This window comes from Diadema setosum, chromosome 19, assembly GCF_964275005.1.
Source record: "Diadema setosum chromosome 19, eeDiaSeto1, whole genome shotgun sequence".
NCBI lineage: Eukaryota > Metazoa > Echinodermata > Echinoidea > Diadematoida > Diadematidae > Diadema > Diadema setosum.
The window spans coordinates 15,177,111-15,321,289 of record NC_092703.1 but is presented as its reverse complement, the minus strand read 5'-3'; the positions used below and the strand labels follow the sequence as shown (position 1 = coordinate 15,321,289).

The 144,179-nt window shown below is 39.0% G+C and overlaps 6 protein-coding genes across 6 annotated transcripts; 2 read left to right on the top strand and 4 right to left on the bottom strand.

The window, feature by feature from the left end:
* Positions 1 to 29,601: 29,601 nt before the first annotated feature.
* LOC140242295 (scavenger receptor cysteine-rich domain-containing protein DMBT1-like) lies at positions 29,602 to 47,291 on the bottom strand. Its single transcript, XM_072322038.1, has 14 exons — positions 47,231 to 47,291; positions 45,023 to 45,154; positions 43,758 to 44,135; positions 42,481 to 42,867; positions 41,394 to 41,765; positions 40,330 to 40,512; positions 38,871 to 39,248; positions 37,562 to 37,594; positions 35,654 to 35,695; positions 34,861 to 34,917; positions 32,344 to 32,689; positions 31,131 to 31,230; positions 30,401 to 30,569; positions 29,602 to 29,720 (listed from the first exon to the last, which is right to left on the bottom strand). Exons 1-14 carry the CDS (start codon positions 47,289 to 47,291, stop codon positions 29,602 to 29,604), a joined length of 2,757 nt encoding a protein of 918 aa, XP_072178139.1.
* Positions 47,292 to 68,682: 21,391 nt separating this feature from the next.
* LOC140242216 (5-cytosine rRNA methyltransferase NSUN4-like) lies at positions 68,683 to 79,327 on the bottom strand. Its single transcript, XM_072321960.1, has 5 exons — positions 79,014 to 79,327; positions 77,053 to 77,872; positions 75,483 to 75,643; positions 73,832 to 73,956; positions 68,683 to 71,671 (listed from the first exon to the last, which is right to left on the bottom strand). The coding sequence occupies exons 1-5, from the start codon at positions 79,206 to 79,208 to the stop codon at positions 71,398 to 71,400; spliced, it is 1,575 nt and encodes a 524-aa protein (XP_072178061.1). The 5' UTR covers positions 79,209 to 79,327; the 3' UTR covers positions 68,683 to 71,397.
* A 172-nt stretch (positions 79,328 to 79,499) lies between these two features.
* On the top strand, positions 79,500 to 97,658 carry LOC140243138 (uncharacterized). Its single transcript, XM_072322865.1, has 7 exons — positions 79,500 to 79,628; positions 82,434 to 82,507; positions 83,368 to 83,499; positions 85,070 to 85,154; positions 92,482 to 92,587; positions 93,514 to 93,637; positions 94,330 to 97,658. Exons 1-7 carry the CDS (start codon positions 79,598 to 79,600, stop codon positions 94,942 to 94,944), a joined length of 1,167 nt encoding a protein of 388 aa, XP_072178966.1. The 5' UTR covers positions 79,500 to 79,597; the 3' UTR covers positions 94,945 to 97,658.
* A 931-nt stretch (positions 97,659 to 98,589) lies between these two features.
* LOC140243137 (uncharacterized) lies at positions 98,590 to 106,332 on the bottom strand. Its single transcript, XM_072322864.1, has 4 exons — positions 106,200 to 106,332; positions 103,503 to 104,379; positions 102,074 to 102,231; positions 98,590 to 101,435 (listed from the first exon to the last, which is right to left on the bottom strand). Exons 1-4 carry the CDS (start codon positions 106,253 to 106,255, stop codon positions 101,291 to 101,293), a joined length of 1,236 nt encoding a protein of 411 aa, XP_072178965.1. The 5' UTR covers positions 106,256 to 106,332; the 3' UTR covers positions 98,590 to 101,290.
* Positions 106,333 to 117,671: 11,339 nt separating this feature from the next.
* On the bottom strand, positions 117,672 to 122,837 carry LOC140242294 (uncharacterized). Its single transcript, XM_072322036.1, has 4 exons — positions 120,893 to 122,837; positions 118,550 to 119,341; positions 118,340 to 118,498; positions 117,672 to 118,303 (listed from the first exon to the last, which is right to left on the bottom strand). The coding sequence occupies exons 1-4, from the start codon at positions 122,835 to 122,837 to the stop codon at positions 117,672 to 117,674; spliced, it is 3,528 nt and encodes a 1,175-aa protein (XP_072178137.1).
* Positions 122,838 to 135,590: 12,753 nt separating this feature from the next.
* Positions 135,591 to 143,810, top strand: LOC140242293 (NFX1-type zinc finger-containing protein 1-like). The gene is made up of 4 exons (XM_072322035.1): positions 135,591 to 139,756; positions 140,882 to 140,981; positions 142,413 to 143,648; positions 143,700 to 143,810. Exons 1-4 carry the CDS (start codon positions 135,591 to 135,593, stop codon positions 143,808 to 143,810), a joined length of 5,613 nt encoding a protein of 1,870 aa, XP_072178136.1.
* Positions 143,811 to 144,179: the final 369 nt, after the last annotated feature.

The following is a 144,179-nucleotide window of genomic DNA, read 5'->3' as shown; positions in this document are numbered from 1 at the left end:
TAATCATTACAGCACACGATCATCGGCTTGTCTACACCTTGCAAATACACAGAACAATGTCATACCAGCATAACATTATTTTACTGAATCAAAACTGTGGAACTCACTATACCCTTGTATATTAGGCCTACCAGTGCCTCATCTATGAATGTATTTAAAAGCAGATTTAAGAAACACCTTTTATCAATGCACTGTCAAAGTAAGATTTGCCGGAACTGTTGCTCCAGGGTTGGTAAACAAGCTTGTTATATATGTACTTTATTTATTGTGTCTTTTTTTTTTTTTGCTTTCGTTGTGATGTCAGTGAACCTTTATCTTGCTTATATTTTTTTTTCTTCTTCTTTTGTGTATTTGTGTGTGTATACATAATTCTTGTATCAATTGTATTCAAACTGTTATAATGTAACAGAACATTCCAAGAAATTTCCCTTATTTATCAAATGCATGCCCCCAGTCTTAAATCGTGATATATCTGACTGATTATTATTTTGAAGGTAGTCAGCCAGGAACAACATTATGTTTTACACTTAAATGGCAGAAATATGAATTTTTGTCATTTTGTTTTTGTACAGTCGGTTTGACTGACGAGATGAAATGAGTTAGTGATGGACATCTTCAATGCAAATACGTACCCTTAAAAATGGTGCCGGTAAGCACCTTACTGATGGTAAATGATGTTCATGAGCATTTTTCGAATAGTGCCGATTAGTACCATTTATTGCAAAAGGTGGTCATGCATGAACACTCTTTAATATCATAGAATATGTGAGCACCTTTGTAGCCAAGAAGGTGCCTTTAGGCACCTTTCAAATGATACTCATGAGCAGCATTTCATGGTAAAAGGTTTTAATGGGCACCTATGGTAAAAGGTGCTGACAGGCACCATCTGCAAAAGGTTTTCACGAGCTCCAAAAAAGAGAAAAAAGTCGCTATTGTGACAGTGTTGACAACCATAAATGAAATCGAAGCAAACCCTGTTTTCTTATCTCATCTTGCGATTAAACCAGGAGAGGTTTCCGACAATATAAGCATCAGTTTAAGGGTTAGCATTTTTTTCCTCTGAAGGGCATCAGGGTATTCAAGTGATATAATAAAGAGAGCTTTAGATTTGCGAAAGAGTTCAAAGAGAGAAAGAAAGAAAGAAAAAAAAAAGAAAGAAAGCAGGGAGGGTGGGAGGGAAGTACTTCATCGACCTTTCTTGAGCTCAGTGATTTTCTATTTGTTCGTGTATGACTACATGTAACGTATATATGCTATACGCTTGTGCGGAATTTGAGGTAACATAGAGAACTTCAATGAATAACGTATGCACTTTTTGACAACTGGGCCAGTTCCTAATAACACGTCGAACGTTCCTTGTAAAGAAAACGTGGATGGTTCTTAGCATTAGTCATCCTCAACAGAAGGAAATATTTTGTGTCATTAACAATGATTAAGAGGGTGTAAAATAAGCCATTATACTTTAATGAAATGACGATGGGATGAGTTCACAAAAATTTAAAAGACTGGGCAGGCTTATTTGTTGTTATAGTAATGCGGAAGCTCGGTTTCAAAGTACTAGTATACTGCAGCCTATAAATATATAGGAAGGAAGGGCGCGCTAAGCGCTCGGAAACTAAGGGGCGGACGCGCTCCTGCGAACGCGTTCGCCTAGTTGTTGTGACTGGGCGCTCGTCGCGGGCGGACGTAGCTAAGGTTGCGTCTCGATCTCCGTCACCTAGTGTAGTATACTGAGTATATAGTGCTAGGCGTCTCGTATGGCCTACGCTGTGTATCGCTCCTACAGTACGGCAAACTCACCTGTGTATCCAATATAGTGGGGCAGATATGTAAAAAAAGATGCTCACATCCGGCGAAAAGTATGAAATTTTGCATATATAGGGGTATTTTGGGGCGCTGATTTCAAAAATTGCCGGATCCAAGAGATCTGGCCACGGGGTCGGCCGCCATTTTGAATTCCAATATGGCCGCCGTCAAAGATCCCTATCTTCAGTTCTGAATGACATAAGCCATTGGAATTTGATATATAAAAGCATGGTGATATGATGACTTCAATAACAGACTTACTTGATATGTCTGACAAGCTGCACGGCAGCCAATTTGAATTCTTATACATAGCAGCCATGTTGGAGTGTTGAAAATCTCTATCTCGGGTTTGTAAATTAGGCTACCTGATTGAGCGCGCGTTTGTAACTGATTGAGTGCGCGCTGCTGTATTTACATTGTGACATCAGTGAAAGGTGCATTATGCTTCCTTTTTGCTGCACTTTTTGACATGCTCGTGAATGTTAGTTGTGGTGTTTGTCTTCGTAGCCACATTGGAATTCAAAATAGCAGGCATTGCGTTTGTCAGACACATCACATTATTTAATATTTTAACTCAGTATGTTGAAATACTTGTTTACACCTAATTTCAGCGTCACTCACCACTTAGAAATCGAGATACGGATTTTGAATATTTCGTCGAGGCGGCCATATTGGAATTCAAAATGGCGGCATTCGATGTTTGTCAGAAACTTCAAATCAATCTGTCATCTAATTCAGTAATTAAGTATGTCAAAACGCTCATATGTACCAAATTTTGATGCCACAGGTCATTCAGAACTGAAGATAGGGATCTTTAAATTTGTTTTGTGATGGCGGCCATATTGGAATTCAAAATGGCGGCCGACCCCGTGGTCAGATCTCTTGGATCCGGCAATATTTGAAATCAGCGCCCCAAAATACACCTATATGCAAAATTTCATACTTTCCGCCGAATGTGAGCATCTCGACCAAATTTTGTTACATATCTGCCTTACTAATAAGGATCTGGATCGATACGGTAATTTCTTCTTCACAAACTCAATTGAATTGATTGCTGCGCGTGATTTTGTGATGTCGGTTCTACGAAAATGTGGCGTGATGTGTTGGTGGTGATGTAATGTGATTCTGCCTGAATTGGCCGTGACCGTAAGATACAAAGCCAATAAACGAACCCAGAGAGTAACTGGAGGATTAAAGTTACGTTACAATACCTCCGTTTGATTGTAAATTATATGTGACTCGGTCGGTAGCTCGGGTACCGTCTGCCTCCAGATCCAAGGCCGCGAGTTCGATTCCGGAGTCTGACGGAGCAATATCGTATGTGATCATACCGTCCCGTCTAGTAAGGGGCAAACACTCTGTCCTTCGGGTAGGACAAAAGAATAATGGATGTTACGTGCGTTAGAGTCACAATTCATGCACATGAAATATCCTGCGTCATTCATTTTTCGCAAAGCACACGCTGCGTGCAACTCTGTAGAGCGGGAGCCGCCTCATTCCGTCTGGACCCATGAAAAGCCAAGTCTAAGCAGTACGACCCTCGCCCGAATCGCCCCAACTTTAACCCATTTACCTACCTACGACTGCGACGTCGAATATGGCTCCTCTTGAGTAGATCGAGTCTTCCTCGTCATCATAGACGATAGTGAGTCCTCCTCTTGTCGACAAGGCTGATGTTGACTCGATGTTACCGTAGATTTCGGAGAGCCAGTACCGCTCGTCAGAGGAGTGTGGGTGATCATAGATTTCAATTTCTTCGTAATACTCGTTCATGATGTTTCTGGCAGTTGCTAGCACCTGTTTGCCATTGGGAGCGTTCACGAACCAGCGGCAGCGGAAAGCGCCGCCGAAATTTTCTCTGTAGTATTGTGGAGTGCTGAAGGACATTGTTGGCGACTCGTCAGTAAGGTAAAGCGTACCACCGCATGACTGATTATTAAATCCAGGGTCTGATTTAGCAAAGAAGGAATAGGGGAGAAAATACTACAGTACAACATTTAAAATAATTATGTTACATTCACTGACGTGGAAAATCGGCAAGGAAATTGCGGTAAGCAAAATACTGATCCTTTGGGAGAGATTAATGTTTTGTCAACTATTTATGAAAATCAACCGGAATTTAGGAATCTCTCGGTACATTAGGGCTATTCAAACTTGGAGTCGAAGAAAGCGAACAGCGACTGTTATCGAAAATATTACATGTCAGAGATACTGAAGTATGTTTACAAGCACCCCCTCCCCCCCCCCCCCACAAAAAAAAAAAAAAATTATATCATGGTCGCCTCAAAGTATAAATGGATGACGTACATCTGGTGTCGAAGCATTCATCCTGTGTTACTATTCGACCTCGACCAATTTATAGCAGAAAAATAACATAAAACCATAAATTTTCCTCTTGTTGGCCATTGTAAATAGCACCCAAATGAATGGAAACGATGAAACAATTGATAATTTATCATAGCAAATTGAAGAATGCATTATTCCAGGACAAGCAAAAACAAACAAGAAAAAAAAAAACCCTGAACATATCTTCGTGTTAATGGCCTCAGTTGAGAGTATCTCTAATTTTGATTTCTTGCTTTGAATCATTGAAACATTGTCACATAGTGATTCAGGCCTTCTAAACCTTTACAGAATTTGTCTCTGCCTTGTCCACCTCTAGCGGTTCCCTTTCTATCCATTATGGTCCACATCAGCTCACCTGATAATCGGATTTCTGCATCAAATCCCCTCCCGACGAATTGATGGTGTCCGCCCCTCAGGTAAACCGTTGCTCCCCCGGCGCTAGAAATGAAGGGTGCGATTTCGAAATTGATTTCGTCAGAGGTGAGCTCCGCGACCTCCAAGTCCTTCAAGGTGCCCTGCGGATCGTCGATGATGCCGACGTCTTCGTTTAAGAGATCAATCCTTCCCCAAACGACCTCGATCTCCTTGCCCGGTGGCGCCAGGAAGCGCCAGAGACAAGTCACACGCCCTTGCCTTAAGCTTGCTGGGTTGTTGAACGGGGAACCGATATTAAGGACGGACATCGATTCCGTGATTTCAACATTTCCACCGCAAGATAGTGGCGTTGGGAGCTCCGTGTTATCTGTGTGCCAGTAACAGAACGATTTTTAAGCGATTTACTCTCACACGTACCTGACGTTACTTAGAATGACCACAGAAACTCCCTTCTTGTGATCACATTATTGTCTGAGATGTTTCCTGGACTGAGGAAGTGGGTATTGTTTTAATTTTGGGCTGGTGCTCCTTAGCTGTCTCTTGAACACATTTATTTGAACACAATCATTATCATATCATGAAATTAAAATGAATCAATATGCATATTATTATGACAGTGTTAAGGAGCGATGCTGCAGGTGATATCATCGCCCACAACAATACTATCACTATTTGATAATGTTCTTATTACTCTCTCATTCGCAGAGTCATCTTTTGTTTTTCATTACCGTAGTTTTGGGGTACTTTACCAGTTTTTTGTTTGTCTGTTTGTAAATGATGTTATATTTAGCGGCGTTAGTTAGTTAGTTATTTTTTTTACTGGCTTCAGCTGCTTTTACACTTCACATATCACTTTAACTTCTTACGTCATTACGTCTTCAAGTATACATGTGTGAATACTTTATTGTTGTGCTACGACATACCTACAACAGTCACGGTAATGGCGAACCCTCGCTGATTGTCCCATCTAGCAGATCTGTCATCGTAAAATATTGTTACTCCACCCTGCGTCGAGACGAATGGGAGTATAACTGCCGTCACCGTGCCCGCAAATTTGGCGACGAGATACGACTGGTCGGTGGAAGCCGGGTGGTCGAAGATGTTCAGCTCCTCCACGTATGTTATGATCGCCAAGTAAGTCACTCTCACCTGCTTCCCTGGGGGAGCACTAACCATCCACAGACAGTCGAACTCTATGCCGGACGGAGGGTCCTGCGTCTGGTAGTACGGGGTGGTGATCGTCCTGGTGGGCTCCGTATCCGTTAGAGTGATGTTTTCACCGCAGGGGAGCGTGTGCTGACCTAAACAAAGATGTGTTGTATCAAAAACGTGTCTGCGAAGCATTCGACTTCTCAAGTAATAACCAAATGGTCTATTTGCATTTTATGCAGACAGATATTCTTTCAATTTCAGAAGTAAATAAAATAGCAGTACCATTCTTTTCTGATAAGAGAGAGAGAGAGAGAGAGAGAGAGAGAGAGCACGAGAACAAAATCCACCTGTGACATTAAAAATGTATACTTGATATCTAATTCTCATAATAGCTATAATCATAATGGTGACATTTCGTCGATGCACAATAGCCAACAAAATTATGCGCCTGTAAATTGTTTCTCCGGCCCCCGGGTACCCGGGCACTACCAGGGTACTCGCCGTGTATTGTCGGGGGTTTGTGCAGGCAGACGTCCCTGCCGGCGGGGAACACGTACGGAGTACGCGGGGGTGGCTCAAATGCAGACACCCCTCTGCAGACACCCCTTTAAACGGAGTTACGGCTCGAGCGCAAACCCGGCCGGGCTGGGGCCATGTACGGGGTTGCGGCGGCGATGGCTAGAATGGCTGGTGTTCATTTAGGCCGCGAATTGAGCGGGAATCTATATCGGGGATGTAAGTGGGAGCTTGTCCCTCACCAAATTCAGCTTGGGATTGCATCGCATGCACCTACCAATACGCCCATTAATACCGTCAGGCATGCATTGCGCATTTTTGCATGCCAGCATAATGATAAGGATTATCGGCAGCAGTTATCAACGTCCCCGAAGACAGTGGAATGATGTAATGGCTCGACGGGAGAAAGGGGGGGGGGGACAAATAGCTTGAATAGTCCGAAACTAGAATTTATAAGGGGAAGAAATAGCCCCCTAAAGGGCTTTTTTACACTTGTAAATTTTTGCTTAGTCCCGTACCAACGGTGGGGCTAAGGGGGGGGGGGGGGCCTTAACCCCACCGTTGGTACGGGACTATCCTTAGCCCATTTTCTGTTTACACTCGTTTTTGCGAAAGTGGGCTAGCCCCAACGGTAATCCCGTACTATCTGGCCCTGCAAAATAGCAGGGTTAGCACCGCAATTGCGGTGCCAAGCAAGTGAGTGTAAACAGAACGAAAAAATAATCCTGGGCTAAGCGACGGAGACGAAGTCCGACCCTCACTGACCAATCAGAAACGAGGTAATGAAGTGCTGCCGGTGCGTGCGTGTACGTGTACAGTACACAGCGTAATCATGAATATTCATGTGGTTTGGAAAGTACCGGACTAAGAAATACGAGGGTAAAAAGGTCAATTTTCTCCTTAGCCCCGGACAAGAGCTTAGTACGGGACTAATTGGCGAGTGTAAAAAGCTGAAAAATTGGTACGGGACTAACGATAGTCCTGGGTCAGAGAAAGTACGGGGTTAAGAAACACAAGTGTAAAAAGGGCTTAACAGAGTTAAGTATTGTTCCATATTCGGGCCCGTGTCAGCAAGTCATCTGAATCCAGAAAACGAATGCATGTCGGAATTACTGTATTCTTTCAACATTTCCCGTGAGTTTGAAAAATCTCTACATATTATACAATATATCTATTCGTAACATATAGAAAAACAAATTATTTGACACCTCCAAGAAATATGAAGCCCCGAAGGCAGAGTTCATTCATAGTGCGTAACAATATTCATTCCACATCAGGAATTGTTCATCTTTCTCCCGCCATTTCTAGACTGAAGTTCGTCTGGTATGAGGGAAGGGACTTCGTCCACTACTGAAAAAAAAACCCCAACAACAACATGGTATGGGGGCCGGGAATTAGTCGGTGAATTGCCGCTGAAGATAGCCTGCCCAGCGGGGAAGCCGGAGGGGAAGTCGGCGGGAATTTGTCAGGGTTAGAGGGGCCCTAATCCCCCAGTGCCAAGGTATAGCCCGGGGCCGGAGAAACTATTGACGGTTGCATAATACTCTTCCATTATCAAATGCAATTGGAGTTGGTGCAAAAACGATGCCATTAATTTCTGAACAAACATGAAGAACAGCAGTTGATCTTGAACAACTATGGTGGTTGCCTGACTAACAGACTGACCTCGATTCGTTACAATTTACAAAATGGAACATATCATTTCTTTTTCCTTGACTGATGATGTAATTCTTCTGATTGAAAAAAGGGAAACAAAAATCGCAAACCGTGAAAACTGTGCACAGGACTCTATACATTCAGAATGTCTCACAATCCTTTTATGGAATAGAATGAATTCATTTGATGTCTGTCAACCTATACGGTTGCACTGAATTGCAAGATTAAAATTTACTGATAATTGTATTTGATTCTACCTCTTTTATACATCTTGTCGAGATTTCTTACTTCAGTCTTTTAACATCAATAGTGTTTGTCAGAATCCCTTTCGGTATGATTTTGAATGATATTAACACAGTGTATCACACAATACAATATACTGTACATATACATGTATAGACAAGGAGTCCCGAATAAAACGATACACTTTTAAAATGTCCCCCAAATGAACATTTTTTTTTTACCGAATTTTGGAAAACTTTTTAGTTATGGATGACTGAGAGGCACTTGTATCATACTCATCAAAAAGTGAAAAAAAAAACCCACTAAACTAAACTAAACTAAACTACACTAAACTGAAACAAAACAATGTTTCATGCTTGAATGAGCACCGTACACTTTCAAGGGATGTGAAAATTAGGTGACGCAGGAATTGGCTATCCAATTTGGGTGAAGTGAAAGTGTGTTGGGGGTGGTAGTATGTGTGCGAGAGTGTCTTAGAAAGACATGTCACAATATTCTGCAAGACTCATTTCATTGCTATAGGTCCATCCTTAGCAATTTTGCTCCACTTCCAACCATCCGTCGCACATTTCCTATACCCCCAAAACTCCATTTTCTAGCGGGACAAAAAATGGCAGGGGCAGGTGCACCAGCCAACTGAATGGATTAATAGAGAATTCCTGTGTGGTCTGCTTTTTCTCTTTCTTTACAAAAGTGGGCAGTACTGACATTGGCGTCATAATTATGATACAAGAGACCCTCAGTTAATACGTATTTAAAAAAAGAAGAAAGAATTCAATGACTTTTTTTTTTTGAGGGTGGGTCATTTTAAAGCTATATATTATATTCATACATACTTTTTTTTTTCTTCATGGAAGCAAGCCGCAATTAAGATGTTAAAAAACGAAAGCTCCCAACAAAACGTCGTTAAACACTTCATTCTAAGAAAATAGGAATTGAAGGGCATATATTGCGTTCCTACGGAAAATTTGAAGAATTTCTCTCCAAAAGGTGCTAACTCCACAGAAGCAAATCCATTTTAAGTGGTCCCATACAGCCATATCTTCAAAGTAAAGTTTTCTTGAGAGAAACTGGAGAAAAAAACATCCGGGAAGGAAATATGATTTTTCTTTTTAATGCAAAAGGTGCTAAATTCATTTCTGTTTTATTCAAAATGCTGCTAAATACAGCAGGATCAAATTGGAAACACATGTGCATGTTTACTCGCACTTTGACTCCAGAGAAAGACTGGGTGGGCGATTTTTCATGCATGTAGCTTCCCAAATGGCTCACGTATTACCTAATATATCATTGTCCCTGGAATGTTTCCTTTCATACTTATTCTTATAGATGGAGGAAACAGGAGGAAAACAGAGACAACTAATCATCCCAGAAAAAAAAAATACACAGGCACAGAAACTAGTCTCTCAAACAATAAGATATACATTCTGTGAAAACCAGTGTTGATACATATAGACTTTTCCAAAGTACATTTTCTTTATCCTATAATGGGGTCCTATCATGGAACATGAAATGTTTGCATGAAAACACTTACAATCATGTGAAATGAAAATCCATTTTTTATCCTTTCCAGCAAAAGTAACTTTACTATTTTTTCGGAAAAGAACTCTTCGAATTCAAAAGACACCATGCATAGATACCATACCGCTAAAGGTCAAATAAAAAAAAGAATGACTAGTTCCTTTGAACATGTTTCTATAAGCACACACACACACAAACAAACAACCAAACAATAAAAAAAACCAGAAAAAATGTTCCACATACGCAAATATTCCTGAGTCAGCGAATGATCTAAAAACAAATACTAAACATCCATATTCTAGAATTTATACAAGTCACTTATATGGCAAAAAGAGTCACTTGATAAATATGATAATGATATGCTTCAACATGCCATAGCTAACGAAGCAGGGAGCAAAACTTGTCCTTGAACCTTACCGTAGGATACCGGCACTGCAAGAAGGACCAGACACGTTGCGTAGGCAAACCTCAAAGCCATGGTTGGCGCAGTATCGGAGAGTGCCACGGTCCTAGCATTTACAGGTATTACGACAGAGTGTTCGTACTGCGTTTACTGACAGCCATCAGTTAGCAACGCAGACGACAATGACTTTTAAGTCCATCAATGCCCCCTTTATATCAACAGAGAGTCATCGAAACACATACACACAGACAAAGACACAGACAGACAGACAGACACACACACACACACACACACACACACACACACACACGCAGAATAAACAGGATGGGGCATAATTTGTTTGTGGTGGCTAGTGATAGGGAAATTGCAACCCTGACTTCTATAATGAACTTTAAAAAGGAAAACCAAACAAGCATTTCCGATTATGATATACAATAATTATACAAACACCACCCGTTCAGTCACGACAAAAATCACCACGTCAGCTGACAGCAACACAAAAAAAAAGTCAAACAAATTAAATAATCAATTGAACGATTACCACGTCTTCAATTTATTATTCACAGTCAGATGTCAACACAAGCGATAATTGCTTTAACCCTCTCTGTTCCAGGGACTTCGGACAGTGTGTACAATGCTATGGAGTTTTCTGTACCAATCGACACCCACAGCCCACAGAGGATTGAAGTTCATAAATCCCCACTTTACACTCCAAGGAAGACATGAATTAAAAAGAAGGACAAAAAGAAGAAAAGATGATATATCTGACCTGTTGCCATGACCATCATTATCTAGTCGACTTTCATTGGTGAAGAATATGATATCTCTTTATTGATCGTATAATAGTTATTTTAAAGTCCGAAACTTGATGAATCAACCGCGAGAACAATTTGTTTGTCCTTACGTCACGGAAAACTTCCGATAAATTGTCCTTACGAAATACTCTCCATTTGGCCTGTCGGCAACACATTTTGATTTGTGCAAAGAATTAAAAGAAATAAAAAAAGGAAACACACACACAATAAGAACACAAACAACTGTGCGCAAAGATTCAAGATTCGAATTTATTTTCATTTCCATCAAATAAACAAAGAAATTATGTACAATGTATAAGTAGAATATATTTGTAATAATTAAAAAAAAACCCCGTAAATTAACAAGTACATGTGAAAATGAGTAACACGTTAAGAAAATATATATATTTTTGAATATATACATATGCATATAGTACAAGTTAATTAAGGATGGGAATGGAAATACAGGGTCCCACTGAAAAGTAAAGCTTGTGCGATATTGGACCCTCAGAAAATACCTACAAAAATAATGAATTAAGGAAGCTACAAACCGAAATAAAACAAAATCAAACGAACTATTGTCAACCGACACGAAATCAAATTGGGAAGGATATATATATATATATATATATATATATGTGTGTGTGTATATATTTCTCTCTTTTCTTTTCTTTTTTTTTGGGGGGGGGGGGAGGGGAGATGGTAAAGAAGAAGAGAAACCCTGACATAGATTTAGATTAAAGTTGCCAGGAAGTTGGAGAATGTGAACATTGTCACGATATCCTGATTAATTATGGTGAGTCCTTGGTGCTTCTAACAAATAAAATGAAATGAAACAAATGAAACGAAATTAAATGAAATGAATGAAGTTTTCCTGCAATCTCCTGACATCATACACACGCAATAGCCCAGTTCGGGCTTTCACTTTGCGCATGTGCAGAAAATATGTCATCTGTACCAACAGGACAAGTTGGTTTGTAAATTCACTGAGACAAACATCTGTGATGTAATTATCATTCGAGTAATCCTTGTAAATGGTGCTTGCCGGCACACCCACCTGACGACAAAATGGGGTTTTGCATCGCGAAGTCTCGAACATTTGAAAACTTTTGCCACCGTTCACACATACTGCGCAGGGCAAATCATCGCGATGCTTGAACAAAAACAAAAGAAAACTAGAAATGTCGCTATGCGACTGGTATGCCTCCGCCATAATGCATGATTCTCCTAATAGGTCTATAGTACATGTGGGCAATGTGTGATTACATTTGCACAAAATTGGCAAAATATTGAAATGACATGTTTGTCACAAATGTGTTGAATGTTCACCTTCCTTGACCTATGTTTAATTGGATGAATAGGAGAGCATGTATTTGGGGATTTAAGAACTTTAACTTGACTTTGACCCTTTCATAAGTTTATGCATTGAGTAATTTTCAAGGTATGGAGAAAAAATGCAATTTCTGTATTGAACAGTAAATTGTTATCATTTTCATCTGGCCTTTGACCCTAAGATTTATAAGAGAATCACTGTCAGGCAGAACATACATAAATACGTACTAAGTTTCAAGATAACTTGAGCCACTTCCGAGATATGAAGAAAGAAGTAAGTTCAGCTCTTTCACTTGATCTTTGACCTTTTGACCTTTGACCTTCTTGGCAAAAAAAAAAAATCCCAGAGAATCTCTGATCCTGCTGGCATTGCATATATAAGGGAAATAGTAAAATTTTGAAGTATTGCCCTCGACCTTTGACCCCTGACCTTTGACCCCATGAACCCCAAATTCCCTAGATAACCACTGCCTGTCAGTACATGCTTAACCCTATGTTTCATGAAGATACCTCGAACAATTTCCAAGATACGGAGAAAAAAGTGAAATTTAAACATTTGTACTTGACCTTTTGACCTTTAACCTTTGACCTCATGACCCAAACTTTCACCAGAGACTCTTAATTGGGTAATACATGTAAACACTAAGTTAAAGAAAATATCTTCAGGCATTGCATAGATATGGGGGAAATAATGAAATTTTAAGCATTTGACCTTGACCTTTTGACCTTTGACCTTGAGCATGTGCACCCAAAAGTTGAGAGGCACAACTTCACCCCCTAATTAACATACATGCCAAGTTTCATTAGGATACCCAAAAAGGTTTTTTTAGTTACGCTGTCCACAAAATTCATTACGGACGGACGGACAACCCGAAAACATAATGCCTCCGGCACCACTCCGTGGCGGAGGCTTTAAAAAAAAAAAAAAAAATCAACAGTGACGGAACATTAACTCGGGCATCCGAGAGCATGGACCTTTTGGCCCGAATTCACGAAGGTAGTACAAATGAAACCATGGTTTAAACCATGGACAAAAACCATGGAGCGCCAAGTGTCGCATGGAATATTTCGTTACGTAATCAGTCATTTCGTCGATGAAATGATTTTTTTTTTTTGTTAGGAAATGACAACATTTTGTAACTAAATGGACATTTCGTCCACGAAATGATAATTTCGTTAACGAAACGGTCATTTTGTCGACAAAATGACCAATTTCGTAACGAAATATTCCATGCGACACTTGGCGCTCCGTGGTTTTTGTCCATGGTTTAAACCACGGTTTCATTTGTACCACCTTCGTGAATTCGGGCCATTGTGGCGAGCTGCATTGTAGGACAGAAAAATTGAATTCACACACATGTGCTGGAGACAATTTATCGCCACGTTTCCCTACAAATACAGCGGGATCGTTTTTTGGATCGCGATGCGACTAGTTAACAATTGTGTGTTTGTGTGTGTTTGTGTGTATGTGTGTGTGTGTATGTGAGTGTGAGTGTCCACACGAACGAATTTCACAAATTAAAATCTTTTGCGATGCAAAAAGCGTACATTTAAATTTGCGTGAACGGGTACAAAAATCAGACTCAGAAAGTTAACACCTTTTAACGAACCAAAAGGTAGCGGTCAGCGGCATAGAAAACAATTTTTGTTGTTGTTGTTTGTTTGTTAATGTTGATGGTTTTCTGTTTGAACTTTGCGCTTTGATTTGATGTTCAGATAGTTCGGAGTATGCACGCTATGGAAACTTAAATGAATGCATCAAGGTCGGTGATTTGCACTGTCAAGGGTTCATTTTCTCCTCGTTAAGCACATCCTCTGACAGTTGTTTGACCCTAACAATCGTGACCACAAGAGAGAATAAGAGAGGGCGGGGAGAAAGACAGAGAGAGAGGCTGTTTTCATACCTACAGCGAAACGGAATTGTAATGGTGAATTACAAACACGATAATATTGTTACTAATATTGACACAGATCATTCGAAATCTGGTCTTTTGTATAGTGATATATCTGATCATTTACCTATATTTTTTATCTGTGACGAGACACAACATTTCCATGTCAAGCAAACAGAAAGTAAGAAGAAGCGCAAATTCACATCAGAAAATATATCATTACTCAACGACGATTTAATCTCGGAAACATGGTATGATTTATTACTTTGCGCAGACCCAAATATTGCTTATGATACGTTCTGGAATATATATATTTTTTTCCTATTTTAACAAACATATCCCCGCAATTGAAAGGAAAAGTAATAGAAAAATTAAAAATCCATGGATAACAAAAGGAATTTTCCGATCAATAAAGAAAAGAAATATGCTATATAAATACAGTTTACGGTATCCTAATAATGATAACGTTAATCGATATAAATTATATAGAAATAAATTGATACAAATTATAAGGCTTTCCCGTAGGATGTTTTATACAGAAGCCTTTCAAAATGTTACTGGAAATATGTCAGCCACTTGGAAAGTTATTAATGATGTTATTGGTAAGCAAAAGAATATGTCAATATTTCAAATTATGCGTGACGGTCAAACACTCTGTAACCCTAGGGATGTAGCATGTTGTTTCAATGAGTATTTTGTTGATATAGGTCCTAGTCAAGCTTCAAAAATAGATCCCACACAAACTGATTTTTCGCAGTATTTAGGTGCGTCAAATGATAATTCATAGTTTTTTAAACCAACAGATTATGGTGAGATTCTTGACATTGTTCACTCATTAAAATCAAGTTATGCAACTGGTCATGATAAAATGAGCACGTATTTTTTAAAACAGATTATTGGTAGTATACTGACACCCTTAGTGTACATTTGTAATTTGTCACTCTCAACTGGCACTGGTATATTTCCGAATGCATGTAACATTGCTAAAGTTATTCCAATATATAAAAAAAGATGACTCTTCTTTTGTATCAAATTACCGTCCTATTTCTATTCTTCCTAGTATTTCCAAGGTAATAGAAAGGGTTGTATATAAAAGATTGTATGATTCTTTGACACAATATGATATATTTAACCAAGACCAGTATGGTTTCAGGAAATTTCATTCAACAGATATGGCACTAGCCCAATTATACGATAGAGTGTCGACTGCCTTAGCTGAACAAAAGCATGTCATCGGTGTTTTCATGGACCTAAGCAAGGGATTCGACACTCTTGACCACACTATCCTCATACGTAAATTGCAGTCCTATGGTGTTCGTGGCATATCACTTGAATGGTTTAAAGATTATTTGTCAAATAGCCATTGTGTACTATGAATCTGTTAACTCAACTCTGAAGTATTACCTATACAATGTGGAGTCCCACAAGGATCCACATTGAGACCGCTATTATTTCTAGTGTATGTAAATGATATTTCAAACTCATCTTAGTCACTGCAATATATTATGTTTGCTGATGACACTAATGTATTTTGTTCCAATTCTGATTTTCATTCGCTCCTAAGAACTTTCAATACTGAATTACCGAAATTATCTATGTGGTTTAAGAGTAATAGATTATCACTTAATCTGAAAAAAGACAAATTTTATGTATTTCTATAACAAGAAGCATAACAATGAAATGCAATATTTAAATATTATGGTGGGTGGTGTGTTATTGGAACAAAAAGAGAGTATTAAATTCCTCGGAATATAATGAAATGAGAATATGAAATGGAACGTTCATGTACAATATATCTCTGATAAAGTATCTCGTAATGTTGGTATACTTCAGAAGTTAAAGTATTATGTCCCTCAGAATATTTTATATATGGTATATAATTCGTTGATATAATCGCACATTTCTTATTGCAGCATTGTATGGGCAACTTCAAAAAGCCACATTGATTGTATATTACGTTTGCAAAAGAAAGCTATACGTATATGCACCAACTCAGGTTATCGAGACCATTCAGATCCTTTATTCGCAGAATTAAAAATTTAAGGTAAATGACATTATTTTTTTTTTTTTTTGCAAAACTCACTCTTTATGTTTCGCTTACATAATGGTCAGTTGCCATCTTCTTTTTACTCACTATTTCAATTAAACAAAGAAATACATTCTTATCCAACAAGACAATCTGATAAGTTTCACTTGCATAATCCCAAAACAGTGATGACTCTGAAATCTGACACACCGGACCCGATGTTTGGAATTCTCTTCCTTCTGAAATTCGAAGTTTAAAGTCCATGTATTCTTTTCGGAAGGCTGTAAAAACAATGTTGTTATCTGAATATCAGTAACTCCATTGTCATTGTTAATGTATTATACACGAAATTCTTTCGTAGAAATATCGACGCAATTAATCTATTATGTAATAATGATTATGTAACCGACCATGACCTGTATCAACTGTCCACCTGTACCTCGGTGAGAAAATATTTTGTCATGTCTTGCTAATCAGTGATACAGGTGACTTTACTTTGTATAAACCTTTAGTGAAAGCAGACAAACCTCTTCTTTCCCTTTCTCCTTTCAACTATCCTATCTCTATGCAAGTCATCCCTCCCTCCTATTCTCCTTCCGATGTATATTATAATACTACGTTATGCTACGGGGGCTGCACGCAAATCAAGCTACGCTTATGCTGCAGCCCCTCTGTCATTGTTGTATGTTTTGTTGTACTTATGCTGTACATTGTACACAGGCAATGAACAAGACAATACTTATATATATTATTATATTTATGTTTGTACATGAATGTGTATATGTACAATGATGATACAGAAACCAATAAATCAAAATCAAATCAATTGCAATTACAATTCAAACCATTGTTCGTTCACACGACCGAGGATGTCTTCGCGGGTTCTGCAAGTCTGAATTTCAAAACGAGGGGGAGAAGTTTGAGGGGGAAAGCAGCAAGCGCTTTGACTGTGGCAGTGCGAGCATAGCGCATGCAGTCACTCTAAGCTCCGCCCCCCCCCCCCAAACACAACTGGAGGCCAATCACGTTCACACGACTGTTTCTCTCCTTTGTTCTGGCGAAACGTGATTTGAAAACACTTCTGGACGGTCATATAATAATAATAATAATAATGATATCAATAATCTTACTACTACTACTACTACTACTACTACTACTACTAATAATAATAATAACAATAATAATACATATAACGCATTTTTCATAAACGTACATGTTCAAATGCCTTTACCATTGGATCATTAACATTAAAGAAACTAGGGAGTTTTTAGATTCTTTTAAGATGATGAGAGATTGCTGGTTGAGGAGAGTCTGGGGTTGTTGATTCCACAGCTTGGGAGCAGCAGATGAAAATGCTTTATCACCAAGTGTGGCCAGCATCCTGAAAATTGGATGATTCAGTGTGATACCTTGTGAGGAGAGGAGGATGTACCGGGATGGATGATGGATGGTTATGAATTCGGATAAGTAAGGGTGGGATTTCACGGAGCACGCGAATGATTTGCGAAGGACGCGAATGGCAAAATCCAGCATTCGCATTTTGGTCTGCAAAAGATCGCCAAACGAATGTGAGGGTTCGGAAGCGTCAATTGTTCGCGAATGTCGTTTTTACTTCGGCGAGAATTTCAAAAAAAGTTTGAAATTTTCTGCGAACCTTTTCCGCACACTTGGTCGTGATTTGCTCGTGAATTGTTCTCGAAAGTGTCTTTAAAGCCTCGTCATATGCGTAAGACCTTCGCAAGACACGCGTGATGTTCGCAAAATGTTCGTGAAACCCCAAACAGACTCCGAAACTTTGGAGAATGTCTCGCGTATGTTACGCGAAATCAGCGAAGTTTTTCAGATCATTTTACGACGTAATCGCAAACTGTTCGCGTACCTTTTGAGACATTCTCGCGAACGTTTAGCGCACGTTTGGGGGATGTATGACCTATACGTTTTCTACAAATAAAAATCGTAGCATACACCTAAACATCAAACAATTATTAACAACTATAGTAACAAAAGTAATTAAAGACTAGCAAAGAGGAAGAAATGTTTGAAATACAAAAAAAAAATCGCAGAATACAGTTAAAATTAATCTAAAGTATGTAAAATTTCATTTGAAGTATAAAGATTATGTGTTGGAGGAACTGCAAAAAAAAAAAAAAAAAAAGATCGTATGCTTTACTAGTGGAGATACGTCCCAGGAAAAACAAATGTAGGCAAGCACACAATAGAAAAATGAGAGAAAAAGAAAGGAGAAATAGAGGAAAGAAAAAAATTCAACTCAAGACAGCTTCCACCTCTCCTTGGGTACATTTTCTCCCATGATTATTGAAAATTTTTCGTTGTTCGCATTTCCGTCGCGTGTTCTTCGTGTACGTAACATGCTGTACTTTAGCAATGATACACACGACATTCGCACATACGTCGTGAAAACTTCGCACAAATTGCGCAAGAATAGTTTTCGGCTTCATTGTCGGAAAACATTCGGAGAAAAACTTTTCCGAATGTTGGATTTTGTCATTCGCGTCCTTCGCAAATCGTTCGCGTGCTCCGTGAAATCCCACCCTAAGGAGGGACGAGACCGTGCATGGATATATTTGAAAGTGAGCAGAAGTATCTTATAGTGGATCCTGGACCTGATGCGAAGCCAGTTCAGTTGGCTGAGGACAGGTTGCATGTGGGAAAAAAATAAATAAATGATGTGCCTGTGGTAAGTCTGGCAGCTGCATTTTGAACCCACTGTAATTTCTCAATCTGGGTAGCAGTGGCACCGTAGAGCATAAAAATATACAGTAGTCGAGGCGGCTGATGATGAAGGCATGAAGGATGGTGAGTAATGATCCCTGGTCCAGATATTTGTGAATTCGACAGATGTGCAGATGGTAGAAGGCTGCCTTACATGTCATTAGGAACATACTGATCCATGTTCAAGGCTGAATTGAAGATGGAACCCAAATCCTTGATATGAGATGCAGGAACGATATTAGCGTTGCCAATCCTAATGTTGGGAATGTTCATCTATTGAAGTTGTCGTCATATACCAGTGATGAGGAACTCTGTCTTATCATTGTTGATTAGCAATCTGTTCATTACCACCCAAGTACAAACGTGTTTCAAATTAAACACTTTCGGTACTTGTGAAAGCAAGGTGAATTACTACCCAGTAACACTGGACCTTTTTAAAACAATTAAAAGTTCTCTGTGGAAATCTGTATGATGCACGTTAAAGAGAAAATACACCCCAAAATAAACTCTTACAGAAAGAGAAAAAAAAAATCCTCACAGAACGTTGCAAAAGATTAAATCGGATTAAAAATAGGGAAGATATGACATTTATTGAAATTTCACATTTCTTCGTAAAACATGTCTTTACCAGTCCTTATGAATATTCAATGAGATAGTTAATGATATCATGCCCTCCCAATTTTTCATGTATGTTATATAAGAAATTCGGATTTTTTTTTAATTTCTAGCTACTATTGGTAAAGCACAATCACATACCAATCAGAGCTAACATTTTTGTTCTATTGTTTTGGTGGTTTTAAGGCAAGTTTTATATCTATACAACTGAAATATGATATTTTTGTCATTTCTATAAATTCAGAATTCAATTCAATTCAAACTTGATTTCATTTTTCGAAAAGAACATAAACATTTCACTTTCTTCGGTAACAAGAATAAGGTTGCATAATCAAAACAAAATAAATTGAGAAAAATATAATTGTGGAACCTTGGAGTTACAAATACGTTGTCATGAAAATTGACTGAAATGATATAGACAATATAAATGAAATGGATAAGAAATTGTCAGAGCATGACGTCATCAAATTGCTGATTTGATTTTTCATAACGACTGTTTTCCAATAAAAAAAGTGAAATTTCAGAATGTCGTAACTTCCTTATGTTTTATCCGATTTTGATCATTTTTGCACTGTTTTGTGGTATTTCTTTTTCTCTCTTACAAAATTTCATACAATTTTTTAGTGGATTTCTTGTTTATCTTGTTTAAGTCATACATATTTCTATGGAGTAAACGTACTTTTCCTCTTCCAATCATTCTGACCGTACTCCTTTGTTGACCTCCATTCCCCTAGTTTCTTCGAATTATTGCTTCAAGTGTTTTCTGAAAAATCTGGAATTAAATAAAATGTCATTACTTCCTTATTTCCTATCCGATTTTGATCATTTTGCACTGTTTTGCAGGGAATATTATGCTCTCTTTTACGAAATTGATACAACTTCGGAGTTGATTTCTTCTTTAAGGACGTTTGAAAGTGATATTTGAACGGTTTCGAGCCCGATCGGGAGCAGCAGAAATTCAAAGTGAATTTTCATGTTTCCTCTTATTTCGGGCCAGGACATTTTCCTTTTCCAGCAATCAGAATTTCATATTCAAAGATGTCATTGACCAGTGCGGGGGCTACAAGAGAAAAAATTAAGTGTCGAGCCCTGATATACATGTGTATGTATGTGTATGTATACATGTAGAGAGAGAGAGAAGAAAGAGAAGATCATGTTAATACGGGTTCATCCACTAGACCGACACCCACGAGTCATACAGCCCACGAGCAGGCGCGCCGGAAGCAGTTTTGGATTGGGGGGGGGGGGGGGGGGGGGCAAATATTGGAGGGGGCTCACGATAGACCATACATAATGTTACACAATATACACATACACATACACACACACACACATCTATATAATATATATATATATATATATATATATATATATATATATATATATATATATATATATACATATATATATATATACATATATATATACATATATATATATAATATATATATATATATATATATATATATATATATATATATACATATGTGTGTGTGTGTGTGTGTGTGTGTGTGTGTGTGTGGGTAGGTGGGTGTGTGTGTGTATATATATATGTAAGTGGCGTATGATACGGTGGTCGAAACATTGGGGGTGGGGACCTTGTGGAAAAGTAATTTTTGCGGTGTGTATGCATGTGCGTGTGTGCGTGCGCAAATAATGGGGACTACAATACATTACGGAATGTGATACATGCAACGCAGTCATTGAGCAACATTGTAAGTTTTCCTTAACATGGATTATGGAATGACGGTGTGAAACGACAAATTATATACTGTCAGCAACATCAGGAGAATTGCATAACAATAAATGCGAGTGAGCGGAGCGAGAAAGCTTGAAAATTTTGACATTTTTACAGTCACAAAACTGCCGTTTGTAGCTATATTTTTCGCTTTGGAAACTAAGGGGAGGGGGGGGCATCGGGCGCAATTGCAGGCAATTACTGGCGGCAACATTAGAAAATGGCATAACCATTTATGGCGAGCGAGCGCACCGAGCGAGCTTGAAAATTTTGACATTCTACAGTCCCAAAACTGGCGTTTGTAGCTATATCTTTCGCTCTGGAAATTAATGGGGGCGCATCGGGCGCAATTGCTGGCAGTTACTGGCAGCAACATTAGGAGAATGGCATATCATTCAATGCGAGCGAGCGAAGCGAGCGAGTTTGAAAATTTTGACATTCTACATTCCCGAAACTGGCGTTTGTAGCTATATCTTTCGCTTTGGAAATTAATGGGGGCGCATCGGGCGCAACTGCTGGCAATTACTGGCTGCAACATTAGGAGAATGGCATAATGATTCATGCGAGCAAGGGAAGCGAGCGAGCTTGAAAATTTCCAAAAACTGCCGTTGTAGCTATGTTTTTCGCTTTGGAAATTAAGGGGGAGGCGCACCGGGCTCAACTGCTGGCAATTACTTGCTGCAACGTCAGGAAAATGGCATAACGAATAAATTTGACCATTGATTTTGACATTTTACAGTCCCCAAACTGCCGTTTGTAGCAATAATTTATATATATATATATATATATATATATATATATATATATATATATTTAGCTTTGGAAATTAAGGGGGGCGGCCCAGGCGCAACTGCTGACAGTTACTGGCAGTAACATTAGGAGAATGGCATAGCGATTGAATGCGAGCGAGCGGAGCGAGCGAGCTTGGACATTTTGACATTTTACAGTCCAAAAACTGCCGTTTGTAGCTATGTTTTTTCGCGTTTATTCATCTATATACATATCTATCTTATTCTATCTATTTTTATTTATTTGTTTATTTATCTATTTATTTTTTTTTTTGGGGGGGGGGGCTTTTTTTTGGGGGGGGGGGGCAAAAATGCGTTGAAAACAGGTTCATGAGTCATACAGCTCACGAGTCATACAGCCCATGAGTTCGACCTTAGGCAAACAAAGCCCATGAGTTCGACGCTAGGTAAAAACAGCCCACGAGTTCGACAGACACAACACGGCGCGTAATGTGTCGGTCTCGTGGGCCTTGTTGGCTTTGTGTCGAACTCATGGGCTGTATGACTTGTGAGCTGTATGACTCGTGGGCTGTATGACTTGTGAGCTGTATGACTAAGTGGGCTGTATGACTTGTGGGTGTCGGTCTCGTGACGTGCACCCGTTAATACAATGGTCTTATATACATGGAGAAAAAAACGCAAACAGAACAAAGTATATGCCACAAACTAAATACACTATAAAGGTTACAAAGTCTGAAATACTTTGGAGTTAGTCTGTAAGTATATCTCAAGGAATTAGGCGATTATGTGTGATGATGCCGTGCAGGGATTTGAAAATGTGACATAATTATACCTACATTACATTCCATTTCACTTTATTCACGTAACACAAACGATCATACATATTCAACTGCATGCCCCCCCCCCCCCCGTAAGTGAACCGCATCACCTTGGATAATGAAATATCATGACTTGTATCTCTATCTTGGAATATTATTCTTGTATCCGGAATGAACTTACAAAGAGTGATGCAAAACAGCTTGAATCGGTTCAGCGAAGAGTGACCAATTTGTTATCTGAAGTTATATCATTGCTATATTGTGAGAGACTTAAGTCTTTGGGAATTCAATCCTTTGAGTATAGAAGTGCACGTGCAGACATGATTCAATTCTTGCAGATTTTGCATGACATGAAAGATGTGATCTTGCTGTTCTCTTTGTTATCAATGATCAAGTTACGCGTGGTCACGAGTTCAAGTTGTATTAGAGAAGATGTCGCTCTGGTAAGGGGAACAGTGAATCTCTGAATAGCCTTTGTGCTGACACTGTCGAGGCAACATCAGTCAACTCATTCTAGTCTAAGTTCAATGATCACTGGAAACAGAAGCATGGTAAATTTAATGCAGATTGCATAAATTAACGGCCCTGTGGACACATCACGTTTAACTCTTCAACCAGGCTCAGGACTGGATCTATTCAATGGCCCCCTGCCCGTCATTGATTTAAAGGGCGTCATCATAGGTGATTGAGGTAATGTACATTGATTATATTTCTTAAAGATGGATGCGTTAATCAACTCTTACGATTGAATATTACATTGAAAGCTCACTTCTGTTCTTCCAAGTTTTGTGCTCTTGTGAAATGCTTTCAAAGCTTAGCCGCTTATAAAGACATTTGACAAGTCTGGTACATACATGACATCAGGGGCCGCGGAACCGGGGGGGGGGGGCTAGGGGGTCTGCAGCCCCCCCCCCCCCCCACAATTTTGGATCGTGAAAAAAAAAGAAAAAAAAATAAAGAAAGGGGAAAAATCGGGGAAAATCACACTACATGAATTTCTCACAAAAAGTGTTCTTCAGATCGCTTTATCTTGATTTTAAAAACGCAAAAGCTCCGTCGAGTGGGAGGGGGCATCCCCCTCCCACACCCTCCCCCTCTACCTCATTTACTTTGTGCACACATAGATGATGCACACGCGGAATAAGAGCTAAATGCCGTGATTTTGCTATTAACACTTTCCTGAAGAAAAAAAAAGTCCAAATTATTTCCAGAAATATTTATTTTTTTTGGGGGGGGGGGGGGTGGGGGAGCTAGAAAAAAAAATCCAAGTATTGCACCAAAAGTTTGCACCAGATCGCTGAATTTCAGGTCTGAAAATGCAAAATCACCTTCGTGTGGGAGGAGAAATATCCCTTTTTTATATACACCCTCGTGAGCATGCCTTTTCTGTTTGATTGCTTTACAGACAACGTTCATGAAATAAATTGTAACAATAGATTAATACGCTCGGGCTCGGTCGCTTCGCTCCCTCGCATAGTAACCACCGGCCTCCCAATATCACAAGATCATTATCCAGGCTACGCCGGTGCGTCTAAGCGGGGGTTTCAAGTCGATAAAAGACGCAAAAAGATGCATCAAATTGCACCATTTACAACATCAAAATGCAAAAAGTTCTCCCCGTACACCCCCTCCCCCCCCCCCCCCCCACTTCTCTCCGCTCGCTCGGGTTCGATCTCTTGGCTTCCTCGCATAGTAACCGCCACCCTCTAAAGATCACAAGATCATTATCCAGGCTACGCCGGTGCGTCTAAGGGGGGGGGGGGTGACCTTGATCCCCCCCCCCCCGGCTGCGCAGCCCCCCCCCCCCCCCAAACTGAAAAAGGTTCCGCGGCCCCTGCATGTACAGATTACTGTTCACCATATTCGACCATCAATTATCCATTGTGCATCAGTTCGGGAACTTATTAAACAGGAATACGAAGTACTCAATCAAGTATTTCAAGAAATATAGCGTTCAATAGCACATGGTAAAGATAGAAATATAGCCACGGAACGGAGGAATAACATTTGGTGGACACTTCGAAGGGAGCTCCATGCGAAAATAGTTTTATAAGCGAACAACAACAGATAAAAATTATGCAATAGGTATGAAAGTATGACACTGAATAATGCTGTCAAGTGTGTCGATGTATTGTTTTTATTTTTCATTCAGCAGTGAAGCATGAAAAATTTTGTATAAAAGTAATTATATTTGTGACACGAGAAGTGTCTGTTTCAATCTGTTAGGAATTAGCTTTTGATACTACAATGTATTTTGTCTTATCGATTGTTACAAAAGGACGACAGAATGCGCTCATCGATAATAACACTTCGCGGAAACCCATCAGAATTTTGAGATTCCAAAACTTCCTCTCCATTTTGGTTATTTTTTCTATGCTATTTTTCTGTTTGACGTTATCGCACAGTTGAAATTGATTTCAATAACGAGTAGAATTTTCATGACTTTGTCAGTTTTTTGGGGGGTTTTTTTGTCAGTAGAATAGATTTCAATTAGAGACAAAGATAATAGACATTTTGGTTATTTTTTCTATGCTATTTTTCTGTGTTACGTTATCGTACAGTTGAAGTTAATTTCAATAATGAGTACAATTTTCATGACTTTGTCATTCTTATGCCTCCGCCACGAAGTGGTGCCGGAGGCATTATGTTTTCGGGTTGTCCGTCCGTCCTTCCGTCCGTCCGTAATGAATTTTGTGGACAGGGTAACTATCAAAACCTTTTGAGGTATCCTAATGAAACTTGGCATGTATGTGTATTAGGGGGTGAAGTTGTGCCTATCAACTTTTGGGTGCATATGCTCAAGGTCAAAGGTCAAAAGGTCAAGGTCAAATACATAAAATTTCACTATTTCCATCATATCTATGCAATGCCTGAAGATACTTTCTTGAAACTTATTGTATACCTGTATTACCCAATTAAGATTCTCTGGTAAAAGTTTGGGTCATGAGGTCAAAGGTCAAAGGTCAAAAGGTCAGGTAAAAATATTAAAACTTCACTTTTTAGTCTCTGTACCTTGGAAATTGTTCAAGGTATCTTCATGGAACATAGTATATATACATGTACTGACTGGCAGTGATTATCTAGAGAATTTAGGGTTCATGGGGTCAAAGGTCGAGCGCAACACTTCAAAATTTTATTATTTCCCTCATGTTTATGCAATGCCAGCAGGATCATTTTTTTTTTTCACTTGATGTATGCATGTATAACCTAATAGAGATTCTCTGGAAAGTTTTTTTTTTTTTTTTTTTTTGCCTCAAAGGTTAAAAGGTCAAAGATCAAGTGAAAGTGCTGAACTACGTTTTCCTCCATATTTCGGAAGTGGCTCAAGTTATCTTGAAACGTACTACATATTTATGCATGTTCTGCCTGACAGTGATTATCCTATGAATTTTAGGGTCAAAGGCCAGATGAAAATGGTAACAATTTACTATTCAAATACAGAAATTGCACTTGTTCTCCATACCTTGAAAATTACTAAATGCATAAAGGTATGAATGGGTCAAAGTCAAGTTAACGTCCTTAAATCCCAAATACATGCTCTCCTATTCATCCAATTAAACCTAGGACAAGGAAGGTGAACATTCAACACATTTGTGACAAACTTGTCATTTCAATATTTTGCCAATTTTGTGAAAATGTAATCACACATTGTCCACATATACTATCCAGACCTATTAGGAGAATCATGCATTATGGCGGACATACCAGTCGCCATAGCGACATTTCTAGTTTGTTTGTGTGTGTTTTTTTTTGTCAGTAGTAGAATAGACAAGATTATCTTCTGATTTCATAAAGAGAAATGCTCCCCTCTGTCAATGTCTATTCCTCCACCATGTCCACTAATCCGAAAACATTATTTGAGGGTGTTTTTTTTTTTTTTAATCTCGTGATTTTGAAGCCATGGGCATAGCACGTTGCCATGTATTGAGTACTCTTTTTTTTTAAGAATCAATAACATCAAGAGAAAAACATTTTAAACAGTCACAAGAATTTATCTAAACATCATTATGAAAATTAGTATTTTGTATATTAATTTCATGAAATTGAAAAATTGTGTTGATCCTATATTGGTTGCAAAGAAGTGTAAAATCCAACCTTATATTCTGTTGAAACCAGAGTTAAGCGGCTCCATCCATCCACTATCATACCTCTCGTCTTGTTATAGTCTTCTTCTATTTTTTTTTTTGTCTTTTATCTTCACTCCACGTAATAAGTTTCTCTCTCTCTCTCTCTCTTTCTCGGGCACACACACACACACACACACTCTCTCTCTCTCTCTCTCTCTCTCTTTCTTTTCTCTCTCTTCCGGCATGATAGCGACTTTAATAGTGTATAGGGATTTGTTCAGGGTTTTTGTTTCGGATTAGTTAGGTTAGTTATAGGTCTTTTTGTCTTAGTTTCTTTGTTTCATCCATTTTCAATGTATATCAGTCAATCGATCATATAATTTCTTGTATTACGTGTAGGGGGAATGCACCCTACAAGCACAGCTTTTTAGCATTCCTCTCCATTTCCAACATTTCCGTATACTTACAATTTTTCTGTAAACTTATCCTTTATTTTGTATTATGATGAAAATCTATGTATCTAATTTTTTTAATATATATATAGATATAGATATATAGATATATGGTTATGTTGGAAATGAAAAATAAATGAATGAATGAATGAACATGTTTATTGCTTCTGATTTTGGTTGAAGGTTGTTACAGGTTTCAGTGACTGTAGATATATGATAGAATTTCTCTTGTGTGAGCGTTCGTATATCTTGAGATTTATATCGTTTTTGTTTTCTTTACCTCATGTATCATTATATTGTTAGTGTGAGTGTGCCCATTTAATAGGGTATTATGTTCTTGTTTTGGCGAAGATTAATTGTATAAATTCATATACTGAATTTCATTCACTCATTCAGACCTTCATACACACTCAAATTTGTAAAAAAAAACCAAAAACAAAACAAAACAAAACAAAACAAAACAAAACAAAACAAAACACAAACAAACAATAACGACATCAGTGTTATTACCTAACGGCAGCCTAAAGTCCTCTCTATCACTCTATCGTTATAGTTCATTTAAGAGAGAAAAATGGACGTGACATTCAGCTGAGGCTCATGTTAATGAAACGTTAATTTCCCCGTAAGCTCGACACATTTTTGACATATATTTCATCAAGGGAGCTAGCATGCTTCTCTTAAACGCCTTTAAAGTTAGCTAACGAACGATTCAGTGTGAATGAGGAATAACTGAGTGAACAATTTTCAGCACCTTCAAATAAGATTATGGCCGATTCATTTCGTTCAAATATTATTCAAAGACCTCTTGTTTTTTTTTTTTTTTACACTAATCATTATCACGAATATCTCTCACTACCAGGCGAGCACAAACTAATTTCATATTAATCTTATAAGAAGGTTACATCAATGATAATAACGATGAAACAATAAGAAAAAAAACTATCTAAAAGAAATATTGACAAACTGAAGGCTCACAAACAAATTGAGACACAGCAACAACAACAAAAATCACATGAACATTATCCCGCCAAATGAGATGAATTGCACACATTTCTCATAGGAGTCTGTCTTAAAGGGTTCGTATAGTTTTGGTTGAGACCTAACATCAGGTTTCTAACATTTTTGGTGAGATAATGAGAAACCTCTTATAAAATATGAAAGAGCATGTAATTCCATGAGGAATTCAACGTTTATTTGATGAAAATCTATTTTGAAATGGCTGAGATATCCAAACAGAGCGATCCTAATAAAATGTGGGACCCGTCTTTTCTTACGATCGCTTTGTTTTACTTTGTTTTTGGATGTTTCAGCCATTCCAAACCCGATTTTCATCAAACAAACTTTGAATTCCTCTTAAAATGGTATGCGCTTTACTATTTCATAAATATTTTCTTGGTATCTCGCAAAAAAAAAAAATGTTAAAAGCCCAATTCTCATCTCCACCAGTACTGTACCATCCCTTTAACAATACACACGATCTCATGAAATTTTAGAATGCAAATTTATTTTACAAAATACATAAAACGACTACTTTATTGAGGTTTGCATTTTATGGTGGTTCTTACATCTGTTGCAAATAATGGTATCTTTTTATATCTCTTTTTCTAATCCTTCCATTTTCCCTGTCTCCTCTTTTTTCCGCTTTTTGTCAGTAGTTATTTCTTAAGATGGGGAGTTCACTACTTTTGTGACTGTTATACGCAATTATATATATATATATATATATATATATATATATATATATATATATATAGCAATTAAATTGTCTCCTTTTATCGTCCCTCCACAATGAAGTAGTAGGTGTAATTCAGAACGACATCGATTAGATATTTCAAATTAGATATTTTCGGATGAATGTCTTTACTTGGATTTCAAATAAACGCTTCTCATGAGATTCTGGATCGTAGATTTCCAGAATGCGGGTAGTATTTTCTAGGGTGGGATTCATGATATTAGAAACAACATCCTCAGCTAATTATCGAATTGTACATCGGTGGCATGTATAGAATAATGGTGAGCCCCAAAGAAACCGGCTTATCACGTTTTATGAAGCTTAATTACAACGTAGGCCTTATCTTCTTCAAATCACGGAATTTCAAACCCCTACAGTAACGTATCATTTCCATTCTCGAAGGGTAAGCTAACTCTCAAATTTGTCCAATAGTTGGAGAAATGTAAGCACGCAGCGAATCATGTGATATCCATTAGAAAGTAAAGAAAGAGGCATAGTATGGTACATAAACACAGCCTTCTCACATTTTTCTATTTCAGTTAGTCAAAGCAAAATTGGCAGTTATCATAATCGTTTGCCAGATGGTAATGAATAAGGCAGCAGCGAGATAGCAATATGATTAGCCCCGTGTGATCCTAAGAACTGCGGCTAAACTTTACGATGATGAGAGTGATCACAGCGCCGAGAAAGAGACACACGAGCCCGGTAACCATGCCGACAAGAATGGTCGTGTTGGTGCTCATCGAATATTGAGCTGTGACAACGGAGCAGCAGACATCCACATTGCAGAGAGGTTAAGGAGAAAAAGGGAGAGGGGAAAAGACTTTTAGAGCTTCGATTAAAACAGTCCCTGGTCTGTCAATTGAATGATTTGATTCTATTCGATTTGACTTTATATGTTTCTAATACTGGAAAAAAAAAACGTGTTGAAGAGACAATTTCTTATCATTGTGTATAGGATAGTGAACAATATGTGTATATAATGAACAATATACTAGCATTTAAACTCTTTATCTATTCTGATTGTAAACGAACAGCCAAAGTACAATATCAAGAACGCGGTCTGAAATCATCACTCATATACTTGATAAGTCTCTGGTTGTATGACGCTCTATGGTGTGAGAAAAAAAGAAAAGAAATACGAGAGGCAAATTCAAGTATCGATATACATCAAATAACTGATAACTTCATAGAACTGCGTCAAACTATGAAGGCATTAAGAGCACCAACAAAAAAAAACCCAAATAGTTTCCAAATAGTTTCACAACGTGCTCGGCAATTTACACTTTCCCGAGAGTCTTGCGACATGTTCCTCTGACGTACTCTTGAATTGTATAGTGAAAATAAAAACAAAAGAGGAATGATACAAAAGAAAAAGGGGCTTACTCTCATAAAGGTGGTTCGTATTTTCATTGAAGTTGAAAGAGTACATACCTTGCTCTTGATCCGCAAGGTGGAAAGGTCCTCTGGACACGACCCGAGGTGTGGAACTCTGTCCTAGGAGAGCCTCGGGGGAGCGTCGGTTTCGAGTCACGCAGCCCTGACTGCACCGCGAAGTTCCGTCGTCCTCGAAACAGACCAGTACCTCACAGTGTACGTACACCTTGGTGCAGATAGACCACGATAACTTTATCTTAGACATAACTGTTTGTCTCTCTCTTTTTTTTTGTGTGTGTGTGTATATAACGGGTCCGAGCTACCGGAACGAGCGATGAGGAATTTCAGATAAAAGTTGGGATAGGATCGATGAAAACATTTCAAATAAGTGGCACAGAAATACGTTCATTTATCCTCATGTCACCAATACGTCCTAGAGTTATCTTTGAGTTTTAAACTTATGCCTTGACGGCCATTTGCCCTCAAAATATCACTTTAATCCTGGCAATTCAGCTTCGTCCTTCAGCGGCGAGAAATACATGCTAAAAGGCTCTTCGTAATGTAAGTATTTGTAATTACAACTACCTCTTCAAATATTTCATTTTAATGGAAAATACAGTGTTTAGGACAGAACGAAGTTTTCGTAAGTAATCACATAGTGATTCGCTTATTAAAGTATTTTACGTCTTCCGCAGTTTTCTTGGTTGCCTACTGGGGTTTTCTTGCCCGTTTTCCTTGATTTATCATATTATTCAGTAGCCTGTACTGTGACTAAATTCCGTTTCACCTGTGAGAAGTTTCCGACGAAAGAATATCCATCAAGAGAGAAAGCCTCGAATTTTGGTCTCAAATCCGTGGACATTTCAAGCGTGGAGTCGACCGCACATCTAACCGAAGAAGAAATTGAACACATTATTGTTCCTGAAGTAAAGCCACATAGTTACTTCCTAAGTACCTCCATTTCGGTTGTAACGCTGACACGAAGTATTCCCTACGGGAGAATCTCAACACCAGGCTGGTGCACGTCTGTTTTTTCCAAATTTGGGCCTACATAAATACACGTTTCGACACTTATTAATGCTCAGGGATCATTTCAAATTATCAGATGATTCTAAATACTAGATTTAGGTATTTTAGGTTAAGCTTGCTCTTCATTGTTGCTAGACTAGCAACTACAACTTTACGAGCGGATTACACTTACTACATTATGTGGGACCCGTTTGATACTTTCCCGTTCATTGGAAGAAAATGGTAATTCAATGTTAAAACGAAACCGCTTACGGTGTTTGTTTTCCAAACACCAAACAATATTATGCAACTTTTCTTTGACGTCTTGTAGACGCCTTGTACGGTAACCAAATACAACAAAAAATCATTCCTTGTGTCTTGCTGTTTGTGGCCATAAGGATTCGCAAAGAGGAGGGGAATATTGTGGCCTCTTTTTCGGATGTTCTTTATCCTTTTAATTTAAAAAAAAAACGTCAGAGAAATAAACGGGTGCACGTGACGAGTTCGACACCTAGAGTCATACAGTCCACGAGTCATAGAGCCCAAAAGTCATGTAGCCCTTGAGTAATACAGCATAGGAGTCGTACAGACAGTAGGCAAATAAGGCCAACGAGTCCGACACTATAGGAAAACAAGGACCACGAGTCCGACAACAGGCAAACACGGCCGACGAGTTTGACACCAAGCAAAAAAGGTCCCCTAGACTGACACATTAAAGCCTTGCGTCGTAATGTCGAACTCGTGGGCCCTTATTTTAACATTGTGTCGAACTTGTGGGCCATGTTTTCCTTATGTTGCACCCATGGACTTTAATTGCCTAGTCTCCAGCATTGACTGCATGACTCGTGGGTTGTATGACTCACGGACCTTCTTTTAAATGTCGAACTCGTTCAGCCGTATGACTCGTGGATGTCGGTCTCGCGGGATGAAAAAAAAAACAATTACAAGTACATAAAAGAAATACAATTCAGACAGCGGAAGATGTTCTTTACCCTCTGGTGATGAGAGTATACTGTGTGAAGTCGAGTGGATCCGGTGACGGAGTGGACCAGCAGTTGTCGATGAAGACGGTCAATTCGGACACGCTGGTCAGCGTAACGCCAAAGAAGACGCGATCGCCCAGCAGTATGGGTGCCTCTAGGTTTTCGGGGTTGGTGTCGAATTGCTTGTCGGAATAGCGGTCGAAGCTGAGGATGAAGTTGCCAAAGCCAACTTCGCTGATTTCGATGGCGCTGCTAACGGGGTTGAAGAATCGGCTAAGGACCTGCTGTCGTTCTAGTTCGCACTGAACATCGACAGTAATATCGACCATGTCTCGAGTGATCTCGGTGTCCAGTTCTGGCGTCATGTGCAAGTATCTCACTTTGTTCGAATAAATAATGGCCGAGTTCGTTTGCTGTGTGATAATAGAAGGACCAGACAAATTCTGAATTTTATATGGTCATAGAAACATGTTTACAGACACGCGTATGCTTTGTAAACAGTAATTATAGGCCTACATTTTATAGTTTGACAAATTTTACATTGTTCTATACAAGGAATAAATCAAATAACCTTTGTTTAGACGAATATTTATTACCTAAAGGGGATGGCTACTAACTGATCAGTGGGAATCAGTGTGAATGCTGGGGGATGATTGTTCCGATCTTTGTGGGATTCATTTAAGAGTACATTATATATCTATTGTTGCGTGAAAAATATTTGCTTCAGAATGGTCTCATATTCAAGTAATGTGCAGTTTAATGTTTCCAGGTTAGCGTGCCTGTACAGTGACGGGGCGATCGTTAACGGCCCGTTAATCATCGCCCCGTCATTGTACAGGCATGCTAACCTGGAAACATTAAACTGCACATTGCTTGAATATGAGACCATTCTGAAGCAAATAATTTTCACACAACAATTATATATATATATATATATATATAATGTACTCTAAAGTGAATCCCACAAGGATGGGAACAATCATCCCCCAGCATTCCCACTGATTCCCACTGATCAGTTACCAGCCATCCCCTTTAAGATGTGAAGGTGATTATTAAATATTAATTCTATTTTACGTAGCCATGTGTAAGTTTAGATCTGGGACGCGAACGCGAACGAGTCGAATAATGGAAACATCTGCATGTACAGAACACAATTTTCAGCCTATAAATTAGCGTCGTCTGTCTTTCGAGTCGCAGATCTAAAGCTTGCTATCGGTGAGGACACCGCTACATTTAGCTGTTGTAAACGGTAGCCTGTCACGATAAATTGAAGACCGATGAATATCTAAAGATAGTTGTGCCCGTGTTCCTCATCCTGTTCTCCGGATTAGGCTTTTGTTGGGACGTACATTAAACAAGCTTTGGGTTTTAGTAGGTTCCATCGTATTTCTCTTTGCATTCTTTTACTTTGCTTGAAAATGACACATCGACCGCTATGTACTATATTTGTATTTCTATTTCTTTTTGTATATATCCAAGCTGAACACTCTGTATTATTATATTTTGTTATATTTTAGGTATTTTCCATCGAGAAATACAAAAATAAAATTGCAATTGAAAAGAGAGAATAGAGATCTAAACAATATTTTGATAACGCGCTTTTCACCCCCAAAACTCACCTCCATCATCGTCTGACACCTGTCATACCTCGTGCTCATCATGAGCTGGTTTTCGTTGTGGTCGACGGCGATGCAGCTGTCGTCAATGAAGTGGAAATCGCTTGCATTGACCATGTCAGGTAAGACTGATTTCAGCAGGTATACAGTCAAGGTCATACTATCGCACGCTACAGTCACACCTGCAAAAACAGAGAGTCCGAAGGGGAGGAGGGTTGAGCTGAACACACTTAGATCGTCACTTTTTGTTTTCCGGTTTTGTTTTTTTTTTGTTTGTTTTGTTTTTTGTTTTTTGTTTTTTTGGTTTCTACAATATTTTAGGCCACTGATGAAGTGCTTTTAAAGTATATCTTCCCAAGGTGGATAGCGACAGTGTATTCCTGATCATAGTAGTTAATTGTGGTTTGTGGAAATGATTTGCGATTAATTAAGCATGTTATTTTGTTGTAAATCTAAGCTAAGTCATATCGGTAAATGAATAAAGATTGTGCTTAGTATCCTTCGTAAAGCATGTCATAGTTTCAGATTTCGTGGCTACCATTTCTCAACACCATGGCACAGCACACGTTTCTGTACATTTACTCAGTACATTATGGATTGATGTGTATTAATAAATGAGCTCTAGAATTACTGTTTACAGATCTGAACTCACAGTGGGGAAAAATGTCGTAAAATCTCTTATGAGACTATTAGTAGTATTATACATTCTACTGACTACTGACAATATTTACAATGTTCTAATGCCTGTGTGATAAATGCACATTCCTGAGTATCCAACAAGTAAGGAAGTATGCCGTCGTGAATACAGTGTATCTCAGTTCTACCCCGTAACTTCTCTCGACTTCCCCTTTTTCTTCCATAGGCATTCAAGAAACCAGGGAGGTGAGACCACCTCCCTGAAGAAACCTACCATCGGACAATGACACCGTTTCCTGTTCCACTGCTTCTGTCGTTAGCTCTGGTGTCTCTGTAAGGTCAACAAATATCAGTCAGCAAGTTAGCAATATCGAAAGACATTAAAATGATCACGCAAATATGTTAACGTTGAACTTCGCTCCATGCTCAATAGACACACATAAGAAGAAAATGATACACTACCGCGAGAATTGGACAGGTATCGCATAGAATTGGGACGAGCAAAACATAGAAACCAATGCAAAGAGATCAATCATAGATTGAAGCTGAAGTCATTTGTTGATTTTGATAATCTCTCCTCCGATTTTATGTGTTAATCCTGAACAATACATAAGAATTGGGGGCTTCTTACGAGTTAGAAGAACTATAAAGAAACTTCCCAAAACGACCCCCCCCCCCCCCGTAGAAAATCTCAAAGAGAGATATTCGCACACCTGACATTATACAAAACAATATAGAAGAACATTTTAGATAAAACAACTGAACTATATTACTGTAATGACATTATTGCCCCGGTGTCATTCCACGAGACATACACCCACGAGTCATACAGCCAACGAGTTCGGCATTTGAAATTAAGGGTCCACGAGTCATAGAGCCCATGAGTTTGACAATAGGTCAAAACAGCCCAGGAGTTCGACATTCCAACACGGGGCTTACAGTGTCGATCTCGTGGGTCTTGTTTGTTTAATGTCGAACTCATGGGTTGTATAACTCATGTTCTGTATTACTCGTGGGCTTTATGATTCGTCGGTGTCGAACTAGTGAGTGCATCAGGTCGTTCCTACCTTGCATTGTCGTAGAGGGCTCAGGTGCAGCCGTTGTTACGTCTGAGAGGAAATAGTAATGGAGAGATTACAAAGCATATACTGGAAAATAACGCCCTTTCAACACGGCATAGAGACCTTAATGTCTACTACAAACCATCTTCAGATTAGAACATTTTATTTCTACCTCGGATTGTTGTATAGGGGTTTCAGGTTCAGCCATTGGTTGTTGGTGGGGTTTTTTCGTTCGAAAAAAAAAAATCATCGTTGAGTGATAACCAAGCATTATTAATAATTCTGAGGGAAATGAATATTCAGTGCACATTCCAATGATGATTTTCATCGCGTTATCTCTTATTTGTCTCATTCATTGATCTAAATAATGGTCTTATTCATTTAACTGCAAAATATTTTTGCATTGATACAGGTCTCACCTACCTCTCATTGACGTAGGATCGTCAGGTGAAGTCGTCGTTTCGTCTGACAGAAATATGGCCAGAGACAAACTAGCATTAACAAGAAGACAATGGATATTCAACGCACCTTCCTATAGCATTTCATAGCGTCTGCATCATTCATGGCTCGATTAAATTGTTGACTCCTTTATCCTTCATTTATCGTTCTTCAGAAGTATCATTAGATTGATACAATTTACGTCTTCATGTTAGTAGGCTCGACAGGTGCAGTTTTTTTTCAATATCTCACAGTCTTCTTAAGGATCGTTAATTTCTCAAGGTATTAGAATCATCTCCATAAAATTCTTCAGCACATGAGATGGTGGTACCTTTCAAATCGTATGCTCATCTCAACTGACCGCTTTTTCAGACGCCATGCAAGCTCTTTACTTTTCAAGGAACATTAAACACTGAGAATATCCGAGCGGAAAAAAAAAATCTCATTATATATATATATATAAAGTAATGAAGTTTATTACAAAGAAAACAGCTATGCTATAACCATTTATATCTTTCTTCTAATGTATTGCCTATCTTGACGTCATAACAATGTTTGCCCACCTCCGATTGTTGTAAGAGTTTCAGGTGCAGCCGTTGTTTCATCTAAAAAGAAGAGCGGTCAAAGATATTTTTTAAAGCTACCCCATGAGGCAAACTGAAGTGGAAGCACGAAATCGTTTTCCTTCGTAGAACCTAATATAGATCGAAATGTGTATCACATACTAAACAACCAAAAGAAAAAAACTTTCATTTCCTTTTCTGTGTCAAGCACCGCCTCTGAATATCCAGCAGATCTTCTCTTCCCTCTTGTGACGTCAAAGGGGGCAAACATAAGTATTATAATGCATAATATTTTGCACTTTCCATGTACCACGTGTAGGTGCACATTGCTAGTAAACAAAAGCATCACCAATAATGATCACAGCAGGCTACCATACCTTACTTCACCTTACAAGTTTTTAAATTGTAAAAGTGCTTTCTTTATCAGAAACGGTATTGTTGTATTGCTTTAAAAGTTGTGCGAGGTCGTATTGTATAAATACATGAGGGGCTACCGTTAGCAAGAATGCATAGATTCATATTATAGTTTGCCTCCTGTTGTGTAGAAGGAGGCAAAAATGAGTATGATAATACACAACATTGCGCAACTATGCATTTGCTGAAAATATGATATTCAGTGATGGTATTGTTAGCAATGTGCACCTACTATCATGGTTATGGTAACGGAATCAGAAAAGTCGAGTTTTCCAAGTATCTCATTTTTCACAGTTGCAGTTTCATGTTCAGTTTGTCTAATCTTTTCAAGGACTCCAATATCTAAAGAAAAGAATTCTCGCGATATATTTCTTCAGGACACGGTGTTACCCTAAAATAGCATACACATGCTTATTCCCACGCCATTCAAGCTCCTTCATTTAATGATATTGAACAGATATATCAAAACGGGATTTAGATAAAGAACATGTTCGCCTACCTTCGATTGTCGTTGGAGCTACCGTTGTTACAACTGAGAGGGAGAACAGTCAAAGATTAAGGAAAAGAAAGTCCACCCCAGGCACCAGGAGACAAAATGAAATGGAAGCACGAAAGCGTTTTTCTTCGTAAAAATCGGTCTGACCGGAACTACTTTGATTGTTAGCGACTTGTGCCTATATCTCTGAAGAACTAGCATTCAAAACGGTGTTGTAAACTGTGGCATTAACGATGTATTTTTGGTCCAGTGACGGTCATGGGTAATATTTGTCTCTGAAATTCTACCAAAACTCATAAACTTTGATAAAGACGATGCATTTATTTGTGTATGTGAGATCCTTCAAGTACGGAGGACATTATTTGTGACTCCCTGCAATATACGTATTTCATAATTTTGAGGGAAACGTGATGTCGATCCAATTCAGTTGAAAGAAGATCGTCACTTTCAATACGACTTGCATTGAGTCATTATGTTTTTCATCTGTTCTTGGTAGTTTGCGTTGTTTTCAATGTCGTCAATGTTGGTTTATTCAGAGTCTCCGTTCTGCATTAGATGCGCCGGTGTTTACGACATTGCTCAATTTTGTTTTCCAACAATCAAATCTCACACTTTGTGGAAGTTTACTTTTACACTTGTTTGATGGAGAGCAAAATCAAGTTACTGAAATGAAATTTGAAGGTTTCACACGTGTTTATCAAACAAGGATATCGGATTCCAGTATAACTCATATATTCAAGAGTTGATGATTTCATGATACTCGATAGTACACGCATGACCCATGGTTTGCTTACAAAAGCTCGAAGAAAAAAATGTTTGTCTTCTGCATCCAGTTATAAAGGCTTGTACCAATTTCAAATGTTGCCTTTCTACCATGTCTGCAGAGGGAAATGTGGGGACAAAGTTCCCACACAAAATATCTTTGCTTGTCAGCAGCCGATGTTGTTAGAATGGCATCAAAAACTGTGAAAGTTTCAGCTGATTTTAGTAGGGAAATGGCATTCAAAAGTATAAAGACATTTATTTTTTTTTTCCTCCTCAGCACATCCTCAAAATGAATCGACGTCCCTGTTCCCATAACCTGGGACCCTTCATTTTTAAAAACGTGTGGGAGATCGAGATGTCAGACGATATTAGGTAAATCTCGTTTCAGATGCCTGTCAGCACTCTGCTATTCATGTAGAGTGTAAAAATTGTAATTAATCGGTCTGACACTAAATGTGAGAAGGTAGTTGAAAGTCATTTCGGTTGTTGCACATGAATTCGGAGAAAAGAAAAGAATATACAAAGAACATAATTATTATCATCAAACCTTTGAAAATGGCATTGACCGTGAAATTCGCTCCTCTGAACGGGGGTTGATTAGACGACTTTACGAAGGAGATGATCATCGTATTGCTGACGGAGGACACGGGCTGGGCCAACTCTATTACCGGAACACGAACGCCTTCTCCCCAGTCAACCTGCAGATTTCGGACATTGCCACCGAGATCCATGTCAGCCACATCCAGACTCACGATGTAACCATCCTCACTTTTCACAACCCACGTGCATTCTATGTTGTCCTCTGCGGAATAGTCCGGGTAGAACGGTGTCACTATTCCCAGGCTCTGCATGGACTGGGTCAGAGTCACGAGGCCTCCACAGTGCATTACTTCCTCTGAGGCCTCGACGGCAGGTGTCGGGGCGTCTACCAAGAAACAGAGGAACCAAAGCTAGGATACCATTTTGACTTCCGCATGTGAAGTTCCTTCGTCTGTTAAATAGTTATTCTACTGACATGTGTAATTTGCAAACATTTATCAATTTGCAGACATATTTACCAACATGACTAGATAGTAGAATATAACAATGAACAAATAAAATTGAAGACGTGATGATGGTGCCTATACAGGAGAAGCTATTCATATTGCAAGATATTTACATGAAATATCACTGATTGAACTTTAACCGACAGAGATATTTGAGTCAAATGAAATATTATGAGGTATCTGATATCTAGTAAGGCACAAAATGTAATATCTTCATGAATTATACTGTAGATTCATGCTGTTTGTAATGTTGTTCAAAATTCTTTATTGAGATTTTTTCCCGATATATAGATCACGAATATGCGGCAAGCATCCATTTCACGATATCAGCACGACTATACATGACGCGGACAGAACGTATTTGCCTTTCTTCAATTAACCTTAAGTTCGTTTTGACTGGGCACAACTTTGATCTTCAAGAATAAGTTTCTTCAATGTCTCCCTCTACAAATCAAATCTGTTAAGATCGTAACTGCTGATTTTTAACTTAACAAACATGTCGGGAAAACGGAACCAGTGGGGCTCGAACCTTTTATCTACTGCTTTCCGGGCAGTGACACTACCACCAGCTTCTAGTCCCGTGGTTTCTTTTTCTGATTTGTCTGTTAATTTACAGATCAGTAGTGCGATCTTAACAATTTTGATTTGTATACCTGAACCTTCACCTCTCTGAATAATATATATATATTTTTCATTTAACTTTGATCTTTCTTGAAAACATGTGATGGGGTTAGACTATCCTATCCAACATTTTTCCACTGAATGACAGTCAATTAAGTAGTCTTTCTATTTTGTCATACATTATTTCAGAGTGTAAACGTACTTTGTCTCTTCCAATAATTCTGACCATACTCCTTTCTTGCTTTTCTTTATTTCCCTACTTCTTTCGACCTATTGCTTCATCACTTCTAACTTTACGACAAGGATGAAGAAAAAAAACCAAAACAAAACAACCTTTACCTTCCGGAACGAATAACACGTAAGATAAGAACCCATGTTGAGTCACGTCATCGTAAATCTCGTCGGCCACGAACTCAACCAGGGCTTCATTGCCATCAATCTCGATGCTGGCCTGTCGCGGAGCCTGATTGTTATTGAAATAAGCATACTGGAAGTCGTCTTGCCAGACGTACACCGTCACGTCTTCGCCCAAATATATATAAGTCAAACTGAAGACCAACCGGGTTCCCGGGGGGCTTGTAAAGTGCCACATGCAAAGGAAGTAATTGAACTGAGTGGTCTCCGGGTAGGTTGGTGACGCGAAGGAGATGGATGGTGTCGAATCATCCAGGTGGATCGTTCGACCACAGGACTTCAGGTTCGAGGCATCTTTCCAGAACGTATTTCCTTGAATACAGTATAAACGATTCCTCTAATATAATCCTTATTTACATTCTATGTTTACTCACATACACGCGCACACCCACAAACTCACACACTGATATGTTCACTCACACACACACACACACACACACACACACACAAATGCATCTTATGCTCATTTTGAGTACCCTATATTTCAGAATTTGCTGTAATATGTTGCGAAATGAAATTAACAAAAATATAATTTCCTGTGACAAAATAAATATGGGCACCGGAAACCGATACAACACCCCTCCCCCGCTTTTCAGTTCTGTGAAAAGAAAAGAAGAAAACATAGGGGTATTACAACAGGAATATTTCGCGATGGAGGGGGGAGGGGGTACCTTTAAGGAACGTTCGGGCGTCCCCCGATAATCATGTCAAACAAAAATAATGAGTAGAAAAGAACGTATAAGTGCAATTTTCCCAGAAGATGGCGCTCCAAATGCTGAGAACTGCCAGTGTGCAAAAAAAAAAAAGCAAACTTCTGAAAATTTAACCCCTATCGTATATTTGCTTGTTTGATCGTTTTCTTTGTTGGTTTCTTTGTTTATTTTAGAAAGACACACTTTCTTGATATTACTCTCATAATGTTGTGTTTGAGCCATCTATTGGAAAAGAAATCTAGGTGGTCAAATACCAGACATTCGTGCTGTTCCTACCCACTACATCGGCGAAAAATCGGGCTCCCAACGAAAAGGTCGCGTCTTCCCAATCCTCGTAGACCACAGATATTCCTCCCCTGGTCGACACCACATATGCCGAATCGATTGTGCCGAAGATTTCGGAGAGCATTAGGTCCTCATCGGATGAGTGTGGATGGTCGTAGAACATGATTTCTTCGTCGTAGTCGGTCATGATGTCTTCGGCCGTTACGCGCACTTGCTTGCCTTCGGGTGCGTTCACGTACCAGCGGCAGCGGAATGTTCCGCCAGTACCACCTGTGAAATACTGAGGAGTGCTGAAGGAGATCGTGGGTGAGGCGTCGGTAAGGTAAAGGGTGCCACCACATGATTGGTTGTTGAACCCGGGATCTTTATAGCAAACCGAAAAGATAGTGATGGGAAAACAGCCACATAAAGTAAGGATGGCCATAAAAGTATGTCTTGGAAAGTCAGATATATACGGGGAATCCAGAAATTAGCGAAGTGGGATTGAGTGTAGGAAATGAAAATAACATCGAAACAAACAGAGTCGTTGGACTGCATGGAGTCTGGTGATAAGAAACATCTGCAACACCCGAGTACACTTTCACTCTATATCCCACAGTGGGTTCCATAACATTTGCTTTTGCGACAGTTGCTCCCATGAAATATCTGCATGCCAAGCCAAACCTTTATTGTACCCTCAAACATATCCCTAACTCTGATCCTCTCATTAGTTTAAAACTAAAATCATATCTTAAACCCAAACCCTAACCCTCAGTCCTTGTAGAAAATAAGACAAGAGCAATTGTAGCAGAACCCGGTAGCAGGAGCAAATGTGTCACCCCCACGCCCCGTTGTAAACAGTAATATTAATTTGCACGTAAAAACGGTCACCTATGTTAACAGTTTCAGTCTTGTTCTTGAGTCATGCAGCCACAATTGTCATATGCTTTGTTTTGTTTTTTGGTCGTTGAAAAGATTTTTTTTTTATATATATATAGTGGTATTATCAGCGTAACCGACCATTCTTATGGTTTGCCACTGCTTGGTCCTTCTCTGTCCGACGCATATCTTTATTAGGGTAAATATTATGCTTGCCTACCGGTCACACGGACGTCCGCATCAAAACCGTCTCCGATGAACACCCCGTGTCCGCCCCGGAGATAAACTGTGAGTCCTCCGGCGGTTGATATGAAAGGTGCGACGTCGAAATCGATGGAGGATGAGCTGATCTCAGCGATCTCATCGGAACCCCAGACGGCCATCGGATCGTCGAAAATGCCGATCTCCTCGTTCAAGACCCCGACTCTCCGCCACGTGACTTCGATCTCCTTTCCGGGCGGGGCAAAGAAGCGCCAGAAGCAAGACACAAGTCCGCGCTTCGTGCTTCCCGCGTCGTTGAATGGAGAACCGATAGGCATGACCGGTGAGGATTCAGTCATATCAATGATGCCACCACACGATGTTGGTCCGGGAAGGACAATGCCATCTGTATTACAAAACAATAATTTCCACACAACTGAAGTAAAAAAAATAAATAAATAAATAAATAATAAGTATATTAAAGTACATTTAAATAGTAAGTTACCTCACCTGTCCCCACACGTAGTCGTAGATCACAACATCAATCCCTCCTCCTCCTTCTTCTTCTTCTTCCTAAATGGTACTTATCTATGGTTATAGGTCTTTTTCAGTTGTTGCCCCAGGACTGTGAAACTCACTACCACAGCATATCTGTCACTCGTCCACATTGGTTTCATTCAAATCCTCTTTAAAGACTTATCTATTTTTTGTGAAGTAAACATCTTTTGTGTATGTTATGTACATTAATGCATACAGTTTATGTTGTGTCTTGTATGATTACAAAACTGTACATCTATTATGTTTTTGTGACGATATTGTAAACTGCTAAGATTCATATTAGAGAGCAGAGGGAACATGAATTTGTTACATGCGCTATAGAAGTTTCATTATCATTATCATTATTATTATTCAACATTTATGATTGCATGTTGGTCACTCGTACTCCTATTAGTGCCTCTGTACTATGTAAAGGGCCTATGTGCGTTGTCATGCTGGATGCGAGTGACTCAATCAGTTGTACAATGACGCTAGTCAAAAAATCACAGTAATCATTCATCCTTTCTTTGTCAATGAGTCAAATATGCACAAAGTTCACGAATAAGTCTATGGACAGAAAATTATGTCGTAGGGCTTACAGAGAGGGTTAAAGTGTTCTTTTTATCGTTAACTTCTTTATACCTATCAATACAAATATTTCTACTGCCTCCAACAATGCTACTACAGCTTCTGTGTTTTTGTCTGTTTCTACTTTGTCAATAAACACTGTTGAACATTTCTTTCTTTTTTCGGACTTACCTACAACAGTCACGCTAATGATGAACCCCCGCTGATTGTCCCATCTGGGCGACAAATCGTCGTAAAATATCGTTACTCCACCCTGCGTGGAGTAAAACTGGGGTATCCATGTTCTCACCGAACCAGATAGTCTGGTGACGAGGTATGACCCATTAATGGAGGCTGGATGGTCGTAGATTTTCACGTCTTCGACGTATGTTGTGATCTCCAAGTAAGTCACTTTTACCTGCTTTCCTGGGGGCGCACTGATCATCCACAGACAGTCGAACTCTATGCCGGACGGTGGGTCCAGCGTCACATAGTATGGAGTGGAGATTGTCCTTGTCGGCTGTGCAGCCGTCAACGTGATATTTTCACCACAAGGGAGTGTGTGCTCAGCTGAAATAAGGACATTCAAGACATAAATAAATGGGCAATTACAGGATACAATCGGACCTCTCCTATCCGGCCTCCCTTTATCCGGAATTCTCTATTATCCGGATGCGATCTCGGCGTGATTTTTTTTCTTTTTTTTTTTCTTTTTTTCAACTTGTCTTCATAGATTTGCTGATCAGCTCCATCAACTATTTTTGAGTCTTCAATTCTTCAGGAGGTATTCGAATAGACCATTGTATTATCTCATTCAGACGCCAGATCATCTCGCGTAAAAGCAAAGCATTTTGTCATTGTCCTATGAAGTCAGCAAACTGAAAAGGTTTGATCATTAAGTTCTTCGAGTAATTAGCATAGTAGTGTATGCAGATTGTCAACACAGCCAGAGACAGCGTGACAATCCGAAAGACCCCCAACGAGGCACAGTACGGTAGACCCATTAGGGAAACTCTCAATTTGAAGTCCTTGGTGGGCTGTTAGTAGGCTACTACATGACGAAAAGCATGCAACTATTTCGATGGCTTACTCTTCCCCCAAAAGAACTCGATCATTATTCAAATAAGAACTCGCCCATTGTTAACGAAAGACTTCGAGAATTGTCTTTAAAAGGAAAAGAAAATCTTGGACGCCATGTCTCAACAACGTTCTAGTTTAAGTCTTGAAATGCATACTCGTTTATAACGAGCTAGGTCCTACTAATCTTGACCATTGCTATGAAACCCTATAAAACTACGGGAACAGGAGAATGTAGCCACAGGATATCTCTAAATGGATCAAGGGCAATTACTCCCTGGGCAATTACCCCGGAACTTTCCCCTGGCCCTAATCCTAATCCTAATCCTGAACCTAATCCTAACTCTAACCATAATCTTTACTCTAACCTTACCACTAACCAGTATTTAGCCGGGGGAACTTGCCCTCGGGGGTTACTGCCCTGATATGGTTAAATCTGGCATCAGTAACACTCTTTCCTTTAAATGCCCCTTTTTGCACCTTAAAGGGGATCACTGAAGAGCTGCAGATTTCTAGGCAAAAAGCAAGTGTAGTGAGTTTTAAAATGGATGGCCGTGTCAACAGGAGGGACATGGTTCATATTCTTGTGAACTATGGCATCCAAGAAGAACTGTACAAGCAGTTGCCATAATGAACAACAACCCTACATTTTTCAGAGTGTGGAATGGTCCATCCAAAGAATGGATCTCATTGTGCCCACTGTGTCATGGTATGACATTCTTGTTTTTATTTATTGCGTAATAAAGTTAATCAATGTTGTTGTAAGAAATAGACGTTGCTATAATTCTTAAACAAACAGTGCGACTTTAAAGACATGAGCTTGCATCAGCATGTCCAAATAAGGGTGTTTGTGGTGCACGATGAAAGTTAAAGACAGTTGATTGAAATTAAATGTTTCCAGAATAAGCAGACCTTGTGTGTGACGTCCAAATTCGAGGAAAGAGTATACCTGATGGCATATGCCTCACACGGTCTGGAATGTGGACGTCATTGAGGACGTCACAACACAAGTTTACAGTTTGGTCAAGACAGGGCAATTTTCAGAGAATTCCAGGTTCGTGGACAGGAAGTGATGACGTCAAGCGGAGGCTTAAGTTGACCAATGCAAAACAAAACGCTTAAGAAAGTTTTGAAAGGCAGAAAACGCCAGCCAATAAGGTAATGGGGGAAGGACTTCTGCAAAAACTTTCCAAGAAGTCGCTTCATCTGACTTATTTTACATGGAAGCATACGGTCTAATAGATATATAAATACAAGATGTTTAGGCGTAAGTTTCAGACACCACATACTATTGCCGAACACTCAGGAACAGGCTACGTCACTTCAAATTGGAAAGTTCAGTGTAGCAGAGTGTTGGAATCATTGTGATTCGGGGCTTTGGTGCATTTCGGCTCGGACAGGGATCGTGCAGAAGAGAACCACTCACCAGGAGGATTCTAGTTTTAATACCAACATTTGTTGCAGGTACATGACTATCTACTTGAAAGTTGTTTGTCTTGTAAGCTTCTAGTTATACAATTCCTGTTGTGGTATTGTATGTGTATAAAGGTTGGTATATCAAACCGAATTTTAGTTGCGTTGTGGAAGAAATACGGACAAACGACAATGCTTAGATTTTAATGGGCAGACTATTCATAACTTACTCAATCATTGTCAATGTTGAAAGATAATGATACCTTGTGAAATATCACTGTGGAAATTAAATGTGGTTTATATGGTTGACTATAACTGTGTATTCTCTCCAATGAGATTTAGTTAGAGAATCCAGAATAACAAACAGTTCGACAAAAGACCACATATTATAGGGGAAATGTCATAATATTAAAATTAACAGGGTATTTGGGGTTACGAGAAGGACCACACTTTGGGGGGTCCGACAAGGACAGAAGTTGGGAAGTCAACGATCATCAAGAGGGACGACCCGCTACTCCAGGAAGGGCCATCGTCACCAGCTTGGAGCAACCCAGCAAGGGAGCTACTAGCACAGCACAGCACCCAACATGCCCAAGCTCAAGAATCGGAAACCTTTTACTTTTGTACTTACATTATCATCACTATGTCTTGGACACCAGTATAATGAATTAATTGTTATATTCTAAGAATACGATGTGATTGGCGTCGTATTTCGAGGTGCACTATAGATGCAGAATTGGAAAGAGTTGATTGAATGAATGGTCTGTTAACAATCTGCTGCATTATGGAGATTAAAAAACCACTCAATATATAAGGAAAAGATCCCCATCGCAAGGAGGACTTTCGTTCCCACAGAGTAAAGTCCCCTATGACACACAGCTATGTTTGTAAAAATCCATCTTAAAACAAACAAACAAACAAACAGTAAGGATTGTGACAAAGGGTATACACCTGTTTGTGGCACAACATAGAAAAAAGGTATAGATAATGTAAACGTTTGAACGAAAAAGTCTTCTTCTGTCCACATTAACCCAGCAATATCGACGTATAGCAAAATGCGATTTATATCCTTGGGCCTACATTAATTTCACTTTTCAACTGTATCCCGTTTTACTATTAATATTGCGTCACATATTGGATCACCGACTGACATTTTTTATTTCTTTCAATCTTACCGTAGATCACCGGCACTGCAAAAATGGCAAAGTAGACTGCTTGGGCAAGTAACACACCCATCCTAAATTCAATCGAAGAATGTCGCCTCCAGGTTGAAACCGAGTGCTGCGATGAATAAGTTCACTGCTTTCATCTATAATATTTCTATACATTAACCCAAAACTTTTAGCTGACTAGAAAGAGGGTGGTACCATTTTATAGTAGGTAGGCTATCGAAGTAGATGGTGCGCACGCATAACTTCGGAAATCTTTGCGAGCTGAAGCGTATTACGATCACAATAATGCACGCGGTTCGCCACTTGGTTTGTCATCATACTTTTGTTGTAGCTATCACCAGGCTCGTTTGAATGCATAAGGTAGGTGTGACCTATTTTCACGACCATCAAAAGCTGCAAGTATCGTAGCCTTTGTTCAAGCACCTCTCGTTGTATTAATTGCAAGGGAAGCAGAGGGTTGTCATGGGACACGGAGTAACGCCATCAGGCAAGGCCCAGCGATATGTGACACGGTTAGCTTTGGCTTCTTTTGGACACAACCATAAAGTTTAAAGAGCGTGAGGGCTCTTGAAAAAAGGCTACCAACACCATGGTTTCATAACTTTTGTCGTGCACTGGTATGTCGGGAAAACAAACAAACGAACAACATAAAATGTATGGCAATTCAATCTGTCTGAAGGCGGAAGCAATGTCTGGATGTAACAGTAACCCTTTCCCTTAGGTTTTCTAAAAAGGAAACCTATGTCAAACATTTCCGTACAACAGTATGATGATTAGGCAATGGCATAGTTTTAAAGGTTCCAGAAAAATGTTAACCAATGAAACGCTACCAAAGGTTGGGGCTGCTGTGTTTCGCTAAAAAGGCCGGTAATATCCCGGTGTTAGAGTATCAATGAACTTCAAACTTGCTTCTTTCTTGCAACATTATTGTTTAAAAAGTCTTTTGATATAAGTAATTATAAATATAGCATGCCAAAGACCCGGGTCTGATTCCCGGCAGAAACTTTTTTTTTTCAACTATAGTGCACTTTTTCCCAAAAAAAGGAGGAACAGAATATGAATATCATTTCAAAGCTATGCACCGTTTTCTCTTTTAATACTCATAAATATCTCATATAAAATGGAATGGCCTTTTATTCTCCCGAGCATTCGACCGAGTTACCGGTCTTTTTCAAGGGCTTGAGACGTAAACACAAAAGCAGAAATATATATATATATATAATATATATGCTTACATGTCAGTATATATATTGAAGGGCAGGTTATATATAAAAGTGTATATGGAAAGTGTACACAATAGATTACTATTATAGATTCAACGTTTACAATGGGAATTAACATTTGAGAAAGACAATAAACCTTTTTTATTTGGCTTCGCAGTTCATTTTGGATTCGATTCAGTTGTATCACAAAGGTCTACTTAACTTTTTTTTTCAAGTTCAGTTTTTGATATCACGAAATATATTCCAAATAAACATTTTAGAGACTGATTTGTATGTGTATCATAATTGTTCGTACTCCTGTACATATCATTAGTTTACATTGTAAATGTATAATAGACCTAATTGACAAATTATATTCAGATTTACTATAGTTTACATTCCATAATTGTCATTATCTTTTACTAACTCGTAAGTAGAATAATTAAAGATCATAATATCTCATTGCCATTCTTGTGGTTATTTTTTTGTGTGAATGCGATTTAGGGAATAAGTTATCCCTGAGATTTCAGTATGAATGATTTCAATTAATTTATCGAAGGAAAAACTACATTTTAAGATGTAGAGTTTTGCACTCAATCCTAGTTTGATGTGAATTTAACGTATTTCACCAACTCAGCAAAGGTTAAGCACTCAAATGCTATTTTTTGAAATACGGTCTTATTGAATGACCAACCGATTCATCGCAAAACAACCCGTTACTAACTATAATTGAATATACATGGCCTATAATTTTCTGTGTTTTACTATTCGGGGCAGTTTCTTTGTTATCACAGCGCTTTTGGCACGCATCAAAACTAGATTAGCCATATCTGGTACATCAGTTCAGTTTAGAAATGAGCAAATCCAATGCAACATGACTGCCCACGCCAGCACACACATAAACACGTCCACATTTTTTTTTTTCTGTTTTGCTTAAATGACTAGTAATTCTTGTTTGTGATTTTTTTTTTCTGCACTTGACAATGATGTATGAAACATAGGAATTATTCAGAAAAAAAATCAAAAACAATGATTTTCATTAAAGATTAGTAAAGCGTAATATTGTATAACTATAAGTAGCTGCACGAATGTCCTTTGTTATTATTATTATTTTGCTTTAATAAAGCAAAACATCAAATGATTTTAACACCAAACGGTTTTCAAATCAACGATACCAAAGATGAATTGTGAAAATCAACGAAGAACAAGTTACAATTTGGAGATTTTTTTTTTCTTCTTCAGGGAAATGTACATCCCCAAAGATATACATTTCATTTAAGAACTAACAAGTCTTAAAGTCTCAAAAAGGGATTCATACACAATGTTTATCTTAATGCAGAAGAAAAATACAATCAATGATATTTCACTCTTTTCATATTAATATAGAGATGAAACTGGTGCTTCGTGAACCCTATATATCCTTCAAATTTGAATGCAAATTCGAATTCAAATCAAAATTTCATTTCCAATATTACATTTTCCTGTTACAATTAATATATATATATATATATATATATATATATATATATATATACACACACATACTTTATTCTAACGATTTCATTCAATTTCATTACAACGAATTTCAATGCAATCCAAGTTTTGTAAAGCACGGAGCTTTTTCAGCTTTTGCGGTTGCTTTGGGCATAAAAGGAGAAACGTTTATAGTTACGTTCAATTTATTCACTGGTGCTGCAATATAATTATAATGACATTATAATGGTTTTCTTTTTCATGTCTGCATTGACATCATTACAATTTGTCTCTTTAACTAGTCTGACCATCACCATGCATCATCATCATTCAAGTTCAAGTTCAAGTTCATCATCATTATCATGCAGTGAATATTCATATTCTACATACTCTGACAACAAAAATATGGGTTCATTTTAACGAGATTTATGTCTATTTGATAACGTGCGTATAGAACTACCTGACAAAAACAAAAGGAAGTTAAAACACAAACCGCAGCAAAATTGTAATTATTGTATGGTGCTGATTTTTTTTATGGCACTCATGTAAAGATCACATGTATTTTCATTCACACGTTCACGAACGGACAATCGCACACGCACAGACACGCGGTGGAGAGTTAGTGAATGGGATGCGCGACCGTCTGAGAGGCAGTCATGTTGGACTAATGCCACGGTCATTCAGAAACCGCGGGAAGAACCCCAAGGACTGGCTGATTTTATGATGAGCTCATCGCCCACTCATTACTCAATAGCAGCATTGTCAAGCAACTCTTTCCTTACTCAAAGAGATCAAGAACAAACCTGCATGGGAGAATTTTTTTTTTGAATGATATAAAAAAGAAGTAAAAAAAGCTATATCTCCACACGGTCTCTTGGCTTTTAATGCACCCCGACTTGCTACCCATTCAGCAGGTCGCAAAAAACAAAAAAAAAAATCATGTAACTCCTTATTCACTGAGTAGACCTGTCGTCATCTCTCCCAGTATTATCCCCTGTCAGTTATGATGATATAGGTTTTGCCGCCCAATTTCATAAGTTTTGCATTCGAATTAATGAAAAGGCGTTCAAATTCAAGCGATCTTGGACACTGCTCTACTCTCATGGTTTATTTTAATTCTTTGAGCATTCAAAATCCATGTCATTCTTTTTAGATTTCACTTCATTCAATTTAGAGTAAAATTCATTCAATTTAACGACTCAAAGTTGACATTCAATTTCGCGCCAGCTGGATAGACATTCATTTTCATCCCAAATACCAGTTTCAATTTAATTTATAGGAATACAACTTCGCACTTTCAAATTTCAAATTCAATCAACATAAGAAGTTCCCATACGTTTCTACATGTCCTTTCTTTTTCTGTCTGTGATATATTGGATTACTGTATACAATTACATACGTTTCATTAATTCTATTCAGTTTAGTCTATTAATTTTATCGTCTATATAATGTTTCATTTCATTTCATTTCACACAGGCATGTTCACATGCGTGTTTTTTTATTTTATTTTCATTTCCAATTAATATACACAGGTAATACACTTCAAATGATTACATATCTTGGAACATAATGATACATATTGGTTATTAAAAGAACTTCATGGAAATGAAAATTGAGGGGCTGCTAAAAAGCGAACTTGTATAGTGCAGTCCCCTCACTTATGTTACATTACTGCAATACATAAATTATACATGGCTTTATAACACAATACAAGGATACATGGGATTGTACCGTACAAGCTAATCATTGGAAGTACAGTGTATACAGCTTTCATTCAATCGAATCGGATGGTAACATGAAGCATACGCTTTCACAAATACACATACATCTTGTCTTCCACCCTCAAATTACCCCCTTACATTATTGATGTAACATTAAGGGAATGGCTAGGTTTTGTCTACATTCAATTTTATGTGTTCATTCCATTCGTTCCTTCTCCGTGTCCATATCATATTAAGTTGCCACAATCGTCTCAGCTGTAGACCTGTTTTACCCAAGGGTTTTGCCAGTGATATAGTCTTGCTAGTTGTCATAAGCTTCGCCAACAAATACTTTCCGTATTCGAGATATTCATGTATACTCTTCTCCGACAGCGTTAAAGTCGTAGGTTGACATGTATGTGTCTAATAAAAAAGGAGTTCAACGAGCCTTCATCAATTGGCTATAATTAGCTATCATAAGGCAAAAGCCCTATTTCAAGATATATTAACTTTGCGTATTCAGAAAGATGAGTAACTACAAAGAATATGAGAAACAACGAAAAACACTGCCTATAAAAATGTTGCAAATGCTCACCTTATCGTGAATTTAGATTCCTTAACCTTCTTCACGACGATGCTTATAGGAATTTGAATGCGTTGCACGGGCTTTTATCTTAATTTGAACGTCCCTTTTACATGTTTATTTGAGAAACTCGTGAAATCGCATTCTGATGAGATTAAATTGAATGAATCAGTTAATTCTTTCAATGTTGATTTCGGTGATCATTCAAATTTACTCAAACTTGAATAATCACATGTTAAATCGAATGCAAATCTGATGACATTGAAATAAAGATTAAACAAACTTCACTTCGCCGTGTATTGTGTTGTTGTTTGTTGTTCAAGTCACATCGTCTAAATTTTGTTTAAACTTGATATTCCAGCTATAATGAGTCATTCACTCGGGCTTTCAGCCATGCCCGAAGTAACCAGTGTGCCATCGGAAGTGCCAAACGGTCAAACCTTGTTTTGTGTATACAATACCATCACAATGTGGGTAATCCCCGATGAAGGTACATGAATTAAGAGAGAACGATTTCTACTTGCACATACTTTGAGAGTCCCGTCGCTTTGGCATCTAAACACATGAACAGGAAACTCATATTTTTTTTTAAACAAAAACGTCTTCAGATACTTTTTATGGAACATTTTGGAAGAATATTTGCTCCGATGTTTTGTGTCTGTAACAATACCAGCTTCGGAAGATACTGTATAAAGTAGGTCGTTTCCTACCACTTTGACCTGTTAGTACAGTGCACTCCCGTTATACCGAACACGGTTATAACGAAGCTCTCGTTACAACGAAGTACAAATTCAGATTCCAAAATCATTTTCTCCATATCTTTACATAGGCCTACTTTATTCTGCGACAAAAATGAAATTTCGATATAACGAAGGAAAACTGCCGGTCCCGAGGACTTCGTTATAATGGGAATGGCCTGTTTGAATACATTTATTCTGCCAATTTTCTTCTGGGGTGGAAGTATTTTTGCCCTTCATATCTAAATTTATCAGGACTTAGGATATATTTGCTGCAGAAATAATAATCTTGTCATCACCAAACCGGCAACTCCTTAGCTTATTGCATATTCCATAAATTTATTGAAGAAGACTGAATGGAACTGTCGAGATTCATTAAATCTGAAAAAGAAGTCATTATGAAAAGGGAAGGAATGCAGTATTTTATGAAATGTGTTGCAAATTAAAGGATCAGTATAATGATAATAATAACAATAATGGTAATGATAATAATGATGATGATAATAATAATAATAATAATAATAACAATAATAATAATAATAATAATAATAATAATAATAATAATAATAATAATAATAATAACAATAATAATAATAATGACTTATTTTGCACCAAATGCACTCTGTAAAGTGCTCCGTATGAATACTATTATCACCCTGGTCACTGAAGCGTCGCCAACATTACTGTTCGTGGGTGACTTTTTTCTGTTTTTGTTTTTGTTTTTGTTTTTTGTTTTTCAGTTCGGCGGACATTTCAACAACAACAACAACAACAACAGCAAAAGAGAAGAATTCCTCTTGAGCGTTTTCCGCATTCTGGGTCGTGATTTGCTTGTCATTTGTTCTCGAAAATATCTAGAAAGCCTAGTCATTTGCACATGGCCTAAGTCTCTCCATTGGATTTGTGCAACACATAATATCTCGTAAAGTCTCGTATTTCTAATTATGGAACATTCATAGTTTTGCTTTGTTTAAGAATTGAAATGATACCGCACGGAAGAGTAATGCCGCATCTTTTGACATTTGGTTAGCATGTCTTCTTAAAAGATCGTTTCCAAACATGTCATGCATAGATTCAGCGTACGTTCAGAGATTAGTGAAATACTGATGAGAGAATGTTTAAATGCTGTGTTATTACTGCCCTTTATAGATTGGAACGCTACAGCAATTCGTACTCATATTTATTTATTTAGAACGATGTAAAGCTGATATAGCCTAGCAGAGCTGTTACATACCTCCTGACATAATCTCGAAAGATCACTTTTCTCTTGATTTCAGTTTCTTCTGGAGGAGCTTAATTGGATAGGTATACTTAGTGTCCTAGAGTCGGCGTTTGTGTGTGTGTGTGTGTGTGTGTGTGTGCGTGTGTGTGTGTGTGTGTGTGTGTGTGTGTGTGTGTGTGTGTGTGTTGTGTGTGTGCATTCGCTGAATATCACCTCAATAGGCGCGGTCAGACTGGCAAAAGATTGCGAAGTTTAAGATCGCGATCTTTAAGATCTCGAAGTTTTGCCAGTGTGACCGCAAACTTCCCGCGAAACTTCTCGATCTGTTTGCGGGCGGTGCCTCCGAAGCGCGAGGCCATTGTCATGTACAGATGTGCATTGTTACGTCACAATCACTAGCCATCGGACGGCGCACTCTTTCTTGCGCGCGTACCAATACAATTAAACTTCTCGATCTTTTGCCAGTCTGACCGCGCCTAGTGTTTGCGGAAACTTGCCCTTTAAGTTTCCACACTGCAGATCCTCGTCTCATCCCCAGTTGTTGTTGTTGTTGTTCATTTTCCATATGTGAAGATGGCTGGATAGCCCATATTCAGCTACACTTAGCTGGTCTTCCATGGGGTCCAGTTGGATGTGGGGTGGGACCACTTCACCGGGTTAGACACCCTGCTCTTTGCGATGAATGAATGAAGCGGGATCTTTTACGTGCATGAGCTGTGACTCTCTCATACGCGGGACCTCCATTTTATGTCCTATCCGAGGGACAGAGTGTTTTGCCTCTTGCTAGAGGGGACGGTATGTTTACACACAACATTGCTCAGTCCAGACTCGGGTTCGAACCCGGGCCGCGTGATCGTGAGGCAGACGCGCTACCGATTGAGCCAACTCACCGCCCAGTCTATATAACTCCTTAAACATCAGCAGAACGCACGAGGAAATGTCGGATGGCACAGTTTAATATTCTCCATTGCCGTAACTTGGGAGACCTGAGCCCTTTGAGATTTAACAGACTCTGATTTGAGGGTACAATCATTATTATCGTTGCTGAGTTGCTCTATAACGACGGCGTGCATTTTGTCAAGAGTGCGTTAAAATGAAAGGAGACCGTGCACCCGAAGGAAGACGGTGATAAATCTGGCTCACCTGCAATTACAGAAAGATGACAGAAAACGATTATATATAAAAAATAAAAAAAAATGACCCAGCATCTTCAACGGCCTCTAGAAGGTTATTACAAAGGATACTATAATCACATAATAGGCAATTGTTAGGTGAGGCGGCGTTTTGGACACGAGGCAGTCGTGGGACGGTATACAGCTATTTAGTTAATAGTTCTGTGATTTTGGTACGACATAAATTGTTGTGGAGACCTTTATTTTTTATTCATTTTTTTTTTTTTTGGGGGGGGGGGGGGACGGATTTGAAGCCGTCACTCCAACAAACAACAACCAACAATCACAGGAAACATGACAAAACGGTTGAATGTAATGGTTCCGTTACGTTACGAAATCATATTATTTTTACATTTTACTTCTTCCTGAATGGGTGCTATTTTAATTCAAGAAGATAGTTTGGGGGTGGGCAAACTCCTGGCAGAGGGAGAGACAAGCCGGGGTAGGATAAAGGGGCGGATCCAGGGAGGACCGCAACCGGCGCACGCCCCCCTTTATTTTCTGTTGAAACAAAAGAAATAAAAAGAAAAAATGGGGGGGAGGGGTGCGTGCGCCCCCCTTTAATTTTGTAAACACGCCCCCTCTTTACGGAATTCCTGGATCCGCCCCTGGGATGTTTTTATGAGTTCACGAACGGATAATAGCTTCCTCCGTGTAAGTTCACTGTACCTCAGGCTATGTTATACAAAGTGATTACCATAATTGAGCAATCAAGCACACGTTTATATGACAAAAATTTCGACCTTTTTCGTTTGCTTAAGGGTCTGATATTGGGGAATTACTGCTTGGATCAGTTATCTTTACACGAAAAAAAAAAAAGTTACTCGAGATACTGCCATAATGTGTCCCTATGCTAAGCTGAGACTAGCTTTTGAATATCCAAGAATCTATCCAAGTTTTTCTCATTGTGTTAAAAATCTTTCGTGGAAAAAAGAAAAGTCGACAGATAATGATCAAATCACAAAGGACATTGTAGGAACTATGCGATTGTTTTTTATTTCATTTAGATGTATTGTGAAGCATTTCAGACTTCAATATTTGAAAAGGAGGAGGTTTCCCTTTCCAGGATTCTTTGTGCATTAGATTGGAATAATCTTATCGAAAAGCAAAAAGCGACGAATGAAAAGAACTACAAGCGACGAAGCGAAAAAAAAAGAACTTTGAGTTTTGAGTCAACATAAATTACCAGTAGGAAAAACGTGCAAAAAGTTCTGAAATAAAAACAAGTTATTCATATATGTTTCGCTCATCTAATCTTTCTGTATATCAATGATGAAATATGACACCCATGTCAGCAAAATAGTCAACCTTCGACGAATGTAAAACAACGATTAGTCCAGTCAAAATATGGAATGACCCAAAACTAATTGCAACAGAAACCATTCCACTTGCATTTAACCTGGAAGAGCTATCAAAACAACATATTAAAAGTTCCCTAAATTCGAGAGGTGGATCAATGCCTAATTTGCATAAATTCAAAATGGCCGCCATAAAACCTATTTATGCTTATATCTTGGGACACAGAACCCATAGAAAGTCAGTTGTTGTGTCTAAACCTATGTTTTTTAGGTCAAGGAGTACAATTATGACATCAGTAATATCTTAAAAGTATTTCTTTGTACATAATTTGCATAAACTTGCATATAAATGCATTCCAAATGGCCGCCATAATGGCCTTTTAATATCTCCGTACATAAGACCTGTAGAAAGTAAATTTTGGTGTCTATATCTATGTTTTTCATGTCAATAAACACAGTCATGATGTCAGTAAAAAGTAACTCAAAAAGCATTCCTACATGCATAATTTGCATATATAATTACATGCAGAATGGCTGCCAAATGGCTTGTACATGCCCCTATCTCTGATTATTTCATCCATAAGTGGTTCCCTTTGTGTCTCTTATCTTCACTGCCAGGAATACTTGCTGGAGTACCTACATTCAATAGTAAATCAATGAAAATCTGCATAAATATACATATAAATATAATTATTCAAATCACTAATATGAATTCATTTCTACTTTTAGGATATACATAATCAAGCAACCTGCACAATGTTGATTGTGATGCCTGTATCTATTAATTCAAGGGCAAAGAACATTTACATTTCACAATCTTAATGAACATCCTTACACCTAGTTGCATGAATTTCCATGAATCTACAAGTAGTTTTAGGCCTACTCTACCACCCATGATTTCCTCAAATAATTAAGCCTCTGGACAATAATCAGTGTAAACAGTATTGAACAGAACCGATTTTCACTTTAACTTTAACTTCAATTTAGCTTCCAAGTGTGCCCAATAGGTACAGAAAGATTGAAATCTTTGAATTGTTTAATGCATATTTGTAACTACAAAATACTTTCTTCTTTTTTTTTTTTGCAAGAAGGAGAGTACATCAATTCATTATGAGCATGTTTATCTATGAGTCTATATACAAAAGTTACATGAGTTTGGTATACAATGTAGTAGATATTTTGGTCATATATTGGTGCTTTGGTCACTCAATGACTTTCTGAACAAGAGACCCATGGGTTTAGAGCTCACCTGAGTATCTCAAGTTTACCTTCCATGCGGTCTTGCAGACTGTTACCTAGACCGAACACATCAAAGTTGGAAGCCTTTAGAGATCTCCAGGGCCCAGGAAGACATGACATCCATATGTTTTTATTCCATGACACTGGCAAAAACACCTGCCACGTCTGTAGAAAATGTGCGTGTTTCCAAAAAGAAGATAAAAACTTACAACCGGTCCCTAATGAATTAGGTATGGCAGCGACCAAACCGGGGCACTCCTGGATCTGCCATGAAACATTTGAAAGTACCTTCTACAGTATAGGGTCCCTGTAATCATGGCCTTTATCCTTTTACCCATTTCTGATTCTAGAGGGAAAAAATGCTTTCAAAGATTCCCTAATTTGAAGGATTTTTGGCATCTTGGAGTCAACATGGGGTTCATGGTACTCATGTGACTAAAATTAATGATATGATATTCTATCACCTGCAAAATGCAGTAGAAAAAAAGATGACCACACTTTTCGTGAAGATGAAAGTGTAAAAATTGGTCCCTTATTTAGTACAGGCCCAAAGGGGATCACCCCTGAATCTGTCATAAACAATCTTACGAGTCCATTCACTGATGTATTTACTCAAAGCACTTCTGCTTTTATAGAAGTAGATACTCTAACGCTATTTCTTTCAGTGGTTGATGGGCTGCTTTCAGACTGGTTTTTTTCCAAAATTTCCCGGTCTCCCTCCAGAGTTTGTAGTTATCCCGCTATCTCTCTCTCTCTCTCTCTCTCTCTCAAGATTTTTTTTTTTTTTTTTTTGCACATGTCACAATTCAACACCCAAGAGTCATACGGCCCATGAGCTTGACACTAAAAAAAATAAGGCCCATGAGTCTGACACTATAGGCAATAAAAAAAGAGCCCACGAGTCCGACACAACGCAAACAAGGCTCTTCAGTTTGACACAGAATTATTAAAGCAAAGAAGACCAAAGACCATTTTTTCAATGCTGACCTCATTGACTTGTGGGAAAACCCCAAATGTTTAAAGCAGAAGAACAGATACAGGGATGATCCCCTTCGGATCCGAACCAAATTAGGATCATCTTCACATTTTTTTTTTTTTTTTTTTTTAGGGGGGAGGGGGGGTCCACACTGCTGAGGGTACTTTCAAGTGTTTCATGGCAGATTCAGGGGTGTACCCTTTAGGCCGCAGCCAGGAATAGTTTATTGAGGACCAGGTTTAAGTTTTGATCTTCTTTTTGGAAACACGCATAATCACATTTTTATACAACTTTGGCAAGTGTTTTCGCAAGTGTCATAGAATAAAAACATATGGATGCCATGTCTCCATGGGCCCTGAAGGTCTCCCAAGGCTTCCAACTTGGTGTGTTCTCCCTAGGTAACAGTCTGCAAGACTGCATGGAAGGTAAACCTGAGATACTGGGGAGCTCTGAACCCATGGGTTTCTTGTTCAGAAAGTCATTGAGTGACAAGGCACCAAAATATGACAAAAACAATTTCCACACCAAACTCATGTAACTTTTGTTTATCAACTCATATATAAACATTCTCATAATGAATTATTGATGTACTCTCCCTCTTCAAGAAAAAATTGCATGTATGCATTAAACATGAAGGCAAATTCTCACATTGTATGCAAATCTGAGATGTTTGGAGTTAAAGTTAAGTGACAATTGGTTCTGTTTGATACTGTTTACATTGATTAATGCTCAGAGCCTTATTTTAGGAAGTTATGGGTGGTACAGTACTTGCAAATTCATGCAACTATATAGGTATATAAGATAATCATTAAGGTTGTCAAATATAAATGTTCTTTGCCCAACATTGTATGTATATGTATGATAAAGGAGTGTATTCACATTACTGATTTGAATAATCATATGATCTGATTCTGATTTTATTTCTGAATTTCTTTTTCATACATAAATGAAGTACAAAGTCAATTATAATAAACAAATTGAGCACAGTATATGAATCTGACAATTAAAGCAAATAAATGATTAATTCAAATATTCAACTTTTTCCCTGATACAATTCAAAATGAAAATAAACTATTTTGTGCATACATTTATGCATACATAAGTTACAGTAATATCTCTTGCTCAAAGACAAATCAGGCAATTCTTGATGTACAGAAATTCAGGAGACAATAGTCATAACTTGATAAGCAAGCGCTTGACGAGGACAATGGCCTCAGAAATGATTGTCTAAACAATACAACATTATAGGAACATAAGTCACTACTCACTGAGTGGCGATAAGGAGAAAGGGAGGGAAGAATGAGGGGAAAAGGTGCAGTAATTATATGTATAGTTATGCAGATTTTCATTAACTTACTCCTGAATGTTTAAGGTACTGCAGCAATTACTCCTGGCAGTGAAGATAAGAGACACAAAGAGACCCACTTACAGATGAAATAATCGGGCATGTACAAGCCATATGGCAGCCATTTTGCATATAATGCATATATATGCATATTATGTATGTAGGAATGCTTTTTGAGTTACAACTGAGATCATGATTGTGCTCATTGACGTGAAAAACATAGACATAGATGCCAAAATTTACTTTCTACAGGTTTTATGTACGGAGATATTAAAAGGCCGTTATGGCGGCCATTTTGAATGCATTTATTTGCAAATTTATGCAAATTATGTACAAAGAAATACTTTTGAGTTATTACTGATGTCATAATTGTACTCCTTGACCTAAAAAACATAGGTTTAGACACAAGAATTGACTTTCTATGGGTTCTATGTCCCAAGATATAAGCATAAATAGGTTTTATGGCGGCCAGTTTGAATTTATGCAAATTAGGCATTGATCCACCACTCGAATTTTAGGGAACTTTTAATATGTTGTTTTGATAGCTCTTCCAGGTTAAATGCAAGTAGAATGGTTTCTGTTGCAATTTGTTTTGGGTTGACCCCCCTTTTTTCATATTTTGACTGCGTGGACTAGATGATTTATGCTTTGCTCTGCACGCTACATTGATTAGCCTATAATCCCTCCCACGTCCCAACGGATTCGTGACATGTCACGGCGCACAGGTGAATTGGGTTTTTTAGGAAAAGGATGCGGGCACACCGCAGTCCCTCGATGAACTTGATTCGACCTCCACAAAACCTTGCCACTCTAATTTATACTCTGTGCAGAAAATTAGCCCTTGTTTTATCAATTTCTGGGCTCTACTGTTTGTTTACGTATTGTTGTTGATGTGTTGTTTTTTGTTTTTTTTGGGGGGGGGGAGGGGAAGGGGGTGTCTTTCTTTTTTTTTTTTCTTTTTTCTTTTTTTGAGCCAATCGTTGGATGTTCTGATGTTTACTTTCTGAATTACGTGTCCGCCACGTACTGACGCTTCTTTGCAGAGTATTGTAAGCTGTAGCTCTCTGGCCCTGGTTTGTGAGGAAACCTCATTCAATTTTTGAACATCAATATATTATTATGATATAAAGTATCAATACAGTATAATACACTTATGTACTATACATTACACACACGTCTGGCAATCACCACTACATATGCTTGGATATTTTATGTCATTTTGTAAAACTGTATCCGTTGAAGGTCCTTTTTGTTTTATTTTTGTTTTGTTTTGTTTTGGTTTTTGCGCCAATTTAAGTCTGTTCCGATTTCCAATTTTTTCGATTTGCAATGTGATGACACTGTCATTAGTTATGATGGAATTCGATAAACATTGTGATAACAAGTGGATTGCAGTGTTGCTTTGTTATCAAATTATCGCTTATCACTCTCTGCTTATATATTCTTTCGTTTCCCCTATCAGTGTATGAACATTCTTTTTTTTTTATTTGCTTCAATTCAGTGATACTTTATTTCCATCCAACAAAAGGTAATCAATACACATGACACAAAATATATGACAACTTGCATCCCATAACAATTTGTATAGGAAGTACAAGTCGTTAGGTATCATACAAAATAAATGTACGAATTCAAAATATCTGCTTTGGAGTTTTAGAAGGAATTTGGTTGTTATTTGTAATTTTTGCACTTTCTGCTTGTCGGGAAAAAAAAAAGACACTCTAAAGACAAATCTTGACTTTATCATGTATTGATACGTCATGGTTGATTAACTATGTTAATCCATATGAACATAATGTACAGCGTATACTTCGTTTTGCAAGAATGGGTCTGGACTGTGCCTCTATAAATTCAGTGAAATGAAACGGCAATCAGAGGGTCTTCTCTCTTTTCTTCGACTCTAGGTAGTTTCAGCCGAAAATTGGTCCACCTGGTATTAAAAAAAAAAACCATCAAATCAAATCAAATCAAATCAAAATCAATTCATTTTAAAGCTTAAAGTCTGCTCTTTCAGAATCTGCCCTTGACTTTTTGTAGTGCAGGGTCACAGACTTGTATCATGGAGCTACTTTTGGTAGCTCCATGCTTGTATATATGTTCTGTTTACACTGTAGAATACTTATTATTGTGTGTGTATGAACATTGAACTTGTGAGTGTTCTAACTGCTCTTGCTGTGTTGCATGTTATTCGTCATCGGTTGCAAAACAGTCAAGCTTTGTATTTATTCTTAGCAATCGTTCTGTATGCAAATCATTGAGATGTTACTCATGTAATTATATTACAGATGAATTGCATAATTGATGAAAATTATGATAATTGTTGAAAGTATACTACTGTTATTTTGTACTTTGTTAATGGAATTGTAGAAAGTTGATGTATTTGAAAAAATGGTATACAGAGAATAAATCAAATCAAATCAAATCAAATCAAGAGGAAGTAGAAGAGGTTTCGTCTATTAAATTCTTAGGTGTTTGTGTTGATAATAAGTTATCATGGAAGTGTCACATAAACAATATTTGTAAAGTAATTGCACGTAACATAGGCATAATGAATAGATTGAAATATTATCTTCCTTCTTCGGCTTTGATTACGCTTTATTCAAGTTTGGTATTGCCGTACTTGAATTACGGAATTCTTGCTTGGGGGAATACATATTCGACATTGTTAGATAAACTATTTCTTCTGCAAAAGATGGCGCTCAGAATCGTTTTTAACCTTCATATCCGAGCACATACTGACAAGCTTTTCCTTGAGCACAAAATTCTGAAAATAAATGAGTTGTATTTGTTACAACTTGGTCAATTTATGTTTAATTACAACTGCAATCATCTACCCAAAATATTTTATTCTTTATTTCACCGTAACAGCCACGTACATAATTATCCCACTAGACAATCTAAAGAATTTCATCTTCCCTTAGTTAGAACTGTACACACTCAAAATACATTTGTTTATACCGGACCCAGATTTTGGAATAGCTTAGATAATGATCTAAAAGAATCTGTGAAGTTAATTACATTTAAGTATAAACTCAAAAAATATTTGTTTTCTAAATATACCAGTTAATTCTGTTCAATGGAAAAACCCGTCATGTTTCACTTTTCCTTGAGATTTTGTAGTGTGTCCACAGACCTTTTCCATCCCTCTCCTTTTCCTTCTCTATTCTTCCCTGCTACTTTTTCCTCGTTCTTCGTTGTCCAGTATCTGTCTGAGTGCATTTCCTCAAATTTTGTTATTTCTGTGTATTGTGTTATTGTTGTTGTCGTCGTTATGTTTTTTGTGGCCGATTGCATATCTTTTTCCATTCAATTTTCCTGGCACACATGGCCCCATAGTGTCTGTGCCACAAAATTAATGTGATATGTTATATAGTTTATACGATTGCATCCTAAAATCCTAGTAAGTATTGTTCATAGTACAATTTGTATCAACATCATTATCATTATATCAATTAGTAAAATGTACAATAGTATATAGAAGAATTTAAATGAATATGTCTATTTGGTATAACAAATTGGTGCTGTTGTTGTTTTGTTCCAGTGTTCCACGTTTTACAAGCGTGGCTTTTTAGTGGAACACTGTTTTCCATCATTGTGATTATTTACTATTTTTGTTGCCATGACAAAGTGCATTGTTTCTTTTTTACGACACCATTCGTGTATAATATACTTTATATTGTATTGAAAAAAGAAAATCCTTTATCGGACGAGTGTAAGAGAAATGAAAAAAAAAATGTATCACTTTGGATTATGTCAACTTTTTCTTTTCTTTCTTTGTGATGATGGAAATAAATAAACTATTGAATTGAATTGAATTGAATTGAAAATGAAGCCCAATGACAGGGAGCACAAGCGGACTGTATACATGGTATATACCTATAGGATAAACTTGGATTGTTTCATTGATGAGTAATGCTTTTAAGGTAGCTTAGTTTTTGTGGTTTCCGCCCTCTGGTTTGTTTTTGTTTTTGTTTTGCTTTGTTTGTATTGTTTTGTTACACATGTTTGCTGATAATCGGCATGCAGATTGTAGTTGATATTCGGATACATTGCTATACCAAGGATTCTACTGACAGAATTAGACCTATAATATACGAACAACCTTGATTTAATTGTTTCCTAGATTCTAAGGTTATCACCGACAAAGGATGTATAAATCGAGTACGTTAAATAGGTGAGACGTAAACCGAACTGATAGGTTATGTGGGACAAATAGTACATTTTGTCAAATTGGAAAAGCACGTGTATTATGAAGACTACTCGAAGAAGCCCTACGCGTTCCAAATAAGTTGGAATAATGAGAGAATGATCATAATAAATACGATTCTTCTCTTTTTATGTTCTCTCAATATTATTCATATAAGCGTTATTCATTTCCTACTTCTGAATGCAGGAGAACCACAAGTTGAAATATGAATACACGTTATTTCGATGACAAACACTATCTCCTGTCGACGCTGTAGAAATGTCGGAAAGACAGCGGAAGAGGCTTGACCAATAAAGATATCCAAACAGAATCAAATTTGACCACATATTGCGCTTGCATAGAATTCGATTCAAACTCTCTGCAAGCGCGATTGGCCGGTTTCATGTCTTTCGTTGGTTTCTTGTTCTTTGCAATTCCTTTCAGATATCTATTATAACAATTAGGGTAATAATTACTCTTGGACAATTACCCCAGACAATAATTCCCATGAATATACCCCTAATCCTAATCCCAAACCTATTACTAACCTGTATTTAGCCGGGAGGTAATTGTCGTTTGATGGCTGTAATTGTCTTGATACGATCAATTTCATTGAGAGATAAATAGTGTTTATCTGTTAATGCAAACATATAGAGTATGTCTGTATTTTCTCTTGTATTTGCATTTCTATTATACTGGATGGCTATCCACTTAAACTCTATTTTGCTATTTTTCTACACTACTATCTATTTCTGCAAGCAATTTTGCGAATATTGTCACGAAGACGGCAGTAACCGGCACACAAATCTACAAAAGTTTCACAGTTAGGAAACAATAACGAGCGGTATTGCGTGATTATCATCGGAAGAGCGGTTTCCCACACGGACCTTGAGAGTGGCTTTGAGCTTTTGACAGTTTGCCGTCCGCCCTTTTGTAGTTCAGGCTCAAGTCCAAATTAATGACACGTGATCAAGCTTGCGGCTATAACGAGTACGAATTCACCTCCGGTTCTCGATTGACTGTAACATAAAGAGCATTTACAAAAATGTTGCGTTGTTAATTTTGTTTGTAGTCAACCTCGCCAAAGTCAACCTCGCACAAGTGGAATATGTGTTAATTCTAATGTGTAAGTCGAAATCCACGTAAGTCGAATGATTTTGTCTTTGGATTATAGTGCTCAAAGGGGTGGAATAGTTTTGGTTGAAATGGGAATTCAGGTTTTAACTCTGTGAGACAATAAGCGAAACCACCTATTAATATTCAATTCAATTCAATTCATTTATTTCATTCTCATTTTCTTTCCAACAAAACATAACACGAGGTAAATCAGAAAATCCATCATAAGCATGTATACAGTACAAAGTGCGAAGGATTAACGATATCCAACAAACTAATAGAGATGAATCATGTATACATACGGGAAAATACAAAGTTATATTTTGAGGAGAAAAAAAAAGAGAACTGAGAGGTCCACTAAAAAGCAGTGCTTGTAGATTGTGGACCACTCAAGAATTTCTTCCAAAAATACACATACAATTACAAATACATTACACATATGCACAACAACATGGCATAACTAAACTAAGGAGATACAATCGAACGGAATGGGACAAAAACAGAATTAGTGGAAGAAAGGGAAAGGAAGAAAGAGAGAGAGAGAGAGAGAGAGAGAGAGAAATGAGAGAGAAGGGGGAGGGAGAGGGAGGGAGAGGAAAGATAGAGAATGCCTACACGCTGAACAACGGAAGAGAGAATTGATGAGGTGCTTCGAACAGCTGGTGACTGCACGCAGCTGTGTAGAAATTATGCAAATAACATGCCGTATTTAATTGCCTAGTAATGCCGTTTTTCACTGCGTAATAATGAATTAAATAACCGATGATGACCCTCATGTTTGCTGTAACCTGTATAGGTAATGAAAATAAATATCTTAGCTAGAATTTAACAAAAAAGATTTCAAATTACGCTTAAAAATGTATAACGATGAAGAATTTTTTATTTCAGGACCTAATGAATTCCAAAATTTAGGGCCGATGTATTTAAATGTGTTCTGAGCTAATAAGGTTCTCAAAAGGGGTAAGTGAAACTCATTAGAGCTCCTAGTAGGATAATCATGAAAAGATTGATTTCGTGGAAACATTAAATTAAAAATATTGGGAAGAGCATTTGTGTTATAATTGAACATGAACTGGCCCAGTTGAAAAAGAAACAAATCTTTAATTTTTAAAATCTTATATTCAATGAACAATGAATCTGAATGAGAACGTGGCGAAACCCCACAAATAATACGAAGTACTTTCTTTTGTAATAATAATAATTTATCTAATAAAGTTTGATGGGCGCTACCCCATGCTAAAATTCCGTAATTAAGATAAGGTAATATTAAAGAAAAATACAACGTTAACAAAGACGACGATGGAATGTGAAACTTAAGTCTGTTGATAATACCAATATTTCGTGAAATTATTTTACTTATGTTGATAATATGAGGCCTCCACGAAAGCTTATCATCCACTGTAATACCAAGGAATTTTATGTGGGATACACGTTCTAATTGAGTACCATCAAAAATAAGATCTGTGCTTAATGTTTCTATGGATTTACTAAAAAGCATATACTTAGTTTTCTGGAGATTAAGTGATAATTTATTAGCTCTTATCCATTGAGTCACTTTTTTCAATTCAGAGTTGACGGTGTCAATTAAAGTAACTGGGTCTTGATGGGAAAAGAAAACATTTGAGTCATCAGCAAAAAGTATAAATGAGAGTGTATCAGATGACCTGCAAAAATCATTGATGTAAACAATAAAAAGTAAAGGACCTAATATACTACCCTGAGGGACGCCACATTTAATAAATTTGAAACTTGAGTTATTCTCGTTCAGAGATACATATTGTTTTCGGTTTTGCAGGTAACTCCTGAACCACTCCAAGGCCTTCCCCCTTATGCCATAATGTGACAATTTATGAAATAAAATGTCATGAGCAATATTAAAGAGCACAAATGTCATGAGCAATATTAAAGAGCACACAATTCTTCGAGGAAATGAAAGTTTATTTGATAAAAGTCGGTTTGAAAGGGCTGAAAATTTTAAAGCAAGACAAATCTTTGAAGGTTTCCGTGGCAGTAGAACGTTGGGTGGTAGAAGGCTTAACGGTGCATCACTTATTCTTTCTTGGGTATATGTACGTGGCTCTGAAAAGGGCCTACCCAATCTCGAAAGTAGGGCCTTTTCAGGGCCAAATAAATACCCAAGAAAGAATACGTGGTGCACCGTTAAGCCTTCTACCACCAAAGTAAAACAAAGTGGTCCCAATAAAAAGGGGATCCCACCTTTTATTAGGATCTCTTTGTTTTTCAAAACCGATTTTTTTTTTTATCAGAATCCTCTTACAAATGTATGCTCTTTAACATCTCATGTAAGTGGTTTCTAATTATCTCACAAAGAGTTAAAACCTGAATTCCCTTCTCAACCAAACTATACCATCCCTTTAACTTAGGCGAGGTTGACTGTAAATGTATCTTGTTTTATTGGTGCTCTTTTCTTGTTTGTTTGTTTGTCCATTGTATTCCATACATATATTATTCTCTTAAACTCTGTCCTTACTAGCACACATTTTTCAGTGCTGTCATCTTGCTATTTGCATGTATATATGTATCCATGTTGAACACTGAATCATAGAGGGGATTTTAATACCAAATACACACACATATATATAATACATATATATATATATATATATATATATATATATATATATATATATATATATATACTCCTAGATGGGTCATTTGGAAGACATTTCCATTTGTTTTATATGCAAATTTATTATTATATGTTCAATGGCAGTTTACGCAATGGAGACACGAAAATTGTCTCCTTAATGACCAGTTGTCTCCCTAATGAAGACACTTCCCCCCAATATGTCTCCCTAAGGTGCCAACTAGGGATATATATACATATATCCCTCTCTGTCTCTCTTTCTGCAGATATTGCATAACTGAATAATACGGAAAGTCATGAAACATCCCCTACAAAAGGTTCCACCCCCTACACTTCCTATGCCACTAATTTGCATGAAAAAAAAATAACATCACAGTAAAAAAGTGATTCAATGATCTCGAAGCAAACTATTCAATATCCATGTACTTATACTTTCAGATATGATGAACCACATATGACATTTATTGATACTTTCATCAAGAACTCATATCATCTTAATGTTTACCCTTTCTGGTGATCACAGATAGTTGCCTAGGAGTTCTTATTTCTCTTCTGTTTTGAATAAAACAAATGACACATTACTCTATCCCATGGGTTCTTCTGCATCAAGTGCTATCTTTTGGAGCATTTCAATGACAGTTATTGTACATGTATATGCCATATTCCTATGTAGTGAGTCTAATTTTTTTGTGAATCAAAACTTCCCCACAATTTTGCATGTGGTTAAATTCACTGTTGCGGAGTGCATTACAGAATGACAAAATGTATTCACATTCAAGTCGGGATCAGAGTCAATATTTTCCTATTTTTAAATTCACCTATAGCACCCGATTTGCAAAATTTGTGAAAATATAAACCTCGCGAAATATCTAGTCCATACAGTACCTATTTTTATCAACTTTGGGTTGCCCTGTTGGATAACTGTATAAGCCTTGATGATTACCTGTCATATCATAATCTTTACTATCCAATTGTGTGGGGGAAAAAATTCCACTCTGTGTCTGCAGCTGATAAGACACAGAGATGAAGAGCACTCAGCTACCACTCTGAAGGACTAAATTGCCACTCGTAAACATAGAATTCTGTTTGCATAGTATCCATTCTGATCTTTAATCACGGGACATTTTCATGATCTTTAACAAATAGTCTGAACAAAGTCAACAGATTTTCACATTCCACTGGACAAATCCTCTTTTCTTATTTGCACAGTACAGCAAATGACTTCTTGGGATACACACACACATCACAATTGATCTGTCAAATTTCATGACGGACTCTGCTTCAACAAAAACAAAATACAACAATAAAGTCCTGCCCAATCAATGATTTTCTTGCTCTTCATACATACTCCCTAACAGCAGGACACAAATATCAATATGTGGGACCATATTATGTGCTATAAGACTTACACTGAAGGGTCCACCACATCATTGTTATTGTGGCTTGTTCGATTATATCACAGACTTTCAGTTATGAGGTCGCAGAGGCTCCTTATTGCGTCAACTGACATCAGTGGTTGTTCCTCTAGACATAGCACTTCTGTTCTTGTTGCTTGGTCTATTGTACAAGGTCCCATGGTTGCTCAGTTACAAGCATTTAGTGGTTCCACCCAATTTAACTCAATTCCAGGTGCTGATCTACATCTATGCTTGAAAGTCAAAATGCGATGGCTATTTCACAGTCATGGTTCATAACACGTAGGCCCTACATAGGAAGCATTGCCAATCCAGCAATTGTTCACCATATTGATAGTTACATTTTGTATGGGTCTTACCAGATGAGTAAAGAAACTTGGTCTTGTGCATATGTGAGCAAGAGTATGGAATTATATTTTATTATACATGTCTGCCATGTGGTTTGATGATGTGAACTAGCCTAATATGTGTGGGATTTTTTTTTTCCAGATTTTGATTGAGAATTAAAGACTTAGTCTCAGGACCAATGTCTCAAGGGTACAAGCTTTACCTTACTATAGCTAAAATCTTCACACACCTATCTTTTGAAAAAATGGAGGACCACAGCAAGTAATACACGAATAGACATACAGATAGATATTAATGTATGAGAACAAAATTTAGGACTGCAGCATATCCCTTGAACAAGTTGATTTCGATCATAACTTATCTTGTTACTTGTTACTTGTTGAGGTAATCCCAATCGCAGCTCCAAGGAAGCTATACCAGGATGCAAAGTGTGTCGTGTGCCAATGGAGGTGCTAAAGTGACAAGATTGTGCATGTCTCTCTTATGTACAATAAAGGCGAGATGGCTTTGCCAAGAGATAAAAATCAGGAGACCGGTAGGTCCAGCTCTCACCCGAGTATAATTTTTTTGACTTCATGGTGGTCCACCTAAGGCAAACCATTCAAACATCTTAAATGAACTATGATTCCTGGCAAGTTTGGTCAAAATTTGGTCACCATTTTCAAGCAGAAGATAAAAATGTGGAAAAGTATACAGGTACACCTGACGTCTGACACAGTAATGGAAAACAATCAATTCAATTCAATTCAATTCAAATTTTATTTCGCAATCACAATGCGTCGCTTGAGCCACTCTGAGTCATCCTAACTCTGGAGCACCCCCTGTGGGAAAAGGGATATTTCTAATTTCATCACACCATCAGATCATAGGTAGAGACTTTATTTCTCCTCAGATTAAAGAATCACATTTCTTGCTGTTCTTTTGAGAATACAATAATCAGTCCTTGATTCATGAGTACAGTTGAACCTCTCGTATCCGGACAAGTCGGGACCGGGGCTCATCCGGATAAGGGATTTGGCCGGATACGGGAGACTCAATGCTTTATACATGTACGTATACATACACATACTCATTGTAGTACCACATGTAGTAATGTGTATACTGCAACCTTTTCATTGTTACATTTGGGGATGTTTCGGGATGTTGAAATGTCTGAAGGTAGGCAATTTGGAAGGAAATTTGATGCAATGTATGTTAATCATATTGGAAGTAATATGTAATTCATGTGTGTTTGGGTAGGAGTTCTCAAGGAGTTGGGAATTCCCCTTTCTTCCCGTAATTATTAAAAAAAAATCACGGCGAGATTGCGTCCGGATAATAGAGAGATCCGGATAAAGGGAGGCCGGATAATAGAGGTTCAACTGTATCATTTTGTTTGTTTTCACCAAGAAGTGTGTCCATAATACATCATGAATTTTACGGTCTCTATCTTTCTCTAGTATCTTGCTATTAAAGAGCAAGATTACACTTGAACTTTCCTGCTTTGTTTAGTTTTTTAATCTTTTTTTTTTTTTGATTCCTTGCTGTTGTTGCTGTTGTTGTTTCTTCCCTCAAGAAGTCCTCATTAGTCTGGCAAAGTACATGGGCCCATAATTTCTCAAGATATTTGGAAGCACAAGCTGACCGTAGCGGCAGCCTGTGAGGTTGAACACATCACCGAAACCCACAGCCATGGGTGAAAGGTCGACAACAGACACCCCAATGTCCAGTTCCTCTTGGCACTTTGACACTGTACTCTTGACCACTCCATCATTCTGGAGGGGGGACATTGTACACGTTGAATACACCACCGTCCCTCCGGGTTTGACGGCTTCAAGGCCAGCACTAAGAAACACACACACAAATAAAAAAATCAAGAATGGATGGCCAGTCAGTGTGAGATGTATCAAGACTGATAGGCAGTAAAAAAAGAAAAAAAAAACAAAGAAAAGAAACAAAAATAACTTTGGAAGAAACCACACAGGTAGAAGAGGAGTTAATAAGCACAGGTCAAATTTTCACTCATTTAGTTTACACCATCAAATGAAGAGTTTGTTTGCAAAAACCGATAAGTCCATTTTTGAAGATTTTGAAGTACGGTCTCTGTCATAAAGTACAAAATAATACCTTTTAAATGATATATTGGTCACTACATATAAAGGTACATTTTTGAAGTTATGGTCAAAAGAAGCAAAAATTTTCTTATTATTCTCTTTATTTTTCTTAACCTTTAATCGCAAATATCTCCATTTGGCAAATATGGACTTATCGGTTTTTGCGAACAAACTCTTCAAATATTGCATAGAACAGATACAAAGGGACAGTGTGATGAGCTACATGAATAACCCATTTGCAAACCGGTGCACCACACCATATATTCTTTCTTGGGTATGTATGTGGCCCTATTAGGGCCTCCCGATTCCCGACATTTCAGCAAGCATATTCTCGCCGTTCTTATTTCCTTGAGAACGGCAAGAACATGCTTGCTGAAACATCAAGACTGGGTCGGCCATTTTCAGGGTCACATACATACCCAAGAAAGAATATGTGGCACATCGTAAAGCCTTCTACAGTTCCGTACCACCCAACGTTCTACCGCCACAGAAGCCTTCAAAGATTTTAACATTTGCAAACTCTCTCGAATAGAAGTTCAGCTGACTGGAAAGTGTCTTAGATGGTGTTTTAGTAATGCTTAGTGGGCCAATTTCTCAGAATATGTGGTTGGCAGAATTCCACAAGCTGATCAATCAAACGAAAAGGAGACAATACGGCCCTATCTTGAGACAGACCCGATGCTACAATGTATCATGTAGATATTGCAAACTGTACTGGTAAAATGACACACCTCATCAGGCAGAAGGCTTGAAAGAGAAGAGATAGAAATTTGGAGAGAAATGTTGTCGAAGAAAGAGTGGAATGATGACGTAGGGGACAGATGTTGTCCATTGCTAGGCATAGGAAGAGTCCTTAACCCATTGAGGATGAGCTGATTTTGCTACAACACACATTTCTCATAAACACCTGCCGGAGTGTATTTGGGACTAGTCTTCAACGGGTTAAAGGGGATGGCTAGTAACTGATCAGTGGGAATCAGTGGAAATGCTGGGAGATGATTGTTTCAATCCTTATGGGATTCATTCAAGAGTTCATTGTATATCTATTGTTGTGTGAAAATGATTTGCTTCAGAATGGTCTCATATTCAAGTAATGTACAGTTTAATGCTTCCAGGTTAGCGTCCCTGGTCAGTGACGGAGCATTAATCTGCACATTACTTGAATATGAGACCGTTCTGAAGCAAATCATTTTCACACAACAATAGATATACAATGAACTCTTGAATGAATCCCATAAGGATTGGAACAATCATCTCCCAGCATTTCCACTGATACCCACTGATCAGTTACTAGCCTTTCCCTTTAAAGGATGCCTTTCAAAAGTTGTGCAAGGCCACTTGAAAATGCCTCATCCATGTAATCTCAGAGGCTTTTATTCACAAGTGAACCTTGACACACCATGGGTCAGCCTCAGAGCAGTTTTGAGGATTTGACTTCGGATCGCCTTTGTGAATGTTTGCCACCATTGTTCTAAATTTCCAGTAAAGTACAGTGATAAGAGTTGTACTGAGAAGGGCTATTTCAAGATGAACCTCTTGCATGCCCCATGAACATGCAGCATCTGTACATCCTTGCATATAGATCAATGCACATGCATTACCTTATATAACATTAATAAAGTTCCAGTTGTTGCTACTTAATTATTTCAAGCATTTTGCAAATTTTGTCTTTTCTATCAATATCAAAGACACTTTTGCTAGTTAGCTTCTGGCACCCTTCTACACCATCACATGTATTTTCATACTTGACACAGCATGGAAGTACATCACACAATGCACTCTAACCCATTGAGGATGAGTCCTGAGTATACTCGGGCAAGCGTCTATGGGAAATGTGTGTTGTAGCAACAGGTTTAACTATAATCTAAATAAGACAAACTCTAATACTAACCAAAGTAACTCTGTTTGTAGCTTTGGGAGGCTCAGTCTCTCTCTTGATCGCCTGACACCGAAAATACTGTTGTCACCCACTGACGCTGATACGCGATCTGTGGTGCATGGCACATCCACAAGCACCTGAACAGAAATTTACAACAGCAAAAAGGATACAGGATGTCGTGCATAATTGATACAAAAATATGGCATCTGCATGCAAAAAATGCAGAGGCACTGTGGGGCTTGTAGGCACTTCATAAATAATGACATGTCATGACAAAAGCATTAAAAAGCGCAGCAGAAAAAGTTAACATCATCCCTCCCCTCCCTCCCCCCAACACACACACACCTACACACATTTTTCGTCACTGGGGTGACAAGACCTTGTATCTTAAATTTTGGTGAAAATGACTCTTTTTGGATTAATTGTCAGATAATCAGTTAAGTGATGTCCTGTCCAATCTTAACTATCTTACCCCCAAACTGAAGCCACAACGGCATGTCAAAGGAAAGGCTATGCTATTTGACATAGTGCTTTGGCTGTCATGTTTGTTTGTTTGTTTGTTTGTTTGTTGTTATTGGGTTTTGTTTTGTTTTTTTGCTCTCCTGAACATTTGACATTTTGTACAAGGGCTTGTTGCCTCAGCGACGTTTGTTTCATCAGCTTTCTTGATAGAATCATAAGCTAACTTGATCCAAGCACCTAATAAAATATATATACAGTAGGCATCTGACAATGTATTAAATAATGATGCTTTCATGCCTCTGTCAGGAGACAGAGCTCTTTGACTGCAAGAGGCTGCCCTGGGCAAAATATCCATCAGGTCCTTTAGGAATATTGCTATTGAGATTGTAGTAATCTTGAAATCCTGTTGAGAGAAACAGGAACTTTAAGCTTCTAAACCACCTCGTAAAGATTCACTTGTAAGTGAAAATTAAGAAGCATTTTGAAAGTCTCTGACTAACACAGAAACAAACAAAAACAAATATGAACAACAAAAGGCAGAAATACAAGATAAACTTTGCTTTCTCTACCACATGAAACACCAAAAACGATGAAGAGTGCAATGTGCAATGTATGATCAAAAGATAAAGCACAGCACAGCACATGGTACCAGGGACATGATAAGATAATATCTTATCATTAACTTTTAAATTAATTCATTGGGACCCCATCAGGCGGCCACGTATACACGCTTGTTTCAGATTCTTTAATAGAGATGCCCCTTCTGGAGATGAAAATGGATCAGGATTGTGACCCCCTATTGCAGCCTTTGGAAGGGAAGCCATCAAAATAAAAGTAAAAGCATTTAAAGTAAGTAAGTAAATAGGTAAAATTACCCCTTATCACAGATTTTTTGGAGGGAATATAGCAAAATTGCTCCCTAAATGTAGGACAAGTTACGAGGTGAAGAGTGTCCACAATTTTAGTCCTTGCATGGACAAGAACGTCTTTAGAGACTTTCTCATGCTGGATATACAAGAAAAGGTGTACTTCCCTACAAAAAGAACGCCAGCCCGAGGTACTTTGCACCAAGACATGCACAGTAAGGACATTTAGGGGAACACCATGAAGCCGCACTACCCCTATTTTGGAATTTTTTGGCAGTTTGAAATTAACCCTGTTAGGGACCCTATTTCAAGACTGTTGGTTAGGGCATGATTACCTTGTCATAGCCTGCAGGTTCCATCTTTCCCCATTCAGAGCCGTCTTCACTAGCAATATTGACCGCCCCACCAGCTGTCACCGTCCTCGGAAGATAGAGACCAAACACTTCTTGCAGCCGCCGTCTTCTTGACAACACTTTCTCATTGGCTGTCAGACTCCCTGTATAAAGCATTGTCAAAGAGCAAGTTTTTTTGTTTAATCATGACTTTATTCAAGTTCAAGAAAGTGTTAGAATGACATGTATACAAAAAAAAAAAAAAAACAGGTCTACCGTTTCATTCAAAACGAATGACAGGTTTAGACACGTACATGGGGTACAAAAAAAAAAAAAAAACAATATTAGAGTTTACATTACTGCAACCCAAAACATGCCTATCATATCACACATAAGATATCAAATATTACCGGTAATCAATCAATCAAATATCAATAAAAGATCAACCATTTAATGCTGGTAGGGCCTGTTCACATTCAAGAACGTCAAACATCATACTGCATCAAAATAAGGTGACTAATATTCTGGCTAGGAAAAGTGGAACTTCATTGCGGACAATCTCTACGGTACGGCTTTCATTTTCAGATCTTCCTAAAATGTCACTGCCATTTTAGCAAACTACAGTATGTAGTGAAGTTTGCATGAAATTTCAATGGCATTTGTAACATCAGCATTCACGTTTTCAGAATATGAAAATGATTCAAGTCACTAGAAATATTCATAGCTTTATAGTATCATTAAAATGCTTGACAGCAGTTAGGCGAGTGAGGCAAATGAATAAATGAAGATGAGGAAATGAGAGACAGAAGATACAAAAATCCCTTTGAAACAATATTAATGTACATGACAGGTTTTTCAAGCCACCTACTGTACGGTGTACATCACAGCAATAAATTGTTGAGCTATTACCCTGTTCCTTACAGGAACTTGGTACACAAGGCTCCCTGGTATACAATTGTACCACGTTCTTGAGGCGTCAACTGATATACAGGAACCTAGTATACCAGGTTCCAGAAAATGTAGATCACTTTGTCTGCATTCATGGCCTAATGTCATGTTTATATGTGTGAGCCTGCCCAAAAAATATCTTCTATCAATATCAGTTTTCTTTTTGTATGAAAACTGAGTGTATCGCAGTATAATTTTGCCGTTTTTCCAGTGTAGTGTGCACTTATTTTGTTATAAAACTCTATGAAGATGAGAATATAGCAATCAAGGCTGAGCTTTATAGGAGATATATTCGCTTTCCCCGACCCCATTCAGTTGCCTACTTTGTGTAGAACAAAAGAATTTGTGAGCCCATTAGTGCACGCTCTCTTCATACCTCGAATCCAATCTATGTTTTGCATTGTTTCATGGCACATGTAGTTGACCGTGGCAAGGAGATGTATGTACCGCTTGACTGCTTTCACACTTAAGGGGATTACCAACCTGTCCATACTCTGTCAACCTGCAAAAAAGAATCTTGTTTTGGGACTCAATGTATTGAAGGCTCTCGGAGATTTGCACGAGGAACAGGTTAAGCAAAAGACAAAAAAAAAAAAAGGGGCAGAAGTAACACATTGAAACTTACCAACCAGCATGGTCTGCAGGATGGCCAAGGACTTCCCACCAGGGGCAGCACACAAATCCAGCACGACGTCATCCGGTGTGATGCCCATCGCCACGACGGGAAGCACCGAGGCTGCATCCATGATGTAATACTGGAGCTGCTGCGAGTGTGCACATTTCTTCGCCGGAGGAAGTCTCGCTGCTGGGTCGTCCCGGTGCAGGAAGCATCGTAAGTGTGGACTGATCTTGATGTCGACACTGTCCAGGTCAATGATGGGCAGGGCCCCATCCATCATCTCCTCTCCCCCTCGCTCCTCCATCTCCATCTGATGGATGAGTTCCATGCGGTGCTCATAACCTGGGGCAACTATGTACTTGTCCTCCCACCAGGGCTTCAAAGCAGCCTCTGGTTTCCTTTCCTCTACATCACGATCATCTGCCTCTTCCTCCTCTCCCTCCTTGGCCGACCCCATAATTTCTCTCTCCTGCACCTCACTTGCAGCATGAAAATCATTTCTTACCTCCCTTTCATCCCCTAACTGTCTTGGTAAGGCACTGGCTTCATATTCTTCATCCATGTGATTTGCTTCCTTCTTGCACTGATGTACGTGAGCAATCGTGGACTCCACACATGGCTGGACAAAGTCTTCCAAGCCCAGAGAGTGCAACTTCTCCACCGTATGGTCAGCATCGCTGTAGTTGTTGAGCAGAGCACCATACTTTGGCATGGACAAGAGCCCTAAGCGAATGGATGGCCATTGCTCTCCAAAGATAGGCCTGTAGTTCTGATCAAAGTGCTTCAGGGCCAGTTCTGTGGGGTCATTCTTGCGCTTTCCGTAGACCTGTCAGTCACATGAATACAGCAAGACAAAGTTGAACATTTTCGCTGCTCTGTTTTTGATTGTATGTCTTCTTTTTTTTTGAACAGTGACAATGTGATTATTCTTTAAGAAATTTCAAATGTGACAAACAATCTGTAATGAGCACTATTTTTCCCAAACATTTTGTGCAGATGTACTCTACATATTTCCTGAAGTCTATGCTATACAGATGAAGGTTTAAAAGAAAACATGTTTATGTAACTGTAGTTGTGATGTTTTGCTTGGCTGAATAGATACCCCTCCTACTATTACTACTACTACTGATAATGATTAATAATGATGATAATAATGATGATAATAATAATAATAATAATAACAATAATAATAATAATAATAATAATAATAATAATATTATTATTATTATTATTATTATTATTATTATTACCAATACTACTACTATCACCATCATCATCATCATCATCAATAACAATACTGATGATTTATAAATGTCAAGGCTTCTATAAGTACAGGGTAGTTCTACTGTATGCATATTGGTGATGTTAGAAAGGAGCAGCATAGCAGTTTTGGCTCGATCTAGACCAAATGGTTCTTCAGCAACTTCTTTTGAACTAATGTGTAGGCTTGCCTAGTGCCTCCTTGGTAAGATGAGTGCAGTGTATCTTGGCTCATTGCTGGCCAATGTAAAATGGGGAGCTTTTTGGGGTTAACCCTTGCCCTTGGAATGCATTAGTATCAAAGGGGAGGGGGGATGGAAGAGAGAATTAAACCCTTCCATGGTACCTGGTATGTAAATATGCTGCCAGTGATAACCAACATCTAATTGAAAAGAAGAACAAATTAACAAAGCAAGAAAATGAAATTACCTAATTTGTATGTGACCTCCATCTTAGCTTAATAAAGGGAAGCCCTGGGGCCTGAAACCTGAAGGCTTGAACTATCTGTGCTTTTGCTGGTTTAAATTTTTACATAGACCGCTAATAATAAATAGACTTTAAACTTCCGTGCAGTACTCCAGAGTGCAGTAGCCTAGGTCATGAGGTAGCTAGGCTACAGTGTCAGTGGGTGTTGGAATCGTTCCCTGCTACAACATAAATTTTTATCTCAAAATATGATTGGCGGCGTTTTATTGACGTCATCTCACCAATTTGGCTCTTGTTTTCTTGCCTCGACAGCATGTCGTGTGCCCCAGAGTGGTACTTCCCCACAAGCGAGTAGCTACTGGAGAGCAAGCGGGGACACGTCGGCGGAGGTGCTGCTGGCGACAGAGGTAGAGGAGTGCCCAACAATTAGTACTAGAGTTCCCAAATAAATGCATCTTGCGAATCGTAAACTTCATAAAGCATTAGACAGTGTATAGCTACCTATCAACAATCTCGCATCTTGTAGCATGGTTCGTATATTAACCCTGTAACTCGAGGAAAAGACGAACTACCTAGTCATCGACAAGCACGTGTGTTTGTTGACGTTCTCACAGAAGGATGTACCACCGATTAGAGAGAGGACACATCGGGTTTAGTAAACTGTTTTATAATTGGACAGTTGGTTATCTATGATAAAACTTTAACCAATCAGGCTACGCTACAGAGAGTTACGCTCACTGTTCAAGAACAAGTTTATGTGGCCTTTACAGCTGTGTACGGATTACGAGCGAACGCCACGTCGCATTGCCAAGAAATGTTTTCTAGGACCGAGACACTCGAGTGATTTGTCATAGAATCAGCAGCCATGCATGCAACATATTCAAGAAGAAGTCCGGGTGAGTTTTATCTGCGTCATACATAAATGTATATGAACATTTAGACGCGGATTTTGAAGAAATCAAGTGGAATTATAATGTAGTCCCACATATTGCGACGTCCGTATGTTGGGCTTCCTCGTTTGTACGTACGGCTGGCTGCAACTCGTGCTTGCACACATTTAGATACTGTGGGCATGGTCAATGATGGTGGGAGCTGGAGCGCCCCGAGTTGAAAGAGTGCTGTCACTGAACGTTAGCATTGGAAGACAAACCCAAATTTTCGCAGCTCTATTATGAGTGACGTATTTCACCAGCAAAAGGCTTAGGAAAGACTTCCTTTTGCAACATCACAACATCAACATAACACTAACAGCCACTGTGCACTACAAACTATACATAACCCTATCGCTGTAAGTAGTTGACCGACAAGTATGGTACATTGGTAGGTGTTCAACACACCGACCGGGTCCATATCAGCTGACCGCGCACTATAATGGCATTGCGCGTACCGAAAGAAAATGCACGCATGGGACTACGCACAACGGTGTTCGATTCTTCACTGGGCTACGCTACCGAGTAAAATGACGCGAAAACGAATAGACCTAAGCATTTCCTCTAAATTAACGAAATTTAGCAAAATCGAATATTAAAGATTTATCGTGCAACTACATATAACTAGGCCTACCTTTGCTGACTCGTTGTTAGATGTAGAGTATCCTTCCGTAATAAATTTGACGATTTTGACCGCAAAATTGTCACCGCCGCTTGTACGATCGTGCACACACGTTACACATACATATGTACACAATAGTCATGACATAATTATTTTGTAGCCCGCTACGACCGTACGAGTTGAAGCAGAAACAAGAAATGAATGTGAAAAAACAAACCGACTCATCTAATCTATTTCAATTACGATGAAAAGTTTCCCAATGAAAATCAATTCAAATTCATCAAACAGTCCTTCAAAAGTAATATCGAAGGATTCAAAATATATTCAAATATTATTGGGGAAAAAATGACGGCTGGAAAAAAACAGTGGTCTGTCGAAAAAAATGCATTTAAGTGCCCTTTATACGTGTTGCCAGGGTGGTCGGTTGAAATGAACAGGGCAACTGAGTGCGGAAAAAATGACACCCCACGCGTTCGAAGCCGCCATCTAGAGCGCGTACCTCAGATCGCATTTTCAGTGCGCGCTTGTGAATCCGGAGTATTTTCTCCACACGTGAGTAAAATTTCAGGCAAATTGTGAGATTTTTCACATTTCTATTGATAGAAAACAATTTGGTGGCCGGTATTATGAACACCCAACCATATGTCTAATTCCGTGAAAAACTTCTCACTGATTTGCTGGGTCAATTTTTCGCTTCTTTAGACAGACACCATTGATACATACGCCATTGCGACGTTTTAAGCCATTTTGGCTTAACGCAACTTTGACCCAGTTCCCCTCGCATAAAACTGGTTATTATTATTTTTTCCAGCTTGGTTTCCAAACCAATCTGGAAAAAATATATACAGGATTAATCAGTCAACATTTTGACTCACCTCTTTCACTGTTTCCTCCACTTCTTTGCAGCGCTCCCCAATTCATCGCCGCCTTCGTTTGAAAAATGACCGCACGAACGTCTACGGCAAGCCAAATGCTCCATACAATCACTATGTATATCGGTACACTTACGTTTATTGACTAAAGTACTAGTAAGTTGTTCGAGCGCTAAATTTAACTTCGTAATATTGTGAATAAGCAAAAAAATGAATAATATCTCAATATGAAACGGGCTCCGTACGTGTGTGTGTCCGTGTGTGATCAAAATGCAACAAAATGCTACTCCTTCGCCATTTCTAACCCGATTTCGATTCCGTTTGCTTTATGTGATGGCACTAGGTGAGGGCTTCAAAACTTCTACACAGAATTTTGACCTTTGTCCTTGATTTTTTACCTATATTGTACATTTTCTTACAAAATGCTACTTCCAGCGGGGACATATTACGCACAGCGTAATTTCTACTTTTCCTTGTTTGGTATTTATCTCAAAGAGATTTTTTGGAGATCAGTGAGTAGGCATGTTTTCATCAGACTGAAGTTCAACTAGGGGGCTGTCTTGTAGTTTGGGAAAATAACCTGATATCATGAATGTTTGTTTTCATGAGCTTGAAAACAGCTTGCTTGGAAAATTAGCCCCAATTTGACACATGTGTACTTTGTATTGACGTTATTCGGCTCAGCCACAGAATACTACATCTAGAGTTCTCTGCATGCGAATGATAGGATCGAGAAATTTTCAGACTGATGGAGACACAACCAAAATGGCGCATTAATTCACAAATACTGTAGCTTGCTATTTCACAAATTAGACCAAGATTTGGGGGGAAATTATCTGATCAAATAGGGCCATGTTTTCATTTTCATTGCACAAATAATGGTTTAATTTCACATCAGACTAATTTCTTAACCACAAAGTAGCGTGCCATTTTGAAACTTCGGTCTGATGAAGACAGACCTAGTGAGCTTGAGAAAAAAGTCACTTGAGTGCTCTATTAATGTATGAGACTTGCAGCCATGTCATTGGGTACTTCATACAATGTACATGTACAATTGTACGGTACAATGTACATTGTATACCGGATATACCAAGGAGGTTTTTAAAGAGATGGAGTTCCAACTGGTTGTTATTATTCAAACTGCTGTCAGTTTCCGTTGATGCTCAAAAGAATTCCACAGACGCATTTATTCGTCTGATGATCACGATGCTGTCGTCTTTCTGAGCAGTCTTAAGATTCATTTCTATTGCTTTCTGGTGTGTTCGCTCTCTCCTACAGCTGTCAAGCGGCTCATGAAGGAAGCCCAGGAGTTAAGTGAACCAACAGAACAATATTTTGCACAGCCACTAGAGGTAAGTTTACCAAATTAGAAAATGTGATAATGCCATTAATCACTTGACGATGTATGTCTCTCCGATGCATACTCTTTACATGCAAGAGCTTAAAAAGATATTCTCACAAAAGTGCCTTCAGACTGTAAAAGTGGAACTTTTTCATGATGTTAAAATTTTTGTGCACTTGGCGCATAGAAGCTAGCGCGGAAATAAAAGCGGATGAATATTTTTGCGTGCCATATGTTCCAGTAGTTGATGTCTTGCTTCTGCAGAATTAAAAACATGCGAAACTCTTCTTACCCGGCCAAGTATGAAAAATTAGCCATGCGAAAATATCCACTTTTACAGTACATTGTAAAACCTATTTCCATGATGTTTATATAGAAGACATGATTTAGAGTGGAATTCTTGTACAATTATGGTGTGTACCAAAGATAACTCTATCTCCCAGTTTGATGTGGGACAAGTGTCAAAACATGTCTTGCCATTTGATATTGCTTGCCAGAATATCATTTGATATTTCAAAAGTAAGAAACTACGTATATATCAGACATTTATACCCGTAAAAAAGCAATATACACTATGCTTTGAATATTGTGCAATATGATAAGGATTAATATTAGAGATGCATTGTACATAATGCAAGACAGTCATACATGTATGCTTCAAAGGTATCAGAAAGTAACAGTATCTTGAGCAATCTTGTAACTGATGACTAGAGAGCTAGGATACTGAACACTGAATGAAAATAATGCAAGAAGGTGCAGCAGTTGCATGTTATGATGAGAAAAATAATGTGAGGAAGCAACAGAAAAATACAGACAGTTGGCTTGTTATGCTTCACCTATTTTGTATTCTCTTGTGCATTCAAAATTTAGGACAATCTCTTTGAGTGGCATTTTACGGTCCGTGGTCCACCTGAATCAGATTTTGCTGGCGGCGTGTATCATGGACGGATCACTCTCCCACCAGAATACCCCATGAAGCCACCGAGCATCATGCTTCTCACAGTAAGAGACTTGAAGGGGTTGGATGCAATATTTCCTAATGCGTTTACACCATGTTCCCGACAGCCACGGCAGTCACGTTTCAGACCACCATGGACAGAACGGAACAGACTTTAGACAAGGCGATGGGATGGGATGGGCAAATGTGACGGGCCGTGGTTGTTGTGGATGCCAGGTCAGATTTTTAAATTGTCAAAAAAATTGCCATGGCAGTCCCGGTGCTAATGAGAAACCTTTCGGGCCATGATAAAATGGGGTGAGCGCAACAAATTGTGACAGAATGTACGTAACAGGCCGTAACAAAACTTAGAGGCAGTCCGTAGTGCGACGCAACAGAAATTTTTGTGTAGTCTTGCCTGACCAGACACTGTGAAAACATCATCTGATAGCTACATGTTCACCGTAGTGAGGACTGGAACAAACAAGACTAGAATACAAAGAGGGAAAAAAACCAGGAGAATGTACCATCTACCCGCGCACACTGTGGCCCGAATTCACGAAGGTGGTACAAATGAAACCATGGTCTAAACCATGGACAAAAACCATGGAGCGCCAAGTGTCGCATGGAATATTTCGTCACGAAATCAGTCATTTCGTCGATGAAATGATTATTTTGTTAAGAAATGACAACATTTTGTAACTAGATGAACATTTCGTCCACGAAATGATAATTTCGTTAATGAAACGGTCATTTTGTCGACGAAATGATCAATTTCGTAACGAAATATTCCGTGCGACACTTGGCGCTCCATGGTTTAAACCATGGTTTCATTTGTACCACCTTCGTGAATTCGGGCCCAAATGTTTTGGGCAAACGGGACTGCCGTGGCCACCGGGAGCATGTTGTAAATTTGGCCAAACATACTGTTATGATTATGATTTTGTTTGACCACTTGACAAACAAGATGAGGTATCGAAGATAACCATAATACAGATGAATACTATCATCTTTATCTTTTATGCAATGTCCAGTTTTTTTCTCCGCTTTCATTTTTGCAAGATTTCGCAGTTTAGATTCTCTCACCAAAATTGTCACATTATAGCATTCATCATTGCATCCCACTGTTACAAAGCATCCCAGGGGTGTCCATGGGTCTCACATAAAAATGTGCTCAATGACACTTGAAATGACCATCATGCTAGTGAGCATATCATGGTATATTATCTACTCTTTAAGTGAATAATTTCTAGCATTGAATAGGCCTTTCTACAATCTTCAAGCTAACAGAAGATGCCAAAAGCACTAGATGAAACTGAGCTCTAATTTTTGATGTAAAAAAAAAAGGTCCAAGGAATGCAATGCTGAACTCTTTCATACATGTAGTTTTAGCCAAATTTAGATAAATACATGTACAGTGTACCTATATTGATATGCTATTCTGATAATAAATGCCATGTTTGAATGAACTTTGGAAAAACTGAAAGGGATCTGTTGACCAGATGGTCATACTGTCATTACTTGTATGTACTTTGTGATATTGGACTTTGTTTCAAAAGACTGCAGAATTACCAGAACAGAATACAGACTTTATCTCAGGACATCAATTCATGTATATGTTACTCTCTGATTTAGCCAACGGGAAGGTTTGAAGTTGGAACAAAGATCTGCCTCTCCATTTCTGGCCACCATCCTGAAACCTGGCAACCGTCATGGAGCAGTGAGTGTCCTTCTCTTCAGTTTTTATAGAGATTACAGTCTCATTTGAATAATAGTCAACCTGTGAATTGCCTCTCCACCTGTGCCAATGTGTAGCATGGCATCCAGAATTACATCGAAGTATGACTATTCCATATATGGGCTCTCCTCAACTCATACCTCCTTTGTACTGTACATGGTATAATTGTGAATAGTACTCACTGTAATTTTACCAGAGCAATCTTGGTGTTAATGGGCAAAAGACAGGTCTGACAATAAAGTTCTGAATGTAGTTGTAAATGCATCCTGGATTTGGTGTGTGCCAAGGCAAGATGATTGCAAGCCATAGGTTGCTGACCCGACTTTGATTACTGGTAAAGATGTAGGGTGGTATTCTGAAAATCTTCCTAAGTTTCTTCCCAAGTCAGAAACTTAGGAAGTTCCTAAGAAAGACAGAATTGGTATTCTGAAATTTCTTCCTAGGCACTTCTTAATGCAAATTAGGCCATCCTTATTCCTGCCCACGTCCTTTCTTAAGCCAATACGAGATGCCGTATCATAAGAAACCAACCAATGATAATCGCATATTACTATGATGTAAGGTCAAATACACGTGTGCGCAGCATGTCCCCTTTCTCATGCTCATTTCGCACATCAAAGTACAAAGTATGCGCAGTGAATGACAAGCATGCCTACAGTATCACGATGTTTGCAGCTTGCTATTCTTAACAACATACTTAGGACAGGGATGGAGCTTTCCTAAATATCTTCCTAAATTTCTTTCCTAAGTGCATTCGAGAATACCAACTTCTTCCTAAGTCAGAAATTTGCATACTCCCGCCTCCTTCCTACGTAAGTTTCTTCCTAAGTTTAGGAAAAAACTTAGGAACAGACTTAAGAAGAAACTTAGGAAGATTTTCAGAATACCGCTTAAAGGAAAAAATTCTGACCTAAAATTTCTTCCTAGGAAGGATTTCAGAATACCACCCCAAGTCTACATGGTTATTCAAAATGGTTTGTGCCAACCCAGTTGTGTTGCACAAAGCCAACCAGGAGTAATCATTATCATCCGACAGCCAAACATAATTTAATACTGTATAAGCTGTTATTTTTGTGAGGGATTAATTTTCGCGAATTTAAGCGAATCACAGATGGCAAATTCAACAACACACAAAACTCTCATTCAAATTCATGAAATTCTTCCGTCGAGATGTTTTCATTGCAACTGATTGACAAATTGCCCTACTTCGACGTAAATAAGCACTGAATTGATCAGTGTTTTAGTAGTAGCCATGATAAAAAAATCATGGGCGTACATACTCGAGCAGGATTCGAACCTACGACCTCCTGATCACCGGACAGGCGTCATCTCCACTAGACCACCGAGCTTTCGCCCGACAGCAAGTGTTGGTTCTAATCCTTATAGCATGCAGCGGGTACTGCTTTTATTATTCAAATTCATGAAATTCTTCCGTCGAGATGTTTTCATTGCAACTGATTGACAAATTGCCCTACTTCGACGTAAATAAGCACTGAATTGATCAGTGTTTTAGTAGTAGCCATGATAAAAAAATCATGGGCGTACATACTCGAGCAGGATTCGAACCTACGACCTCCTGATCACCGGACAGGCGTCATCTCCACTAGACCACCGAGCTTTCGCCCGACAGCAAGTGTTGGTTCTAATCCTTATAGCATGCAGCGGGTACTGCTTTTATTATTCAAATTCATGAAATTCTTCCGTCGAGATGTTTTCATTGCAACTGATTGACAAATTGCCCTACTTCGACGTAAATAAGCACTGAATTGATCAGTGTTTTAGTAGTAGCCATGATAAAAAAATCATGGGCGTACATACTCGAGCAGGATTCGAACCTACGACCTCCTGATCACCGGACAGGCGTCATCTCCACTAGACCACCGAGCTTTCGCCCGACAGCAAGTGTTGGTTCTAATCCTTATAGCATGCACCGGGTACTGCTTTTATTATTCAAATTCATGAAATTCTTCCGTCGAGATGTTTTCATTGCAACTGATTGACAAATTGCCCTACTTCGACGTAAATAAGCACTGAATTGATCAGTGTTTTAGTAGTAGCCATGATAAAAAAATCATGGGCGTACATACTCGAGCAGGATTCGAACCTACGACCTCCTGATCACCGGACAGGCGTCATCGCTCGGTGGTCTAGTGGAGATGACGCCTGTCCGGTGATCAGGAGGTCGTAGGTTCGAATCCTGCTCGAGTATGTACGCCCATGATTTTTTTTATCATGGCTACTACTAAAACACTGATCAATTCAGTGCTTATTTACGTCGAAGTAGGGCAATTTGTCAATCAGTTGCAATGAAAACATCTCGACGGAAGAATTTCATGAATTTGAATAATAAAAGCAGTACCCGCTGCATGCTATAAGGATTAGAACCAACACTTGCTGTCGGGCGAAAGCTCGGTGGTCTAGTGGAGATGACGCCTGTCCGGTGATCAGGAGGTCGTAGGTTCGAATCCTGCTCGAGTATGTACGCCCATGATTTTTTTATCATGGCTACTACTAAAACACTGATCAATTCAGTGCTTATTTACGTCGAAGTAGGGCAATTTGTCAATCAGTTGCAATGAAAACATCTCGACGGAAGAATTTCATGAATTTGAATAATAAAAGCAGTACCCGCTGCATGCTATAAGGATTAGAACCAACACTTGCTGTCGGGCGAAAGCTCGGTGGTCTAGTGGAGATGACGCCTGTCCGGTGATCAGGAGGTCGTAGGTTCGAATCCTGCTCGAGTATGTACGCCCATGATTTTTTTTTTTTATCATGGCTACTACTAAAACACTGATCAATTCAGTGCTTATTTACGTCGAAGTAGGGCAATTTGTCAATCAGTTGCAATGAAAACATCTCGACGGAAGAATTTCATGAATTTGAATAATAAAAGCAGTACCCGCTGCATGCTATAAGGATTAGAACCAACACTTGCTGTCGGGCGAAAGCTCGGTGGTCTAGTGGAGATGACGCCTGTCCGGTGATCAGGAGGTCGTAGGTTCGAATCCTGCTCGAGTATGTACGCCCATGATTTTTTTTTTATCATGGCTACTACTAAAACACTGATCAATTCAGTGCTTATTTACGTCGAAGTAGGGCAATTTGTCAATCAGTTGCAATGAAAACATCTCGACGGAAGAATTTCATGAATTTGAATAATAAAAGCAGTACCCGCTGCATGCTATAAGGATTAGAACCAACACTTGCTGTCGGGCGAAAGCTCGGTGGTCTAGTGGAGATGACGCCTGTCCGGTGATCAGGAGGTCGTAGGTTCGAATCCTGCTCGAGTATGTACGCCCATGATTTTTTTTTTATCATGGCTACTACTAAAACACTGATCAATTCAGTGCTTATTTACGTCGAAGTAGGGCAATTTGTCAATCAGTTGCAATGAAAACATCTCGACGGAAGAATTTCATGAATTTGAATAATAAAAGCAGTACCCGCTGCATGCTATAAGGATTAGAACCAACACTTGCTGTCGGGCGAAAGCTCGGTGGTCTAGTGGAGATGACGCCTGTCCGGTGATCAGGAGGTCGTAGGTTCGAATCCTGCTCGAGTATGTACGCCCATGATTTTTTTATCATGGCTACTACTAAAACACTGATCAATTCAGTGCTTATTTACGTCGAAGTAGGGCAATTTGTCAATCAGTTGCAATGAAAACATCTCGACGGAAGAATTTCATGAATTTGAATAATAAAAGCAGTACCCGCTGCATGCTATAAGGATTAGAACCAACACTTGCTGTCGGGCGAAAGCTCGGTGGTCTAGTGGAGATGACGCCTGTCCGGTGATCAGGAGGTCGTAGGTTCGAATCCTGCTCGAGTATGTACGCCCATGATTTTTTTTATCATGGCTACTACTAAAACACTGATCAATTCAGTGCTTATTTACGTCGAAGTAGGGCAATTTGTCAATCAGTTGCAATGAAAACATCTCGACGGAAGAATTTCATGAATTTGAATAATAAAAGCAGTACCCGCTGCATGCTATAAGGATTAGAACCAACACTTGCTGTCGGGCGAAAGCTCGGTGGTCTAGTGGAGATGACGCCTGTCCGGTGATCAGGAGGTCGTAGGTTCGAATCCTGCTCGAGTATGTACGCCCATGATTTTTTTATCATGGCTACTACTAAAACACTGATCAATTCAGTGCTTATTTACGTCGAAGTAGGGCAATTTGTCAATCAGTTGCAATGAAAACATCTCGACGGAAGAATTTCATGAATTTGAATAATAAAAGCAGTACCCGCTGCATGCTATAAGGATTAGAACCAACACTTGCTGTCGGGCGAAAGCTCGGTGGTCTAGTGGAGATGACGCCTGTCCGGTGATCAGGAGGTCGTAGGTTCGAATCCTGCTCGAGTATGTACGCCCATGATTTTTTTTTTATCATGGCTACTACTAAAACACTGATCAATTCAGTGCTTATTTACGTCGAAGTAGGGCAATTTGTCAATCAGTTGCAATGAAAACATCTCGACGGAAGAATTTCATGAATTTGAATAATAAAAGCAGTACCCGCTGCATGCTATAAGGATTAGAACCAACACTTGCTGTCGGGCGAAAGCTCGGTGGTCTAGTGGAGATGACGCCTGTCCGGTGATCAGGAGGTCGTAGGTTCGAATCCTGCTCGAGTATGTACGCCCATGATTTTTTTATCATGGCTACTACTAAAACACTGATCAATTCAGTGCTTATTTACGTCGAAGTAGGGCAATTTGTCAATCAGTTGCAATGAAAACATCTCGACGGAAGAATTTCATGAATTTGAATAATAAAAGCAGTACCCGCTGCATGCTATAAGGATTAGAACCAACACTTGCTGTCGGGCGAAAGCTCGGTGGTCTAGTGGAGATGACGCCTGTCCGGTGATCAGGAGGTCGTAGGTTCGAATCCTGCTCGAGTATGTACGCCCATGATTTTTTTTATCATGGCTACTACTAAAACACTGATCAATTCAGTGCTTATTTACGTCGAAGTAGGGCAATTTGTCAATCAGTTGCAATGAAAACATCTCGACGGAAGAATTTCATGAATTTGAATAATAAAAGCAGTACCCGCTGCATGCTATAAGGATTAGAACCAACACTTGCTGTCGGGCGAAAGCTCGGTGGTCTAGTGGAGATGACGCCTGTCCGGTGATCAGGAGGTCGTAGGTTCGAATCCTGCTCGAGTATGTACGCCCATGATTTTTTTATCATGGCTACTACTAAAACACTGATCAATTCAGTGCTTATTTACGTCGAAGTAGGGCAATTTGTCAATCAGTTGCAATGAAAACATCTCGACGGAAGAATTTCATGAATTTGAATAATAAAAGCAGTACCCGCTGCATGCTATAAGGATTAGAACCAACACTTGCTGTCGGGCGAAAGCTCGGTGGTCTAGTGGAGATGACGCCTGTCCGGTGATCAGGAGGTCGTAGGTTCGAATCCTGCTCGAGTATGTACGCCCATGATTTTTTTATCATGGCTACTACTAAAACACTGATCAATTCAGTGCTTATTTACGTCGAAGTAGGGCAATTTGTCAATCAGTTGCAATGAAAACATCTCGACGGAAGAATTTCATGAATTTGAATAATAAAAGCAGTACCCGCTGCATGCTATAAGGATTAGAACCAACACTTGCTGTCGGGCGAAAGCTCGGTGGTCTAGTGGAGATGACGCCTGTCCGGTGATCAGGAGGTCGTAGGTTCGAATCCTGCTCGAGTATGTACGCCCATGATTTTTTTTATCATGGCTACTACTAAAACACTGATCAATTCAGTGCTTATTTACGTCGAAGTAGGGCAATTTGTCAATCAGTTGCAATGAAAACATCTCGACGGAAGAATTTCATGAATTTGAATAATAAAAGCAGTACCCGCTGCATGCTATAAGGATTAGAACCAACACTTGCTGTCGGGCGAAAGCTCGGTGGTCTAGTGGAGATGACGCCTGTCCGGTGATCAGGAGGTCGTAGGTTCGAATCCTGCTCGAGTATGTACGCCCATGATTTTTTTATCATGGCTACTACTAAAACACTGATCAATTCAGTGCTTATTTACGTCGAAGTAGGGCAATTTGTCAATCAGTTGCAATGAAAACATCTCGACGGAAGAATTTCATGAATTTGAATAATAAAAGCAGTACCCGCTGCATGCTATAAGGATTAGAACCAACACTTGCTGTCGGGCGAAAGCTCGGTGGTCTAGTGGAGATGACGCCTGTCCGGTGATCAGGAGGTCGTAGGTTCGAATCCTGCTCGAGTATGTACGCCCATGATTTTTTTTTTTTTTTTTTTTTTTATCATGGCTACTACTAAAACACTGATCAATTCAGTGCTTATTTACGTCGAAGTAGGGCAATTTGTCAATCAGTTGCAATGAAAACATCTCGACGGAAGAATTTCATGAATTTGAGTAATAAAAGCAGTACCCGCTGCATGCTATAAGGATTAGAACCAACACTTGCTGTCGGGCGAAAGCTCGGTGGTCTAGTGGAGATGACGCCTGTCCGGTGATCAGGAGGTCGTAGGTTCGAATCCTGCTCGAGTATGTACGCCCATGATTTTTTTATCATGGCTACTACTAAAACACTGATCAATTCAGTGCTTATTTACGTCGAAGTAGGGCAATTTGTCAATCAGTTGCAACACAAAACTCTCATCATGCATTAAAAGTCCTGTTTACCTGTGGGGACAGTGATTTTAAAAATTTTAATTTTCAAGACATGACATTTTTAAAATGCATATGTGTAGGTCTGTTGTACCACAAAACATCCTATCATATAAAATTTTCGTGATAAAACCTAAAATATAACCTTTGAGATATCTGTATTTTTCTCAATAAAATGTAACTGTAGACAGTTTAGTCTTGAAACATTTTTGTTATAACTATTGTTCGCATTTTGTATATTTAACATAGATTAACACATTTTGTATTTTCACACATTTTGTATACTTTACATAGATTTTACCGATTCAAATTTTTACAGTGGTTGTTTCTATCCTTAACTAATATTTTAGACCTATTTTAAAGCACTAATGCTGGGTTTTTGTTTCATCTGCAAATGGTAAATTGTCCCTTTAAGGTAATAGTGTGCCTATGAAGGCCTCTGTGTCAGTTCGCATAAACATCTTGCAAAAATGTCTGTACGCGAAAATAACAGCGTAGAAAGTATCATATCTGACATGAAGGCAGCTACCAATGCCAGTGGGGCACTTCGGTGCTTTGAGTTCCAGGTGGAATGTTTGCACTTAGGATACCAGTGAGTATTTAAGTATAAACCTGTTTTTTTTTTTCTCCTGATTTCTCACAGTTCGTACAGTTCTTCTAGCCATTATTGGCTTCATGCCGACCAAGGGGGAAGGAGCCATTGGATCCCTGGACTACACACCAGATGAACGCAAGGTCCTAGCCAGAAAGTAAGCTACAGTCCCCCCCCCCCCCCCCCCTTCCCAAAAACATGAACAACAACAGCAATAACAACACACAAATGAGAAAAGGTAATGATGATAATCGGTACAACAAAGTAATAAATTAAAATGAATATTCAAGCTGTCATTTCAACAGAGCCAATAAAAAAATTAAAAAAAAAAGTATATTGCCTCCACCATCTCCTCCCACTGGTCTGTACATGTTATTTGTTTCTTAATATCATGTTCAAATTGTGTATGGGGGAAAAAAAAACACTTTTTTTATCCACCTGATAAAAGATGCACATAACTGCATGCATGATTTATGTTTTATTTCACATAGTACATTATGTCATTTTTTTTTTCAGAGAGAAAGAGAGTGTTTGAGTGGGAAGTTTCACTAGAAGTTTCATGAGAAGTTTTTGGAAGTTTGCAGTCACACCAACAAAATTTCAAGATCTTAAAGATTGCGATCTTTTGCCAGTGTGACCACAGCTATTGACACCTCTAAAGTCAGTTCTGGAACAGTGATTCCTGTTGTGTCTCCTTCCAATCGTTTTAGCAGCAAATATTCATAGTAAGAAACAGAAAGAAAAGACTGAGAATTTGCTTTCCTGCATCATCATCATGTGAAAGATGACATGAAACAAATAACAAAGTAAATGGGTTAATTTATCTTTTGATTATTAATTGATAACAATGTTGTCATCGTTAAAATGATCGAATTTTGTGACTCTTTTCCCAAACCAGACATACACTATATATTGACATTGGTTGATCACACATTCTGAATAAGATTCATTCACCTAAACAAAATAGTACAATGTCATCACCAAAATAATGCTGGGCCTCTCATTCATGATAGGGGTAAGTGTAATGAGTGTGCTTCCACAAAATGTTATCATTTTCTGATTCTGTTGGCATGGACTCTGCAGGTCGAAGGAGTGGAAGTGTGACAAATGTGGGACACCAAATCGAAGCATTCTTCCAGCGGTCACAGCCAAGTCGGCGTCCATGCAACGAGAAGCAGCAGAGCTGGCTGCAAAGATTCAGTTTAAGGTACTGTATACGCGGAATATTTCGTGAGGTTTTTATTTTTGCGAATTTCGCAAGTCACATTCTATTCGCGATATAAAAGACACCCAAAAGTAATGACTCTGATCCTGATATGAATTTGTCGCACATGTATGCATTTCTCCCTCCAGTACAGTACTCCACGATCGCAATTTTATCCACTCGCGAAGTCGTCAGGAAGTCCTGATTCGTGAAAATTTAGACTTGCTAAATATATAGCATATACAGTAGTGTGGGAGGCAAGGACTTTGTCAGAATGATTTTGTAATATTAATTCATGTCACTTTGCTCTTCTCCCCTTTACCAATGACCACCAAACAGAGTGGAAGGTGGAATTGTTTTCATAGTTTTCAAATGTTGGTCTTTTAAAAGCACAGAGTATATGAGCAATATTGATACAGCACTCGCACTCATCGCATAATCTGCTATTAAGATTGCTATTTTTGAGTCCACCCCTCCCCAAGAAAAAGCTTTCTGTAACAGTTTGTTTTCTATATATGGGTAGTCAGTTCTTTCTTTTCACTTGTCTTATTTTACTGACATACTGACCGGTGTATTGATATTTCTGTTTATGACAAATTTTATAACATACATGTATTGCTAAGCAGAGGTTTTCTTCTTTTATCTGCATGATCAAGCTGGTTCTGAGAATGATATCCGTCATTTCACCATTACAGAAAGAAGAGAAGAAATCCGAAGGGAGCTCTACCTCGCCAACTCAAGCGGCTCCACCCAACAACCCCGTACCACCACCACCTTTCCCGCCAAATCCCTTCAACGCGTTGAACCAGCAGCCCGGTGCCATGCCGCAACAACCACCGTTTGTGCCTTTCCCACCAAACTTCATGCTCCAGGGGCAAGCCCCGTTTGGCCTAGGAAACTACACCCCTCACGTTCCACCTGCTCAGGCTCCTGCAGACGCAGCAGGTAGGGGCAGCAGTCAGCAGGGACCACCATCAACACCCGCAGAAGGCAAAACCGAAGAGAGCAACAAGACAACGAGTGGAGGCAGCGAGAGTCTTGCCCCACAGCCTACCAGCCAATCACAATCCTCGAGTGGTGCGTCAGGTTCAGACGCTGTGAGGCAGCGGACTAATGTCCCAAGCAGGACTAGTACGACTCCCCAGGCAGCAAGTCAGAGGGCTTCGCCCCCTGCCTCCGGAGCTAGACCAGTGGACCGAGGGGTTGAGGGGCTTCTTTGCCCCCTTGTTACCATGAGCATCTTGAGCTTCATCATCATCATCCTCATCCTTCGGAGGTTTTACATCATGTATGAGTACAAGTTCACATGAGACCAAGTTTATAGCAATTTCTGTTTACCTAATAGACACTTTTCTTCAGCGTCAAATTAACCTCAACTTTTCCAAGAATAAGTTTGATAGTTAGTACAAACCTTCCTTGATTGATTTTGTGCTGCTTTACCTATTTTCTCCACCAAACACCACCATAAAATACTGTGTGTTCCTTATTATTTCTGCTGCCCATCCTCCAGTCTTGTTCCACTTTTATCAGATTTTGTCTCGATTTTATTATGTTTAAGAACGATATGAAATCGCAAATAAAGGGAAAAAATTTAATGTAATACCAGACTGAAGTGTCGGTACTGCATCTTTATTTCAGTCCTTTTTAAATTCTGCCCAGGCTTACATTCATTTGTAACACTACTTCCACTTCTTACAGTATTTTCCGTTGTATCCAATCCTGGAATAGATGATATACTTAAAATACTTAAATTATGTGCGTACATATCAGGTGCACAAATTTCCAAAGCACAAGAACTATACAATATATTCTGTTGTGCTGCAAGAGCTCCTGATGTACTTTATATCCAGTGCAAACTATAGATATCTAGTGAAAAAGCACACTCTTACTGTTGATTTGAATGTATCCAATTATGTTGAATTTCTAATCTGAAGATGCCCTTTAATCTGATTATTCCACGGCAACTCTGCAGTCTCCTTCAGTTGTTTTTGTTTGATGTGATGGTATTTACAGTCATGATGTATTTTGGAAGCAATGAAGGTGGTGGGTATGCTTGCACACTCTAAGTTTGTAATAGCAAGTTCAGAAATGTGACTCGGAGGATATATATCTACACACACACATCCTTGGGGCTGAGTGCATTGTACATGATAAACAAAACTCTAATAATGGAATGTGCAATGCAGTGCACATGCACTCTCATGAGAAGGATATGTAGTAGGTCTTTTTTATTTGTAATGCAATTCTGACTTTATGTATGGAAAAAGAAAATTGCTTTTTCTTCTCTGTAACTTGTGGAGAAACATTAAGCTCATTTAAATATGTTTTCAAAGCATTTCACCATCAATAAAGAATCAAAGGTGGGTGTATGTGTTTTGTTCCACTTGTTCCATGATAAGTACTTATGAATGTCTTCCAGAGTATTTTTACACAATATATTTGATGCTGCTAAAGCATGTTCAAAGAAAGAAAAAAAATGGTATTTGGTACTGTAATGTAGCATGTCGTTTTTTTTATACCACAGCTGTAAGAAATAGTAGTTGTTGGAGAAACCAAGCTGTTAGGCTTCAACATTTACCTAACCACGTTACCCTTGCTGAGGTGAGACAAAGATGCAAGACCGTGGCAGGTATACGGTGCTCTTATGTAATAGTTGTCAATTCTTCTGGGATAAAAGTTCAACATCCATTGCCTGTTGGCCTTTGGAATGAAAACCCTGTGATTGTCTTGCCATAATTGGGTTAATCCGAAATCCCCACTGGCAATTGCCATGTTGAGTATCACCCATCTTTCGTGGAATGAAAACCCTTTGGTCGTCTTGCCATAATTGGGTTAATCCGATATCCAAGCTGGCAATTGCCACGTTAGGTATCACCCATCTTCCCTGCAGAAGCAGCTTACTGAAATCTTTTCCTCTGATACGTGTTACTGCTTATTGACTGGAAATGGTACCTGATTGATTGTAAAACAGTGATGTCAGGTCGCAACTGTTTAAAAACCTTTGGCTTCTAGGAAACATTACATTCATTAGTTCATCGAATTTGAATGGAGAAGCTATCCTCAAGAGTTTATGGTGCACCAAGGCTCAATTCTATTCAAGTAGATGGCCTTTACTCCTGTGACACTGTTCAGTGTTTAATCTGCATGTTAGCAGAAGAATACTTTGTGGTAGTATTTTACGTTACTGCAGGGAACACTTATCACACGTGAGATTTTTTTTTTTTTTTTTGCTCTATGTTCTTATGTAGCAGCGAATGATGTATAGTTATTTTAAGTATCACAGAACTGAAAGTGACACATCAACTGCAAAATTTGAGCCCCCCCCCCCCCAAAAAAAAAAGGTTGTGAACAAGATCCCTCAGAAGCTCAAAATTGACTTGTTTCAAAAAGTCTCTGCTTCCAGAAGCAATGTTGTATGAGAGTCTTATATTAAGCCCTTTTTAACTGTGTACATGTACTTGTGTAGTTTATGCAATATGATTAAGTGTTCACACTACTTTCAATAGAATAACTGTGTAACAAAATTTTAGGTAGATGCTGTAGATGCATTCCTGTAGGTTTGATCAGAGAATTCCCAATCCTTGATTCTGTATCCACTTTTATTTTTCAAAACAAAAACAGAATTATTTTTTAAAAATCAAAATTCTGAAGAGGGTGACATAAATCCGCAAAAGGGCTATTGAGCGTCACATGAAACAAAAAAAAAAAGCCAGTGAAATGCTACACTAGTAAATATCACAGAAATGTTTAGTCCTTCCATCTACAGTGTACCATGCAAGGTTATGTCAGAAGGAAAAGTAAAGAAAAGAGAAAACCAATATGGACTTAAAATTGAAAGAAGGTAAGATTATTTCCATGTGTGTACATAAGACATTTATCTAATGACAGAGTGTCATTCCAGGCATATAGTATAATTATTGTTTTAAAAAAAAAAAGAAGAAAACACCTGTGTACATCCACTATTCATTTTATGGTGAATGTTGGGTTCTTATTGTATGCTATAAAGATGAACAGGTCGCCATAATTACAAGGTGGTTGTTTGTTTGCTTATGTCATTTAATTTGTTGCTCCTGGGAAGTGTTGGTATCGATAAGGATATGTGACTGCCCAGCTCAAATCCACAAAAAGTTGCAGCTTAGGATTCTATGTAATGGACCAAAAGACAGTATGTCATTTGGGTTGATAGACTCATTTTTTTTTTTAAGTTTGTCTTATCGGAGAGTAATCTTTTCTCTACCTACTGTCAAAATTTGTCAACTTTAAAAAACAGAAATAGAAGTAAAAAGTTTTTTATGCAGGCACTGCTTCTCTGGGATATTGATACTTGTAACTGCATGCTTTAGTGACCCTAACCTTTTGTATTTTTTTCCTCCCATTTCTACAAAACTGCAACTCCTTCCTCTTATTTCAATCACTTTGTAAATGTATTAGGATGGTCCAATTTAAACAAGTTACAAATTGTATATTTCCTTTTTCTTCAAAAAGTGTAGACCTTACTCATTTTTCAGTAAATTATGTGGAAGAGTGAAATTCATTTCAGCATATTTTTTTTTATGGGTTTTGAGCTGGGTGGTCACATAATGGTCATGTGAGAACGTCAGCCATGTGTACCATGTTGTTTGTGTTGAGTAGTGGGACATAGCTGTTGTGGCTGAAAGGTAAAGACTTTGTGAATGAGACTGCGGGCTCCCACGCATGCATAAGGTTTGAGGCCCAACCCGGCAGCACAGGGCAACCTTGTTATAGTGAGGTCGGATATAGTGAGGTACCTGATATCACAAGGTAATTTTGCAGGTCACATTCCATTTATGGTACACGTATATTCTGTTTTATGTTTATTTCTTGAGTAACTTCTGATACCAAAAATAACAAGGAAATTTCAGTGGTACCTACCAAGCAGCTTGCTAAAACAAGGTTTCCTTTCAGTACCCTTTTGCAAGGCATTTCACCTCCTCTATTGACAAGTCCTTCAGAGAAGCTGTCTGTTTCTTGTGTGGGAGAGTCATACCTTATGTACATAGAAGACCCCACTTCACTACTCTCCCAAAGTGGTCAAACATATGAATATTGGCTGATATACAGTGCACTCCCATTATAAAACGCACACGGTTATAGCAAATTCCAGATATAATGAAGTAAAAATTCCAGATATAATGAAGTAAAAATTCAGGCAGCAACATTATGCAGTTTATGTTTCTTATTGTTTTTTCCTTAGGTTAAAATAAAATTTTGATATAGCAAAAGAAAAATGCCACTTCTGAGGACTTTGTTACAACAGGAGTTCACTGTACTCAGATGGTGATGCCTACAGGTCACAGTGGCTTCACTGACTCTTTGCTGCCCTGGCAGATTAGGATATTGGCAACAAGAATTGATACAACACTTTTCATCATCATCCATTCAGCACTGTCAGCATGACTGACATCTTGACCATTACTGTAAAAGTGGATATTTTCACGCGAGTAATTTTTTTTTTTTTTTTTGTAAAACATATGAGCCACAAATATATTTGCATCTTTTTATTTTCACGGTGGTTTCTGGTCGCGCTAAATGCGCGAAAATTTCTACACTGCAAAAATTTCCACTTTTACAGTGATTCACTCACATTGGGAAGGGTTTTTCCTTTTGCAGCTGTAACACTTTTATGAATATTTGCACAAACACATCTACAGAATCTACCAGTAAATTATGAATTTTATTCATACTCAATATAACCAATTACTGTATGTGTTACTGAGATGGAGTGACTTCCTATGGGAGCAACTGTAATTGTTTTTCCTGCATGTAATGTAGGAAGTTCAAACCTACAGATATGGCACAGGCAACATAGAAATTGTCAATTTGCAACATAACCCTAAGCACACGTAATACTATTACTGGCTTTGCTGGAAGTTTCTTGTACCATATACATGTACTTTCACACTTCTGCTCCAGTGCAAGTATGCAGTATGTTGGTACAAACAGATAAATTCCTGAGTATTGATCCCATTAAATGTGAGCAGCCACATACAAGTTCATTATATATAGTGCTGTGGAACAATGATGGCACAGAGAAACATGCTGTTAGGATTCCATTCATGGGGCAAGGGAATTCGAACAAAATTTGAATCAGATGGAAGTGTGAAGTTCTTGTCACCTTGACACGGTTGCAAACTTTTGTGCTGTGGTGTAGCTTAAATCAAAACTTGGCCCCAAGTTCAAATTACCTAGACAGAGTTAATCCAACCTAACAAAACAGCACAAGTTTGTATAAATGGGAACAAGAAGAAAGAAAAGAGAATCATGATTCTCTTTCCTTCTATGAAAAACAAAACAGAACTGAACTCCTGAAAAATTCTTACCTATGTCCCTAGAGGTACAAGGAAAACATTGTGAGTGGTAGAATGGAGAGATGTTCTCTTGATAAAGTGATGCAATTAGCAATGCCAGAAAAATGAAAGTCCTATGGAAATATGGAGTTTGGCATTATATCTCTCCTTACTACTGCCCAGATAGCAAAGTCATGCATGGAGAACACATTCATACACAGACACACACACGCACACTCACATACTCATATTTCTGCTATTGCACTGCTAGGCGAAAAGATGATTGGAATAGAACCGGTATTTTTGCATGGCTCCAAGCAATTCACACTATGCAACCTATGGCATCTTACATTTATTCATTAGAGACCTGTTTGCAGTTGACCAAAGTGATATTCAGCTAATTCTAAAAGCATGATTCCATTACTAATTGAGTATTTATTGATTTTTGGTAAGATCAAATATTTTTTTTATTGTTTTGGCCTTTGCTCACAGAATATGACTTCAAAGTAATGCAGCTTTATTACATACCAAACCCAACACAATCACGTGTCGATTGAAAGTACGTGAGAATTGAATGTAGCACCAAACCAACATACGTAAAGAGGCACAGGTTGATTTCCACTCGACTTGAAAAGCAGATCTCAGTACTAAGTCAACTTGGCTGATTTTTGGTTTTTGATGTTTTCTGAGAGTGTTTCTTTTGTTTGTTTTTTTAAGGGAATTGAACTGAAAGTCTAGAAGCACAATATATCATATATATATATATATATATATTTTTTTTTTTTTTTTTTTTTTTCATGAGCAGTGTTTCAAAAACCAATTAAACCATCACATCACATGCTATCATGATGTTGATGTTGCATTGGAATAAAATTGTTCTCTATGACAGCCTATCCTGCATGCGTTACACAGAACATGCAAGTTCCACTTCCACACTGTCATAATTCTTCTTCACTGTCATAATTTTCTTTGGTGCCATACCAGTGAACCTGAGTGAACACATAAATGTGTTTTACAACTTAAATAAGGCTTTTTCCATATGCTTCTTTTTCATTCAGCCCATCTTTACTTGAACTTCAACTCCTTTCTATTATCTATATCAGCTGCTAAGGATCAACAAGATTATCGCTGAATGCATGTCCACACGTATTGATCACAGCAGGACACGTCCAAGCAGCTTTTCCAACATTTTTGCAGTCAGATTGTCAGGACTGTGAAACCTGCGTTGTGACGCAACCATGAAGTACACCACCACGTCGAGACCCGGAGGATCTGTACTGTATGTGAGCTGTCCTCAAAGAAACACGCCTGAGAAATCACCCCACTGGTGTGCCGCATGTGCCACACTTCAGGTTGCAGATTTGGTGAACTCATGAGAGGCAGACAGAAGCTCAGTCCGATAGTCATACAACGCCTGCCACTCCTTCTTGCTGTTGATGAGTTGATTGTTCTTGGCATGCTCGTAGGTAAACTTTGGAGTTTTCAGTTCATACCTGCATTAGAAATGAAAACACATTTAAAATGTCACACTTTCAAGAGAGGATAATATACCATCTTATAAAACAGGTTTCTCCACAACACTGACCATGAAGGAGAGATACCTTATACCATTGTACTATAATACAAAGACAGGCGTGACAATATTTTGACTATATATTACATAACAGAGACCACTGCCTGTGATCCATGGTACTAACCATTCTAGATTTCAAATTACACATTTGATCAATAGTATTGAAAGAATTCCGCGGGTGCATTGAAAATGCACATGTAAATAGTGGATATTCAATTGTTGCTAACGAGAAAGCAGGCATTGATAAAATCACTCTTGGCTGGGGTTGAGAGTTAAAAGAAAAGAAAATATAATAATGATGATAACGAAATAAGGCAAAAAAAAAATAACTAAAGGGACAGCTATTCTTCTAAAAAGATGAGAACATAACTAGAAGTAACTACAAATACCATGTGTCCTCTTCATTGATCTTTGATATCAGTGATGTAATAATTTTTTTGAGAGGATAATCTTCTTTAACCAATACATTTTACAGCACAGCAGTTCTGTGTAATGGCACCACAAGCAACCAGCACGTACAATAAAAACAAATTGAGTAAAATGTTTCCAAGTTCTCACCATTTTGGGGTTGGTCCCCGGATCCGCTCAAGCTCGTCCTGGCGCTTGGTCTCCAGGATCCGCTGCTCCTCGAGTCGCAGCCGCTCCATGCGCAGCTTGGCCAGCTCGTACTCAAAGGGAGATGCCACCACCTTTTGATCGACAAACTGCTGTGATGCCTGCACAGTGACAACAAATGAAGGAAAATAAACGTATGCAGCAATAGGCCCTATATGATGTAGAAAGAAAATAACATGATACTTCCTGTATCTTTCTGTAGATGACATATCATTTTTTTCTGTTTCTGAAGCATACAATTCCATTTCATCAAACGTAACAGTGTTACAATAGTCATAACATTAGAAAAATCCATAGTACTTTTGGTTATATGTAAGGCACCTTTTTTACACAAAATGAAGCAAAAATTTTAATACAAGCTATTTTGCATAGTAATAAAATGTTTGATAATTAATCACAAAATGTTAAATCTACACTTTGGCGTAATCAATGAAAGAACACAATGTCTTTTTATGTTGCGGTACATTAGAAAGTACTCCAGTTTAATGTAGCAATATGTACAACTGTAATGGGGTAGATGACAAACTGAATACTATTCTATCGGTTGGATTTAAACTAGAAGTGATAAAAGGAATACTAATAATGTAACTTTCCCGCATTTATGACATGCTGACTGAGCTTTTACAAAATTTTGCACATGTATAAATTAGGAAAGTATGCAAAAACAGCACCTTAGGAGCAAGATTGCAATAAAGAATACACTAAATATACCTAAACCTGTGCCACAGTGTGTCATACTGTGTGTCATGATATGGTACAGTCTCACATGCTACAATGGCATGGTGCATTCTGGCATACAAATGTGTATTTCCATTAATTGACTCCAGACACAGTTATCTACCAGATAAAATGCAGAGCTGCAGATATTTACAGCAGAAGGCAGTCGGACTCTGTCCAGCATCTAGCAAGTACAGGTCAACATGCATACATACTATGTACATGAAACAGAGACTCCAACCCCAAGCACCTTCTGATCTGGAGATTCTCCCGCCTGACACCCCTAGCAAACGGGATACTGCAACTTGTTGTGCGCGAAGCGCACATCATGAGCGCGAAGTTCCTTGCAGCTGGGGTCCAGGGCCCGCTTATACCTAAGGGCCCTGGCAGCTCTAGGGTTCTATTGATGCTTTCTCGTGCTATCTCAGGCTTATTTTCAACATATTATGATGACACTATTAAAGTAAGGAATCATTTCAAGCGTGAGACATACAGCCAGGGCGGGAGAAATTGAATCTCAAGCGGGAGAACGGGAGATTTTGCAAAAATGGGCTTTCGGCGGGAGATCTCCCGTTGAAAGCAGGAGAGTTGGAGTCTCTGCATGATATACAGTATGTAGGCCATCGTCTTTATGATAAATTGGCCATACTCTCACCTTCAAGTAACTGTAGTCTCTGGTTGCCTTCATCTGTGGATCTTGCAGAGTTTGACTTTCTTGCATTCTCCTCTGTGAAGTTCTTAGCCTCCCTGAGGCACTAGCTGGTTTGCGGCCCACATCACTCATTACACTCCTACTTGTGCGGTCCCTCACAGCCTGCGCAGCTGTCTCCAGGGGTGGGGCCATGGTTAGGGTCTCCATAATCGCGGGCACTTCTCCCAAGGTCACTGGAAAGTATTGCTTAGCCTCATCGTCCAGCATGATATTTGACGCAACTTTCCGCTGAGCCATTTCAGTGCCGAGTACCCCGGTGGTGCGGTTGACCAGGGAGACCGTGTGCTCCTTTGCGCCGAGACTACTGAAGACTGGATAGTCAGAGTCCCTTGTAAGGTGTACAGGTTCAACGTACCACTGAGATTTTGTCTTTCTTTGCGACTTGCCAGCAAAATTCTGCTCCATTTCTTCAAGTTCAAGGGTGTCTGCATCAATTAGACGCTGCAGTTCTTCTTCAAAGGTGTCTTCTAAACTGAGCTCATCATCATCCCGCTGTTTTTTCTGTGCATTAGTCTTCTTATCACTGAAACTCACACTCTTGCTGAGGCTTTTATTCAAACTGCTGTTCAGACTCCTGAGGTCAAGGCTCAGCTCAGAATTCTTGGCACGCAAGTTTTCCTGAACTTCCGCATAGGGATTTTCCGGAGAGGGACTCCGCCATGATTGCTTCGTCTCTGCCAGAGATTGATGCCCAGTCCATTCACCAGGAGAGTTACGTAGAATGGAGTTTCTCACATCGGTATGATATAGGGTTGTTTGAGATAGATTCCTTGTACTCAGCGTCCGTTGAGAGTTTGAAAGGAACGTCGAATCCTTGTCTCTATGATGAAGAAAAGTAACACAAAACAAGAAAATATTAGTATGACACTGTATAGGTAATTTATGATGTATCATTCATGCGTATGTGCCTGCCAACTATAGCAATGACCCGCATAAACTCTACATAAACTAGTGAGGTATCCGCACATCGCCAGGGGCCCTAAATCCGCCACCCTGCGTAAAATTGCTACAAGCGTACTGAACAAAAATGTGAGCATGGAACTGTGTGCAGTATGCTTGCAACTTTGCAGGGTTATTACCACAACCAAGCAAACTGAGGTGACAGCTGGTCATATTTTCTTTAAAATATAAGTTTATACAAGGAATATGTAACTTAATAAGTGTTGGTATCATGCTGATGGTCCCCCACACACATCTTTTAGATCTTCTAGGTTTTAATATATATACATGTATGTGTGCACTAGATTTTTCCGCATATCGGTGCAGGATGGCAAGGTACGGACCCCTTCCTATCCTGCTTAGTCCAGTAAAATGAGTTTGATGATGATACTATTTAAAAAAAAAAAAAAAAAAAAAGGAAAAAAAAATCCAGTATCGACCACTGAACTTGTGGTTTGATTGGAATTTATTCTAAAGTGCTCTATGTGAGCAGAATTTCATAGAATGTACTGTGACTGAAATATGCACAAATTTTGGGTTCTACATGTAGACTAGACTTGGATCGAGACACAGTATAGGCTAGCATCAGTAGGACTAACTGCACCAGCTACCCCAACACGTACTGGTTACAGCGCCCCGGGGTTACAGTAACACATCGACGCTGTACATTGAAACCGACACCCCTCTATTGCGCGTAAAGAACGAACATTCACGCGTGAGACTACATGCAGTGGTTTTGCATTCTTCACTCTCAGTCTCAGCAGAGGATGACAACTTGTCAGGCTCAGGCCTGACAACTTTCATCAAAGGTCATGAAACGGAGCTCAGCACTAGCTACCACCACAAATAGACCAATGCAATTAAAATAGCTACATATGTCCAATGATACCAATATCTATCTCTTCACGGTGGGCTTCTCATCTGACCTTGGGACATGTATAATGGTCAGCGGGGAACTGACCATACATGTCCCAATGTCAGATAAGAAGCCCACTGTGAAGAGACAGATACATCAGGGGTGTATTCAGGATTTTTTTCTGGGGGGTCGTAATAAAAATTTTTTGGACCTTTACCTTTGCGAGGGAGCGGAGCGACCGAGCGGGGGGAGGGTGTGGGAGGGGGGTGTCCCCCCTCCGACGGTAGGGGGTTTCTGAATTCTATATCTTAAAATGGGGCCACTTGGTGCATACAAAAGTGACTTTTTCGGCATGGCAGTGCGGCTTAGAAATAAGGTAAATTATGGCATATTAAAACTAAGTTATGAAATTTACGAGGTTGTTGACAATTTGCTGGAACACCGGTCACTTTTTTTTCCCTGTTGTAATTCAAGTTAGGCCTAGATTTCTATATAGAGTAAAAAGCCCTCAAAAAACAAAAATGTCTTTTACAAAAAGTGGACCTTTTGAAAATTTGGGGGGGGGGGGTCGTACGACCCTCCCGACCCCCCCCCCCCCCCCCTTGCATACACCCATGTACATTGTACCTGCATGCTGCATCCCATCGGTCTAACGTTACATTCTATGTCACAAGCTGCAGCCTACGTCCTCCGCCAATCCGGCTCGCCGCAGTAGCTGCGGGCTTTTCCTACCTAGCGACCGTACAAAGTTCGACTGCCCTATGCTATGTGAGCAATTTTCACAGTAAATACCGCCATCAAAACCTGCACGAATAGATGGAATCTTCAAGGATGCATTCACGTACCTTATAGGAGTTCTCCGACCATGCAAAATGAAGTATTTATCAGGATTTTGATCCATGTCGTGTATGATGACACAAAAATGTTAGAAACGCCAGACATGGACACCTGGAAACAAACGAGTAAGTAGCCGTAGTAGACGCTTTCGCTGTATTGTACCGTTAGCAACGCGCATGCGCACTAGACACAGTACGGCATGTGTGTGATGGCACACCGGCCAGGGAGCGGTGTATTTCTTCCCATTCGCCGCCAGCATGCATGCATGCAGCAGATCCACCGTCGCGTGCATCGATACTCGCAAAGCTATATACATAATTATTATAAAATAACGATAGTAACATTGGTACATAGTAGGTAGTTATGTTGCGTGTTGGCACTTAGTAACCCCCCCCCCCCCGCTGAAAAAATAAAAATAAACAACAACACCAACACCACCACCACCACCACCAACAACAACAACAACAATAACAACAACAACGAATTAGAGATGGTATAAAACTATACAATTTAATGTAACTCTACGTTTCTTTCACTTTATCATTTTGTTCTCTCTTTCACTCAAACAAGAATTTCAGTATTCTCACACTGTTTTTCCCGCTGATTAAAGTACATTGTATAAAAAATTTACAAGTGCGATATCAAGATATTTTTTCCCAGTCTGCATGAACAGATTTACAGTCCTAGACTAAACAAGCTGTTGTTATAACATGATAACACATGAATGGTCATCGAAATCTCTCATATATATATCATCATATCTAAAGCCTGCAGTCTGAAATTTACCTACATTTTACAATATAAGACATTCCCATTCCACAGTCTATAACAAATAGATATATTATCATTTGCACAGCACTGACCAACACACTCATAGACAGACAGACAGATAGATAGATAGATATATAGTAGATAGATAGATAGGGCCTATTGTCGATAATTATTTGAAAGAAATTATCGCCTATTCTAAAAAAAAAAGGACCCACTTGGCAATTTTAACAGCATAAATAGGGGAACACAATGTATTCGTATAATATTTCAAATAACTAGTAATGCCATTGCGTAAAGATGTTACAGTGAAATAACTTTAATGCTTCAATACCTGAAGTTGCATGAACTTCATCATACTTTGTGTGCACTTCATAGCAACATCTAAAATATCTGCATTAAGGGGGTATCTCACTGAGCGGCGAACGTTTGCGAACGTAGCGAATTTGGGAATTCGCCAGGGTTTGTAAACGGTTGCAAAAGGTTCGTTAACATTCGCAAGAAAGTTCGCAAACGGTTTTATTGTCGCAAACAGTTTTTCTTGTCGCAAAGAAATTTTGAACATGTTCAAAATTTCTTTGCGAACCTTTGCGAATTTGTATTTTCGCTAACGGTTGCAAACATTCGCAAACATTCGCAAAACACTCGTAAGAATTCGCAAACGGTCGTAATACGGTGTCGCTAACGTTTTTATATGATTCGCCACTGGTAGCGAACAAGTAACCACATGGTTCCTATATAAAAGCTTCTGAAACAGACAAGGTTCCTCTCTAAGAAAGTTCTTGAAGCTCTTGACATCTCCATCATGATTGTAATTGCTTCAAAAGCTTTTCATATTGACTAAAGTCTGTCCTCTGCAACAAGCACTCTCTGACTCTCTTTCTTTTCTTCTTCCTTTCTTGTTTTTCTTTATTTTATTTCTCTTATGCTGCACAACTCTCTAAAAAAGAAAGAGTGAAAATGTTCACTCTTGAAGGAGTGAATTACAGAAAAGAGTGAGTTTTGAGTGAAATTGGAGTGAATTTTGAGTGAAAATATCTATTTCACTCATTTTGGAGTGACCTCAGGGATCACTCGAAAATCTTGGAGTGATCCCTGAAGTCACTCCAAAATGAGTGAAAATGAACATTTTCAGTCCAAAATCACTCTAATTTCACTTGACACTCACTCTTTTCTGTTATTCACTTCTTCAAGAGTGAACATTTTCATTCTTTCTTTTTTAGAGAGAATAGCTGTAGCAGCAGCCTGACAAAGCAGCTCTTCAAGGATAGCAACACCTTGAGCCTCTTCTTGGCAGAAATTTATTTCCATATCCTGGAAATCCATCTTGAACGGTTGTCACAAGAGATCTGAATTCAGTGGAAGGTTTTATGTCGTTTTATGGGTCTTACTATACACAATCGCCTGGTACTTTTCTAGATCCAAGAACATTCGCAAAATTGTAGCAAAGGATTTGCAAACAGTTGCTAATATTTGCAAAACTGTCGCTAACATTTGCAAAATTGTCGCTAACATTTGCAAAATTGTCGCTAACATTTGCAAACATTCGCTAATAGTCGCCACCTGTGTTCGCAAACACTTTCGCAAACATTCGCTAAAGTGTTGCTAATTGTCGCTAAACATCGCTAAAAGTCGCTAACTGTCGCTAATGGCAGAAGCGAACTTTGATTTTTCGCAAACATTCGTCAGAAAAGTTGGCGAATCTCAAATTCGCTACGTTCGCAAACGTTCGCCGCTCAGTGAGATACCAGCTTTAGTGATAGGGAATAAGTGCAGTGAGTTTTTCCTTGCAAGATAAGGTTAAAATCAGTACACCCTCAAAACCATTGTCTGACCCGTTGTTTTATAACATCGCCAATCATCTGCAGCGGCAGCAGCAAAAAGGTTGTGGTATATCAGTAGTCTGTTAACCCTAATCCCACCGGGTTTTTTGAGAGACTTGAAACCACGGGGGAGGGGGGGGGGGAGGGGGGGAGGAGGGAGGGGGGAGGGGGTGCTTTTTTGCCCCCTTTCAGATCTCGATCGTGAATCCTCGCGAAAATTTGCGCTAAGGTAGAGGCCAATGTAATCTACAAGACTGTATAGTTAGGTTTTTCAAATTTTTATTCATGTATCTTATATTTATTAATCTACAGAAGAAGAAGAAGAAGAAGAATTTATGAACAAAATTTTTCTTTTGCCTAAAAATAAAAAAAAAATAAAGCTCCAAGACTTCTAATTTTTGGTGAACATATTCCTTTCAATATCCTCAACAATATTATATATATCATATATATATATATATATATATATATATATATATATATATATATATATATCATATATATCATCATCATATCATCAGATGCATTCTTACTCCAAACACCCAGAGTAAAACATGGGTATGGTGATCGTGCTTTTTCCGTTATCGGACCAAAATTGTGGAATCAGTTACCTCTTCAGTTAAGGGAACTGTCATCTACAGAGTCATTCAAATCCAAACTTAAAAACTTATCTGTTCCTTTCATACTGAGAACTGTAATTGCTGTATGTCATTAATATTGGATCAATATTGTATTTTCAATTGATATATGTTGTATTCTTTATTTGGTATATATTTGCTTTTGTTTACCATTTTCTTCTTTGTTGAAATGTTTGAATATGTATATGCATGTAAATATATGATTTTTTTTTTCATTTTTGAAGCGCCATGAGCACTGAAACGTGGACCTGTGCGCTATACAAGTAACCACTATTATATATATATATATATATATATATATATATATATATATATATATATATATATATATATATACATATATATATATATATATACATATATATGTATATATATATATATATTACTTCTTATGTATTTTATTGTTTATTGAATTTCTAATGTTCTATTGTTCTATTTCTTCTTTCTTATTTTTTGTTTTTGTTTTTTTCGTCAAAATTTGTCGCAGAAACTTTTTGAAGCATAATCAGGCTATCATTAATAAATCATTTTTTTTTTCAAAGGGGCGTGGCTTCAAAACGGTATACCGGGAGCGACGAATTTGGTCTCAGAAGTTGCGCGATATATACTTGAAAGAAAAAAGTCATAAAACGTCGCGGCGAGAGCATCACGCGGTGTGGAATAATCACGCGAAACGTCGGGGGAGGGGGCCAAAAGGCCCCCCCCCCCTACCCGTGGGAATAGGCAGGGTTAACCCGGTTTACTTAGTACCCTGTCCAAATTTGTCCAGGGTCTGGGCCGTCTTGAGCTTTAGCCGAGGTCGAGTTGTCTAGCCTCCGTGGGATTCCCCGCTCCGTTTGTATTTTTGTTTTTGTTTTTGTTTTTGTTTTTCTGCATTCGAAGAGCTGGCAGTGCATTGTTGTACAGCGGTACGGTACGTGCGTGGCTGTGGGCAATCGACACGGAGCTCTCGTGGAGCTACACCAGAAAACACAACCGTACCATACAGTTTCTTCGCGTTCTCTGTTAAATACTGACATTAATTTTGTTTCAGAGACAATGCCCTGGAGATACAAATCTACCTGAGTGGATCAGGCACGGCCACCATATGGCAATTTTATGTAGTCAGGAGTATGACAGAGAAGAACGCCAATCGTACAACTTACTGTGCGCTGATACGAGACGAAGAACATGATCAATGAATGGTGGTGAACTATGACATAGATTATACGTGGGCAACAGAGTTATTGGCCTCATTTATTGGATAATACTTCGAATCGTGTTGAGGTAAGTAGTGCTTCTTCTATTTTCTTGTTTTACAATGTCCATTTCAATCGTGACAATTTCCAATCAGTGCATACATTTTCAGTCATGCTATAAAAAAGGTTCTTATCGCAATGTACCACTCGAATTAGAAATATGCCCTTGCCTATCAGCCCATTAAATATCTCCTGTTAAAGTGAAAACATAGTTCTGATAGGCCTATATAAGGGTTTGAGAACCTGTCTTGGCACCATTTCATATTTACTTGCAATATATTGAAAGAGTCTCCCAAGAAACTTAATTGGCTGACGCGATTTAATTGCTATGGGATGATGATGAGTTGTTTCGGAGTATTTTGAGATCAAAAGTAAAAGTCGGTATACCGGCCGACCTTTTATATTCCAGAAGGATCCAGGTTAGCTCGGTCTCAGGGACAGCTCGGCCCTACCCCAGTCGTTTTTCCCCAACTGAAAATATATTTTTCACATATTTTTGAGTATTTTTTGAGTATTTTCTCTTAAACTGCATATTTTTGTGATTTTTTTGTGGAAAAATACTCTAAAAATAGCATGTTTTAGTCATATTTTTACAAAATACTCTGAAAATAGCATATTTTGAGGGTATTTTTTTAAAATACGTGTACTCTGAAAATAGCGTATTTTGAGGGTATTTTTTCGAGTCTTGAGATGAGACGAATATTTTTTCTCTATTTTTCATCTTCACTATAAACGTTCTGCATGGTCACTTTGTAAAAATACTTTAAAATAGGATATTTTCGGGGTATTATCAAATTTGAAATACTATTGATATTTTTTTCCGTATTTTTCAGCTTAATTATTGAAAAAAAAATTAATAAAGCACCAAAATGTGCTTTAAAATTAAAAATCTGGTAAAATTGTGGTAAAAGGGTCAATCCACGTCAAATCATGCAATTTTCAGAAAAGTTGTCACCCGACCCTCTCCGATTTTCTTTAAAATCGCACCAAATGTTCCCCAGAGTGTCTGACGGAAAATCCCAAAATATTTTGCCCCAAGGTCAATTGGTTGCTAAGATACAGCCTCACATAGCAACCAATGGGCATTCCAAAATATTAGTTAAAAGAAAATTAGGCATTTTTGATTGACTGTTTCAGTATGGATATTTATGCAGAAGTGTTCATTATCTGGAAATTGAGAGAACTTTATAGTCTTTGCAAGAAAAACTGACTGTGACGCGAAATTGACTTTTCGTTAACGTGCACGGGGTCACCGAAAATGGTGTTGAATGTTAATTTCGAAAATTTCAATGTATATTTAGAGGCTAATATCTTCCACATTTCATCACCTTAGGTTCCAAAATATTATGCTGTTGAAGGCTTTGACTTGCTCAGTAATTTTGAAAAAAATCAACGGATTCGTGCCCACCGTTTTTACGGAGAGCGCCCTCAAAGTTGACAAAAATGAAAAATGTGCCAAATTCAAGGTCACAGATCACCCTTCGTCCCACCTAAGAATGGCATCAATTTTTGTGTATTGATAGACATTTACCTATATTATCTTGGGTTACCAAAGAAATTTTGCTACCAAAATGTTCAATGGCAAATTTACCCCACTGAAAATGGTCGTAAACGACCAATTTCCCTGTAATATCACATATTGGGTTTAGAGGACATTTCAAATGTCCCCGCTTTCAAGATGAAAAGCCCTAGCCCTGTGATATTTGCTGTAGGGGTAGTCTGTTATACATATTTTAGTAATATATACCACAAAACACTTTTATTACATAATAACAACCTTGAAATTTAATCCAAAAATTTGAGGAAAACAATAAATCGCTCCATTTTCCTCATTGCACTGCATGTAATATGTGTTTTGAAAGACTTTTCACATAACAATATTTTACGAATTATGACAGCTGACAGCCTACCATATTAAGGTTATAAACTATTTGTGTTCTTCTTTCAGATTTAATGTTTAATGTGATCATGAATGTTATACCCTTGACCTTGAAGAGCTTCTAAAAATAGCTGTAAATTTGTTAACTACAAATTACACACACGACAGGTGTTATATGGCATAACATACTAGTGATTCTTTCACAAACGCAAAAAAGTTTTTATGGTGTAAATGTTATATACTGGAATTAATCTATACGTGCTTGCAAGATAAGTTACAATTAATCACTTTGTTCTGACAATGACCCTCAAGTTATGACCTTCAAAATCATGAGAAATGCCAATTCCTGCCCATAAAGACCTGTATTAATTTTAGGTACGTTATTATTACAGACATTGCGCCCAACATAATCATAAGATTCTTATTCTAGCCTGTGAAACGCACATTAAAAGCACTTTGAGTCTTCTTTTTGGGGATATTTGTTCTGTAACTTATGACAATTACATAATCATTTCAATTCTTATGTATTTTCTTGTTTTTGGAATTTGTTATGTATTTCTTTGTTTTTTATTTCTTACAGCATTTGTGTGTTTTTTGGGGTTTTTTTTGGATATTGTCACAGCCCACTTTTTCTACCATAATTAGAATAGAATTAATCAATCAAAGTGATAGATAGTAAAAATGGTCAAGTTCTTATGAGTTTCATCACAAAGCACTGTTTTCCATAGGAAATGTACACAAAATCACAAAATGTTACTGTCCCCTTTTTTTATTGAAATTGAGGGTCATTTTCAGAACAAAGTAATAAATTGTAACATATCTTGCAAGCACATATAGATTAATTCCAGTATATAACATTTACACTATAAAAAGCTTTTGTGTTTGTGGAAGAATCACAAGGATATCATGCCAAAAAACACCTGTCATGTGTGAAATTTTGTTGTTAATAAATTTACAGCTATTTTCAGAAGCACTTCAAGGTCAAAGGTATAACATTCATGATCAAAGTGACACTAAATCTGAAAGAAGAACACAAATAGTTTAGAACATTAATATGGCAGGTTGTCAGCTTTCATAATTCTTGAAATATAGCTCTGTGAAAAGTCTTTCAAAACACATATTACATGCAGTTCAATGAGGAAAATGGAGCGATTTATTGTTTTTATCAAATTTCTGGATTAAATTTCAAGGTCGTTATCATGTAGAAAAAGTGTTTTGTGGTATATATTACTAAAATATGCATAACAGACTATCCCTACTGCAAATATCACAGGGCTACTGCTTTTCATCTTGAAAGCGGGGACATTTGAAATATCCTCTAAACCCAATATGTGATATTACATGGGAATTTGGTCATTTACGACCATTTTCAGTGGGGTAAATTTGCCATTGAACATTTTGGTAGCAAAATTTCTTTGATAACCCAAGATAATATAGGTAAATGTCTATCAATACACAAAAATTGATGCCATTCCTAGGTGGGACGAAGGGTGATCCGTGACCTTGAATTTGGCACATTTTTCATTTTTGTCAACTTTGAGGGCGCTCTTCGTAAAGACGGTGGGTAAAAATCTGCTGATTTTTTTCAAAATTACTGAGTAAGTCAAAGCCTTTAACAGCATGATATTTTGGAACCTAAGGTGATGAAATTTGGAAGATATTAGCCTCTAAATATGCTTTAAAACTTTCGAAATTAGCATTTAACACCATTTTCGGTGACCTCGTGCACGTTAACGAAAAGTCAATTTCGCGTCACAGTCAGTTTTTCTTGCAAAGACCATAAAGTTCTCTCAATTTCCAGATAATTAAGACTTTTGCATAAATATCCATGCTACCACAATCAATCAAAAATGCCTAATTTTCTTTTAACTAATTTTTTGGAATGCGCATCGGTTGCTATGTGAGGCTGTATCTTAGCAACCAATTGACCTTGGGGCAAAATATTTTGGGATTTTCCGTCAGACACTTTGGGGAACATTTGGTGCGATTTTAAAGAAAATCGGAGGGGGTCGGGTGACAAGCACTGGATGATTTGACATGGATTGACCCAAAAGTGAATTCAGCTGGTACAAATTGAAGTTAGTTGACATTTCAACTAGCTAACTATTATGTGGACCAGGTATGTATAAAGCTCTTGTGCGTGTTTGTGTGTGTGGCAGAGTAAGGAGGCATAAATACGTGTAAATTCTATGTGTGTGTGTGTGTGTGTGTGTGTGTTTGTGCCTGTGTGTAATTTGTGTGTAAACAGTTTGTTGACACTTGAAAGCTATGTACCTGACTGGGCTTGCGTACCAGGTCATTCCAGATTAAAACCCATTAACCATAATACCAGTTGGTTTTTACTGGTTTCTACTGGTCATGCATATTCATAAGCTGTTCAAATTCTCTCCGAATGGAAAAAGAAAAATACAGTTTTAGTTGTTTTTATGATTACAATAAGCTTTGAACTGCGTTAAAAAGTTTGCTCAATATCATTGTTGTATCATTCATTTTAGTTATGAGGAGGTATTTTCATTGTTCAATATCAAAAGTGTAATTTACTTGGTAACCATGCCTTCAAACATTATAACTAAATGGCCCTATACCGGGTGTCCCAAAAAAAAGCGGAACGGTGGATTTTCAGTACCTTGCGTTTTAAAAGTGATATATTTTTTGACATCATTAGAAAGAGCATCTTCCGGAGAAGACCATGATACCAAAATCATTAAATTTGGTTCAGTACTTTTTATGCTACCCCAATTTCTGTAAATGCAGTAATTTTCAATTTTTTGCGACTTATGAGATAATAATTTGGATGCGACACGCGTTCCATACGGTGAATTGTGTAAGCTCGTTGATCCATGTTAACAAAAGATAACGCTTTCATATTGGGAGCGCGCGCACACACACACAGAGAGACACACACACACACACTGGCCTGTGCCCAATGCGAAAGCTGTATCTTTTGTTGACATGGATCACCGAGCTTACACAATATTCACCGTATGGATCGCGTGTCGCACTCAAATTATTATCTCATAAGTCGCAAAAATCCGGTGAAATTTGACAATGACTGCATTTTCAGAAATTGGCGTAGCATAAAAAGTACTAAACCAAATTTAATGATTTTGGTATTGAATAGTCGAAGAATGGAACCCGAGTTTAGCCCAGCCGTGGATTGAGATAGTTAAGCCGTGAAGCTTGTTTATTCGATCTGTGAATAGATCAAAACCGTAAACAAAGAAAAATATTAGCACCTTGTTGCTAATACACATGCAGTAACTTGGACATGTGAATCACATGTAATACTCAGGCATGCCTTGTACACTGAACTTGGACTTCTGAATCACATGTACATTATTCATGCACGTCTTGTACACTATACATTTGTATATGATTAAATCTTTGCATTGCCTGACATGCATATAGATTCAAAAGCTTCTCTTGTTGTCACTGTCTCTTATTACCTTCATAGTATATTGTACGTGTATTGTACATGTACACTTCACCTGGATTTATACCTGTCACATATTGAAAAGCGACTAATAAATCACCATGTTTCTGTTACATAGGGAATATCAATTGAACATGCACATTTAATGCTTGGAGTTTGCTACTATACACTTGTATGCTAGATGTATGCTTGCTGTATGTGGGAGTTTGCTACTACAAAGTACACTTGTATGCCAACATTACAGATTCTTTCTGTCTTATTGAATGAGCTTTAATACACTGACTCATTGTGCTCATTTACTGTGTACACATGCAGATTAATCTGAGCACTTTATTTTGCACTCTTGCACTGTACTTAGCCGTGTTGTGCATATCCTGTCTAATTTGTACTTCTGCACAAACATGTAATTTTGTACAAATACAACATGTGTTATCACCCCTTTAACTCTCAGTGACTTTGCTTCATACACTTGCAGTCACAAATCATACGGATATGAAACAGAACTTACACTGTACATACAACTGTATGTGAAAGTCAAACCACCTGTACTTATTCTTACATGTTATATGTCAAACATCACTTGCATCTACACTCTGATTGTACTGTAGACACTCATAATCTCACTTTGAGCTCGGTAATTGATGCTGAATATACTCAATGTAACACCTTACAACGAATCTACAACCTGCATTTCTGTATTTGCTTAGCACTATATTGTACACTCAACATTGTTACCTCCATACCATGGATTCTAGTTCCACTCCAGAAATGCAAATTAAACCTTACAGCACACCACTGAGTAGATTCTTACACTTTAGATTCCACTTTAGGCGCTACAAACACTGTACGAACTGCTGCCATTAAACACAGTTCTGTAATAACCTTGCAATTTGTCTTGCCATACAAACACCCACACTGATGCATGTCGATAAATCATACACAAAGAACCTATTAACGTGTGGTGACCTTTTCCCACTACCAACTCTATTCACCAACAACTTTGTCTCTTTGAACATTATCGACATTTATATAACACTAAATCTGTCTTAATGTCAATTTCTGTCACAACTGCATCTTCACACAACCACCACGTCAGGTTGATGAAATGACATTACACATAGTTCATAAATTCCTGGCATTACATGCCTTGACATGAACGTGCATTACATGAACATGCACTAATGTTCACGTGCAATACCTGTGTAACCACGTACGTACCACGTTGCAACTCACCAGTACGCATGCAACAAATTCAACACTGTAACTGAGTTCAAATGAGTTCATAAGTTCGCTCAAGCATACTCTTATTTGCTTTCTTTCAGTTTTTAATGTTCATTTCACACTTTCCGGTATTTACTTACTCCTGTAGCGGGACTAAACTTGACTTGCATGAGTCTTCTGCAGAAACGGGCGAGTCAGCATTCGCATCCCATAACGCGACCAGTCTTCACGTTGACACGGTCAGCTGCTAACTAACTGAATGGCACAACCAAATTAGAAACTGCGCGAAACGTGACAAATGACAACTTTCACTCACTGCGCATGTCGTCTATGGTGTCCTCAAATCACAAATGAGGCAAACTCAAACGCAAACTTTCCTAACCAGAATCAAAACCTGCTTCGCTCCGCAAGACATCCTCCCCACCCAATGAGGAAATCTCTCCTCATGATCGCTTTAACACTGAATTTATCACAAACAAATCACTCGTCGTCTCCCTCAGCTGGGTAGATCACCGCGATCTTCGTAACTGGACGTCGATACTCAGCAGTTGGCGTTTTCACCTTCACATTGCGCACCTTACCATCCGGTCCCGGGTAGACTTGGATAACGCGGGCGATGGTCCATTTCCCTCGAACCGCGTTCGCGTCCGCCATCATCGCGACGTCGTCGACACGTACGTTGCGGCGATCGACGTGCCATTTCTGTCGCGGTGCTAACAACGGAAGAACGTCTCTCGTCCAGCGATGCCAGAATGTGTCGACAATTCTCTGAATGAATTCGACACGATGCCTCGGATTTCTCGTTTCCCGGAACGGCCCTTGAGCGACGTCGCTAGATGCACGCCCCAACAGCATGTCATTGGGACATAGGTAGTTGCCGTCATCGGGTTCGGTCGGAATCCTGCCAATCGGTCGCTGATTCACAAGGTTGGCGACCTCCAGCAGGCACGTATACAGCTCGAACGGTGTTAAGATCTGCTCCCCAATTGCCCTCTTCAGAGCATACTTGCAGCTTTTAACCAGCGACTCTGCACTGCCATTCTGATGGGGGGCAGCGGGTGTCGTGAATGTCCATTCCGTGCCTTTCTCTGCACAGAATTCTCGTAGCTTCTCTTTAGACCAGCCTCTTACCATGTCTCGTAGTTCACGCTGTGCACCAATGAACTGAGTTCCATTGTCGCTTAGGATTTTCCCTGGCTGGCCCCTTATAGCGAAGAATCGCCGCAGCACTTGCAGGAATTCCATCGTGGAACAGTCTGTTGCAAGCTCAAGGTGGACGGCTCTTGAGTTTAAGCATGTGAACAGGACTCCGTAGTTTTTTGCAGTCTTGTTACGTCCTACCCTCACTTGGAAAGGACCAAAATAGTCACATGCCGTGTAGTGAAATGGCGGCGTATGTGGAGATAGCCTCTCGGTAGGCAGGTCTGCCATTTCCTGGGTCTCAGTCTTGTGGTCGAATGCTCGGCAAACTGTACATCTGAACTTAACTGTTTTTGCCAAATTATGCCCTTTCAGAATCCAGAATCTGCGTCGAGCCTTAGCAGTCGTTACAGCCACTCCATTGTGACCGCTCTCATGGAAATGCCGTGTAATCAGGGTAGATATCCAATGCCCGTATGGAAGTAGCACTGGATGTCTCATTTCAAATGACATTTCAGCCTTGTCTACTCTGCCCCCTACTCTGATTATGCCTGTTTCGTCTGTGTATGGGCTGAGGGCCTTTAATTCTCCCTTGACGACTCTGGCCTTCAATGACTGCTGGGCTTTCTGGATCAGGAAATTCTCTCCCTTCTGCAGGTCATCAGGTGTCAAAGTGCAATCTGTGTCTTTCTCACTCTCGTCAGTTTCTCCTTTGCACTTTGCTTTCAGCTTTCTCAGGAACCTCAGCACATATGACGTCACCCGGATCAACTTTCTCCAGCTGGAGAATTTGGCACAGTCTATAACATCCTCATCTGGTGGTTGGGTGATGTTTAGAACTGACTGATCCTTTCTCATTTCCTTCTCCATTTCAGGCATCTTTTCCTCTGCCTTGCCTTCTTCAGGCCAGTCTGACATAGGCTCACGAAGGAAGTCAGGTCCGTGTTGCCATCTGGCGGTCAGCTGATCTGCATCTAGCCCTCTCGACAGGTCATCTGCTACGTTCACCTCTCCGGGGATATGACGCCACTTACTCGGATCAGTAGCAGTCTGGATTTCACCAACTCGGACAGCGACAAACATCTTGTAACTCCTGGCCTTACTCTTTATCCAAGATAGTGTTATCATGCTGTCAGTCATGAAGATAACATTGGCCAGCTCCATTGATATCTCAGTTCTGATTGCTGTGTACAACCTGCTTGCAAGTACCGCTGCTTGTAGTTCAAGCATTGGGATAGTCAACTGTTTCAGCGGTGCCACCCTAGACTTTGCTGTCACAAACCGCACCTCGTACCTCGCCTCGTCTACCTCCCATCTGAGATACGCACATGCTCCGAATGCCTCCATAGATGCATCACAGAAAATGCAAAGAGTTGGCTTGCCTCTGGCGTGAGCTGGTGTCAGACATCTCTCAAATCTGACATTTGTCAGCTTTTCCATTTCATGGAACAGCTTTCTCCATTCTGTCTGACTCTCCTCGGGTAGTTCATCATCCCAGTTCAAGCCTTTCTCCCATAGCCTCTGCAGTCCGATCTTTGCTCGTATCACTATGGGGTTTGCAAATCCAATGGGATCGAAGATACGTGCAACTTGGCTAAGGATGCTCCTCTTTGTCATCTTGATTGCTTGAATTGCATCCTCATTCAGTTTGACTTTGTATGAGAATGTGTCTGAGTCATTTTCCCATACCACACCCAAGACTTTCTCATCAGTGATCGTCTTCAGTAATTTGGGCTTTTTGTCATTCCCATCATGTTCTCTGGAGAGCTCCTTGTTTGATCTCCATCCCTTTACTTTGAACCCTCCATCAGCCAGTACTTTATCGATGCTTCTGCTCAGCTCCTCTGCCTCTGTCACTGTCGGCACCGATGCACAGATGTCATCCATGTAAGTATCAAGCATGATGGTTGATGCTGCTTTCGGAAACATCTTAGCGCCTTCCTCCGCTGTCTTCCGCAATGCCGTCTGTGCCATAGCTGGGGATGGCTTATCACCGAAAGTGACAACTCTCATGATATAGACATCTGGCTGCTTATCCTGGTTCAAGTTCCTCCACAGAAAGCGGTGGACGTGCTGGTCCCTTTCAGGTATCATCACTCTGTGGTACATCTTGGATATATCTGCGCAGAGTGCCACCTCGTGTTCCCTGAATCTCATCAGTACACCAAACAGTCTGTTCAGCAGATCGGGACCCTTCATCCAGTAGTCGTTAAGCGAGTGTCCCTGGTAGGAGGCGGATGAGTTGAATACGATTCGGATGGGGGTACTCTGCTTCTCCGGTCGAACGACCGCATGATGCGCAATGTAGTGCACTGGGCCTTCATACGATCGCACTTCATCCTTTGACAGCTTTCTGGCAAATTTCATTTCAACCATCTCCTGGATCTGTCTGTCATATGCGTCTGCATGGTTGGGATTTTTTGCCAGTTTCCTCTCAGTAGCATATAGCATTCTCTCAGCCTGGGCCTTGTTATCCGGCAGAAGATCCGGCTCCTTTTGCCATGGATAGGGAACGAGCCACTGCTTGCCGACCTTCTGACAGGAATCACTGATTAGCTTACTCTCATCCATTTCCTGTCTACTCAGTCCGTCTGGTTGGTACTGGCTGGGACTATGACAAACTCCCATCGACTCTGTTGTCCAAAAATCTTTCAAGTCCACAGCATCTGTAACCATCACATTCAAAACTGTGCTTTTGGCAGCCTGATGATCCGGGTCAGCTCCAAATACCACCCATCCCAGGGGGGTATGTCTGGCTACCAAATTTCCTTTCTGCCTCGTTTCTCCTGTGTGCAGCTTAGCATGATCAATTCCAACCAAGACATCAATCGATCCGCTGCTACGATGTAGACAGTTCTGTCCCAGGTTGAATGTCTTGCACAAGTCATCTGTCTGGACTTGTACTATGTCATCATTGATGGAATCCAGTCCGACAGCCGACACTCTGTACACTCTGTTGTCATCGAGAGATCGCAGTCTTAATCGGTAGATCTTCGTCTGGACCTCTTCAGTGACACAGCCAACTTTCGTGATGTTGATGGATATCGGCTTTCCCTTTAATCCTAGGTTTTCTGCAACTGATCGTCTGACAAGGCTAATTTGTGCACCAGAATCCAGTAGACAGTTAGCTGAGTAGCTCTGGTCCTTGGAACCCATCATAGTAACTGTCACAACAGGCAGAAGGGCTGTTTTCCCTGAAACACTTGCCACTATCTCACGGGCTATTTCTTTGTGCAGCAGAGGATGATGAAAGGATGTGCACTGTTCTCCGTTCAATTTCTCTGTGCACCTCTTCCGTCGCTTGCAAGTTTTCATGTTGTGATCCCTGCCTGCTCTCTTCAAGCAACTGTAGCATGCATGATTGTCTTTCATCATTTGGAACCTCTCGGGCTGACTCTTTGACAGAAGCTTCTTACACTGGTCTACCCAGTGATCAGATGATTTGCAAATCCAGCACTTGTGGTCCGCCTGTTTGCCTGACTTATCCTCTTCAGCAATGTGACTAACTGAAGCACTGGATCGTTTGTCTTTCTGTTGAGTGGAAGACCGTGCATCTCGAAGAGGGGCTGATGCTCTTAATCTCATCTTCATTTCCCCACTCATCCAGGTTCGCAGTGCCTCAAAGGTAGCCTCCTGTCTATCCCTCTGTAGATAGCGGAACCAAACCTTGCGATCATTGCTGGTCATCTTTCTTTCCACCAGTGCCAGCATATGGCTGTTATCCATATCTCCCGTTCTCCCCACTTCCTTCAGTGTGTTGTAACTTCTCATTACAATGTGCACAAGATCGCAGAATCTTGCATCATCTCCCTCTTTGAGTGGGGGGAACCGCTCCATTTCATCCACGATTACATCTGCTACGAGCCTTGGATCGCCGTATATGGAGTCCAGCAATGCCCATGCTTCATCATAGTCATTTCCTATCCCTCTGATTAGCTCCAAAGGCTTACCATGTAATGCTGTACGAAGGATGGCCATCGCGTCCCGTTTACTGTATCGGTCTATCAAATGGTGAAAGTCCGATTTGAACGTAGAGTACACTCTCACGTCTCCACTGAAATGTGGCAGTTTGGGCCGCTCTACCTGTACTCTGAATGCAGACTCTACTTGTGGACTGTTAGATTCATCTGGTCTTTCAGGTGAGGCTACATTGCTGCTATCATTTACAGCCGGTTGTGTCTCAGCTCTCTCAGATGCCTCACTTGCTTTTGCCTTGATGCAATCCTTCGCCTTTATCTGCATATCCATGAAATTTGACTGACACTCTTCCAACCAAGTGCCCTCTTTGAGAAACTGCTCGTCATCCTCGATGATCTCACAGTAGGCTTCATGTTTCTCCTCTAAGTCCTTATACGCTAACTCCAGACTCTGTAAGGACTCGGTGACCTCGTCAAGATTCCTGTTGCTGTCCAGCAATTTCTGCAAGGCATTCAATAATCGGGTCAGCTTTGCCTTGGCAGTCCTCCTCTTGATCTTGAGGTCCTTCTCTTTCTGTTCTGCACTCATGACTGCATGCAGTGTTCCCTCTGTCTCCTATTCCAGGTCAGCAAGGAATCGAATTTGATGAATAGTCGAAGAATGGAACCCGAGTTTAGCCCAGCCGTGGATTGAGATAGTTAAGCCGTGAAGCTTGTTTATTCGATCTGTGAATAGATCAAAACCGTAAACAAAGAAAAATATTAGCACCTTGTTGCTAATACACATGCAGTAACTTGGACATGTGAATCACATGTAATACTCAGGCATGCCTTGTACACTGAACTTGGACTTCTGAATCACATGTACATTATTCATGCACGTCTTGTACACTATACATTTGTATATGATTAAATCTTTGCATTGCCTGACATGCATATAGATTCAAAAACTTCTCTTGTTGTCACTGTCTCTTATTACCTTCATAGTATATTGTACGTGTATTGTACATGTACACTTCACCTGGATTTATACCTGTCACATATTGAAAAGCGACTAATAAATCACCATGTTTCTGTTACATAGGGAATATCAATTGAACATGCACATTTAATGCTTGGAGTTTGCTACTATACACTTGTATGCTAGATGTATGCTTGCTGTATGTGGGAGTTTGCTACTACAAAGTACACTTGTATGCCAACATTACAGATTCTTTCTGTCTTATTGAATGAGCTTTAATACACTGACTCATTGTGCTCATTTACTGTGTACACATGCAGATTAATCTGAGCACTTTATTTTGCACTCTTGCACTGTACTTAGCCGTGTTGTGCATATCCTGTCTAATTTGTACTTCTGCACAAACATGTAATTTTGTACAAATACAACATGTGTTATCACCCCTTTAACTCTCAGTGACTTTGCTTCATACACTTGCAGTCACAAATCATACGGATATGAAACAGAACTTACACTGTACATACAACTGTATGTGAAAGTCAAACCACCTGTACTTATTCTTACATGTTATATGTCAAACATCACTTGCATCTACACTCTGATTGTACTGTAGACACTCATAATCTCACTTTGAGCTCGGTAATTGATGCTGAATATACTCAATGTAACACCTTACAACGAATCTACAACCTGCATTTCTGTATTTGCTTAGCACTATATTGTACACTCAACATTGTTACCTCCATACCATGGATTCTAGTTCCACTCCAGAAATGCAAATTAAACCTTACAGCACACCACTGAGTAGATTCTTACACTTTAGATTCCACTTTAGGCGCTACAAACACTGTACGAACTGCTGCCATTAAACACAGTTCTGTAATAACCTTGCAATTTGTCTTGCCATACAAACACCCACACTGATGCATGTCGATAAATCATACACAAAGAACCTATTAACGTGTGGTGACCTTTTCCCACTACCAACTCTATTCACCAACAACTTTGTCTCTTTGAACATTATCGACATTTATATAACACTAAATCTGTCTTAATGTCAATTTCTGTCACAACTGCATCTTCACACAACCACCACGTCAGGTTGATGAAATGACATTACACATAGTTCATAAATTCCTGGCATTACATGCCTTGACATGAACGTGCATTACATGAACATGCACTAATGTTCACGTGCAATACCTGTGTAACCACGTACGTACCACGTTGCAACTCACCAGTACGCATGCAACAAATTCAACACTGTAACTGAGTTCAAATGAGTTCATAAGTTCGCTCAAGCATACTCTTATTTGCTTTCTTTCAGTTTTTAATGTTCATTTCACACTTTCCGGTATTTACTTACTCCTGTAGCGGGACTAAACTTGACTTGCATGAGTCTTCTGCAGAAACGGGCGAGTCAGCATTCGCATCCCATAACGCGACCAGTCTTCACGTTGACACGGTCAGCTGCTAACTAACTGAATGGCACAACCAAATTAGAAACTGCGCGAAACGTGACAAATGACAACTTTCACTCACTGCGCATGTCGTCTATGGTGTCCTCAAATCACAAATGAGGCAAACTCAAACGCAAACTTTCCTAACCAGAATCAAAACCTGCTTCGCTCCGCAAGACAGGTATCATAGTCTTCTGCGGAAGATGCTCTTTCTAATGATGTCAAAAGATATATAACTTTTAGACCGCAAGATACTGAAAATCCACCGTACTGCTTTTTTTGGGACACCCGGTATAAGTGAGTGTGATGTGTTTGGTACCAACTAGGTATAGGATGTAGATACATAGGTTACATAGGCCTGGGCTTCTATGACTAGCTGTAGGGTTATGTAATAATAATATGTGAAAGGTTAAGTTGGATATTGATAATTTCTTCACATACACAGAATGTATAATTATTCTATATACATTCTGGGATACGCGCAAAACATCTACATAATTCACGAAATTATTTATTTTGTCCAAACTCGAAAATGTAAAACAAAAATACTTGAAAAATATTTTTGCAGTATTTTTGTAGCCTCAAATCATAAAGGCAGTAAAATTAGCTAGAAAACATATTTTTACAGTATTTTTTTGCTGTAGCAGCACGATGTGACAAAAAAAAAATATTCACAAAATATGTTTTTAACATACAGTATTCGGTGTTTTAAAACTGTATGAAAAAAAATATATATATTTTCAAAGATATGTTTTTGAGGTGTTTTTTTTTTTCAATACAAAAATATCGTAAAAATATATTTTTAGGGTGATTTTTGAAATATTTTTATATTTTTGTGATTTTTTTTTCGAGCAGGGTATTTCTGACAATTTATACGCATTCAGTTCGTGATCGCCGTAGTCTATACACAGGCGCTTGTCTATAGGCGCATATTAATTTTGCATGTGAGCCAAAGAGGTTCCTTGATGCGCGCGTTGTTTCAACTCGGCCAATAACTCCAACCAGAGCCTTCTATTACCAAGGAGGTTCAAGAGAATGGAGTCACAACTGTTGTATTTCCTTTGAAGTCAGGTTCGATGCCGCCACTCGAAAGTATTTGAAGCATGTGGCAAACTGGATCTGCCGCGCAGATAGGAAGACAATTGACTCATGTCTCATTGCATAATCATCACCCACTTTCTAACGAAAATATGTCTTTGTGATGGTAATTACTTTTCGCCTTCCCTACTTGTAAAAGATAGGTGGTATATAATGGTAAAGACACGGGGATGCGCGAATAGAAATTGCGCAAAAAATGATGAAATGAAAATGAAAATTACTCGACTGGCCGTGCCCGGCCACTAATCTGATATATCTATTGATGTAGAATTATACTCGACGATTATCCCATATCAGTTTTATTTGGAGGAATTAAGTGGAAAAGTGATAAAACCGGCTTTCCGGGAGGGTACAGTTTTAAACACTTTCACATGATACAGCTCTGATTTACACTCTTGCACATATTTCTTGAAGGAATTGACCTTTGTTTAATGAGCTTTATTATTAAGTGAGATTTCATTTCATTTAATAGATAAGCAAGCAAAATATAGCCAACATTAAGTTAACGTTCACAATGAATCTTCAGATTGCTCAGCAAGACGGCGGCATCAAACCCCGTCACCAAAGGCACAGATGCACCTGTGGAATTCTTTTGTACATCAATATAAAAGCGAGAACTATAGTTGTCAAATATATATGAATAATTACAGCCAGTTGGAACTCCATCTCTTAAACCTCCTTGCTATTACAGAAGGCGGCTCTGACAGCAACCAGCCAGAACGAGAAGCGCTCCCATAGTACAACACTGTATAATCCAGAGGGACAACTCGGCCCCGCCGTCAAAACTAGGCCGAGTTGTCCCCGAGTCCGAGTTAGCCTGACCCCGATCGGGGAAGTTCTGAGATGCGAACATATTTGGTTATAAAATACAATATTTCGCATTTTCATCGTTACCCAACGAATATTTTGCCATTACAGCGTTATTCTACACATTTCTTAAGCATACATGTACGTTTTGGGGCTAAATTTGACAATTTTGCAGGCATACCAAAACTATGTTTTAATTGGCTTTAACTGCGACCAGTCCGATCAAATGCAAAGCGTTCGGGCTACTTAGTATATCTGTGTATACAAGGAGCGCCCGGGGTTACATTATGTAGCGCCCAATTCCTGAATGCTGCATATACTATCGCTTTTCTTCCCCTTCACTTCTCTTCTCTTCGTCGGGTACCCTCTTATTCTTATCCATTATTCTCTCCTTTTTTTTTTCTTTTTTTTTTTGGTCCGTTTGTATTCGACCTTGCGTTGTCCGTTTCGGTCAAATGACATTCAAAATACTTGAAAGTTTTACATCATGAGTTATTCTCATAATTATGTAGATGTCTATATCATTTTGTTCTGTTCCTTCAGTTTAAAAAAAAAAAAAAATAGAATTGTTCCAAGCCGTAATGCTTAGAGGCGTTTTCCAAGTCAAGCGATTTGCTTATTGACAAACGGTCTCCTTCACGTGCATGACCTGTATACTTAGAGATTATTCACATGATTATGTACTGAGAACTCCTATCCATGATTTGGAAAATAATCTTATGTTTGATATTGTCACACTTATTTGCTCTGCACATAAAGCATGATATCCAATCCTAGCTGTGGGTCTCCATAAACAAAAAGGTCCACACTGGTTGAATTCCTCCTTCTATTCGTTTAATCATGTCATTGCTTACATTATAAAAGACCTCCCACTTTACCCTTGATTAGGCCTACTGTTATTCAGGCACCGCAAGTATCTTCCTTTTTGAAGGCAAACAAAACTTGCTAACAACAATGTACTGGACACATTTTCACCTCAAAAAAGTGAAAAGACATTACTTTTTAGGCAAAATTGTACGACATTTTTACTGTAGACGTCTAATACAACAAGTTCGATAGATTTACAGTTCATTGGTGGATAAAAGTGTGTATTAATAAATCAAAAGTGATATAAAAGACAAGCAAATTAATCTAATAATCTAAATGAAAACCATGGATCAAACGATGGATCTTCCTTTTTTTTTCACGAGTGAATCTCAGATCAAAAATTAACCCGTTCCATGCAGGAACCTGGTGGCCTGTGTGTTAAGTCACATGGGGATTTCAAAATTCAGTATGGAACGGGTTAAGTTTCCTTGTGTAAGATTTGTTGTCCCGAAAATTGCTTACACGAGGAACCTCAGCTTATGAGGCTGGAATCCATGATATTATTAAAGCACCAATGTTGAACTGTTTGTTGTTTAGATTTGGTGGCGCTCTTTTGTACAGTTTTAAAGATTTTGAAAATGATATTACCAATTGTTATTTTCACAGATGACTTTGGTGTCCAGGGAAATATTACGTCGGGGCACAATGATGCTGAATTATTTATTATTATTATTATTATTATTATTATTATTATTATTATTATTGCTATTGTTGTAGTTATCATTATTTTGGTCTCGCTGCAATAATAGTTGCACCTCATTTGCGTGTTCTTATACAATGGATAGCTGCAAATAGAGAAAACATTCCATGGCAAGCCTACAACAGAGATGGCAGAGTATAAAATATAACACAGAATGAAAGTGCTTCAAGTGACAAAAGAATACATGTTCTGGATATGTAAATTAGGTCACCAATATTTGGCAACAATTAAGCATAATTATGTTTAACAATTTTTGTAAAGAACCAAATGAGCTAATTGTGAATGCGAGACTGAGATGGTATAGAATTCATACGTCTGGGCCAGTGTGCCGAATTGATTTTTTAGCTAAACAAGTTCTGGGATTTATTAAATGAACGTTGAAGGCGTTTCTTGTTGGGTACGAGAGGATTAGTTTGAAAATAGTCATAGAATAAGAGGGTAAACGCTGAGTATAGTAGCGAAACATGAAGGTAGCAGTCTCTAAGAAATTACTGTCGTCGACTTTCAAAATTGTATGTTTTGTTTTGTTTGTTTGTTGTTGGTTTTTTTATAGATATTAGATCCATGTGAGCTCTATAATCAGTCCCAGCACAGATACGCATGGCTTTCTTTTGGACCAAAAATATTGAATTTGTAGTGCTGTACGAAGTTGCCCAGATAATGTTGCAGTATAAACGTTATATATGGCAAAACGAGTGAATTATCGGAGTTTTCTCCGTCCAAAGATCATGTCGTAATCTACGTAGAATGCTAATGTTGCGCGCAATGGGAATAGATTATGTCTGACATGCATAGGCGCCGGAAGTGGGGGGGGGGGGGGGGGGGGGGGGCAGGGGGGGGGGGGGGGCGGCCGCCCCCCCCCCCCCCCCCAATCCAAAAAGTGGGGGGGCAAAACGCATTTTTGCCCCCCCCCAAAAAAAAAAAAAGCCCCCCCCCCAAAAAAAAATAAATAGATAAATAAAAAGCAAATAAATACACAAATAAATAAAATAGATAAAATAAGATAGATATGTATATAAATGAATAAACGCGAAAAAAACATAGCTACAAACGGCAATTTTTGGACTGTAAAATGTCAAAATTTCCAAGCTCGCTCGCTCCGCTCGCTCGCATTCAATCGCTATGCCATTCTCCTAATGTTGCTGCCAGTAATTGCCAGCAGTTGCGTCTGGGCCGCCCCCCTTAATTTCCAAAGCTAATATATATATATATATATATATATATATAGCTACAAACGGCAGTTTGGGGACTGTAAAATGTCAAAATTAATGGTCAAATTTATTCGTTATGCCATTTTCCTAACGTTGCAGCAAGTAATTGCCAGCAGTTGAGCCCGGTGCGCCTACCCCTTAATTTCCAAAGCGAAAAACATAGCTACAACGGCAGTTTTTGGACTGTAGAATGTCAAAATTTTCAAGCTCGCTCGCTTCGCTTGCTCGCATTGAATCATTATGCCATTCTCCTAATGTTGCAGCCAGTAATTGCCAGCAGTTGCGCCCGATGCGCCCCCATTAATTTCCAAAGCGAAAGATATAGCTACAAACGCCAGTTTCGGGACTGTAGAATGTCAAAATTTTCAAGCTCGCTCGCTTCGCTCGCTCGCATTGAATGGTTGCGTCATTCTCTTAATGTTGCTGCCAGTAATTGCCAGCAATTGCGCCCGATGCGCCCCCATTAATTTCCAGATCGAAAGATATAGCGACAAACGACAGTTTTGGGACTGTAGAATGTCAAAATTTTCAAGCTCGCTCGCTTCGCTCGCTCGCATTGAATGGTTATGCCATTCTCCTAATGTTGCCGCCAGTAATTGCCAGCAGTTGCGCCCGATGCCCCCCCCCCTTAGTTTCCAAAGCGAAAAATATAGCTACAAACGGCAGTTTTGGGACTTTAAAATGTCAAAATTTTCAAGCTCTCTCGCTCCGCTCGCTCGCATTTTATTGTTATGCAATTCTCCTGATGTTGCTGACAGTATATAATTTTCACACCGTCATTCCATAATCCATGTAAGGAAAACTTACAATGTTGCTTAATGACTGCGTTGTTGAATGTATCACATTCCGTAATGTATTGTAGTCCCATTATTGCGCACGCACACACGCACATGCATACACACCGTCAAAATTACTTTTCCACAAGGTGCCCACCACCAATGTTTCGACCCACCTTACGACACTTTACATATATATATATATACATATATATATATATACACACACACACACACATATATATATATATATATATTTATATATATATATATATATAGATGTGTGTGTGTGTGTGTGTGTATTGTGTAACATTATGTATGGTCTATCGTGAGCCCCCTCCAATATTTGCCCCCCCAATCCAAAACTGCTTCCGGCGCGCCTGCTGACATGATCAGACCAATTCAAATATTCATTTATAACAACACGTCAAGAATGAATAAAACTTGTTTCGACAAGTTAAGCGATAGTACATTGCTCCAGAGCCAAAGTGACAATTTTGGAAGTTCAATATATTCAGTTTCGAAGTGAGATAACGGGAAAAGAATACGTTCGTATCATCTGCAAAGTTTATCATTGCAATTAATCTGACACATTAACCAAATCATTTTCATATATTACAAACAAGAGCCGACCTAAAATGAATCCTTGGGGGACACCACATGTTAACGGAAGCAAAGAAGATGGATGAGAGTCGTGAACAGTATATTGATATCTATAAGTAACTAATAAACCAATCAAACGCCCCGCACACCATAATGCTACAATTTTGAAAGTAAGATACATGATCTAGAGTACTGTAGTATCAAACGCCTTGCTGAGGTCCATAAACTCTCCGACCATGTGCTTATGGTCCGCCAAGGCGCTCGATACTCTGTCGTAATATAGTTTCAAGAGTGCAGCATCAGTGGAATGTGCTTTACGAAAACCATACTGATCACTCACCATTCAGGATTAAGCGGGTTATTGCGGGTGATTATCAACTCTGTTATTCGCAATTTTTCAAGTATCTTTGAAAAGGTAGGCAAAATAGAAATGGTTCGATAATTAGATATATTTGAGGGATCATCTTATCTATGGATTGGTACCACTTAGCTACTTTAAATGACTGTGGATATACACCTTTACATAATGAAAGGTTGAAAATAATTGTATCTCAGTGATATCAAAACTTATCGTATCATTTTCGTCAATAAATATGATCTTATTTCATCACGACTAGTAGTATAACTATCAATGATTTGGAGATTTTCAATATCTCGTTATCATTTACAGGATAAAAACTATCGTTTCATAAAAACTTATATTAACAAAATACCGAAAATCCATTCCATTCCTATCAATATTCTTTGATTTTGATCAAAATGCACATTAAATTTATTTGCAACAGTTACCACCTCCTAAAAAATAACAAAGCAATCTTATTTACACAATTTTGTATTTAAGATTTCTTTAATTACTTTCCAAGTGGAATTATAAGTTTATTACTTTTACCAATCTTTCAATTATGAAAATATGATTTACGAGACGTCCGAATGTATTTCCGTCAATTCATTTCTATATCTCTTATATTAGATATCAAAACATTATAAATCATAACTATTACTTATGAACAATTTATAACATATTCAGTCTCTTAATTGACTTCAGAATATAATTTGTGATCCCCGGGTGTTTTTTCTTCTCTTTTAACAACACTTGCTTCATCAAAATAATTTTTTTTTTTAATGAAAAAAAAAACAAACATCCAAGGACATCTCTCTAAGTTTCTAATGCCAAATCATTCTTTTATCCATTGATTAAATCAAATGTTATTTTACGTTTAACATATGTAGTAGTTTGAGAAAATCTTTTGGAAATCATATTGGAAAGGATAAAATAAATTGGGAGATGATTAGATATATTTTGCATAAAGTATACCTGACTTTAACGTATCTCGATGCGTATTTATAAAGATGTTATCTATCACAGAATCTGACTGAGGAGTTATTCTTGTCGGTTTATCAATTGTATCATAAAATGAGTGTGATAATAAAATATTAAAAAAGTTAAAGTCGAATCATTTTCATTTGCCATAATTATTCGATATTAAAAATCGCCCATTAAACAGCATATCTTATTGGAAGAGTTAATTTCCCTGAGGTTTCTAGGTCTTCTAAGAATAATTCTAGGTTTGCATTTGGGAGTGTGTAAATTAAAAATGCAATAAAAAAGTTACCAGTGTGTTACATCAACTTGAATAAAGGCAGCACTGGATGTAAAAAAAAAAAAAAAAAAAAAAAAAAAAAACCGCCAAATCATGTGTAATTTTTGGGAACAATGAATGAGTAATATAAAAACCAACACCTCCGCCTCTTCCACATTTCCTGTCAACACGAATGAATTTATAGCCATCAAGGTTTACAAGATCGGGAGATGTATCCCTCAACCACGTTTCTGTTACCCAAATAATAGAAACATTCAACTGTATGGAGGACAGAAAATGAGAGAAAAAAACTCAATTTTTTTTTTTTTTTTACTGTGCTGCGAGTGTTAACATGCAATAACCTTAAATTGGAAGATACACTATGTACTCTGACATCTGACGATGGAATTCGTGAGGTAAGGTAGGAAATATCCTCAGTTGCCTTCTATATCTGTAATTGTTGATCATTTATATAGTCATTAAACATGGAAAGCATGGAATATCAGTGACTTATCAATTATCGAAGTACAGATGTAACGAACGCATGACTTTGCAACAGAGTATCGAACGAGGAGGATGGAAGAGGGATAGGAGAGGAAGGATGCATCACAAGGCACATGAACTAGACTTACAATACAAATAGAAACACAATATTATGGTGGACATTTAATCATAAAGTATGACATGACGAATTGTTCCCCTCCAATTTCAACAGAAACAGCGTAAAGGTGACTGATTGATTGATTTTGATTTTATTTCTAAGTTTCTTTTTCATACATAAATGAAATACAAAGTCAGTTGAACGAACTAATTGAGCTCAGTATGATTTGAATCTGACAATTCAAAACAAATAAATGATTAATTCAAATATCCAACATTTTTTTTTTAAGTACAACTGTGTACGTAATACGTTCATGAAGAAATATTGTAACCAAGACTCTCTAAGAGTAGGCCCCTAAGGTTATCTTGAACAATATTGTATTACTATAGTGATGATAGTTACCAAGACTGGTGAAGATTGAATCATGACATAAAGGTAACAGAAATGTTTTTTTTTCTCTCTTTTTTTAATCAGTAGGGAGTAAAGCGTGACAAATAAAGAATGCTTGAGCTGAACATGGCTACTCCATGTTGGATTATGCAGAATAGAGGAAATTGAGAGTAAAACGTTATATGAAAATAATGCATACTATATGAGCTGAGTTAAGAGCAAACTTTGTGACTGCAAAACACAGGCAATGCAGCTCGTTCGGTAGACAAGCATACAGATGTTAAAGAACGCGCGTGCTGCTCAATTATAGTGCATAACAATAGTGATGGCAAATTTAAGTGGCTTTTATGAAAGCTATGAAAGTTAGAAGTTATAGGGGATACCGTTGTTGGTGCACCATTTTCCTGCAAAGAAATGTAATTTGGTCCCTTTCGCCTACTACTCCTTCACTTCTCTCCCCATTTTTTCTTCTCCTAAGTCAGGTTGGGTGAGATCATCGATGACGTAGAACGACTCCTTTGCGAGACTTTTCCGAGCACTTTTCATGATATCAGCATTCTCACGATATGACAGCATTTTCACCAGAATGTACCTTGGTCGATCTTCAGCTTTCCTGCCATCGCGATGAGCTCGCTCAACTTTGGTATCCGCATGCCAGACTTTTCCTTTATGATCTTATCCTTAATCTTAGGGCAATCCTCCCTCGCGTTGTCCTTGGCTTCAGGGACGCCCGCGATGCGAAAGTTATTCCTCCTGGAGAAGCTTTTTTTTTTCTTATTTACTTCAACAGCATAGCGGCTTAGCTGATCCTTCATGGATGAAACTTCCTTTTCCATTGCTGCTACCTTTTCCTCCAGATGTTTGTTCCTCTTTTCCAGTTCGTCGGCTCTAGCACTCTGGTATTCCACAGCCTTTTCCACATTCTTTATGTGTTCAACGAGCGAGTCAAGAACTTTCTTCATCATTCGCTCGAAATTGGCGGTTGCAGCTTAAGTAGTTGTCAATTGACTATGTATAGAGAGTTCGGGTGCTTTCTGCCGCTCAGGCGTATCGGGAATCTCGTCAACGTTCGAACGGGCAGCTTATCCGAGAGCAGTGGCGCCAAATCCTGTTACAGTATGCAAATGACCTGATGAAAGCTGACTATTCTGAAATCACCCATAAAAGTCATGACGAGACATGTAGTTTTGCCAAATCACGGCTGAAGTCTCAAGAGAATTGGGTGGAAGAATGTTCACTCTACACTCAGTACGTAGAAAAACACTTTTTTCTTTTTACTTATAAAATGTTCAGTTTGGCTGAGTATTTGGCATATTTCATATTCAAGACATTTCGAAGATCCTTAGGCAGCTCACGACAGCTAAGTCAAAATAAAAGCGCAAGTGTGACATCACACACCATCCAGTTCAATAGCTGGTAAACAATTTTGTGCAATTCTCTGAAATGGCTGTTTGTGCGTTATCGTTAAAAAAAAAAATGCATGGTGCAAGTGTGCCCTTCAGACGCTTCAATCAACTGCATCGAGACTTAATGATTAATTTGTGTTCCTCTTTGATGTGCCATGAGTTGGATGTACAATTCCTTTTAATTGGTGTGTTCAGTTTCATTGTATTTAAGAAGAAGGTATATTTACTTAAGTTTATCAAGATGCTTGTAAATTTCTTGATGGTAATTGTTTCTTGAAAGATGCCGTTAAAGCAAGAAACTTGCAACTGTGATTGACCCCCTATCAAGAGTACACCAAATGCAGCACTTGGTAAAAAAGAAAATGTACAGTGTATTTTGAATAGCTAACATAGTCCAATTCAAGAATCACTTCTCTGAAATACAGTAATTATTTTACTTTTAAAATACTGAGCCAATATACTTAAGACAACAATTATCTTTTGAATACTGCTTTAAGGTCAAATGATTTATCTAGGCAAAGATTTCTTCTTACTATCGTGTATATTTCTTATTTCGTGCTCTTTTTGGGGGCCTAATTATTGATTTGAATGCCATCCCATAAATTAAAGCTGTCTGAACATGTCCTAAGTTTTGTGATTAACTATTGTTTATCAACTGAATACCGGGATGTCACTTTTTTTATCTACAGGTATCTAGGACTCTTCTGGATATTGTCATGTTGCACCCACTGTTGGACTCTGCAACACATACAGACCACCATCATGGGATTGAGCTATCCACTGAGTACTAAAGTTTGTTTACGTAATATGAGAGCCAACTTTTCCACACACTGAAGACCCTGTTTTGCCTAAACTGACTTCAGTTTTCAGTAAAGGTACAAGATGTCGGATGAGTATGACTTGAATTCCCCAGCGGGCTTTGCTGAATCCGCCGCACACAGTGACACAGAGTCTGTTTCCTCAGTTGCAAGCAGCACAACAATTCGTGATGGCAAGAGAAGAGGACGACGCAAAAAGCAAAATCAGAGGAGCGACGGGGGACGGAGAAAGTCAGAATTTGGTCCTAATCTGAGTGTCCGTGAGCTTCAATGTTTACTTAGAGACAAGTCCGTGCTGGCTGTGGAGATGAGGTCACGGAAAAGTCTCCTGGAGCAACTCCTCAGGGATGATGATATTGGGAATGATATGATGTTATGCCTTCTCAAAGTTCTTGCTTTAATCTCCCAGACCCGTGATGAGGATGCTAGGGAGGTGTTCAACTTCTTCGCAAAACAGGGATTCATTAAAGTGCATTTGCTCCTGCATGCACTTATGTGTAGGTTGCAAGCTGAAAGAGGAATGTGTGAAGAAAACATACATAACCTTGTGGAAATATCCCAAGCGTTTGTAGAGTATGATGCTAGCAGTCTTTTAGACATACGTGTGATTTTGACGGTAGTTCATGACAGTTTGACATGTTACATGATGAAAACTGGAAATCGTAATGACAAAACAGTCGTGAGGTCACTTGGAATTGTACAGCAGGTTTTGTCCGGACATCTACCAGAAGTGGAAAAGTTGCAAGCTACGTCTAGGTCCACTGTACCAATATTTCCTACAGCTGGAGAGGTAGTAGATACAGATGCACAATCACCCATGTTGTCATATACGCGCCGTGAGGGTCCATCTTCAGTAGATGACTTCCTCGATGTACACTTTCATATCCTGCGTGAAGACATTGTCGGACCTCTTCGTGCGGTAATTTCCAAGTATCACAGGATCAAACGACTCAGAGGTATCCATGCCGCACAAAGAGAGTGTCATGTCTACACTGGAGTGAAAATTGTAGAGGAAAATGCATGGGAAAAATCTGACTCACTGACTTTCCAAATCAGGTTCGACACCTCGCATCTCGGTAACATATCTTGGGATACCACAAAGATCTTATCGTGTGGCTCGATGCTGTGTCTCACCACATCACATTTTCATCACATGATATTTGCTATGGTTGCTAGCCGCGATGTGAAGTTACTGAAGCTGGGATATGTCAAAATTCAGGTGCTCAGAACGGAAGATGTGACAGAACTGTGTTCTGGAAAGACGTTCTTCATGATCGATTCTTGGAACAACATTGAGGAGTCAAGTGTAACCTTGCAAGCTTTACAACAACTACCTGCAGACTCATTACCCTTAGCATCTCACATTGTGTTCCAATCCCCACCAGAAAATTGCCAAGGCTGTCTGAAAAGTGACACAAACATGACATTTGATGTGGGTCCCCTTCTCAAGGAGGAAACCAAAACCAGGAGAACTCAGCCAACATTTCGCATACATTTGCAGCAACCAGACGAATGGCCAACAGATACGAGACTGAATGTTGATGGTGATCAACTTGTCGCAATAAAGGCAGCTCTTACCAATGAAATGACAGTCATCACTGGTCAGCCTGGTACTGGTAAAACATACGTTGGGCTAAAGTTGGTTCAGCTCTTTCTGTGTAATATTCACTCAAGGAGCGAAACTGGATCCCTGGGTAAAAGTGGCGTGGGAGGACCAATTCTCTTCATCTGTGCATCCAAGGCTACTCTTGATGAGTTTCTTGTGCAGGTATTGATGTTCCAGCGGTCAGGCATTGTCCGAGTAGGACCACTTTCCTGTCGCAAGATTTTGCAAGACCATAATCTGGAAAGATACCGTGAGAAGCAGACGCCTCCAACAACTGAACGCACTGTGCAGGAGAAGCTCAAAAACTGTAAGGAAAGGTGTGCAAATGCCCATCGCAACATGTTGCTCCTCAGAAAATCAGTTTTGCCTGAAAATGTCCTTAAACCAATCATCAGTGCAGGGCACTATCAAAGCCTCAAAGAGGGAAATGAAGGCAATGGGGCCATCATCATCCTAGATTGGCTTGTTTCAGATATCATCACCAAGGATGATTTGGATATGTTGAAAAGGGGACTTCCTCCAACAGTGACTTGCTTCACATGTAAGGAGGAGACATTACAGGATTGTTCGTGGATAAACCAGGAGATGCCATGTGCACTGGACCTTGCAGCAGCTCAAGTTGCCCAAAAAGTCAGAGACAAGATTGGAAACCAGCTTCAATCAAGAGACAAAATGACCAACACTGAGGTCGAGAGTGTCACAGATGTTTGGAGCTTGAATTCTCACAACAGATGGCGTTTGTATCGACACTGGGTGCTTGAACTTGAAAAACTTCTGCGAGAGAGAATCAGAGCATTGTCTGCGGAGCTTGCTCAGACTTGTGGACTGCGAGTACAAGAAGAAACAGACTTCATGATATTTAGATCTGCAAAGCTGATTGGAATGACTGCAGCAAATGCCATTAAACATCGTGAAGCTATGTACCGCGTCAGTCCACAAGTGGTGATCTGTGATGAGGCTGCTGACATTCTGCAGTCAACATCAGCAGCTTTTCTGCCTCCTAGTTGCAATCGACTCGTCCTCATCGGTAAAGAGAGTGACACCCTTTATCACTTTCAGCTGGCAAAGAGGGTTGCTAGAGATCACAATGTAGAGTTTTCATTGATGGGACAATGCCTCAGGATGAATCACGCTGTCTACAAGCTTCAAACCCAGCATCGCATGAGCCCAACCTGTTCAAAGATCAGCAGATTGATTCTTGGAGAAGAATATCAACCAGATCCATCCGTGACGGAGCTTCCACCTGTAAGTGGTGTTGCAAACAGTGTATTCTTCGTTGAACACAATGACCGGACCTCTCCAGAACTCTATGAGGCGTCATTTCTGACCGCATTTTATGATTTCCTGGTGAATGGAGGATTGGCAAGGAAGCACATTTCAGTAGTTGTGCATCGCCACTCTCAGAAATCCCTTTTTAAAGGGAAGATATCTGAACGTCTGTTAAGCATTGCTGATTTGCGCGAAGAGCGTGAGGTCATCCTATTTATGTGCAGTGGCAGTGGTAGAGAGAGCAGACCAGGATATCTCCTGGAGGAACAGGCGCTTCAGTCAGTTCTGACCAGAGCAAGGAGGGGGCTATACGCAGTTGGCAACTTCACATTGCTTGCAAAGCAGAACCAGTTCTGGAGCAAGATTATTGAGGCTGCCCAGAGACTTGAATGGATAGGCCCTCATCTCCAGCTCACGTGCTCAAACCACCACAAACCAACTGGAGTTTCCACTGCTGAGGAACTTGTGCAGTACGCAAAGAATGGTTGTAATCAGCCCTGCCAAGCACGCCTGCCATGTGGGCACTCTTGCAAAGAATCCTGTCACAATCACAACCAGGAGGAAAGCCAAATTGTTTGCCGACAACCATGCGGTAACGAGATCTGTAAGAATGGACATAAATGCTCAAAGCTGTGCTCAGAGCCATGCGACACCAAATGTGGAGTAAGAGTTGAAAAGGTGCTACAATGTGGACATTCTCAGATGTTGCCATGCTACCTTCCGGTCCATCATGCAACGTGCAGAGAACAATGTTCGCGAAAGTTGCCTTGCGGACATAAATGTACAAATCTTTGTAGAAGTCCATGCAGCAAAGAATGCACAGGATTGACCAAAAAGTCAGACTATCCGTGTGGACACACAGTGGAGGTGCGATGCTGTGATGGGCCCAAGACGTGCCCCCATCCTTGCAATACATTGTTAGCTTGTGGACATCCATGCTCCGGAACCTGCGGCAAATGCCTCCGTGGCAGAATACATGTTGCTTGCGAGCAGCCGTGTGGAAGAACCCTGGTCTGTGGCCATTCTTGTGAAAGCAGCTGTTCAGCACAGTGTCCACCATGTCCCAAGCCCTGCGAGAATAGATGTCAACATAGTGCCTGCAGGAATCTCTGTGGAGAAGCCTGCGTGCCATGCAAAGAGAACTGCCTGTGGCAATGTCCTCATGTGTCCTGTCTCAAGTTGTGCGGCCATTCCTGTGATCGTAAACCATGCAACGAGCCGTGCAAGAAGATTCTGCCCTGTGGACATCCCTGCATTGGCCTGTGTGGTGAGAAGTGCCCCAGCAAGTGTCGTGTCTGTGACAAGGAAGAGGTGACTGAAATCTTCTTTGGCAGCGAGGATGATGACGATGCAAGGTGAGAGCTGTGCAAGGTTTTCATTAAGTTTGCAATGAAGATGTTATGCTCGAAACCTATGACTCTATACCTACTACACGAATATACAACTGGTTTGGCAAGTACTTTACATGTTTTTGTCTTCTGATTTCGTTCAGTTTTAATCAAACCAACCATGTCCACCAGCCCTTCCCCAATACCTGATACACAGTAAAATACAGAATTGCCAGTTACTGGAAGATAGGACAAGACAAAGCTTGTGCAGCGAACTTCCTCTTGGATATTTTTTGTTAAAATACACCTGTTTCTCAGTGTGAGAATATACTTTGAGTTCGGCAGAAGTCTGAAATTAACTTCCATTCACAGGAAGTGGAAGTTTCAAATGACTTGTTCACGACCATGCATGGGAAAGTTCAATTGATAGTAAAGTGAAATAGCCCCCAAAACTAGTGCCTCCTGAAAGTAATAAAAGAAAAGCAACAGACAACTGAAAGTAAGGAGAAAAAAATATGAATCTCAGAATAAATATGACCACGTGATTGTCTGTGCATGACACATAATTGATTATAGCGTGTCCTCCAATCGTTGTCTATGCCCAAAATGTTTTTTCACGGTTATAGAACAGTACTTCGGGCATATCACTATCAATTAGGTGTGAAATCTACAATACAGTCTGTTCAATGCTAAACCTCCCGAAGTTTGGTTGCCATGACAGCTGCATATATAACGAGACATGCTGTGTTTCCATGTCAAGCAAGGCATTACTGTGGCAACCTCGATATTCACTGTACTAAAGTACTTGTGACAATTTGGCAAGGGCATTCATCACTTCTTTTTTTTTCTGTACTCTTAGTATTGTGATTATTGTTTCTGTAAACTTAGCCATTTTTTATTCTCCACCATAAGGCCTTAATTGCCCTTGTTCAGTAGTAAATACACACACTATTTCAGTGTAGACCCAATAATTTGGTTCCATAAACATATTAGCTTTTCTGTAATGTTGGATTTGATTAATCCCTAATGATATGTCGTCTTTAATTCTTTGCCGCTTGAAACAATTAACTTTATTTGTCTCATGATTCTTCCCTCTTTGCTTTTGTCTTCATCTCGCCTGCCTATTCCATTTCTCCATAATTATATTACAAGATTTGTGGAGCTGGAAGACTGTGGCCACATCATAGAAGTCGATGCGCTGGACCAGTACATGGCTATGAGTCAGGATTCAGACGATACAATCAACATCCAGGTTTGTCTTCTGAATTCTGAATTTATCCCTCTTGCTCAAGTTGCACATACATATTGAATGCACGTCTTTCTGTGTTTGTTTGTGTGCGTGTGTGTGCATGTGTGTGTATGTGCATGTGCATGTGTGCATTTCTTTTTGTTTGTATGCATGTCAGCGTCTATACAGTGCACCATTCCAGTCATACTTATACTTACATGACTGAATCTGTGGGAAGGGCATGATATCCCCAATCAGAAACCATGATGTCCTTCACTATATATTAGGCCTTTATTTGCCCAGACAGTGTAACTTGCCATGATTTTTCATCAGCATTCCGTTAAAATCCTCCAACCTTGATTGACTTCCGGTAATTGTAAGTTAGCGGCCCACTCAGACAGGCATAACAATGTGCTTCAGTCCAACAGGAAAGCTAATGACACATTAGGGATTCAGGTGATAGAGTAGCATCTAGATTGATAAATCAGTAGTTAAGTTTTAATATACATCTGTGCCTCATGGCAAAGAAAACACTCAGTGGCATGTGCCAGTCGATGAACAAAGCACAGTTTGGGATATCTGAGATTTTTGTATATGTATGATATTTAAAAAATTATAAAAATGACTAGTCATGTATTAATCAGTGTCTAAGAAGCAATGTTCGATAAGGAATAACTTACAGATTAACATGCTGTGTGCCAAGGTAACACACAGTAATGTAATTTATGTAATACTATGAATGTAATATGAATATATACTAGTATATATATATATATATATATATATATACACAAATATTGATAATTATTCATGTCATATGTAATGGTGTGATGAAATTATGCATTCAATTTCTGTAAAATATTTTTATGTTTCTGTTGGAAATGGAAAATGAATGAATGAATGAGTGAATGAATGAATTGATTTATTAATTAATTAATGACTATTTTAAATATCCATAAGTTGATAGGACGTTTAACAACAGCAGAAGATAGAAGACAGCCAAGAGCATAAGATATTTCAAAGCAGAAGACAATCCATGGAATGACACATTGCAAAATATGAGACATTTTGGATTACGGGTGATGTTCGTTCTTCTGATGGTTCGTTATTCTGAAATACACAAAATCCTCATATCTAGATGTTTGTCAATTCAAAAATAAATAACAAAAGAAATCGTTAAGCAGTTGTGGTGTTCCAAATGTTCGTTATTCTAAAGGTTAGTAATTCTGAAAATTTGATAAGGTTCCTTATTCTGGAGCCACGTTATTTTGTAGGTTTTTTAATCCAAAAATGAAAAGATGTTTGTTATTCTTGATGCACTTCCGATGAAGCCTGTTAGAGTAAGAACCAAGAAAAAAAGCACTATTCATGGAAATCACTATGATCTTATCTGGCCATTTACAGGGTTCCAGTTTGATATGGAGTTCTGATTTCTCCCCCCCCCCCCCCATACAGCTCAAGGGTTGCCCAAGGTGCAAAACGCCCATCCGCAGAAATGTGAGGTATGGTAATGCCATCAAGAAAGCCTTATCGGATGTAGAAGCGGTGAAGACGATGATTCGAGGTAGTGATTTGGAGATCGAGAGGAAGATGGAAGGGCTGAGATCAAAGATAGCACGAATGAGGCAGCATTTGGCTTATCATGATGGCTTCATCGTGAAAGGTGACTTCACAAAGCTCTTACAGTGCTTGGAAAAATTTAAACACCTCGAAAAGGCTGTCTCCTGTCTCAACAGATTTGCCTTCCTCCAAGCCCTTGCTGATATCTTTGCCAAATTGGCAGCCCGCAACAGCTATAGCAGCTATCACTCTTCAAACCTGAGCAGTCGACGCACGACAATTACTCATCAACTGGAGAAATTGAAGAAGGCAATATTGGAGGGTCCTCTTGATCGCTTCACCGAACAGCAGGTCAAAGATTTCCAGCAAGAGGTCAGTCGTGTTGACCTCGGCCAGCAGGTTTTCACTGTATTGAGTCGCAACCTGCCCTCTTTGCAACAAACCCTGAATAGCAGCGCACTGAAATCCTTTGACAAGCTAATTTGCCAAGAAGAGCCATTTACCAAGGATGATGAACACCATGCGCGACAGCTCTTGCATCAGGTAAAGCAGCTCACAGGCCATGTTGTTCTTGGCATCAGTGATCGAGAGAGGGTCCAGATTGTTAGAGCTATTGGCTTGAACCAGGGGCATTGGTACAAATGTCCCAAAGGGCATGTGTATTGCATTGGAGAATGCGGGGGAGCCATGGAAACTGCCAGCTGCCCCGAGTGCGGGGAAAGCATCGGTGGCCAGAGCCACACTCTCACCTCGGGGAATCGTGTCGCTACGGAGATGGACGGCGCTCGGAGAGCGGCCTGGCCCACTGGATACGATGATGATAATGGCACCGTTGAAGAGATGCATTTCAACCAAGAAGACATACAGGAACAGTTTGTGATACAGCGACAAATCGAAGAGGCCAGAAGAGAGGCTGAGGAAAGAAGAAACAGAGAATGGCAGAGAGCCAGGGAGGAGAGGAGGGTAGCAGAAGAAAGAAGGATCAGAGAATGGCAGAGAGCCAGGGAGGAGAGGAGGCTAGCAGAAGAAAAAAGGATAAGAGAATTGCGGAGAGCCAGGGAGGAGAAAAGGCTAGCAGAAGAAAGAAGAAACGGAGAATTGCAGAGAGTCTGGGAAGAACAAATGCAGGAAGTAGAAAGGAGAGACAGAGAAATGCAGAGAGCCAGGGAGGAGAGAATACAGGAAGCAGAAAGGAGAAACAGAGCATTGCAGAGAGCCAGGGCCATTGCCGAGGAGAGGCTCAAGGAACAGCAGAGGGAATCACAGAAGAAGGATCAGTGCACTATTATGTAGAGATGCAGCTTATGCAGTCAGTTTGAAAAATCCTTGGAAAGTTTAGCAGATTTTAATTACTGTAAGTTAGAATTACACTTTGCATTTCATTGCCAGTGTTATTCATTATATCATTATACATGTATTATATGATTATTGTGTAAGTGATGTGTAATATCTAATATTGTTTTGGAACATTTAAGTTTGCAAAGCTATAGTTTTTTAGTTTGTCTTAACCCCTCCTATATCGATGATAAAGCATCTTCTGAGCTTGTCAAATGTGAATTCAGTATTGGACTAATTCCAAAGCTCTGTAGTAACTTTCATAGTCCTGATATGCTTTGTTCTTTGGCACAGAGAATTGGTATAGCCGAGCAAAAGCGGTAGAAT

What these genes read in the sequence shown, in the direction of transcription:
- LOC140242293 (XM_072322035.1), top strand. Translation starts at nt 135,591, where the DNA reads ATGTCGGATGAGTATGACTTGAATTCCCCAGCGGGCTTTGCTGAATCC. An exon ending in ACGATACAATCAACATCCAG is followed by an intron (nt 140,982 to 142,412) that starts GTTTGTCTTCTG and finishes CCCCCCATACAG; the next exon opens with CTCAAGGGTTGCCCAAGGTG. An exon ending in GGGAAGAACAAATGCAGGAA is followed by an intron (nt 143,649 to 143,699) that starts GTAGAAAGGAGA and finishes GAGAGAATACAG; the next exon opens with GAAGCAGAAAGGAGAAACAG.
- LOC140243138 (XM_072322865.1), top strand. Translation starts at nt 79,598, where the DNA reads ATGCATGCAACATATTCAAGAAGAAGTCCGG. An exon ending in ATTTTGCACAGCCACTAGAG is followed by an intron (nt 82,508 to 83,367) that starts GTAAGTTTACCA and finishes TTCAAAATTTAG; the next exon opens with GACAATCTCTTTGAGTGGCA. An exon ending in CGCAAGGTCCTAGCCAGAAA is followed by an intron (nt 92,588 to 93,513) that starts GTAAGCTACAGT and finishes TGGACTCTGCAG; the next exon opens with GTCGAAGGAGTGGAAGTGTG.
- LOC140242294 (XM_072322036.1), bottom strand. Translation starts at nt 122,837, where the DNA reads ATGAGTGCAGAACAGAAAGAGAAGGACCTCAAGATCAAGAGGAGGACT. An exon ending in TAGACAGGAAATGGATGAGA is followed by an intron (nt 119,342 to 120,892) that starts GTAAGCTAATCA and finishes ATATCCCCGGAG; the next exon opens with AGGTGAACGTAGCAGATGAC. An exon ending in CACGGCATGTGACTATTTTG is followed by an intron (nt 118,499 to 118,549) that starts GTCCTTTCCAAG and finishes AAAACTACGGAG; the next exon opens with TCCTGTTCACATGCTTAAAC.
- LOC140242295 (XM_072322038.1), bottom strand. Translation starts at nt 47,291, where the DNA reads ATGGGTGTGTTACTTGCCCAAGCAGTCTACTTTGCCATTTTTGCAGTG. An exon ending in TGCGGACGTCCGTGTGACCG is followed by an intron (nt 41,766 to 42,480) that starts GTAGGCAAGCAT and finishes TTTGCTATAAAG; the next exon opens with ATCCCGGGTTCAACAACCAA. An exon ending in GCCCTCTACGACAATGCAAG is followed by an intron (nt 34,918 to 35,653) that starts GTAGGAACGACC and finishes TTGACCTTACAG; the next exon opens with AGACACCAGAGCTAACGACA.
- LOC140242216 (XM_072321960.1), bottom strand. Translation starts at nt 79,208, where the DNA reads ATGAAGTTTACGATTCGCAAGATGCATTTATTTGGGAACTCTAGTACT. An exon ending in AGAAAACAAGAGCCAAATTG is followed by an intron (nt 77,873 to 79,013) that starts GTGAGATGACGT and finishes TGTGACTGACAG; the next exon opens with GTCTACGGAAAGCGCAAGAA. An exon ending in CCTGCAGACCATGCTGGTTG is followed by an intron (nt 75,644 to 77,052) that starts GTAAGTTTCAAT and finishes TGCTTTATACAG; the next exon opens with GGAGTCTGACAGCCAATGAG.
- LOC140243137 (XM_072322864.1), bottom strand. Translation starts at nt 106,255, where the DNA reads ATGGATCAAAATCCTGATAAATACTTCATTTTGCATGGTCGGAGAACT. An exon ending in GAGACTACAGTTACTTGAAG is followed by an intron (nt 102,232 to 103,502) that starts GTGAGAGTATGG and finishes GTCACTGTGCAG; the next exon opens with GCATCACAGCAGTTTGTCGA. An exon ending in CGGGGACCAACCCCAAAATG is followed by an intron (nt 101,436 to 102,073) that starts GTGAGAACTTGG and finishes TTTCTAATGCAG; the next exon opens with GTATGAACTGAAAACTCCAA.